The sequence below is a fragment of the Hoplias malabaricus genome, chromosome 15 (genome assembly GCF_029633855.1).
Source record: "Hoplias malabaricus isolate fHopMal1 chromosome 15, fHopMal1.hap1, whole genome shotgun sequence".
Taxonomy (NCBI): domain Eukaryota; kingdom Metazoa; phylum Chordata; class Actinopteri; order Characiformes; family Erythrinidae; genus Hoplias; species Hoplias malabaricus.
In genome coordinates, this window is record NC_089814.1 from 9,905,690 (window position 1) to 10,049,868 (window position 144,179).

At 40.4% G+C, this 144,179-nt stretch overlaps 3 protein-coding genes across 5 annotated transcripts; all 3 read right to left on the minus strand.

Annotated features, from left to right (window-relative positions):
• Positions 1-58,300: 58,300 nt before the first annotated feature.
• Positions 58,301-70,508, minus strand: myorg (myogenesis regulating glycosidase (putative)). Of its 2 annotated transcripts, XM_066645792.1 has the most exons (4): positions 70,402-70,508; positions 66,406-66,489; positions 66,024-66,310; positions 58,301-64,785 (listed from the first exon to the last, which is right to left on the minus strand). In XM_066645792.1, the coding sequence occupies exons 3-4, from the start codon at positions 66,284-66,286 to the stop codon at positions 62,988-62,990; spliced, it is 2,061 nt and encodes a 686-aa protein (XP_066501889.1). In that variant the 5' UTR covers positions 66,287-66,310; positions 66,406-66,489; positions 70,402-70,508; the 3' UTR covers positions 58,301-62,987. The 2 variants fall into 2 exon arrangements, with proteins under 2 accessions (XP_066501889.1, XP_066501888.1); XM_066645791.1 differs by having other exon boundaries at positions 66,024-66,489.
• A 9,189-nt stretch (positions 70,509-79,697) lies between these two features.
• On the minus strand, positions 79,698-89,590 carry zgc:109965 (Nicalin-1-like). The gene is made up of 16 exons (XM_066646410.1): positions 89,434-89,590; positions 88,723-88,913; positions 88,134-88,278; positions 87,455-87,552; positions 87,275-87,352; positions 86,183-86,286; positions 85,801-85,889; positions 84,354-84,493; positions 83,743-83,805; positions 83,443-83,558; positions 83,270-83,357; positions 82,295-82,333; positions 82,027-82,199; positions 81,850-81,903; positions 79,990-80,068; positions 79,698-79,907 (listed from the first exon to the last, which is right to left on the minus strand). The coding sequence occupies exons 1-16, from the start codon at positions 89,588-89,590 to the stop codon at positions 79,851-79,853; spliced, it is 1,671 nt and encodes a 556-aa protein (XP_066502507.1). The 3' UTR covers positions 79,698-79,850.
• Positions 89,591-90,664: 1,074 nt separating this feature from the next.
• fam219aa (family with sequence similarity 219 member Aa) lies at positions 90,665-114,384 on the minus strand. 2 transcript variants are annotated; one of them, XM_066646399.1, is made up of 6 exons: positions 114,191-114,384; positions 101,417-101,516; positions 98,361-98,463; positions 97,174-97,254; positions 95,240-95,315; positions 90,665-94,246 (listed from the first exon to the last, which is right to left on the minus strand). In XM_066646399.1, the coding sequence occupies exons 1-6, from the start codon at positions 114,248-114,250 to the stop codon at positions 94,088-94,090; spliced, it is 579 nt and encodes a 192-aa protein (XP_066502496.1). In that variant the 5' UTR covers positions 114,251-114,384; the 3' UTR covers positions 90,665-94,087. The 2 variants fall into 2 exon arrangements, with proteins under 2 accessions (XP_066502496.1, XP_066502497.1); XM_066646400.1 differs by having other exon boundaries at positions 90,666-94,246; positions 95,261-95,315.
• Between the last annotated feature and the right edge of the window lie 29,795 nt (positions 114,385-144,179).

The following is a 144,179-nucleotide window of genomic DNA, read 5'->3' on the forward strand; positions in this document are numbered from 1 at the left end:
AAGAAATCAGCGTGCAGGCCCCAGTCCCCATTTTATCTCCACTCAGCCAGGTGGAGATTGTCCCTCTTTATTCTCCAGTTTTCAGAGGCTGGCTGTCGATGGCTTTGCAGAAAATTCTCCTGCAATCAATCTTTGCGCGGCTGCTCTCAAATGGCTCAGGGATGAAACAAAAGGGGTGTGACTTCTGATGAGGTTCTATTTTAGCCTATTTTGTCTCCTCACTCCCCCCCACCCCCGCCCCCCTCTGCACTTTCCCACGCACACACACGTATGCAGAATCACACCTTCAGATCTCATTCCAAACCAGCCTCTAGCTGGCTGGTGAATTTGATAAGGCATTGCTTTTTTGCCTCACAGGTGAGCTGTCTTTCTCCTGGGTATTTTTAGCACCACTCAGGTGGCTGAGAAAGGTAGGCTACAGTTTGCTGGTGCAAAGTGACATCCACAGCAGGAACAGCCAGGGACTTCACCTTTAGCATTCTGTATAGGCTACGCCTGGACAGCAGGTTTATATCAGCTTCTACTTTCTTCAATTTCTCCTTCATATCTGATTGGGTGTGTCTTTGTACCAGCAGGCGATTATTTCTGTCATTCAAATTAGAGCAAAGTCTTCTTCTGATGAATCTGACCTTAACAAGGGCAAAATGTGGCAGGAGAGCTGATGAGAAAATGGCAACTATAGAGGTGAAGATGTATGTCTATGATTATTAGAGATATGTTGTCAATTCTGAATGAATGAATATATATATAAAATATTACATGGAGTGAAATACTATAATAGCAAGATCAAACAAAGTAAGCTTTGTAGTAAAGTTATTGTGTGACTGTTTTAAATGTTTTAGTCTAGTGCTGGACAATAATTCAACATCAATATTTGTCACAATATAAAATGTTTCAATAATAATTATATAATTTTAAAACAGATTTTCAATATTTACAACATCTGTCACTGGCTGACATTCATTACTGTGCACTGCCCAGTTCACCACCCTCAATTTTAATGTTAGTTTATAATAAAAACATTAATTTTGACAAAGCCAAGAGGTTTTTGTTTGATGGGGACGTCAAGAGTCTTGTTTGTTCTGGGCAGTTTTTCTGTGGCTTTATGTTTATATTGATATCAGAATCGACTGATCGATACTAGACAGAATCGAACTACAGGGGGTCCTCGACTTACGATGTTGATCTGTTTCAACGTCGCGTCGTAAACCGAATTTCGGTGTAAGTCGGAACATACGTACATACTGTACGTAAATAACATACTGTAAGTACTTATCCTATCCTAACACCTATCCTCCTCGGTCCCGAGCCATGTAACCGTGTATTCTTCCAAACAGGAAGTTCACGTTACGACGTTTACGACGCAAAACCACTTACGTAGAAACAAGGCTTCATACAGTAAATGGGAGATGTGTCTTAACCACGAAACATCGTAACTCGGGACTGACGTAACCCGAGGACCTCCTGTATATAATTATATACATTTTTCATCATATCGTCCAGCCCTGCGAGAAGCTGTAGCTGAGTGAAGCAAAAGCAGGACAAGAACAGGTATGATAAACCACTCAAAAAAAAGGTTACTTCTAGTTACAACAAAATATAAAGTTAGTCAATTGCTTTATTTTACTGTTGTTCTTCACTAAACAGTTGAGCATTCCCAATTACTCATACACTACCGTACTGTAAAGTCTGTTTAAATATGTAACCCTAGATAAAATAAACTGAATGCAATTTGAAAATGCTAAAACTCCAATGATGTGATTGAAGTTATCAAACAGGGGTCTGTAGTTTTCTATTCAAAGTTCAACTGCAAATACTGACGCATTCCAACTAGAAAAACTGACCAGTTCTTTGATGGATAATTAAAAATCATTAATCCTCAAGAGGGCAGAATATTAAAATAACAAATAATTTGCCATTGTAATGTTATGGTTTATTAGCATTTAAGAAACTGTCAAATGTTCTAACCATATGTCATGCAAGCCCAGTAAACATTTAGCCGTTGATTCAATGTTGAAATAACGTAATGACTGCCGTCTAATCAACGTTCTCTTAAGATTGAAAATGAAAGTTGAAAAGACGTCCAAACACAGACATTGAAAAGACGATTATTAGACGTATTTTGGACGTTAAGTTACTTGTATAAAATGCATTTTGGACGTCCAGTGACGTTATCGATTGGTCACCACTTGCTAACTAACTTATTAAGATGGATTTTGAACGTCCATTGACGTTTAAAATATGTCCTTGACGGACAGACTACTTTTAGACCTATTTTGAACATCCAGGGACATTCCTTGCTTACTGGGAAGCATCATGAGCCACAGTGGATCATCGAAACACATTTCAATATACTCTCCCTGCAAATTTTGAAGCAGCTGTTGCCTGGTTGGACAAGCTTTTGTTCATTGAAGGAAACAACAACAACAAAAAAACAACACTACAATGTTATATCTAATTTATGCAGGTTGAAACTGATAAATTTAGCACCGTGCTCGTGTTAGCTTGATCACGACCCAGATTCGTACGCTACGGTCCTGCAATGGACTGGTGCCCCATCCAGGCTGTGTTACTGCCTTGCACCCAGTGATTCCAGGTAGACTCTGGACTCACCGTGACCCTGAACTGGATGTGAGGTTACAGACAATGGATTAATGAGTGAATGAGTTATGTGCTACAATCTCATTACGATGAATGGGATTTTCTTCCTGTGTTCTATAAACCTTGTCCAAACTAGCGATGAGCTGCTAGAACAGGAAGCATGAGTGGAGCGAAGATCTATTTTTATCATTAGCGTGTGCACACACAGGGGGTCAAAGTTGGTGATCTATTGAAAAGTGACCTTAGACATTCATCTACACAGTCATAGCCAGCACACTCCCATCGGCTCCTCCACCATTCGTGCCCTTGTTATTTATAAATCATGCACTGCATTGCACCCAAATGAATGGGACTATGTTTACAAGAACGTTTTGAAATGGATTTTGGCACCATCTGGGCAGAGCACCAAGACATCACGCAGCAGCAATCCTCTCTGCTTCACTGATTGATGTGCTCAACGCTGACATCAACTGGCCCTTGTTTAAGCTGCTCAAGTTCAGCCTGATTAAAATATTCACTTCATCCAACTCGAAAACAGTTTTGTAGATGATGAAAACAAGCGGCGTGGAAAACAGCCCTCTGATACTCCGAGAGATTCTTTGACAGGAGGTGTCGGGTCGACCCAGAAAAAGCCTACTGCAGCTCTTCTGCTGCTGACTTTGGATCCAACAGTTCTAAACAAGCCGCAACTGACAACCCAGCCAACTCCACCAAAAAAATATCCAAGTCCAAACTGCGTTATCGTGGGGAAAACGACAAGCGGTTAAAGGAACATGACTAAAACGTTCATACACGGGGCTTGCTGAGGATACGAACCTCAAATCTATGCCAGCACGACTATTCAGTTCACAGAGAATAGATAAAGTCGCCAAAAACTGCAGATGGTGCATCAAACCACTCCATGAGGATGAAAAGCTGGTGATAAGCTGGCTTTGATCAGCTGCCAATTAATTATCAAAAATCATGGCCAGAACTTGATGATGCGCCGGTGAGCAACAGCTACATTGTGAGAGCACCCCTTATCAAACCAAACGCATACTGTCAGCACTCTCAGACGACCTGTGGAAACAGAAGGTAGATTCTGAAGTTATGTTCAAATATACATAGCACAGACCTTTCGGAATCCATCGTCATAACAACCAACATGAGACAAATATAACTACACAGCAATATATATGAGAGAACATGAGAGAGAGTGAGAGAGAGTGAGAGAGAGAGAGAGAGAGTCTGATTTCCTAGGCTACAGAGCCACTTAGCAGACAGAAGGGGAATAGCAGGGCAGTGGAGAACTGAGAGCATCCACAGAGGCAGAGGCTGTGTTGAGGATAATGGGGATTTTCTGTGGTGAATAGCTACATAAAAACAGTGTAGTTTCACAGATTTTCAGTAGCTATTTAAATCTCTTTTTTTAAATACCCTGCTTAAACTTTTTTTTTTAATTAAATATTCATTCATTCATTTATTATCTGTAACCCCATATCCAATTCAGGGTTGTGGTGGGTCCAGAGCCTACCTGGAATCATTGGGCGCAAGGCAGGAATACACCCTGGAGTGTAATCCTTCACAGGGCAACACACACACACACTCACACCTAAGGACACTTTAGAGTCGCCAATCCACCTACCAATGTGTGTTTTTGGACTGTGGGAGGAAACCGGAGCACCCAGAGGAAACCCACGCGGACACGGGGAGAACACACCAACTCCTCACAGACAGTCACCTGGAGTGAGAATCGAACCCACAACCTACAGGTCCCTGGAGCTGTGTGACTGCGACAACTACCTGCTGCACCACCGTGCCGCCCTTTAATTAAATAAATAAATAAATAATAAGCAAGCCCTGTGTCACTCTAATGGTAGTACTGTGTAATTTTGATGGGTACTGTGATGAGAGTAGAGCTATAATTAGAGCAGTGTATCGGATGCATGCAGTGCCACACACACACCTCCCTTTCCAGCGGTCAGGACTGGGGATGACCCTGATTTCGCACTGAAAATTGGCAATCAATAAGGCAGCATTAACAAGCGCTTTGATGGACAAAAATAAAACTGTTCGGAGCAAACTCTGTTAAACATTCCTCTGACATACATGAAAATACATGTAATCCAAGTGTGTGAACAAACCCTTATTGTCCTTATTATTTTAATAAACTACATTAACTCATAAGTACATTTTACATGGGAATCAGAGAATGAGACGTGCATACAACCTATACATAAATAAATAAATAATAAATAAATCTTTAGGCCTTTGAAGACTGTCAGTTAAAATAACACCAAGACGCCTGTTATACTGTGATCCCATATAAATATACACCACTGTTCCAGTCTAAAAAACCTGCACTGATGCAACACACAAATGAACTGCAGTAGCCCGTTGGAGACCTGTAAGAACAAGGTCTGCTGGATGTACTGAAAGTAGTTAACATCCTGCTGTCGTCACCCTGGAGAATTAATGCGCTGCTTTAAATGGAATATACATCACATACTTCACCCACTTGTTAGGAAAATGTATATAGAAGCCTGAAGGCTACGGTGATTTGTTATGCAGAGTCCATTTAGGCTGAAATGCATGGCCTTGCTGTGGACACCATTAACGGGATTCCCAAGACGTTCGAGCCTTGCCGTCTATAGGTAAGGCCTCAAACAGATCACTCACATTTACTGTTCATCCCACACCATTACAGAGCAGCGCAGAGAATGCAGCCGGACGCGGAATGGATGATCAATCAATATATGGGTTAATAATATATCTAGGGAGGGAGACGAGTGCGAAATGGTATTTCATTAAGGATCAATGCGGAGAGCTTTGTGTCGTCGTGGTACCAGAGTCCATCCTTCAAGTTCTACCGAGCTAGGGTTATTCTCCGACTCCCGAGGGATCAGGATGTACATTGCTGAGCTCTAAGAGTACACCGATGATGGGCCAATGATTAATCAGTGACCAGCTTAATGAAAATGTTTCAGCACTTACAAAACTATTCACTCTGCTGAGGGAAACTTTGGTAATGTGGTTATTTTTATTTATATATTTCTCTTTTCGTTTGTGGGTTGTTGTTCCGAGGATGGACTAGGGTAGGACTCCGGTTCTGACTTTAACACGCATTGTTCGAAAGACATTAAGTGGAACCCTTTAAAAATTTAGTATAAGGTCATTTTACACCCCATACTCATTCTCACAATGTTTTTGAGTGTACACGGTTCTTGCTTTTCCTAGTGATACTGAAAAGGGACTGTAGGCTTATACAGTTGATATTCATTTTGTAGCAGAGACACATGGACAGCTCTCAGCATCATGGTAACTATTGTGTTAGGCGGTTTGGCTGATCGTTTCTTGGCATACATTTGCATGACGTTGGGATGATCTGTTCTTAAGAAGCTTAAAAGCTCTTTTCTCTTCACACTTCCTCTCTGCTGTTGCAGCAGGGGAGTTTCTTCCCATTTGGCTTTAATTACATCCCCCAGCCCCCTTGCCACCTCACCCTTGCCAAGCCTCTCTCCTCTACAGCACTCCTCCTTCCCTCCAGGCGATGGAGGCGTCCTCTGTTATGAAGCTTCCGCCTTTCCTCAACTCTCCCTGCGCCCTGGCCTGGCACAATGAGAAGCAAAGATAAGAGTTTTCATTATCTGGCCCCCCCTCATGGGAGTGCCCCCCCGCTCTCATTCTCTCTTTTCTCCTTTTCTTTCTCTCCCTATCCACCCTCTCACTCTCACTCTCTCCTCTGGCGTTCTCAAAAGGCTCTTTTCAAATGCGAAGAAGCGATCAGAAGACAGGACGTGGCCATCTTTTTGTTTTCTCCCTTGATTTTCCATCCCCATCCTTTCTCAAACAAGCAAAGAGAGAGGGCACAGGCACCATCTCTCTCCTTGACTTCTGTCCTCCCTCTAATTTCAACCCCCCGCCCCCACCCCTTCTGTTTTTTTTTTTTTTTTCCTTTTGCAATTTCGCCGAAGTGCCGAAAGTGTGAGTGCAGTGATAACTGCGCTCAGAATGGACAACTCCCCTGTTTATTCGCTTTTGAAATTCACTCCATTGTCTGGCCCGCAGAGTGATAATGGAGAGGAAAAGCAGACGTCTCTTATCTCATCCTCTCAGTAAAAGCGACTTTCTTCCTCCATAGCGTTTGTTGTGTGCATTTGTTGTACGCGTGGTGCTACGTGAGGATAATGGCTTCAGACAATGTCTTCCATTCAAAAAGATTATTCGGACCGGCCTCCCTGGCTTACAATCACGCTGCTTCAATATGGGCTGTCCGCACTCTAGGAGCAAACAGACAATCAAGTGCAGTCAAACCCATTGCATACATTATGCATATAATCAAGCTATTAGAATAAGAATAGGAAGCTTGTTTTCATGCTGAATAAAAGTCCAGAGCACGCTGCCACACACAGACAGGGAGATAGCATCTTCTGGTGGTTTGGTTGTCTCTGCAAAAGTCAGTGCAACTTTTGAGCAAAAACAGACTGTTTCTCTTTGTGGAAACTTTAGAAGTCTGTACAAATGTGTGTTACAACTTGGTTTGATCATTTTAGCATTGTTAATTACTTAAATATTAATACAGGCAGTGTTCTCTTAGTAATACTAAATGAAATGAAATGAAAAATTAAGTAAAATGCATTTGGTGGTGTAAATGTGGGGGAAAAAATAATCAAAACCAAAAAGAACATTTCTGAAGTGTGAAGACATCCACATATAGTTTCTATATAAAAAAAAAATAAAATAAATCACTTTTGTTATTCACAAGAGTTTAGTAAAATGAAACATTCATCTGATCGATATAATGTTCAAATATACAGCACGTATACAGAATGCTAGTCTCTTTTATGTGGGCGGCACGGTGGTGCAGCAGGTAGCGTCGCAGTCACACAGCTCCAGGGACCTGGAGGTTGTGGGTTCGATTCCCGCTCCGGGTGACTGTCTGTGAGGAGTGTGGTGTGTTCTCCCTGTGTCTGTGTGGGTTTCCTCCGGGTGACTGTCTGTCCCACAGTCCAAAAAACACACGTTGGTAGGTGGATTGGCGACTCAAAAGTGTCCGTAGGTGTGAGTGAGTGAGTGTGTCTGTGTTGCACTGTGAAGGACTGGCTCCAGGGTGTATTCCTGCCTTGCGCCCAATGATTCCAGGTAGGCTCTGGACCCACCGTGACCCTGAATTGGATAAGCGCTTACAGGTAATGGATGGATGGAAGTCTCTTTTATGTCAGGAAACAGCTGGGATCTCACACCAAACCCTAGCTGCATTCATTCAAAAGATTTAAAATGAGAGCTGAAATAGTGAAAACTAAAAAATGTAAAGTATTAAAATAAAATAAAAGTCAAAGATAAACCGTAGATTAAAAGACAAGTCTAAGCTGCAAAATTCAGTGATCTCTGATCAGCTCAGTCAATAATATATAACGCACAGGGCTGTAGTAGAGTAAGCTATCAAGTATGTGATTACTAGTCTAAATAAAATAAACTCCAAGATCATTGCGCACTCTGTTGTTATTCGTTCAGTTGTTCCCCAAAAGCCCCAGTGTGCCGAACAGTCGATTAAGAAAAATTACAGTATGTAACACTGATCATGTAAACAAATAAAATATAGGCCTGAGGATACAATGTTTGCAGGGTGTGTGTGTGTGTGTGTGTGTGTGTGTAGCAAACAGGACCAGTCGGTTACTCTAATGAATCTCTTTGCTGATGGGGCTGGAGATCGGAGGTGACAGATCATAAATAATCATTTATGCGGTTGTGTCCCTGCTCTGCATAGCAGGCCACCAGGCTCGGGCTCAGAGTGAAGCAACAGAGGCACTAAGAGCACAGCTGCAGTGCTAATGCCATTGCATATGGGAGAGAGAGAGAGAGAGAGAGAGAGAGAGAGAGAGAGAGAGAAATCCACTCTAATAACCAAACCAAGCTAATCGTGTGATTCAGTGCTCTGATAATCCAGTGGACATTCTGCTGAGAGCACATAAGATGATGAGCTGCACTGCCTTACTATGTAATCATTAGCTTTATCACATTTCCACTTGATTATACAAACAGGTGATTACAGAAATAAAAATACTGATGACTTGCATATTTCAAAACATGACTGGAAAGAGATTTTAGAAGCAAGGTCAGTGGGGCTGAGGTGGAGGAAGAGCCGGAGGGGAGCCAAGTGGAGCAAAAAATGCTGAAATGTTGCCAGAACCTAACTGTGAAATGAAAAAAAAGAGACAAAAACAAAGGCGGCAGCAACAGGAAGCTAAATGGCACAATAAAAGGTAGAGAGAAAGGGAGTGTAATGAGAGGTAAAGCAAAATCAAAGGCGTCTGTATTGTAATGTGTGTTATTTACCTTTTAATCAATACCTAACATCCCATTAACTTTTAATGTGCACTTCCAATCGAGGCCAGAAATTGAATAGAGCAGAGGGGGAGCTCTCAAGTGCCTAACCATTAACCAGAGAAATGTGCTATTCATTTACCCCATTATTAATAAAAAGGTAGCCCCTTGAAGCAAGCTTTTTTAGACTAAGCACATAACTTCCCCCATCTGTCTGCCTGTTCCACACTCAGACAATAAAAACACACATTTCACTTCAGCCTCTTCAGATAAACACTCCATATTTTGGGTGACAGGTGCTTGCGACTCTTTCAAGAACAGGATTTCACTACAAAAGGCAATATGAAGGATGTCACCAGTATGAAAGAGCACTCTCAGTATAAAAGTGAAACCACGGCTCACAAATACAAAACATCAAGAGTTGCAGGACCCACATATCTGTGTGAGTATCTGCAAATGCATCTTGCTTCCTTTCCCCCCCTGTTCTTCATTCCCTGCTTCCTCCTCCCTTTCATTTATTATGAAGACTAAGCACCATCCCTCTCCTGCATTAATCAGCTCTCTAAACCTCTCTCCTCCTCTCTCTATCCAAGCAGAGTGAATGAGGGAGAGGAATTCAGACAAGAGGAAACATTCCCCCTTAAATTTATGGCTTCCACCCACCACCGGAACACGCCTGGCTACATCGCTCAGTAGCGTTTATGATGTATAAAATTAAATTACACAGGAACACCAGCACACACAAAGCCCACTGCACCTTGTGACTATTCTCAGTCCAGCAGCTTTTAAAAGGTGTCATATTATTGCAATGTTTTAGATGAGACCCTCTAAACCGTGCTCAGAGTGTTCATATGGGACCCAAAGGCAGAAGAGGCCACTAGAGTTAAGTCTCAGCAGGTTAACTGTGCAAAGACAAAGCTTTAGAATCCAGTGTTTTCATCTGCTGTAGAACTTAAAGAGCAGGCGGCACTGTGATCTCAATCTAGCACATAACTTAAAAACAATTCTTGGCTCGTCCATTTTTCCTCATTTAACCTTACAATAGAGGCTAAAAAATGTTTTAGTTGGATATGCACAGCATGTAATGGAAGGCTGTTTCCAACAGATTTGCAAAAATAGTTATACATTATTTTGGCTGCCAGAAATGGGCTTCCATGCTTATCGAACAAAATGCATACTGTACACACACATATGTAACTGTATGTAGAAATAAACAGTTGTAGCTAGTGTGTGTCAGTATTTATGTGCTGTAACTGTATGTAGAAATAAACAGCTGTAGCTAGTGTGTGTCAGTATTTATGTGCTGTAACTGTATGTAGGAGTAAACAGCTGTATCTTTTTTTACTATCAGATTATTTTAATTTACATTATGTTGTTTTAATTATGAATGCATGTATATTATATTTTTCCACATGAATCCTTGATTGAGGCATAACATGGGTTATATTTCAACCTGCAGCAACAGTAGACCTAGGAAGGTCACAGAGTGAAAGTCATGGCTTGTTGCCCCCTCCTCAACAACCACCCACTAATCCACCCCTGCCCTTTTGGGAAACACTGGATTCTTAACAAGAAGCTACTGCCTGGCATCATAAAGCAGTCTGAAAACACTGCCCACAAACTACAGAGCGTAGCAGTAGCAGCCCACCAGGATCTTGACATTCAGCCTCCTTCATATTTCCAGTTTCTACATCCACGATACCTCCCGGCAGGGTAAATTCTCAAACCACAATCCAATAAAATAAAAAAAAATAAAAAAAACACAGACAGATCATAAATATTTTTGATTGGGCGATTGCATGACGGGTAGGACAGAGTCTGAGCTTTAAGGATGTAGCCCACACTCTACTGAGACGAATCCGCTGGGAGTGGGAAAATGACGGAGTTTACTCATATCAGACCAGGCCTCAACGGCTGGTGCCTTCTGCTTCTCCTGAGAGCCGAGCTTCCCTTCCCTTTCAAATATATGACTGCAGTCCCTCTCACCTTCTGATAAATTTGGTGGTAGGTGGCTGAGGGATGCTGCATGTTCTACAGAGCTAAATAAATAAATAAATAAATAAGTGTGCTTGCTGTGTGTAACCTGGAAATGGCCTGAAGTAGCTCATGATTTGATTCATGATACTGGGTCTGTGAATTCATACTTAATGAAGTGTTTGAATGTTTTGCCGCAACCTACAACCTGACTAGGAGGGCATACATTAACCCCTTTACAATTAATTATAAAGGGTATATACTGCTTTGGTTTTGTCCCATTAAACTAAAACAAATATTCAAATAAAGGCCCGCTGCAGTTAAATATATTGTTATAACTGGAAGAGGGAAGAATAAAATGCTTGTTTTATTTCTCCAAACTATTACAATCACTGAGTTTGACAAAAGTCATACAGTTTGGGAATTAAATGTTAAAATCAACAGACTTTTGTTACTGCAGAAAATACACTGGTGGGCATTAGGGGTATATGATATGGCCCTAAAATAATATCACGATATTTCAGGGTATTTTGGCGACTACGATATTCTTGCTGATATGAACAAAATGCTGAAAAATACTTTTATTAATTTAAAAAACACACTACTGAAACTAAAGTAATGTTATACTAATATTAAATATAGCAAGCTAAATATATTTAATATATATGAACAATATTAAATGGTACAGATAATGAATGAAGATTAAATGGAGGGCGGCACGGTGGCGCAGCAGGTAGTTGTCACAGTCACACAGCTCCAGGGACCTGGAGGTTGTGGGTTCAATTCCCGCTCCGGGTGACTGTCTGTGAGGAGTTTGGTGTGTTCTCCCTGTGTCCGCGTGGGTTTCCTCCCACAGTCCAAAAAACACACGTTGGTAGGTGGATTGGTGACTCAAAAAGTGTCCATGTGTGTGAGTGAATGTGTTAGTGTGTGTCTGTGTTGCCCTGTGAAGGACTGGCGCCCCCTCCAGGGTGTATTCCTACCTTGCGCCAATGATTCCAGGTAGGCTCTGGACCCACCGCGACCCTGAACTGGATAAGGCTTACAGATAATGAATGAATGAATGAATATTAAATTATATTTATTAAACTGGTTTATTTTACTAAAAATGTAACAAACATTCAAAAAAATGTAAATTTTTGTAAACTGCAAGTTACCAGATTCTGATACAATAATGTAACATAAATCTACCACAAAATCATCAAAGTGCAGAAAACTTAGTGTGTGCATATAGACAGCAAACGTAAACAATTTTACAAAAGTAATCTTAAAGCTTCACTGTAAATAACAAAACACACACAATAGTTGCTATGGTGAGTCAATTCATAAACATGTTAGAATATCACCATATGGATTTTTTTTTTTAATTTATGACGATATTATCATGAACGATATGATATTTGGCATTCCTTTCTTTTATATAAAGTATTATATGTAATTATAATAATGTTTATATATAACAATAAGGTTACTTCAAAAATTATTTCCCACAAAACAATGGCTCAGCCACTCTTCAGAAATCTGCTTATCACAATTTCAAATAAACGTATAAACAATTCACAAGAACAAACTTCTCTTAACAACTTGGTTTCTATGGTGATATGTTATATTTATAACAACATAATACATAAACCTTAGTATGGTTACTCTCCAAGATGCACATTGTCACATTTTGCATTGTACCCTCACACTACTTCCTTCAAAATGTTAAAGTAGAGCACAGTGTAGACTGTCAGTGCCAGTCCTGGATGTTTAGGTGCAGTTTTGAGCTCTAGGCTGGCAAAGCCCTGTCTGATTAACGCCCTGTCACTAACCCCTGTCTCTCTTCCGCTTACTCCCTCTCTCCTCCTTTCCTCTGCTAGCCGCAGGCCACTTCTCTGTCACTCTTCTCTAAAATCTGCTGAGTAATTCTCCCTCCCCTGGTCCCCTTGTCATAGGAAGAGAGAGCGAGAGAGACAGAGGGGGAGGAGAGCGAGAGAACGAATGAACAAGGGATCAAGAGAGAGATAGTGAGAAAATAAAGAGAGAGATAGTGAGAAAAGAGGGAGAGAGTGAAAAGACAGTAAGGAGAGAGAGAGAGAGAGAGAGAGAGAGAGAGAGAGAGAGCTGCTGACGTTACTCGGCTCACAGGACTTGCCCGTAAATGAACTCATTTTTCATCCTGCCTCCCCCGTTAATGACTGGCACTTTCCTCACGCAGAGCGGGGGCCTCTGAAGAGCAGGCCGAGTGACAGGGCACCATTCATCTTCAACATGACGGGTGCACGGGGCCACGGGACGCCATGCCATGTCATGCAACCAGGCTCTCTCTCTTTCATTCCAACCCCCTCTCTCTCTCTCTCTCTCTCTCTCTCTCTCTCTCTCTCTCTCTCACACACACACACACACACACACACACACACACTTGCAGTCATTTGGACCAAGACCCACTAACAGTTGGGACGAGCAGGCTTGGGCAGGCTGGCAAAGGTGCTATCTCCAAAAGCAGGACACTTACTAGACTAAAACACCAGAGGCATTTCCAAATGACTGTCAGCCATGGCTCCAGGGAAAATGCAGGCTTTAAACGGCAATAACTGATCTCGCCAAGCATCAGATAGATCAAACCAGTGTAACTAAAATCTCACATTATTACGGTGCCACAAGAATATATGAAAAAAATTGTACATGTCTTTGTATCACTTTAAAATAAGCCTACACTTGAATACGTCTATGAATGGTGTAAGAACTACATATCTGTTTATTACATGGTTATAAGTGGTCAGGTGTAAGCCAATGTGTGAGAATATGAATTTAATCATTTCAAATGTTAAGGTACACACCACGTGATCATTCTATCTGTGTTTTTATTTGATTTAAACATGTGGTTAAATGGTTAAACGTAAAACATATGTGCTGAGGCTGATGGAGAAAACAAACTAAAGTCAATATTTTGCAAGATCTGAGGTTGAACAATGTAGATGGATGTGGGGTCACTATTTGGCAAATAACGTCGCTGTTACCCTTTTTATCTATTCGATATAAATGATTATTAATGATTTATAATGTGTTTACACCCTAATTAATAACCATTAACAATCCGATTGTAAACCATTTATAAAACATTATAAACATAGTCTTATTCTAAATTGGTACCCAGTTCTCTATTCTGTTTTATACCATAAATAAATAATTATCAGTACAATGTGCATATTGATTACATCATAACTAAAGCAAATATGACAATATAATGGGAAACCTAAATGTAAAAAGAAAACAAGAGAAAAACAAAAGAAATGTACCAAGAAAGGACCATTGAAGAACAGGGCAAACAGTACGTAGCGCAACAGATGGACTACAATCCACAGTTGTAGAACTGCAAAGTGCTCCAGTATGGTTAAATGAGCTGAAAAAAATGACAGTGAGTGTAAGAAGAGGTGGTGTTAAATGATCAATGTGATTCATGTTATGGTTGATCAATTACGTTCAAGTAAATATTAAAACCACATTAATACACACTGCATGAATAACATCATAATTGCCATGACAAGTTGACCTTAGGCAAAAAGAAAAAAAAGAAAGAAATGTAAGATAAAACGTAACATAGAGCTGGACGATACGGCAAAAATTTATATCACAATATTATCTTAATTTCTGTCAATATGATATTATTCCAATATCAATATGAACAATAAAAGAGCCACAAAAAAATCTGTCAAGAACTGAAAGCAACATGACGTCACTATCAAACAACAACCGCTTGACTTTGTCAATGTTAATATTTTTAAACTAACTTTAAGATTGAGTGCAATGAACTGATGGCAGCGCCCTGTAATAACAGTCAGTCAGTGACAACATTTATATTGTGTTCTATATTGATACTGAATTATTGCCCAGCCCTAATGTAACATAAGACAAATCACTCGCCATTTCTTCATGCACTGTGCTGCAAAAACACAAGAGTTGACACAGTGGGGACCTGTGATACAACGATAATTAAGATTCACGCTGAAGATCAAAGTATGGATTTATCGTCGAGTGCTGCAACATCTTTCTATTGCAAGTGTCTGCAGTGTTACACACAGGAACGCGGTCATGCCAGCTCCTGAAGCGTGCTGTATGTGTGTGTATATGTTTTAAATCTCTATCCACTACAATAACATCAGGCTAGTGTCAAAACAGCAGTTAAAAATGTGCGCTGCTTGACATTTCTAACAATGGAGCGCAGAGATTTTTATATATACATTTATTATTAAAGTGGTGGAGCAATGTACATTATTATACCCTAGAACCTCCTGGGACTCTGAATGAATGGGATGAATATGAACAAAGCACAAACGTTTTATCACTCCACACCTGTAATTAAACACAATTAGAATATCTATTGAATAGTAATTACAAGGTCAACCAGTGATCATTTGTTAGAGATTGTCCTTGGCAGTCTTCAAAGCAGCCTGGGCTATTTGTTCACCCAGGGCATAGTGTGTTTAAAAAACAGAAAAGGAATAAAGAAAGGTGGGGGGTGGGGGGTGGGGGGAGGAAAGTCAGCCGGGGGGTGAAACTGCCATTAAAAATGCAAGTGTGCAACGGAGACAAACATCTCCTGCTGTCAAACACAAATTTAATTGTGCTGCCTGTAGTTCTCCTCTATAATATTACCTTTTGGGCGTGTGATGAATCACTGTCATAAAACAATGTTATTATGAGATGACAATAGTGCCGGTCAGAGAGGAGGCGCGGCAGGGAAACAGCGTAATTCAGTCATTTAAAAGTTGCATTCATTATGACTAAGAACTGCTCCCATTGCCTGAGTGCTGGACAATATTACATCAATGTCGGTGCAAAGGTACCGGTGTCGAATGCTGATTTATAGTTTGAGGTATTGACAGGTAAGCAAATGTAACATGAATATTGTGATGTAAAAACTTAACCATGTCCATTTTTTATTTATTTTTGGAGCTAAACTAACGTAGCATTCTAAAACACTCAGTATATCGCAAGCTGAATGATCTATTTTTGTTGAAACACAAAATTAGTCCGTTCAATCTTTGTAAAAGGAGCGTACTGTTCTCCAGTTTTCTTCAGAACAAGTGCAAGAAGCAAAGTAAACCTGTGTTTCTCTCAACTAATGCATCCACCTGCCAAATTGAGCAATAGTATGACAGTATGAAAAAATCACATTGCTTTTAAGCGTAGGAGAATTTTAAATAGACATTAATTATTTTTCAGAATGGGAGGAGGTAATAACTGGCAGTTCACTGAAAAGATATGCTTTAACTATCCATTCATTCATTATCGTTCATTATATAAGTGCTTATCCACTTCAGGGTTGCGGTGGGTTCAGATCCTACCTGTAATCATTGGGCGCAAGGCAGGAATACACCCTGGAGGGGGCGCCAGTCCTTCACAGGGCAACACACACTCACACACTCACACCTACGGACACTTTTGAGTCACCAATCAACCTACCAACGTGTGTTTTTGGACTGTGGGAGGAAACCGGAGCAACCGGAGGAAACCCACACAGACACAGAGAGAACACACCACACTCCTCACAGACAGTCACCCGGAGGAAACCCACACAGACACAGAGAGAACACACCACATTCCTCACAGACAGTCACACGGAGGAAACCCACACAGACACAGAGAGAACACACCACACTCCTCACAGACAGTCACCCGGAGGAAACCCACACAGACACAGAGAGAACACACCACATTCCTCACAGACAGTCACCCGGAGGAAACCCACACAGACACAGAGAGAACACACCACACTCCTCACAGACAGTCACCCAGAGGAAACCCACACAGACACAGGGAGAACACACCACACTCCTCACAGACAGTCACCTGGAGGAAACCCACACAGACACAGGGAGAATACACCAAATCCTCACAGACAGTCACCTGGAGGAAACCCACGTGGACACAGGGAGAACACACGCTTTAACTAATTCGATAAAAATTCTTATTTATGAAATATTCAAATTTAATGTAGTAATTGCAAAACCCCTGATGAACAGTATCCTTCCCTGTAGTATCATAGTCAGCTGTGTGTGAGAGAGACTCGTACATGCTAAATTCACGTGATTGTGATTTTTATTTTTATTTATTTATTTTATTTTTTGGGGAATATAACAAACACAAAACAACTAGAGCTGGGCAATTAATCGAAAATTAATCAAAATCAACATTTAGAACTTCTAATCAACATAATTTTGTCTATATTGATTATTTCCATTATTTTTTTTTTCTGTTATGTCCCTGCTGTGTGTTCATGTACTGTCCCTTTAAAACCAGGCTACCAAGCTGTAATCATGTGATTCTTCTCCTATCTGCCACATGGAAGCGTCCTAAACGCAGAGGCCAACCACGTGATTCGAGCAGTTCGTACAAAAGAAAAATACAGCATCTGTGGTTTGGCTACAATTAAAATGACAGTGCTCAAAAAACAAGAGAGAAACAAGCTCCCAGCAACATTTGAAAAATATCCCATATTTAATACTGGAGCATATTTACAGCACAAGCCTTGTCACTGAACTCTGAGTCAAAAATACAAAAACAAAATAACTGTTCATTAGTCATAATCGTGGTAAAATGTACAATAACTCGTGATATTGCTTTGCGCTGATATTGATATTGTTACAAAAGACTTTGTGTAACTTTTAAAAATCTATTTCTACTGTTCAAGGCTAAATGCTAGTGTTAAAAAATAACAATAATAAAAAATAAATGATGACAACTTCATACCATTTATAGATATAGATATCTGCCAGACTTCAACGGGAAACTGAAAAAGGCTCATCAAATACTGTAACAAACCTATAATGAAACAGCACACACAATGTTAAATGTGCCATTAGCTGCATATGCCTTACTTTAGAATTAGCAGTGCCACTGAGTAGTATGAGCATGACAGACTCATTTTAAATGTCCAATGTACTAACAGTGCTTGTAATAAAAAGGCTATTTTGAAGCTTTTGCAATTTAAACGGAATCTCAGAAGTTAATGTCATCAGAGTCCATACTGGAATAGGGAAAAAAGGTGGTATTAACCCAACTAAATACATAGTAAAGGAGCACATTTTAATCTGAAATCACGTGAAGTCGTTAAAACATGGACGAAATAGCCCTGGATATCGTTGCTGAATCAATGTGCAGCATGACCTTTTACTGTTGCTTCTTGCTGGGGCTGAGGCAGAGAGGACAAGAGGAAGAAGGAGGAGAAGGTGGGGAGAGAATGAGATGAGACAGATATCTACTTGGCTAGCAGTGGCAGATGGACACAGCTCAAAGTGACACACGGCTGTGAGGTAACACCTGGAGGAGAGTGAGTGGGCACGGCTGCACCTGTGACCATTAGGACGCGGCCAGCAGTTCTGGCTCCGGGGCCAAGCAGGACGACGCCAGCCAGTCTGGAGGCCTTGGCCGGCATGCATGGCAAACACATCAACCCTCAAATGATGTCTGAAATACATTAACATCTGTGGTAGAGGAGCAGGCGCGCACACACACACACACACACACACTGAGTGGTAGCTTAAAATCATTCGAAGTGAGAGTATACATACTGCAATCTGCTCTTGACGATGTTGATGCAATTATGTCCGAAACGAGAAATGTGAAGAAGAACAGATTGTTGGTTTTTCAGGCACCTATCTCCAATCTGTTTCTACATCTTATTACAGTACCGTCATTGCCTACTCGTTACTTGAGACAATCATTGTGAATGCCATGGAATACAACAATTACGCCTAAAGACTTAAAAGACTGCTCTGGTTTGCTCAGCTATTGGGGAGCGTCATAAAAATGCAAAACCCTTACTCTGAAAATCCTTATGTAATATAGTCCATCATCACTGTCCAAAGAAAAACATGCATCTCCAAAGCAGTTTCTATGGAAGCCAATGTAAAAAGGTTTTATTCTGAGTTATTTTGGAGCAATTCTATTGGTCCATTCATAGAGTGATCATAGAAAGCCTGTAAAAAACAGTAAACAAACAGAAAAACTGCACTGAAACAAGGAGGTGAAGGGCAGACTGGGATGTCAATAGTTTACTGTTAATAAATAATAATATTCATTCATTGTCCGTAACCGCTTACCCAGTTCAGGGTCGTGGTGGGTCTGGAGCCTTCCTGGAATCACTGGGGGCTGGTTGCCATATCGTATCGTTCGCGATAATATCATCACTTGCCAGTGTGTGTGTGTGGATTGAATGTTGTTTTGATTGTAAAGCGTTCCTGTGTTTCTAGAAAGGTGCTATATACGTGTAAATTTAAATAAATAAATAAATCATAATTTTTAAAATGATATAAATATTGTGAGAATCGTGATATTCTGACTTGTTTATGTAATAACGCAGCATAGCAACTATTCTGTGTTTGTTTTATTATTTACTGTGAAGTTTTACGGTTATTTTTTTGTATAATTGTTTACTTTTGCTGTTTATATGCACACACAAAATATGCAAATGTTTACAGATTTTGTTACATTTGTAGTAAAATAAAGCTTTCATAAATATAAACATGTAATACTAATTGATATATATTAAATCTATTTAATTTACTATAATTAATTATAAAATAAAATAATTAATATAATCCGATTCCCGCTCCGGGTGACTGTCTGTGAGGAGTTGGTGTGTTCTCCCTGTGTCGGCGTGGGTTTCCTCCGGGTGCTCCGGTTTCCTCCCACACTCCAAAAACACACGTTGGTAGGTGGATTGGCGACTCAAAAGTGTCCGTAGGTGTGAGTGTGTGTGTGTCTGTGTTGCTCTGTGAAGGACTGGCGCCCCCTCCAGGGTGTATTCCCGCCTTGCGCCCAATGATTCCAGGTAGGCTCTGGACCCACCACGACCCTGAATTGGATAAGCGCTTACAGATAATGAATGAATGATTTTGTTTCAATAGAGTGTTCTTGAAATTAACAAATGTATTTTTCAGTGTTTTTTCATATCGCCAAAAATATTGTTAACGCCAAATACACTGCAATATCGTGTTATTATTTTATGGCCATATCGCACACCCCTATTGGGCACAAGGCAGGAACATGCCCTGGAGGGAGTGCCAGTCCTTCACAGGGCAACACTCACTCACACATTCACTCACACACTCACTATGGACACTTGAGTTGCCAATCACCTACCAACGTGTGTTTCTAGACTGTGGGAGGAAACCCACACGGTCACAGAGATAACACACCAAACTCCTCACAGACTCGAACCCACAACCCCAAATCCACGGAGCTGTGGGAGAGCAACACTACCTGCTGCGCCACAGTGCCACCCGAAATAATAATACTTTATTTTATATAATAAAATAAAAAATAAAAAAAAAGTTAAATAAACTTTAATAAAAAAAGTTTATTAATTTATCATATTTGCACAGTCTGATTATTGTGGTACTGTTGCATCATTGTTATATATTTGCCACTGAGTTTTTCACAAAATCTTCTGAACTATTTAATGATTATTCATTTGAGATCTAAGCAACATCAGCCAGGCTTTTTGAAGTCAAACTCTACCGTGAGTTGATACAATTATCACACAACAATGACTGAGTAAAAGGTGGATTTTGTGTCAGTGACTTTGAATACAAATGACTGAATTATGTGAAACCTGTAAAACTGCTGGAATTCATTTTTAACACTTGGAAGTCCCTGACGCCACCAGTACAACAACTGCATCACTTAATGGAAAACGGCAGCTGCCGGCCCGAACCTTTTAAGACTTCTTTTATAGAACAGAAGATGACATTAATAGACAGCATTTGCAATCTACTTTCTTCCTCACACTCTATAGGTCAGATAGGTCTCAGAATAAAACTCAACAAAGCCAGGCGTTGATTGCAGGGATTGTGGAGAAAGGTTACACAGAGCGATAACGTGTTTAATAAGACATGGGTTCATTGGCGGGCAGAAAGAAAGATAGGGAGAGAGAGAGAGAGAGAGAGAGAGAGAGAGAGAGAGAGAGAGAGGTACCGTATGGTGTGTGTTAACCCCACCCCACCCCTGCTCCCGTGGCCCGGCCCATGGTCCGCTCCCGAGTCCGACCCGTCAGAAGTCATTACACCCCCTATTAACTCACGCTCAGCATCATTAAGCATGCAAATTGAAGGGGGATGACGGCTCTGAAAACTTTTTACTGCAGTCTCCCCTACCGCCCCATCACCACCACCACCACCACCACCACTACTACCACTGCCTCTACTGTCACCAGCCTGCCATCAGAACAGTGCTCAGGATCACAACCACCTTACAAACCACCTCTTCGCAGAAGTGAGATTATATACATATCTAATTTAACACATATCTCAGGATACCGACACACTCTGAAAATCAGTCATCATTAAATGTTATTAAAGACCAATCAGCAGACTAATAGTTATTGTAGATTAATATAGACTTAATCAAGCTCTAATATGATAAGATACAAGGTACATATATGTGTAAAATTACATTACAGACCAGTTCAGAAACATACAGATACTGTAGACTAATAGATTGCCATATTGCTGGATCTTATTGTACTTATATACAAAAACTGGGCTCGCTCTCTCTCTCTCTCTCTCTCTCTCTCTCTCTCTCTCTTGTGCCTCAAGTAAACACCAATAACCGTCAGGTGTCCTTAACCCACCACAAACTGACTCTGTTTGGGGCAATACACGAAGCGCCCTTGAGGAGTCTGATTCGAAGACACTGATTGGCTAAATGTATGTTGCTTTAAGCATACCTTTCCCCTCAGGACTGCTTTTTGATTGACTGTGCTTCTGGTGTATGTTTCAAATAAGTTAACGGTTCTATATTTAAAATAAATAATAATCAAATATCTATTACATTAGGTAAAAACATTTATATTTCCACCAGGGAGGGTGGTGCCTTTTCGCTCTCTATTGACCAGCAGCCCCTGACTGGCGATCCCCCCCCCCCCCCCCCACAGGGATGCACAAATTGACTCTAACATTATTATTTTGTTGAAAGCACTGAATTGCCAGTAAACCAGATAAATCTGCTGACGAGCATTTCTTTGTTTCACATGGGTCTACTTTCCCTCCTGCGCCAATTATCTCCTGATGTGTCACATGAATACAGCGAACTGTGGTTGATCAGTTTGCATGTCCAACAATTTTTCTTGTTTTTTTTTTCCCCCTTGTCAAGTTAGTCAGTTCCTGGCAGTGTTGAGCAATGAAAGTGACACGACTGTGACAAAAGTCTATGGTAAAAGACAAAACATGATTCATAGTAAGCAACCGCATAAAGAGAGAATCAAAGCTCACTGCACATCAAGCCTTCTATACCTCCCCAGTGCTTCTCTTTTCCTTGCCACATTCAGGTAGATTCACTCTCCTGGTAGATACATCGCTCTTCCTAGACGAGGCGTACCTACAGATCTATTGACTACAGGAAGGTTTATCTCACATGACATACATGTGTGCTATTGATTGGAGAGAAAGGTAGACGGCAGTGTAGTGCATGTCAAATATTTCCTCTTGTAATTGGTTTGTATCACAATATGGTACTGCCACAGTCATACTACCCTAGAATAATGTGTGGTTAATCCAGCCATGTGTTATTCTGCCACAAGAAGCTTTATGCGCAATTCTTTTTCTATTACCCACTCATACACAAACTACACAATTCACAGTAGTAGTGTCAAGTAGAAATGTGTTATCGCTTGTGAAACGTCAATAAAGAACCCAGGTATAGCTACAATCTCGTTCACACCACATATTTACTCTTTGGAGATAAAGGTAGACCAATTACTTTTGTGAAATATTTCTTAACAGGGAGAAAATTAGACTATCCATTTGAGTGGGATAATTGCGAATCGGAGCAGTCGGCCATTGCTGTTTGATATTGAAGTTCATTAGAAAGTTTGGCTCTTCCAAGTGTTTCACAACAAGTTTAAGACAATGATTTTGGAGGCAGCATTTAAAATTCCCGTTTCCTTTTGTGCAGCGGTAATAATAACTGGCACAGGCACTCAACTCAATCACAATAAAAACGTCCACTAATAATGGAACATATTTAATAACACATTTAACATTTAATTAAAATGTGATGAATAAATGTACCATGTGTGTCGTCTTGCTTAAGTCTGCTTTTTTTAATATTATTATTATTATTATTATCAGGTGAAAACAGACTTTAAGAATAAACTGAACTTGGAATATTTTGCTGCCGTTATGAGCTTTGTATTCCATGAGGAATTTGCTGAAGGTGTTAGCTGTCATTGTTTTTTTGTTAGCAAATTATGTATACACACTACGCGGCAAAAGTCGGGGGCCAACATTCATTTATTTAATTTCCAGTCATAACACTAATTAAGTATGCATTATTCATTTTTTCAGGAGATAGGAAATTTCTGGAGGGATTAGATATTAGATAATCTGCTTGTATACAGAAGGGATATGTCTCAGAGTGAATGCAAACTGTACCGAAGGCAGTGAACCATCCAACTTAACTATACATATTTGTATTTTGGGTGTGTTTATTGTAATTTAATGTTAAATGTATGATCTTGTTGACAACTAGTATTTAATGCCCTGTGGCTATTCTGCCCTGATATTAATTCATTCAAAACCAGGTCTCTGACTTTTGCTCAGTAATGCATTGAAAAATCTATTCAGTTACTCATGCTTATCTTCCCTTCACTTGATTAGCCTTTATTAGCTATTACAGGGTGTATGCATGAACCTATAACCTGTTAAAAAAAATATGTATCCATTTAATTCTGGGCACATCAGTCTATCTTTCCTTCAGCAGAGCTATAAACACTAATCAGCATTCTCAGCATCTGTCAACATTTAAATCATCCAACCCAGGCCAACAGACAATCATTCTGAGTGTAAAGCACACACAGGAAACCACTACACAAAAGAATCCACAGCTCCTCAAACAAGTGAGAAGACGGTAAACCTCACATTGTGTGGGATATATCGCCCTCAGTTGGTAGCTGAAGGTACTGGCTCACAAAAACTCTCAGAAACTATCAACAACCAAAGAGCAACGACAGGGCAACTCAATTTAACAGGGGCTTGGAACAGGCTACATTAAACACCAGTACGAAATGCCACGGCTTGATGAAAACACAGCATAGTTTCCAAAATAAATAAATAAATAAATAAAAATAAGGTTTAGACCTGCCTTTTCTAGTGGAGGGGGACTTCTCTGCGTTTGCTCTTCGACCTGCTCTTCTGAGACCTGAGGTAAATCCAGTTCATTCAGTTCATCCAGGTTTTCCAGGACATGGTTTTCCCTGCGGCAAAGTACTTTAATCTGTAATAAATAATAATGTGGCAAATGTAACAAGGAAAATATTCAGCTGTGGGTTACAAATGCTCCTATTACTGTCTGGGGTTTGGCACTCATTTCATCACCAAACCCTGTGAAAATACTCTTTTAAAAAATATATATATTTTTTTCTTTATTGGAAAATTAGAGTGTGGTAAGTTAGAACAACAAAGTGATGTCTTTTCTTGTCCACTTCTAAAACAAAACCAATCTTATGGCATAAACAAAACACTCCAGAAAATACCCACCTTCATTATTTGGCAGAAATAGGGCTCTCCAGGCCGTAGTTAAACACACTCTGTTCAATAGTGAAATATATAGCTGAGTAAAATCCACAAAATCCACCGTGTATTCAGAAGCCTACCTTCGTTTGAAGGGCAGCCATTTTAAAAAATAACACACACTGTGCTATCTCCCGTTTTATTATTTTACCCATTGAGTATTGTAGACTTGGAAAACTGCCTCTACTCTACATTAAACCGGTTTAAATGGAATATCAGCACAGAGAAGTAAAGAAGCACCTGCTTGTACACACTTTACACGTATTATTAGGAGGAAACAAAGCTCTGTGCACATTTCCCTCCATTACTTTTTGGCGGGAACGAGAATAAGATGGCAGCATGACGTCAGCCATTTAAATTCCACCCTCAGAGTTGTTAGCAGCCCAGTGTTCAACACACTCCCCAAATGATGGAAGGTTCTCTGTGGTTCACTGGTTGTCATTTCTTGGACCCAATTTCATAGTTTTTAATGGCTGCATACTGGGAAAACACCACAGGACTCTCTGTTTTGAAGAGGCCCTGCCCAAAACATCACAGTTTACTTTTGAGATGTTTACACTTGCCCATTTATCCAACTTTAAGAAATGATTGTCCAGTTACTGCCTAATACATCTTAGCCCTTAACAGGTGCCACTGAAACAAGATAATTCACTTCACATATTCAGTGGTTTTAAACTGTAATTTTAATATATTTGGTTTGTTGCCTAAAGCATTAGCTTCTGAGTATGAAGAAGTAGCACGGCACCATTTCAGAGCAAAGGCTCAGCCCTGGAAGACTGCACTGGGAGCTATGGAACCATAGCTTTCCTGCATTAAATAGAATCTCTAATGGACGTGCAGCTTGTTGGACTAAAACGTAATATGTGGTAAAAACAAGGTATGCTTTTATAGTTAATACAGGCCCATGATACCATTATGATTCAGAAGACACCTGCCAGCTCTCCAAGCAGAAATGAGCTCATTCATTTTGGAGTCAATGCCATTACACTTTAGCTCCCCTAACTTCTAACAGCAACTCTTATGCCTGTTAGGTTCATTTTTTTCTAAAGAGCAGCGGCTGTATAATTAAGGTTATCTGTCTCTGGAATATGCTGTTTGTTTGCTGACTCTCTAATCTAAATACTACAGTACTGAACAAACATAAACTAGTCTAACTCCTCACTTGTTCTAAATATAACAGGTGTCACATTGGCAGTAATGAGTGCCGGGCTGATTATGTGGCTCACTGGTTCATTTTACAAGGTAAAATTAGAAGATTGGCTTGAAGCCTATCGTTCTATATTAAATTGGGAGAGAGCCAAGCAAAGCCTAAATGATAGTTTGGCAGTGTGTGGGACATTATACAGTGTATGGATGGGTTTCAACATTAGATTCATCTGAGCTGGGATGGGAAAGCATCCATGTTTGTGTCATTTCCTGAATGTTGAACACTGTGTGTGTGTGTGTGTGTTTCAAAAATTCAATGCAATGTTAAAAAATTAAGTTTTCAAACAGATTACGGCTAAGTTCTACCGTTCTACACAAACTGACAGTCATCAATTCATCACACATCAATCCATTAGCCAACTCATTGCTTTCTCTCTCCCACTTAGTTATCCCACTTCCGTGTTTACCTGCAGCAGTAGTTTATTCAATCACTTTTATGAATGTATACTCTCCCTTGCTTTGATCAAGTGCTAGTCCCACTTATTATAGCAAGCTGTAATTCACATATGGAGGACTTCTTCTTCTGTAATACACCCTTTCTTAAAAAAAAAACCCAAAAACTTCATAAAAAAAACTTAAAGTTAATTTGTACCATTGCCATTTGTCCATTGATTATAGCAAACAAAGAGCAGTTTGCAATAGTCTAATCAAAGCCTTTTTTATTACCATCCACCATGTGCATCATTAGTGTTTTCCTTGGTTTGGTTCATGCACCTTGTATTAAAATGTTAGAATGATATAAACAGGTTTCATGTGAGTTTGAGGAGGGCTTCGTCTTTCCTGACACAACCCTCCCTATTTTCATCCAGGCTTTGGGTCCGACACTGCAACACGATGCCTTCCAGAGGCTAGGTACACACACACACACACACCTATGGCCAATCCACCTACCTAACCTAACCTAGATATCGTGTGTTTTTGGACTGTGGGAGGAAACCCGCGTGGACACAGGGAGAACACACCAAACTCCCCACAGACAGTCACCCGGAGCGGGAATCGAACCCACAACCTCCAGGTCCCTGGAGCTGTGTGACCGCGACACTACCTGCTGCACCACCGTGATTTATTTTAGTTTTACATTTACATTTTAAGAAATGCATATGACTTTTAACATTTAAAAATGAAAGTACATATCCTCACAAAACTGTACCTCGTATAATATTTTAGCACCTTAGCTTACATTTAATATATATATTAAAATATATTTAAAACCTGTGCCCACTCATTGTCGTATCTCTGTTGCTACAGTGTGTTGGTTGCCTTTTAATCCTTTATCAGTTGTCACTGGATGCTGCTCACAGGACGCTGTTGCCTGGATATTTTTCTTTGGTGGACTATTCCCAGGCGGCACGGTGGCGCAGCAGGTAGTGTCGCAGTCACACAGCTCCAGGGGCCTGGAGGTTGTGGGTTCGATTCCTGTCTGTGAAGAGTTGGTGTGTTCTACCCGTGCCTGCGTGGGTTTCCTCCGGGTGCTCCGGTTTCCTCCCACAGTCCAAAAACACATGTTGGTAGGTGGATAGGCGACCTAAAATGAGTAGGTGTGAGTGTGTGTGTGTTGCCCTGTGAAGGACTGGTGCCCCCTCCAGGGTGTATTCCTGCCTTGCGCCCAATGATTCCAGGTAGGCTCTGGACCCCCCGCGACCCTAAATTGGATAAGCAGTTACAGATAATGGATGGATGGATGGATGGACTATTCCCAGTCCACTGTGATTATTGGAAAACAGGGTAGTAGGGGCCAAACAAAGTATGCAGAGCAACAGATGGAAAATAATCTGTAATTATAGAACAGCAAAGTGTAACATATGTGCAGCTGGTAAAATGTACAGTGAGTGTTAAATCAAGGGTGTCCCTGTAAATATTTGTATTGCATTGTGTATGCAAATATACATAGTGCTTAATTACAATGATCCTTATCTTTTGTTTATGCTTTGAAAGAACAAATGTTCAAAAGGATTTGCTTAAAAAGGTTATGGTCTATGTTTAATAAGATTCCATTAAGAAATGTGCGAGGGACTACTGCCCAAATGTCACCCCAAGCCGGTGCTTAAACAGGTATGTAATTGCCAAATTTGTACAAGTTGACTGTAAAAGAGTGCGCTTACAATATCGTCCTCATCTTATTATCCTCCCTCCTCTCCTCCCTCTGGTTGTGATGTGACTCAGCTAGAAATGTGCTAGTGCTAATTGACAGTGTGTCGCAGACTGTGCAAGGGCCAGGGGCCAGGCGCAGGACAGGTGGGGGCCTAATCATGCAGAAAATGAGGCCTTTGGAGGAGCGGAGAGCTGAGGAAGAGAAGGAGGAGGAGCAGGAGAGAGGACGGGACATGGACACGGGCAGGATCTGACCCTGCTGGAAGCTGACCAGCGTCGTGGCCTCTCAGCCACCCGCTCTTCCCCCACCTCCCTCCCACTCACCTCCAGCAACCCTCAACACCTGAGCAATGAAGTCCTCATCCTCGCTGCACATCATTAGCAGTCCGGCCAGCTGGCACACTCACCGGTCCAACTCAGCGTCCAGCTAAACACCCAAACTTTATAATGGACAGTTGTCATTTTTTACTTTTTCACCTGTTTAAGTAAATTAGAAGCAGCAGTGGACACTGAAATGATTTGAAATGCAAAATTAATAAAGCTGTAATTCTGGAGTTTATTCTTCACCCACAAATGCATTCGTTGTTGTCGGTTGTAAGCCTGTCTGGGATATGCAGATCATTATAACCTACAGAACCTGTAGAATCTGTACTGTTTTTGGATATTTCTGGGGGGCCATAACTTATTATGAATAGTTAATTGTGTTACAAAGTAAAATGCAACCGAAGTCTCTCTTATTTTAAACAGACCTTAAAATTTTAGTAGCTATTATTTTTGGCCAAAATATTCCCTGAAGGTGGCTGGTGGGTTATCATTAGTGTTTAAGCGCTGCCTTTGGAGCCTTCCACAGGTATCTAAGAGAGTTCACTGAACCCAAGCTCTGTGTTTTACAGTAGTTTTAGTGGAGTCCATTTGGCATTCACCTGGATTTCTCCCCACAAAATCACCATCAAAGAGTTTCCATGGGTTTCCTCTCATGGTCCAAAACCACATGTTGTCATGTGAATTGGCTTCTCAAAAGTGTCCATAGGTGTAAGTGGATGTGCAAGTGTGTCTCGCCCTGCGAAGGACTTTACAAGCCTCCAGGGTGTGTTCCCATATTGTACCCAGTGATTCTGGGTAGGCGCCGGACCCACCACGACCCTGAACCAGATGAGCACTTACAGACAACGAATGAATAAATGAAAATGAAAAGAAATCACCATCAGAAATGTGTTTTCTCAGAAACAAATGTAAGTTAGATAAATATAAACTAAAGATATTGTCTGAAGTTTACCACTGGCTAAATGCCTGAATAAAAAAAACATTAGTGATTCAGAAGTGATTAACAGATATCACTTACCATTATTTACCAACCTCACAGCTGTTAATGGATAGGTGTCCAATCCAATCCCATTTCATTTGTGCATACTCTGATTTACACTAGCTGTGGTTAATTGATCAACAGAGTCTATGGATTTGTGTCTGCCACAAAATCAGATTTAAATAGAAATGACAAACACTATGGGATGGTTTCCCAGACAGGGATTAAACCTAGTCCCTAGTCCTGGACTACACAGCATTTTGTATTGTGATTTTCCATTAGAAGGAGTATATAGTCCAGGACTAGGCTTAATCCCTGTCTGGGAGAACACCCCTAGGAGGTTTTCAAAGCCAATTGTATCAAACTTTAATGTCCATTCCATCACTTTTTAATGGACTGCTTCAGAATTAGTTGGGGGTCATCTCTCAGTTTATGTGGTCTTCTTTTATGTTATTATTTGGTGACGTTAGAAGCCTCAGGAACAACTCTGATCCATTAGCTTTCAACTGCAATGAATGATCGTCTGTTTTCTATAGCTCCATGACATCACAGGGTTCAGAAGTGCAGCGCTGCGATGTGGTCTCATGCTGAGCTCCTCTTCAAGAAAATGAGAATTGCACAGCGCAGGATAAACAGGTCAATAATCCAGTGTGTTTCATAAGGCAATATTGCTGTATGTATGAGCATAACATGCTGGGGGCACCATCGATTGGCAATAGAAATCAGGTGGAGGTCAGTTTGAATTGTTCTTTAAATCCAACTAGATGAAATGCAGCAGCTTGGTTACTTTGTGATGTTCCTCTTTTGGAGAATTTACGAAGCTGGGGACCAGCCACAGCTCCGACTGAAAACGTTTGGATCTGAAACGCCTGGAGAGTTAGAATACCAAAAAAGATTTTGTCTTAGTTTGTAATAAAACTTCTCAGCATATTCCCATCTGGGCATTTAAAAGCCATAAGCACAGAAGAAATAAAGTTGGACTTGCAGTAGCTATACATATTAATATTTCAGAGGAACATTAGAGAAACAGATGGCATTTGTTTTTGCAGGGTAAAATATGAAATGTTAGAAATTGTGGTGGGAGGTTTTTTTTTCTCCTCCTCCCCAGCACTAGCACTCAAATTATGAAATTTGAGCGTTTTATCTGCTGGGCCCAGCTGAGAAATCTGTCATCAGCTCATAAATACTGTACAGACTCAGACTTTTCATATGAAGAAGAAATGTTAGAAAATGCGCCAACTATTTTGCCTGTTTTTGAGGTTTGTTGAGATACCACATCTGTGGAGAGGATATTCATTGCTGGCTAAGTGTTCCATTACAGAGTAGAGAAACACGCATGCTGTATTAGATTTGCAATAGACAATATGCAGAAAAAACGAATGCCCGGGATTTTATTAGGAGAGTAGTTACTGATAGATTAGTAAATCGTGAAGTAAATTGCTAGCGCTTGCTTTAAACATTGATCAGTTTATCTTTGAATAGTTGTGCAAATATAAAACAAAAAGGAGCACGCTGATCATTTACAGCATTTCAACATTGTGATATGTTATTATTCAAAGATATTTTACGGGTGATGCAGTTTCACTATATCCACACAAGCTGCTATGTTCCGGAATAACAGTAACAGAAATAGTGCTCTTAATAGATGTGGGAGAATGTTACATGGGAAAATCCTGCTGTTATTAACATTTTTGAGCTTATAGTTTGGCTTATGATTAGGGTTTATTTTGAGTTTAGGGTTCTACATAAAATTATGGTTAGAGACAGAGATAAGGCCAATTTTTCACGCTGGGTATGCATCACATGTTTGTGTGTACATCCACAAAGTTTGAACTATACAGGTGCCGGTCATAAAATTAAAATATCAGGAAAAAGTTGATTTATTTAAGTAATTCCATTCAAAAAGTGAAACTTGTATATTATACTCACACTTTACACACAGACTGATATATTTCAAGTGTTTATTTCTTTTAATTTGATGATTATAACTGACGACTAATGAAAACCCCAAATTCAGTATCTCAGAAAATTAGAATATTACTTAAGACCAATACAAAAAAGGATTTTTAGAAATGCTGGGCAAGTGAAAAGTATGAGCATGTACAGCACTCAATACTGAGTTGGGGCTCCTTTTGCCTGAATTACTGCAGCAATGCGGTGTCGCATGGAGTCGATCAGTCTGTGGCACTGCTCAGGTGTTATATGAGAGCACAGGTGGCTCTGATAGTGGCCTTCAGCTTTTCTGCACTGTTGGGTCTGGCGTATTGCATCTTCCTCTTCACAATACCCCATAGATTTTCTATGGGGTTAAGGTCAGGTGGGTTTGCTGGCCAGTTAAGGACAGGGATACCATGGTCATTAAATCAGGTACTGGTAGCATTGGCACTGTGGTTTTGCCGGTGCCAAGTCCTGTTGGAAAATTAAATCTGCATCTCCATAAAGTTGGTCAGCAGCAGGAAGCATGAAGTGCTCTAAAACTTTATGGTAGACAGCTGCTTTGACCTTGGACCTCAGAAAACACAGTGGACCAAAACCAGCAGATGGCATGGCACCCCAAACCATCACTGACTGTGGAAACTTTACACTGGACCTCAAGCAACGTGGATTCTGTGCCTCTCCTCTCTTTCTCCGGATGCTGGGACCTTGATTTCCAAAGGAAATGCAAAATTTACTTTCATCAGAGAACATAACTGTGGACCAGTCAACAGCAGTCCAGTCCTTTTTGTCTTTAGCCCAGACGAGACGCTTCTGACGCTGTCTCTTGTTCAAAAGTGGCTTGACAAAAGGAATGCGACAGCTGGAACCCATGTCTTGCATACGTCTGTGCGTGGTGGTTCTTGAAGCACTGACTCCAGCTGCAGTCCAGTCTTTGTGAATCTACCCCACATTTTTGAATGGGTTTTGTTTCACAATCCTCTCCAGGGTGCGGTTTTACCCATTGCTTGTACACTTTTTTCTACCACATCTTTTCCTTCCTTTCACCTCTCTATTAATGTGCTTGGACACGGAGCTCTGTGAACAGCCAGCCTCTTTAGCAATGACCTTTTGTGTCTTGCCCTGCTTGTGTAAGGTGTTAATGGTCGTCTTTTGGACAACTGTCAAGGAAGCAGTCTTCCCCATGATTGTGGAGCCTACAGAACTAGACTGAGAGACCATTTAAAGGCCTTTACAGGTGTTTTGAATTAATTCGCTGATTACAGTGTGGCACCAGGTGTCTTCAATATTGAACGTTTTCACAATATTCTAATTTTCTGAGATACTGAATTTGGGGTTTTCAGTAGTTGTCAGTTATAATCATCAAATTAAAAGAAATAAACACTTGAAATATATCAGTCTGTGTGTAGTGAATGAGAATAATATACAAGTTTCACTTTTTGAATGGAATTACTAAAATAAACCTTTTCATGATATTCTAATTTTATCACCAGCACCTGTATTTAATATTACTGCAAGGAATTGAGAGTAGGCTGATATATATCCTTTTACATTGCAGGTAACCAGTAGTTATGTAGGTCAGTATTTAAGATGAAGCAAACTCATTGTAGCATCTTGGGAATATCTTGGCAGTAACAAACCATGATAAGTGCAGGGCTTTCAGTGTGAGTCATATTCATAAACTTGGCAAAAAACAAGGATTGAAGTACTCCTGTACGTCACTGCGATTTCCCATGGGGAACTGTGACCATGATATGCTTTTCTTTGTATTTTTTAGTCAGTGAAGTATGTAGGTCTCCAAAAATGCCTGGAATGACTATCTTTTTTCTGAATTGGCCATCCCTAGTGGAAATCTAAACATGGTTGTTTTATTCTACTACCACTTTGTATCTATGTTGGTAAATAATCTAATGTGTGGGGTCTTCAGCTACTGAAGTCCTAACCACTGGGAGAGCTCATTTAGCTGGATATTCCTAGATACCAGGGAGAGAATGTATGTCTGGTGGTTCAGGAACTCAATCCTGCAGTTTCCAGTCTAAAATTAAAAAAGAAAAACTTACTACCATACATGAAGTGTGTATATATATATTAAATGAGCATCATGGTTATAAAAAACCTTGTGTTTTAAAATGGTAGTAGTACATAAGAAGTAAAAGCTCTAAGTCTTATAACAACGTTTATACAAATTAATTTTTCTACAGTATAAAGTATATATGGTACTTCTCAATAGCATAAAACCACTAGAAAGTAATGTCATTACGAGGTTTTTACAGGACAGAAATTCCATATATTTTAGATTGACAACACAAACGTAAACACAGCACTGACCATTTTCAGACAGTGCACAAAGTGTCCTTGGCTGAGCTTTAATTCCACTATTGACAAACTGCCAAAAGTGTTTTGAAACACTGTCAGAATGATATGCATAGTCTAAAATATGAGAGCTCACACACTCTGCCCTGGAGTGTGAAAAGACAGTGGTGCAGGGGAGGGGGGAAATGAAAACCTGAAACAATTGAAAAACGGAGAGGCCGTGAGTTATAAAAGACGACAGAAGGGAAATCAACTTTCTCAGCTGTGGCCATATGTTACCAAGGTGATGTTCCATGAAATCGATCCCGCTCTTGATATTTGCCAGCTCTGGAGTTTCTTGGGTCTCAGCTGATCCTTTGCATGTCCATCTGGGCAGCGGCGGCATACAGTGGAGGAGAATAAAGAGAACACAAAGGGAGAAAGACAACTACGCATTTGATTTATATTTCCAACTCTTGTCTTAAAATGCTTCTACTGAATGCACTGACAATCTGTCACAGGCTTTATCTAGAAAACACTTGATATGTCCACACTGAGGTCATCTCTCTCTCTCTCTCTTTCTCTCTGGGTCAAGAGCACAGCTGGAAAAGTTTCTTCTACAATTTCACTTTTAAGAAGAAAGTTCTCAAGTTTTTTTTTCTTTTTCCGCTCGCTATTAATGGCTCTCTCTTGGTGAATCATTGGCCGTTTTTCTACACCATTCCATTTTGGATTTGTCCAAATGGTCAGTGGAATTACGTGCCCTTAGGAAGCAATAGCTATAGCTGTCTCTGATTTTATAGCAGCGGGCTCAGAGCTTATCAAAGCCTTCAGAGATCCTGCACCAATAGCTCTTCCCAATGCTAATCTGAAGCGCTGTGTTCTCTGTGTGTAAGAGCAGAGGCTGGGGAGGCCCTGAGCTGGCTGCTGCTGCCTGAGGGAGATTTGCAGGCAGAAGGGAAACAGTACGACGGAATCGGGAGGGGAAAAAAAGGCCTTTTGTCCCTGTCCCTCCATTAATCTGAAGACTGTAGAGAAATGCCAAGGGGATTAAATGTGTTACTCCAAAAGCATTTTTTTCCCCCTTTCCCTCTCGCCGCTCCGACTGCAAATTAAAAGATGGGGAGGGGGAGTAAAAGAGGGTGGGGGGAGTGTTAATTGCTTGCCAATCGATAATTCTATAATTACTTTGTGACAAATGGCTGGCTCGCAGTGCTGGAGCTGCCGGGGAAAAGGAAAAGGGAAAAGAGGGGAATGGGGGGGTGTTGGTGTGGAGGGAAGTCCGGGGGGGGGGTCAGGTGTTGGTGGGGGTGTTTAAGGGGATTGGCTGCGATCAGAAAAGGAAATATTTGCTTTTGTGCCTACAAGCACAGCCGCCCTGGGCATTGTGACAGGGAATTTGTGTCAGGTTTAAACAAGCGGCTGAAGGCTCTGGGGAGCTGCTGTCTGGGGCTTCAGACGAAGCCGAGAAGGGGGAAAGCACACAGCGCAAGCTTCCCTTGGCAACGCCACAGAGCAGGATTTACTCACAACCCGTGCGGACACAAGACTCATATTCTCAGCCCAGCCACCCGTTGTCCTCTGTGCCACTCCATATCATAGTCCAGCATGGAGATTGTTTTTGTATCAGATTTCTTAAGACATTGTTGGCCCTGTCCCTGTGTTGAGCGGCTAGTGAGCAATGAGGTATGAAGCAGTGGAGCAGTGAAAAGTTGGAAAGGACACCACAGTTTGGCCTTTTCTGAAAGAAAAGTGGACAGAAAAATCAAAGGATGCACATCTAAAGGAGAAGTGAATAAAAAACTAAAAATGTTTTGCCATTTGTCTCAGTAAAATTCTCATTAATTGCATTAAGTACAATTAAAGACTTACAAGCTAAAAATAAATGCTTTCACTATCTTTTTTTAAGAACAATATTTTTCTTTATAATCCAACCCTAAGATGAAGGAGTTAAGGCGCACTTATAATTATTTAAACTATCCAGGGAATGTGCAATAATCAACTGCTACCTTATATATATATATATATATATATATATATATATATATATATATATATATATATATATATGACAATAAAGGGGTCTTCTCTTTTTTCTGTACACACAGACTTGTATAAACGTAATAGAATATCATTGCCAATAGATACTCAAGAACTTTTTTCATACCATGTGAAGGGTTTTCGGAGTGATTCTGTGGAGAGCTGCTCTGCACAGTTCTGGTCAGCCTAACCCGAGAGAGCACATCGACACACATGTTGATGATATAAATTCACGTCTGAGAGAGTGATTTGTGCATGAATAACACAAAAGTTAGAAAAAATAACTTAGCAAAATATGATTATGCACTGTTTAGAAGCAAAGGCTTAGTTGAGTGAGCTAACAAGCTAGCACTGAACAGAGCACAGACCATGTTCCAGTAAACTGAGACTCAAATCACACATGTTTAGAGGATAAAATCTCATATCTATCAGCACAAGTCCAGTGAAAGGACTTAAAAAGGATCTATTTTAAGTCAAAATCTATGCTAAACTCACAACTGTGGTGGGCTACTGTGCTTGTATTCCCCACCACACAGAGTTTGAAATTAACCCTCAGTGAGCTCCCATAGTGTCCCCTCTCTGTGGCTCTTTTATATGCACACAAATGTCTTTGAATGAAATTTTGCCTTGTACCTAACTTTGTGAGACATAGAACAGAAAATTGACACACCAGACACATCACTTTAAATACTGTCATACCATCCACATTTTTTAATATCGTGGAATTATGGTATTACCATTATACCTCCCAACCCAAAGGAGTAGCCACATGAATATAATTCAACATACCCAATGGCAAATGTCAGTTACAGTGGACAAAGTGGCTAAATACAATCAAATAATAATAGAGACTGGAGCAATAAGAGGGAAAAAACACAATCTCAATTAAAGGATCCCAATTAAACTTTTGAAATATAGCTTATTTATTCCCTTTATTTGTGTTGGTTTTATTCTGGGAACAGGCCTGGGATCAGTTAAAATGGACTTGCAAATTCTCCATTTTATGTGTGGTCTCTATCCCACTGAAACATCAATGATTCTGCCATCATGAAGAGACAGAGAGACAATATCACTGTGCAGACTTCCCTCTTTCCCATGTTTCCATGAATTTGCACAGCAGGAAGCTTCTGAGAAACCAGGCCTGAATGCTTGTAATGAAGAGAGAAAATAAATTACCCGCTCATTCACTTGTGTAGTCTGCACAAACCAAATCATACCCCAGGTGTGACTATCTTTCTCTCGGTCCAGTTGATCAAACTCTGCAGAACCTACCCACGTTCATTTACGAACTGTCGATTAACCCCTTTAACCCCAGTCGTCAGTTTGTGGACCTGCATTTTTATTTTTGACTTTAACAAATTAACATACATAGTTTAATAATACATGGACCAGCCATAACATTAAAGCCACCACTTGGTTTTTACATTCATTTATTAGCTCCACTTTCCGTATAGGTACACTCTTCTTGCTAGCTCAAGTGTGCCAGAATTAGTGTACAGCCTACATACTAAATATAGAAGCTAATTACAGCACAGTACAATCTGTTTGCAACAATCACTTTGAAATGAGCTTTGAAGGCATAAACATATGCATGTGTGCTCTTAAGGCTAATTGTTGTATTCATCTCACACCACCAGACATACATATGTTCCTGCACTGTTTTACAATAATTGTCTACACTTTTTTGCCACATTTACCCCATGTTCAGCACATATACTATACAATTTAATTAATTCATTAATTAATTCATGTTCTGTAACTTACCCAATCAGGTTACAGTGGATCAGGAGCGCACAGGAAATCATTGGGTACAAGACACTGGACAGAGTGGTATGAAGAATTGGGCTGTGTAGAAGTGGAAATAAATATTGCTCCATTTAGGACTACTTATCCAACATGGAGGTTAGAACCTTACCTCACTAATATTCATGTTGCTGAATGCAATCCAGACTGAGATTAAGTCTAGCCCTGCATTACACACCATGTTTAATGTAAATTATCCCTCAAAAAGTAATAAAAGACCAACGCTGTGTCCGAAACTGTGCCCTATTCACTATATAGTGCACTATTTTGGGGTTCCGCCATTTTGTAGTAGTGTCCGAAAACATAGTTGACATTTTCAGTGCACTCAGAGAATCCACAGTGCACTGCAAACAGTAGTGTACAACCCATGTACACTAACAGATATCATTCATTATCTGTAACCGCTTATCCAGTTCAGGGTCGCGGTGGGTCCAGAGCCTACCTGGAATCATTGGGCGCAAGGCAGGAATACACCCTGGAGGGGGCGCCAGTCCTTCACAGGGCAACACACACACTCACAACTACGGACACTTTTGAGTCATCAATCCACCTACCAATGTGTGTTTTTGGACTGTGGGAGGGGACCGGAGCACCCAGAGGAAACCCACGCGGACACAGGGAGAACACACCAACTCCTCACAGACAGTCACCCGGAACGGGAATCGAACCCACAACCTCCAGGCCCCTGGAGCTGTGTGACTGCGACACTACCTGCTGCGCCACCGTGCCGCCCCTAACAGATATCAGGTTACCTATAATCCATTGCATTCTATTTAAAAAAAAAAAAAAAAAAAAAAAAAAACACATGAGATAGTGTCCAAAATTATTCACTGCACTCCTGAATTCAGGTCGATATAATAGTGAACTCGATAGTGAATAATATATGGAATAGTGAACAGGGAGCCAGGGCAGGACTAGGCTATCAGTCATTTTCTTTACTGGTTCCTCTTGATGTTATGAAGTCTTCACACTGACACCTAGTGGAATAAATGTGTCACCAAATCGATACTAAGCATGTTTCAAGCTTGGTCACGTTTGCTATGAGGGATAAACCGGTTGATTTAGTTTAAAACCAATAACTCTTCACCTCATACGAGTTTCACTAAATGCATAAAAATCACAATAGCCTTCATAAAAATGTTGTTTACTACATTTTGGTTAAACTGACCATTAGTCTGAGGATGCTTCAGCTGTCTGTTTGTTTGGCGCCCCCTGCAGGTGGCCCTAGCAGGAGGAGATAGTGTGAAAGTGGCTGGCTGGAGATTGATTACACAGGTTTGCCCGAGTCAAATCACCTGTCAGCCTGCCTTTGACATGGAATCCATTTTGTTGCACACTGCCATTAACCTTGAAACACTTGGATTTATTTCTCTTCCCGGTGGACCAGGCCCTGACCTTTGTCCATCGCCACCATGCCACTGGTTTTGGGAACATTTCTGCTGCTCACTTACTTTTAAAGCAAGCACACAAGTAGTTCAGGATATATGTTATGAAGTGTGTGTGTGTGTGTGTGTGTGTGTGTATATATATAAAATTGGGTTGGTTGTGTAGTTGTTAACTAAGTTAACAACTCTCAAAACAAATGAGTTACAAGGACCTACAATGAAGACTGCTAAAAAAAAAAAAAAAGCGTATAGCCTTCCAACTGTTTCAAAGTTAGGTAAGCTACCAATTCATATCAGTTATATCCCCCCCATAGACCTCAGCCAAACTGTTGTGGAGGATGCATGGCCTTGGGCAGATAAATAGACATCATTAGGAGGGTCCTAAATGGACATTACTTTTCAACTTTGAATGAATTAACTAATGACATTGTGTTTAGTCAACCGACACATGGGTCCATTATTATAGTTTAGCTATGTAACAACAAATAAGCAATTGTATGCATCACTTACCTGATTTACATTAGCATTTAAATTTAAATTTGCATAAAATTATGAACAGCTTTTTCATAGATTGCGTTAGTTGTGTGAAGAACCAGAGGAAGGTCTCTCTCCCCTTTGTCTCTATCAGTCCGTATGTCTCTCTCTCTCTCTCTCTCTCTCTGTTCAACATAGCGGTATGGTTTGTTATTGGGACCCAGATGGCCTGCCTATATGTGATAAATGTTGCCAGCCCAGCCCAGAGTCTTTATACATGAGGCCCATATGGGTCCATAATGGGTTATCTTAATTTACAGAGATTTTGTAATTTCAGATGGGCTGCCAATATTGGCCCCATGTTTAACCCATACTGGTCGCATCACTGACCCTGGAGGGACTCCATATGTGGGGCCAACATTTAAACCTTGGACAAAACTGGCTGATACCCAGCTGGGCTGCGCATTTGGGCCCTACCTTGGTGTTTTGCCTTTTGGCTGGCTGTATTTATTTATTTATTTATTTATTTCCCCCTCCCGCTTGGTAATCAGGCTTTAAAATCTTACCATAGTTAAAGCAGTAGCTCATGATTGTAATCAAATATCACTTTGTCAATTTAATTCAGAAGGTATTTCCTCTGCACCTGCTAGCTCGCCTGTCTGTTTGAGTGTTCGAAACCAGTCTAAGATGTTTATGAAGCCCCAGTGTCTGTAAATGAGTAAAAATATAGGTGGGTAACATTGACTTATTTTTGCTGATTGGAACACTTAAGGTGGAAATGTCCCCAAACAAAAAGCATTATTATATATCGTTATTTTCCCTCAAACATACCACTCCACCTTAAAAGACACAGCGCTTAGAACTGCATTCCCCCACAATCGCAGACGTTCCCTTTAAGCCTCTAAGGTAATGCTTGACACAGCTGAACTTTAGCCCAAATGTTGCCATGTTCCATTGGAAATCTATCAGTTTGTAACATTTATCAGTTTGTAACTTCTTTTCTGAAGCCTTTAAACTGCCCTCATTCCACATCTCAAACAACAGAAAAAGAAAGCAGGGAGAAGCGAGTGATCCTGGCATGGGCAGAGTAATCTAAAGGCTCCTGGAGGCCCCTGCCGTAGTTATTTTGTTCTTCTGCTGCTGTTGAGCCTGTGTGTTTGTGCTTAAGTATCAGAAGGACGCTAATGAAGTGTGGTGGGAGGCAGTCTCACACACACTGGCATAATAAAGCCAGGCATGGACCACTGAGCTCCTAACAGACAGAGAGCAGCGGGGGGGGGCCACTTCTGTCATTTAGCACCAACACAAATGGGAATACATTTAAAATATTCTCTTTATACTCTCTACACAAGGCTTTCTACTCCTCCTCCATTAAATCCCCCCACCTAAGCCGTAGACTCTGTCCTACTGTACTGGAAAAATATCTCTTTCTAATAGGAGCATGTTCTATTCTCTGTATCACTAAATTAATGTCACAATGAGTCTTTACTTTACGTTTTCATTCATCCATTCATCTTCTGTAACCATCCTGTTCAGGGTTGTGGCAGGTCCAGATCACAGAGCATCACACACTTACCCTTTCACAAATGTGTGCACTTCCACACCTAAGGAGAAAGCTGGCACACCCAGAGGTAACCCATGCAGACACAGGGAGAACACACCAAACTCACAGTGACCCAAGGCAGGACTTGAACTTACAGCCACAGGAAACACATTGTTCTCTGCAATATATTCATAGCTATGCTCACTCGTTTTAACAAGATTCCCCCAGGTCGCGCCATGCTATCAAGTCGGGAGGGTGAAGTCTTTTGGAACTGCTGCTTACAATATTCTACTGGACAGCTCAACATGCTTGAAGCAGAACACTAATTGCCCAATTAAAACAATGGTTTACTTGCAGCCATCGGCCATTCAGAGATATTATGGAGAGACATTTTTCATGAAGACATTCGCTTTTGAGTTTAGTGACAGCGTTAGCTTGCTCCACTGTTTCTACTGAAGAGAAGAGATGAGAGCTTAGCTGAGATTTCATCATCATCACCACAACCATGTCTCTAGGTGTAAATATTTGCAAGTTGGCCCCATCTACCTGTAACCAGGCTTCCTGAAATGAGAATCCTCCTGAGTTTATGCAATGCTTTTACACTGCTACTGTTGATTCTGAATGACTTTCCACAACTACAACTGAGGGCAAACTTACACTGAACATTAGTTCCTTCCTCCAATTAGTTTTTTTTTTGCCACATACGTTGCAAAAGGCCCAAATAAGACTCTTAGGTCGATCTCAGAATGAACAATGTATCTGCAGGCTGATGTTCTTTCTCTCAAGAGAACAAAAGCTGTCACAGTTCATAAAGAACTAAAGCAGGGCTGCCTCTTACTTGTTAGAAAAATAGTGCAGATACAAACATAAGGAAAGGTTTCTCCCTCATTAGAACAGTGGCGTATAAACATAATTAAAATCTTTCATCTGGATGCTTTGCTAATTACACCGTTTACATTTTTCAGATGTAACCACAATGCTAAAGAACGATGACCTGTAGTAAAGCACCACTCATTAAGGGTGCAAGAAATGGACAAAAATGGTTGGTACAGAAATTGGGAAAGCGATCAGTTTATGTCTTCAGTTGTAATGCTACCAAAAGGGAAACAACTAATGAATGGAAACCTCTGCATCGAACTCTACCTAAAGGGACATGGTGTAAATTAGTCGGAATTAAATTCAGGATCAGGCCTCTATTACAAATACGGTTCATGAGCAGGAGTTATGTTTTTTTGATCAATAGTCATTACTGAAGGAGTAGTGTGTTGATGCAATAGCTCAGGACTGGCAATGAACTACTCCCAGTCTTCTAGAAAAAGTCCTCAAGTAACATTTTCACTGGAAGCTGGGATTAAACTTAAAAACACGTACGTATCAATCTCATCTTCCTGTCCGTTTCTTTCAACTCATAGTGGGGAAAGTGAAATATCATCTACCTTTTGGATTTTAATCAAAGGCTAAGAAGTTTTCCAGGTTTCCAAAGGTTTTAATCCAATATATCTTGGCCTCTTTACCATTCAGGAACACTATAATCTCGGGGACGTATCACCCGAGCACTCTGAAGTTTCTTTGAATCCGTAAATATAAAGGTTTAAGCTCCTCACACAAAACAAAATCTGAGGAATTAGATGTATGCAAATAAAGTTTATTCCTGTAGTAAATACAGGATCAAACATAAACTGCCTTTGAAAAGTGTGTTGGCTCATGATAAGTGAAGTCCAATGCAAAATATTTCATTCTTTAGGTCATTCTTAATGTTTTTTTTTATTATTTTGGTGAGGGAAAGAGCTACCATTCCCCAATTTATCTTATGAATAATTCCTCCCTATTGATCTGACATGAGTGAGAAGAATTTCTCCCACAACTAATTTGGGCCTCCGAGTTATGGAGGCTTTTCTGCTAGATTTAAATAATGATGAAACACCAGCGTTGAGTGGCACATCAAACTTCCCCTGCCTCATTTGTGCTCAAATCAGCACAGAAGTCTCATTAAACAGGCTTGCGTGGTGCAGACCCCCGTCCCTGACTGGCTCAGGCAGAGAGCAGACAGCCTGGAAAATAACTACTCAACACCGGCAGCAAGTTCTGAGTTTGCATGGATACTCTCTGTCTCCGAGTCATTCTTCCAGGCCCCACAGGATGATATGCATTACTCTGACACAAATGAGACGAGTGTGGATATATAATGGTGTGTACACAGCCTCTTCCTTCAATTACCTTTGTTGTATGTACAAATGAAAATATCTAATTCATTATGTTATCAAGGTGATTGGCAGGTTTGAGGCCGGCAGCTGATCAAAAGTGGTCTGCACCTTTAAAGGCTTTATTCTCAAGTAACTATACTTTAATTTTACTGATTATCTGTGAGAACTGAGTGAGGGTGAACTGTCAGAGCACAAGTGCACTACTGTTCAAAGTGGGGGATCACCGCTGAAAACTTTCAAAGTTTGGTACAAGTTTAAATAGTGAAACTTCTACTCAGTGTAAACAGCATTAATGTTTAAATGATGAATCATATAATAAGAAATATACAACATATAACGTGCTTTCCATAATAGAGAAAACCCTGGTTTTGATGTCTTTTGGTTTGTTGTTGAAACAGAAATCTTCTTTGGAAGTTATTTTTTTCAGGACTCTCTTAAAGGGGACATATTCGACCTCTTCTGAGATTTTAATGAAATGTCTGTGATATGCTTTTTTCAAAAGACCACAAGGATCAAACAAGCACAGTCCCGTACCCCCGGTTAAACAGCCCGGTTCAGAATGACCAGTTCCTTCAACCTGTTGCTTTAAATGAGAATGAGCCACAGAGCAGTTCAGCACAAAAGGAGTGAGATCTGGATTTTAGCCATTTTAGCCTGGTTCTCTTTTTCTCCATATTTAAACAGTACACTTATTTCTCTGCACGTATTGTGACTGTTTTGTTCAGTTTAACCTATTCCTTGTGCTCGCACATAAATGTGAGTCCAACACTAAGACTACGTTTTATTCCTTGATAACTGGGTTGCAGCCCACAAAAAGTGACTAGGTACACTTGTTCCAGTTTCTGTTTTGGTAGAAGATCCAGATCTCCAAATTAATGTGGTAATGCACTGGAGAATCCTTAGTGGCCTCATTTTGAGATTACTGGTTGTATCCCTGAAGATGCTTCATCCATCTGATCTGGGAGTCCAAAAGAGCGCATTTGGCCTTGTCCTTTACTGGGCCAAGTGTCTGCTTTTGTGTTAATTGACATAAAAGAACCACTTGTGGTTCCCCAAAAATCCATTTCATGCAGTGCCCTTCTTTCTCTTTTGAGGTTTAAAATAATTTGAAGACACCACCAACTCCCACCTTCCCAAGTCGCTTCCAAACTGTAATTGAATTATTTGAAACATTATAGGGCGGCACGGTGGCGCAGCAGGTAGTGTCACAGTTACACAGCTCTAGGGGCTGACTGTCTGTGAGAAGTGTGGTGTGTTCTCCCTGTAGCCGCATGGGTTTCCTCCGGGTGACTGTCTGTGAGGAGTGTGGTGTGTTCTCTCTGTGTCTGAGTGGGTTTCCTCCGGGTGACTGTCTGTGAGGAGTTGGTGTGTTCTCCCTGTGTCCGCGTGGGTTTCCTCCGGGTGACTGTCTGTGAGGAGTTTGGTGTGTTCTCCCTGTGTCCGCGTGGGTTTCCTCCGGATGACTGTCTGTGAGGAGTTGGTGTGTTCTCCCTGTCTCTGCAGGGGTTTCCTCCGGGTGCTCTGGTTTCCTCCCACAGTCCAAAAACACTCACTGGTAGGTTGATTGGTGACTCAAAAGTATCCGTAGGTGTAAGTGAGTGAATGTGTCTGTGTTGCCCTGTGAAGGACTGGCGCCCCCTCCAGGGTGTATTCCCGCCTTGCGCCCAATGAATCCAGGTAGGCTCTGGACCCACCGCGACCCTGAACTGAATAAGGGTTACAGATAATGAATGAATGAAACATTATAATTCATGTTCATAAAACTGCAACTTCTTATTCTACAAAACCAAATGATGAGACCAATCACCTTATTGACCTTAATTATGACACCACACTCCGATTTTGGGAAGTGAATGTCTTTTTAAAGAACCATTTTTGTAAACAATCTATAAAAATTAGGACCTTTTATAAACTTTAAAGAACCTCAATGTAAAATCAAGGTTCTAAAAAGGTACAGGCATTTTTTTTAGACCAGACAGATATATGAAAGAGCATTGTTCTTATTGATTGTCACATTTTATTTTGAAAGCAGTACGATGCACTCCTTATAACTTCAGCCTGAGTTTATTTCTGAAACATGAAGTAAAATTGATTTCAGTGACATGGGCCCATTTCAAGGACAGAATTTGTGGAGCTCAGAGCCATGTGTTTGATATGTAACGCAGTGTGGGCAACCGCAGCCAGAGGAGCTTTGGTTGGGAGCAAGGTGCCATCTCTGAGGGTCCCAAAGCAGATGGAGGAGGAGATGGGATTGAGGGGGGAAAAGACGTCTGGCAGACTGACAGAGAAGCCAGCCTGTCAGACACACACACACACACACACACACAGAGCTAAATGACAGTCACCACCACCCATGTCCCATTGCTATAATATGGGCTGCTTGGCCAAAATCATGGACACCCTCATTCTAAAAAGGCCTGAAAACCTTAGTGAATTTTTTATTCTTTTCTATTTGTCAACACTGTGCATATCAGCATCCAACGATACAACCCCACAGTACCACACCACATACACACCATACACTTCTTTCTTTGAGCATAAATACTCCCAGGTGTTTTGGAAAATCTTTAGGGTTAAACAGTTCTAACAGTTCCTTTAAAACTACAGTATGGTCCTTGAAAGAACAAATATTGTAAATTAAATATGTGAATTAAGATTTAAGGTTAAGGTTTAAAGAAGTACTACAGCAATAGGAATATTTTCCTAGACATCTAAGATAGTGTTAAATGAGCTGAGAACTAACAAACTGGGGCTATTTTTAGATCAGACCGTTTTATTGCTGTTTTTTCTGTCTCATTCATAAAGTCCTTGTCTAAAACACTCCTTATAACATCACTGTAGGTGGAACTTGGAATGTGTATAGAACTTGGATGAGTGGAACCTTATGCAACTTTAAAAATATAATTGCAACAGACTTGTCCTCAACACAAGGTGCTGAAGATCCCCTGAGAGACACTTTTTAAGCATTAAGTACATTTTGTATCTGTTTTTCCGAGAGCGTCATATAACATTTCTTTTTTTACTCTCGTAGCTCATACATGATTTTCACACTGCATTTTGACACAGGTTTTCCTCTGCACTGAGTAAGAACTTTGCACAACATGTTTTAATGAAATGCTAAGAGGCTGTTGTGAGCAGATGTTTGATTAGTTCTAAAGCCTCTGAAAGGCATGCCATGCAGTAATATAGATTAATAGTGGGCAGGTGGGGCCTTAGTGCCACTCTCTCTCCCTCTCTGTCTCTCTCACACATGCACACACACACACACACACACACACTACCTCTGCATTTGTTTATTCACTGTACGCAGCACACAACCCACCCACTCCAGCACGTCATATGTTAGATTTAGAGCAGCATGCAGAGAGAGAGAGAGGACATGCTAACAAGCTCCATCCAGCAGCAGCTCACTGGAGAAAACACACACACTACTCACTGTTTAGTTTTTAATCAGCTCGCCACAATCCCCTCATCGCATAGCCCCAAATCCCCTAAGAAACCCACGCCATACTTCCCTTTGGCTTCATCAGAAATACACAAAGCAGAAGAAAGAATGCGAAGTAATGGCTGAAAAGATGTAGGACACAGGTACACACCAGTCAACATTTATCTAATTTTCTAAGTGAAAAAAAAATTGAAAGCACATTTATTATAGTTAGATCCTGATAGTGCACTATTACTATCATAAGTTTCTATCAAATGTCTTCCTAAATGTAGCATATAAACATTAATGTTGCAAGTGTGCAATGGGTTCTTAAAAGATAAATACACTTTGTAATCTAGTCATTTGAATGAATGAATGAATGCACAGAGCAAACCTGCATCAACTTGGTCTGAGAGCTTGTGTCAATCTCTGTAGAACGTAAAAATAAATGATGACGGGTAGCTTCCAGCATACACTGGTAAAAAAAAGATGTAATAAATAATAATAAAATCTAAATCCCCTTCCCTCCCTTAATCATCAGAGGCCCTGAGTCATTCACTGTACTCTGAGTCCTCATTACAGCCTCATCACATTGAGAATGCAGCCTCTGTGGAAGGGCTGAAAGATGACAGGCCTGAGCCAGGGTCACATTTTCACTCCGCTCTGTTTTTATCTCCTGATCTAATGTCTAATTAGAATGCATTATAGAGTTTAGGCTGCGTGATGAATGATAGATTTCATGAGCTCTTTCTTTTTGTTTTTTTCTTTTCTGGAAGACACTACATCTCATACATACAAAGGTAAAATCCCACAACCTGGGACTGACAACCTTAACCTGAGTGTGAGAGGAACACAGCTGGGTGCACATGCATATATGGGCTCAGGGGTCTGTGTCCAAACACAGCTACTTTAAGGCACACCCATTACTGAAACGGACTGTATAATTTAGACAAAATGTGGATGCTCTGGAACAGCCTCACGTTAACAACCCTTAACAATGGCTAAGGTCACCAGGGGCATTGCCAAGTATCAGAAGGATATAAAGACCCCAAGCATGATGAAACTGCATTCTCCAGAGTGATGTAGCATGATGCTCTACTTTAAGGATAAATTGGATCAGAGTTTATTCAAATAAACTAATGTTTTTATGGATAAATGCTGAATGCAATCAAATCCTCACATACTGTGTAGAGGCTGTTACTGTATCAGTTTGTATCGTTATAAGCCTCCTTTCTGGCTTTCTTCATTTGTGTAGGCCTACTGGAAAAGGCTGGAAGTGGCAGCTCCGTACTCCTGACCCATGCACCAGCACTTTCCGCCTTCACTATTTACATTGCCATCTTACATTTGCAGGAAATAAATAAGCAGGGGTCTAGACATTTGTTGGCTTCTTATGTAGCTGCAGCCACTCAGTATGCAGTGCCGAAGCTTGGGCTAGTCTGTTCTCTGCTAAGCCTTGACTTGCACATCGATCCCCAGTGCTACTGAACCATTGTCTAGGCACACAAAGCCAGGGACATAAATCAAGGACTAAGCACAGAAACTTTCTCTCGCGGAAGCCGGACTGAGCGAAGACACTCAAGCTGAGCTTGGAGACAGATGGGGATTGAGTAATACACGCAGTAATAGTTGCATTATGTTTATGAAAATATTAGAGAGCAAATATTTACTTTTTGTTTTATACATTCTTTCTTTCCTAACATCATCATAAAATTTGCAGACGACACCATGGGGATGGGGCTGATCTCAGGCCAAGATGAAACAGCCAAAGGACCAGAGGTGCCAAATATGGTGATATGGTACTCTGCCCCACAAAGAATACAGAGCCGATCATCAACTTTAGAAGGCCAAATAATGATAAGCACTCTCCGATCTTCATTAATGATGATAGGGTAGTGAGGGCGTCTATCTTCAGGTACCTAGACGTTCACGTCTCAAACTCCCTGACATGTCCCGTAAACATAACTGAAAGCACATCAATGGCTGTTTTTCCTGGTCTTCTCCAACAGCTGCAGGTGACCTTCTACTGAAGCACCACAGAAACCATCCTAACATGCTGCGTTTGTGTGTGGTATCTCTGCTGTGCAGAAGCTGACAGCAAAGCTCTGTAGTGGGTCATCTCCAATGCACAGAAGATCTCTGCAATACTTTCCCCATTCCTGGAGGATATCTATAGCTTACACTGCCTCAGGAAAGCAGCCAGCATCTGCAAAGTCTCCACCACCCGTGCCATCATCTATTTGACCTCCTTCCATCCGGCAAACAAAAGATCATCTATGCCCATACATCAAGACAGAGAAAAAACGTCTTCCCCCTAGCCATAACTGCTCTGAATCTGTCCCACTCTGTCTGCCACGACTGACTTCTCATATGCACACAAACACACACACTGCACTTTGACACCAAACAAGTTACAAAATAACAACAAGGGTTCACACTCCACTCATACTCTCAGGACTGCTGCTGCTTGTGCTTGATACGTCACAAATATCAATATCTGTATCACTATATCTGTATCCATGCACTGTTTACAGACCTGTCTAACAATGACCTTTATATTGTTTTCTCCTTGCCAAGAATGGCTGCTTATTACACTTATATATGTTTACTTACTCTGTCACGCCCCCAATTCCTATCCCAAATCCAATATAAGGACACTGTAAGACATAAATAGATGTACATAAAAACGGAACGCAATGATTTGCAAATCTCATAGACCCATAATTTATGGACAGTAGAACATTAGATGTTGAATGTGAGACATTTTACAATTTCATTAAACATATTAACTCATTTAAAACTTGATGGCTGCATATATTTTTTTAACTGGGGTTGTAATAGCAATAATTTACAAGGTGCCATTTTAAGAGTCATATATTTTCCCTCTTACTGTATTTATTTTGCTACTGCTGGTACATCTGTGTTTTTGCACTACTGACTGCACTATTTATACTGTTGTTAACACTGATAAATGGTACTTACATTTGCCATATTTGCAAATAAAGGCCATATGCTGAGGTTTTATTTACTCTCGGGTATAGCATCCAGTAATTTTGCAACACACATTTGTTGTAATTGTGTAGCAGATCCTAGCCTATCATTTTATTTCTGTTCTGATTGGCTGCTCTGTAATATGTTGATTCAGGCTGAAACACAACTTGCAAGGCTATATTTACTATATACAGTGATCAGCCACAACATTAAATGACATCCTTGTTTCTATATGATGTCCACTGTACCAGCTCCACTTTGTAGTTCTGCAATTACAGACTGTAGTCCAATTGTCACTGTATATTTGGCTAGTTTCCATTCACCGGGTCATTTAATGCTCAGGCCCCCAACAGGTCCGGTCTGCAAACATAGCACTACAAATTGCAGTTGTATGGTCAGTGGAGCTGGTAAAATGGACAACAAACGTATTAAAGAAGGAGGTCATTGTAACGTTGTAGAAAATCTGTGCATAAATGCATTGGTTTTTGTGACAAAACCAGTTAACTGAAAGTGGGCTGGTTTTTTTTTGGAAGGTATTATTCATATTCAAGGACTGGAGTGAATGGTTAATTTTGAAATGTGTTTAAATAAATAAATATTACAAAGGATATATGTTATAATGTATACTTTGTCTACTAAATCTTTGTTGTAGGTGCACATTTTGTTCTGGCGTATTTGGCCCGTCTGGGAAAAATCTGGATTTGATGCTGTCCTTCCCTTCATTCTGTTCTAGATTACAGGGATTTTTCATGTCAGAGCTGCACTGGTCTTAAAGTTAGATTTGTATTCAAAGATTCTGCATTGATTGTCAGCATGGAGTAAAATAGCAAAAGAACTTATCACCTATTTCCCCAAACTGTGTTTTTTTTTTCTGTTCAAAGGCAACCTAAGGCTTAATCTCCGGAGTAGCATCTGCAGTACATTTACCATTGCAGCAGCTCGAAAAGCCATAAAATCACCATTATGGCACAACTTGAGCTGATAGGGAATTCATTTGAAGAGCACATTAAGTTGGAGTGGTATTGCATGCCTTCGTTCCCTCTTACTTGGTTGTTATCTTCAGCTTTGCTCAGTGGGAAACTCATTAGCTTCTTGTGCTGGGCTAGGAAATAAAACTCTGGCACACTTTGTCTCCATTTCTGTGAAAATTAATTAGAGAGAGCAGACACCATTGCCGATGTGCCAGGCTGTATTCTGACAGTTGCGCGCCCCACTCCCAAACCCCCTCTCCTCTTATTCTTCTTTCTTTTTTCCTGGTATCATTATTTCCTGCTGCTGTTGTCACTTTAGTAACACTTTTCACATCCGAGGGATTGAGATATTGATCCGCTCAGATGTTAAAAATTCGGGATTAAATTTGCTTGTCTCTGGGTTTGCTGGTCATGCTTTTAAAAATCCTGTTTACCGTGTGCTATTGAATTGAGTGTCTTGCCGGCGTGTTTGGCCCATTTCTCCATTACTGTTTACCCTCTCTATCCGCACAGCATATGCCATAAGAAAATTACATGTGTTATCTTGGATCTGTCGTTGTTAATATTATTCTATAATCATTTACAGAGGAGCACCCAGGCCGTGCGTCACGCTATATTTGATCTTCACCGTGTATAATCTACCACAGCGGTATCTATGTGATCTATATTTGTACATATCTCCAGCCCAAATCGCAATCACACAACAGATTGGATCATTTATGTGTCCCAGGCCCCTCTTTAAGTGGGAATGAAGCTGGATGCATAGTCCACACAGAAAGGATATCTTTCTTTATTATGTTAAATATTGATGCTCTGATTCAGAAGCCTTTTCCTTTGGTTACTGCTAGCCATGGCCTCCGGTCTCCGCATGTCCTGCCCCAATCATTATCATCTTTTCTCCGTCTGATTGAGAGCGGAGCGGCTTATTGAACCCTAGCTGAAATACCACAGGGAGCCCAGGCTCTCTTGTAACAAAGGTGATTGGGAGGTGTGTTTTTTTTTTCTGTAGGTGATGCAGGTCGGGAAGAGGAGCGTCTCACTGATATAAAACATTGATCAGCATTGATTTTGTGTGTCTGCGTGTGCGCTGGCCTCTCCGTCTCCTCTCAGCGGCCCTCCCTCTCAGGCCACGCTAACGAAACAATGTTTACTCCTCCATGTCTTTGTGGGCGGTGTTTTATCTGAACAGAGAGCGGTGGGAAAATCTATAGGACAGATAAATAGAAGGAAAAATGTAAGGAGGGAACAAGAGGCAGGAGATTCAAGGAGGTCTGTCCTTTGTTTTGCGTGACCTGGGGCTTTGGTTGTTCTTTTGGAGATAACTTGCCATTAAATGAATCCTACTAAATGTTTCATGTGCCCTCTGAACGCTTCTTCGTTTTAATATACAGGTTAGCAAAGTTTGCCTCCCTGGCACATCTCATTTATTGAAACAGTCCATCTCCTGGTTATTTAGGATTTCGTCTAGAGATCTGCTTCGGAGAATCTTGAGGGCCCAGTTTATCCTGTGTCTCCCTCCTACCTAAAGCCACTGAAGCAGTACACTTGCGGTGCTGAAGTGAAAGTAGCCTGCAAGAGACACTCGGCTAGCCCCCAGGTCGCTCGCAGCAAACTGGAGATGCTTGAAGGCCACGGGGCTGAAAAATCCCATCAAGCCACAGTTCCAGGTCCACGCACAAGAAAGATGAAGCATACTAGCTGATCACAGGACATGGCCAAGCCCTGCCGCATTTTCCCTTCAGGCCCCCTCCCTCTTTCCCCTGCTTTTTTTTCCTCTTTGCCTCCAAACCTCCCTTCAGGAGAGTGCAGTATGCCCAACAAGCTGGAACCCAGCGTGCTGGCCTCAGGGGCTGTCCCCTGCTTGTTAAATAAAGGAGCTGACTGGCTGATTGATAGACCCTCACCAGTCCCTGCCCCTCACGCGTTTGCTGGTTCACTGCCTTAAATAAGAATCCTTCGCTGGGCAGCCTGGCTTCGGCGTTCGTTAAATCTGGTGCTTGATGGATGGCACCAATTTTCCGCCAAACCCAGATGAGCCACCTAAGCACCTTTTTTTTTCCCCTCTTCGCGCTCTCTTCCTCAGGTAAATCCCCGGTGCCCACATGGACAGGGCTATTCTAAAATGGTATCAATCACACCAAAGGCCCGCACTGCCGCAGCGCAATGTTTCAATTATGACCCCATGCTACCGGCCTCGTCTAACACATCAGCCCACCCTGATGTCCTCCCAATCTGCCCTCCAGCTCCACGTCTCCTCAGAAACAGGAGTCCCGCCTCTTTATCTTTTCTCTTTCTTTTTTATTCATTTTGGGGTTATTTATAAGCAAGTCTATCATCCCCCCAAGGGCCATACCAACCCCAGTGCTGACAGATGCTGCCGTAGCCCAAATAAGCAGCTCCAGTCTGGTGTTGCAGGGTTTAGAACGAAAGGCATCATCTGGAGCCCACAGAGGCCCGAGCTTTGTCAGTCTGGCACTGTGGGAGACGGGCGGGTGAAAAAGCTAAGCAGGTGCAGGCCCACGCTCTCTGGTGTGTCAGGTTCATTTGTTACCCAGCGAGGACACACACATTGCACTCGCACACGCTCAGCCCAGCAGATGGGAGGTCACTCCAAAGGAAAAAAAAATAAAAAGGGGGGCTAAAAGGTATGGCTTTTCCTTGTAAATAACTGTTTGATTGCTGTACTCCAGCCCTGACAACAGCAAGTTTAACAAAATCCCCACTTCTTCCAAGCAAAAACTTTTAGCTACTCTTCTGACCTCTACCGTCATTCTGCTCTTTCAAAAAAATAAAAAAAGAAATAAAAAGGATTTACGTGGCTGTACTTGCCTTTGCAGTCGAAATCAATGCAGCCTTTTTTTCCTGTCAATATCACTTTCATCAGATTTAACAAAATATTTATCTTGTCTTTTGCTGCTGAAGAGTTCATAATCAATGGCAAATTCCATCAGACCCTGTGACATTTTCAAATCACCAGCTACAGCAACGATTCCTAACTTTTCTTCTCCTTCTGGCTTTTTCAGATATTGGATGCGAGTAGCAGCGTGCCGGAGTGTCCCCGAGTTTCACCTCGCCCAGAAACATAAAAACATAAAACTGAAGGTCGAATAGCACTTCAAGCAGCCGAGGTCCTGTCTGTGGGAGAAACGTTCCCCTTCCCTGCCTCAGTATCAGTGGGGGAGAGCTGCACTGGGACAGGCAGTCCATTAGAACAGCTGGATCTTCATATTTGAGTGGTTCGAAGCAGCAGTTCTGACCATTACCAACCTCATTAATTAGCTACCTCTTTAATATCTCCCTGTGGCCATGGCTATCGATTAAAAATTCAAAGCGAAATGAGATCGGATCAATGAGTCTCTCATTATAGCATCAGCTCCTATAACGCAGCTAGTGCGCTTAACTTGGGCTCTTCACAAAAGATCCACCAGCCTCATTGCTCTCTCTGCGCATGGTTAGCTCCAGATACTAAATGTGGTGTCATACACATGATACCAATCTTCCTAAAGAGCTATTCAGCGGAATTGCAAGGATTACTTTAATGCCAGCTTTGAGTTGGTCTTCAGACAGGGCCGCTTTCATGAAATTGATTTAAACGGGCCATGCTTGCGCGCAGGAATGGGCCCCCATACAAAGATAATCGTTTAATGAACAATTTCATCAAATGGGCTTTTAAAGTAGTCATAGTTAATATTCATCAAGTTTGAGAAATTAAGACGAAAGTAAGTTTTCTTTCCATTAGTCCTTTCTCGGTTTGATGTGTCATACGACCTAAGAGGTATTGATGAGTTACTACTGAGTGCTTACAGATCTCACTCAATTGATCAACCGCAGTGTCTCACTGGTGTGGGCGAAAGCTCATACTGCCGATTGATTCTTGGCCATATGTACTCCATACTGACAGCACTGCGTAGCAAAAAAAAAAAAAAACTTGATTGGAGACGTAAGATGGAATCGCCTTTTGTTGTCCTGCTTTGTCTAGTGATTTAACAGCATGTATTTATGATTAAAGTCCACATATCCACCCCATAACCCCAATGACCAGTGTTAGAGTTGTTCTCTAATGGGTTACATTGACAATTACTTCCAGAAAAAAAGGGAATTTCATTACTCATTCCATACAAACCCAAACATAACCAATATAGCACCAACTGGAAAGTGCAACAGAACATTTTCTCTACTTTATGTACAGTCTGCACTTCACTTGGAAAGTAAATAGCCAATCACAGTAAACATAATTAAAAACCTGTCATTATCTCCACCATGAACAAGACACAGACACTGCTACAAATAGCTTAGTTAATGCTGTTTGACAATGCTGTCTCAAATGAAAATCTTTTAAATAAAGCTGCATACAGATTTTGAGTAAATATCAAGCATAATCTGTTAGCACTTCTTTTTCACATGCTTTTGATCAGATGGCCCTTCCAACACTTGCACTGCACAGCACTCATTCCAGGGTATGTTAATAAATGTCATTTAAGACAGTGTTACGTAATAAGACAGTAAGACAAAACAATTAAATCACAATGAATCAGTAAGAAATGAAAGAAACAAGCACTAGCATTATTTGAGGATTTTATACTATTCTTGTTTCTTATCATTACTTAATGATTATTTGCAGCATTACCTTTTTAGTAAAGCTCATTACTGTCTTGAGTATTGTGAATTCATGTACCCTTATTTTAAAGTGTTACCCAGATCTGATATCTGGGAACAGCTGTTGCGAATAATGACAAAAGGTGAAACTGGACAGAAATCTGATAGCCTTGTGAATTCAGGCAGTTGTTTTGTAATGTTTTACTCTGATATTAGTATTGTGAGCACAGGTAACTTTAGTCAGTCACATTACACTAAGATCATCACAGTAAAAGTCATCACTTCACTATAAAATATGACTTTATAGCATGCTACATCCAACACAGCGGCCAAAATAAATCCAACCGAGTGCTAATAGCTGCCATATTTTTCAGATTATGAACATTTTCTTGATTATTGGAGGGAAAGGTCAAAATGCTTTATCACTGATGGAGATGATAGCTTTGAAGCCAATAAAGCAGTTGGACGAGCCAGTGCTCAATCTGCTTCCATTCCTTCTCCCATGCTGTGTTCTGACAAGTGGACTTTTGGAGCTCTCTGCCCATTGGCTCCTCACAGGAAAGCTACCATGTTCCCGGGAGAGATGGTGGAAGAGACAGCCAGACATACACACAACTGGGAGGAGGGGAGGGTGTACGGGCCTGATTCAACCTGGCACACACACACACACAACAACTGGCATTGCTCTTATGCAGATGGGCACACAGGTGGGCATCCGGCAGCTCAGGAGGGAGAGCAGGGGGTCTTTGCCAGGTTTGTGTCCTCCTTGTTGCTCAGAGTGCGCATTCCTTTTTTCCTGTTCATCACATCTGGGCTGCGGTCCATGTTGCCGGTGTTGACCAAGTGAAGCTGCACTGCCCTCTAAAGGCTCGCAGTGTTACTGCCTGGAGGTCTAGTTCAACTGAACAGTTCTGGGTTTCCTAAAAAGCACCTTAGCACACAGACGACTTTTAAATGGTAGAGTGGACATTACAGTTATCACTCTCTACAACTTACAATCATCTCAGCACTTTGGGTGGAGTTCTGTTTAAAGTAAACTCTGAGGGTATCAGCAGTGCTTCTCTGGACATAACGCTGGGTTACTGATATATCGGCTGTAATGCTGTACGTTTATTGCGGGTCACACAACAGTGGTGTTATTCAGTTAAGACGTGTTGTCAGATTTGAGGATTTGATCATGCATGTTCTATAGGACTCCAAAGTGTCCGTAGGTGTGAGTAAATGTGTGTGTGTGTGTTGCCCTGTGAAGGACAGGCGCCCCCTCCAGGGTGTATTCCCGCCTTGCGCCCAATGATTCCAGGTAGGCTCTGGACCCACCGCGACCCTGACTTGGATAAGCTGTTACAGATAATGAATGAATGAATGTTCTATAGGTCTTGCTATTTGCTGGTGCTTCATTTTTAATTTGTAAAATTCACTTTAGGCCAACTTTAACCCATTCATTTGCATCCCCCCCCCTGTGCTCTTTACACTCACCTAAGCACAAAGCAAAATATGATTTCCAAGTCAAAGAAAACTATCCAGAATTTGGTCTTTGCTTTATGGACTAAACACGACATGACCACACTTCTCATGGTTCAGATATTAGCATTAATACCTGGTTATCAGGGTACCTATAAAAATGGCAGGTTTTTTTTTCTTTCTGTGTTTTCTATTTTCCCAAGTGCTCTGAAAACTACAGAACTACAGTTCACCGGTCTCTCTCTCTCTCTCTCTAAGCAGACTCTAATTCACACCCGAGCCTTCATTTTAACCATGATTAGAAAGCTGCCCGTTACTCCAGTGTTTCAGTAATAAACAATATCATTGCAGACCCACAAAGCTACAAATAGCATTGATTCCTGAGGAAGGGAATACAGACAGCTAATCGATGAGTGTGTGTCTTCTGTGAGGGCCGTGAGTGCAGATCAATGGCTGAGGAGGCTTCATTGACAGGGAAAGTAAACCTGCTCCCAGACACATTTAGTGACTTGCTCACCGTGAAACATGTAAAAGAAGCAAACTCCCACTGCGTGATTTATTTTGGCAGAAACATAGCCATGTTGCAGGACCTATGTGCTGATCTTTTGCTGGGGCTAATAAACAGGGGCAGGGGTCAAAAAACAAATAGGCAAGGGCAATAAAGCCAAATCCAAGAAAATGACAAGCCCAGACAAAAATAAAGCCTTAGACCTTGAGATGTAGAAGTTATTAAGAAAAGACCAACCCAACAGCACAGAAACAGAGGGGTATCTAATGGTGTACTTATGGGCCCAGGATAAACTGCAGGTGAGGGCGCTAATGAGTGGATGGAACCAGGGAGGAAGCATTTCTCAGGTGGAAGAGTCCAAGTCCAGGGTCTAAAGGGGAGAAACTATGACAGCTCATTACACGTGCTCTCTAAAGTTGTTTTGGGGTTGTCTATCTGTTCCTGAATATATTTAATACATAATACTAAGTTATTTAAAGGGGTACAATATCCTATTAATATTCTTTGACAATTGGTCTCATATCTTGGGAACAATGCCACACATTCATAGACACCTGCATCTTCTAACAAGTTTCGTGTGATGGTGGCTGGCCTAATAATAACGTTGCAGATAGCTTCATTACCTCAGTGAGAATTATTTTATAAATAAAGCAAGCAATATATGCTTGAACCTTTAAGAAGTGCAGATGGGGTAATCCCGTGTTGTGAATTACAGTGCAACGGTAATAATCTTCAAATAAACTCAATGATTCCCGCTGAAAACTGGCCTCCAATTTAAGTGAACTAAGAAACAGAGAGTCGCTCCTTTGTCTTGGCGGCATGTTTCGTAATTGCTGTTCAGCAAGTGGTCTGGCCATTCTCTTCACAAGCCCACCTTGGTCTTTGCCCTGTCCCCCTCTACCCATTGCTGCCCCTCCTCTGACCCAAACTCAACTAAATGATTTATTGATCCAGGGCAACCTCCATATAACCTGTAAATTACTTCAGCACTATGGCATTATCCAGCAGTGATGAGCAGAGGCCAAAAAAGCCTGAAAAAGCCTGAAGATGCTGCTCACAGGAGACTTAATTCAATGCTGGACCAAAGGCTGATTCCAACTTTGATCAAGCTTAACCTGCTTTGCAATAATTACTATTCCAGTCAGGGGCTAGGAAAGGGTGGAGGTTCAATGAATCCAGAGACCCATGACCGAGCGCCAAATCTAAGCCTTGTCTGAAGTTAGCAGTGAGTTTCGGGGCTAATCCTAGAGCGAACAAATCACACCAAGTGCCTACCCCTTCACTGTGGTCTGCTTTACAAAAGCAACTTTGTATCTTGCCGCGTTAATATTTATACAACTGCTAAGTTCTTATGAAAATACTCATTTAATTTGGGAAAATCTTTCATTACAGTGACAAGTGGTGTAAAGGTCCAAAAAGCCAACACCAATTCTCAAGTTATTATTGTGTCAAACTCCATGTTGAACATTTGGTTTATTGTGAAAGAGAGTTACAGTCTGATTCGCATATGTTTATATACACACACAGATCTACTCTAACGATTTATGAATTGCCTTAGCAATTTACAAATGCTTATGCTATGCTAAGTCAAAAGACAGCATTAGAGATAAGAATTGATGATTCACACATGACTCAAGTCTGTCAAAGAATAAAATTTTATTGAAATTTCTTAAGACTCTCAGTGAATTTAGTCAGCCACGCTACATGCAGTCACTCAATAAATCAATGTCATTTGTTGTCCATCAAGTTGGAACACAGTTAAAATGAGCTTTTTAACAGAACAGAAGTCCAGTGCTTGTAAAACCAAATAGCACAAAAAAATAAAATAAAAAATCAATCCCACTGGAAATTAGAAATAAGACTAAAACATTAATACATCGGATCAGATGAGCAGTATTACTGCTCTGAAGACCTCAGTGAATCAAACCAAATAACACTGAGTGATCAAAATACATACACAGCTTTTCTTAATCAGACCAGCAGCAACAATGGCACCCAATTCAATAGCATCTCCTTTGTGGATGAGGTCAAAGCTGTTAATAGCTTTTAAAAAACGCTTGTTTTGTATCAGTACAGCAGAATTACACATTGTGAGAGAAGCATGGGATTAAGGAGGAGGTAAAAGAGTAAAGGGCAGAACTTGCTCATGCCTTTGTAATGCAGTTGAGGAACATCTGAAGAACAGGAAAGGTGCACACTGCCCCCTAGTGGAACTGAAAACTGGTATCACATTAAATTCTTAGCCTTTAGAGCAACAAAACACCAACAGAAAGGATTTAAAGAGTTTTGAATATTTCAAAAACATTGTCGCATTAGAAAACAAATACTATTTAAATCAAACTTTCAGTTGGAAAGTGTTGAATTTTCAGATCATAAGAGCAGTCATTTTAAATTTGCCTCTATTACCACCGCAAATGTCTTAAACTTTAGGTGGGGAAGTTAAATCTAATAACACAGAGCTTCTGAGTGGCCTGTAATAGGGTCAGCACAGTCACAAGGATTTGATATTTCCCACAAATAATTTAACATTAGCTGCAAGTTTCAGGAAACAACTCTTTCAGCGGCATATTTCACAAGCTGAGAGTGCAAAGGCTGAATTAAAAAAAATAATAATAATACAAACAATCTGGAAAAGCACAGCTTTCTACAGTCTCAGCCAAGTTGGCACACCACTTATCAAGCACATTTTAATCCATTTCAGTAAACATGCCTCAGAACTACTAATCACGTCTGTGTAGTAAAAAGAATCCGACTGAAACCAGAAACTGCTTTACTTGTAGTCTCACTTTCCAATGTATCTAGAGCAGAGGAAAAAATAAACAAACTGAAAAAAAGAGAAAAAAGCAGTTCAACCAGTTCGTGTGAGGCCAACTGTGTTTTTGCGCCATTAACTTTCCTCAACATCAGCATTCCACAATCTACCAATGTTCCAGCAGTTAAACAGGGGTGCAGAGTCATGTCACAGTTAACAAGATAAGCACGGTACACAGGCTGTTTGGTTGGAGCTTCACCAACTTGTTTTGCATTGCAGAAAAAGTCTGTCTATTTCTAGCCCTGCATTTCTAGCATAGCCTGAGTCTATCCACACTGTATCCAAGGAAACACTGGCAGACAATTCCAGATGACGTGCATGACATATACATGTATACAAATATCAAGGCAGAATCACATTGAAAGTGAGACTGATCTTTCAGTGTAAGTAAAATGTAATTTTCCCAAAGTTTTGACAAAGCTGTACAGTACTAAAATGTAATTTAATGCCAGTTTGAAATGCCATGTGCTAAAGCTACACTGAAGGATACACTACTAAGCAGCGACTCACAAAACTCCAGAGCTTGTTTACACTTTGCATTAACGTGTTTCTTATCCGTGTCTAAGTATTCTTCAGTCATCGTTCAACCTTCCCATTGTGACTAGATCAGATGCAATTTTACATACACATACGCCATTTCTGTTTCGCTTCTGGAAAGCTATGATAAACATGGTTTATATAGTATCATGTATATCCTTATATCATAAACTATTTAAAACAGACCAAAACCCTTCAGCATTAGATCAAGGTTTTGTCTTTTATCTGCCACTCCCGTTTGTAACTGTATGCAGATTATAAGAGACAAGCTTATTTTCTAAAGCCACACGAGTGAACGATTCAGTGAATATGTGCGAGTGTGTATATGTGAGGTCAATATCTTCTTGTCATCCCCAAATTTGATTTAAGTGATCTGATCAGAATTTGCTCACAATGTGATTGTTTTTGTACACAGCTTGTGAAATCTGGCACCTCTGAACCTAATCCAATCACAGAAAACACGTCGATGCAGTGTGTAAACAGCCACTTAGAAATCACTGGATTAAGTAAGTAAAGCATTGAAACTGCGCTGAAATCTAAAGACAGCATTCTAACTGCAGTGACACATTTTAATTCTACTCTCATTATTTAAACTAATATGGTATCCCTCATTTAGGATCGCTTTAGTTAGACGTCTTGCAGAATCATCGCTGATATACAACTGTACAGAGAGGCAGATGTGACCAAATGGCTTTAAAAAGCCCAGAGCGTGACTCTAAAGCAAAGTGGTTCCGCAGTGGTGTGGGAAGTGCTAAAAATAAGCTGTGAGGTTATGGATTAGCAAAAGGCCTTGCAGTGGGCTGACTGCTGGAGGAGCACACAGACAGAATGGCAGGGAGAAAGAAGGGTGTGTAATATCACCCAGCGAAGAGCAACATATCACTCTCATTTATACAAACCACACAAATCATGGAACCTGACATACAAAAATACAAACAGTGAAAAACAGAAGGACATGCCTCAAAGTCTCATGTACAACATGAATATGGAATGACATCAATATCACAGTAATGACAAATGAAGTTAGACCGTGTTATATTTTAGGCATTAGATGATACCCTTGTTGAAGGGGTTCCCAAACAAATTGCCCAAATATTTTGAATGTTCCAGGGCCCCAAGGTTTTAAATTTTTTATATTAGAATTACAATTAAAAATGAGGTATTAAGCATTTGTAATATGAGCTATGAATAACAAGCAAAGGCATAGTCTTTGCACTGATGTGGCAGTCATTCATTGTCTCTAACTGCTTATACATTTCAGGGTCATGGTGTGTCCGGAGCCTACCCGCAATCACTGGGCGCAAGGAACACACCCTGTAGGGTGCGCCAGTCCTTCACAGTGCAAAACACACTCAAATATTCACTCACACCTATGGACACTTTTGAGTCACCAGTTGACCTAGCAATGTGTTTTTGGACCATGGGAGGAAACTGGAGCACCCAGAGAAAACCCATGCGGACACTGGGAGAACACAACAAACGACTCCCGGAGCGGGAGTCAAACCCACAACCCCGGACCCTGGAGCTGTGTGATAGAGACACTACCTGTTGCGCCACCGTGCCACCCTGTGGCAGTCTTATCATTTGTAAAATAATATCTATTTGTAAATTAAGTATTCCTTTGTTTGGGAACCTCTGGCTTATGGTAAAAAGCAATGAGAGAAGAAATGTAATCACTAATGGTTCCTTTTTAACGCAGCAACATGGAACAGAGTTCCTCTGGTTTTGTGTGTGTGCTTGTGGGACTGGGAAACAGCTTTATACATATAGACTCTATAGGAAAGATGATTATTGCTCAAAGCCATGGTGCCACATAGTACCTTTATATTAAAAGTTTAAAATCAGTAAAGAAAACAGAATTACCCACAAGAGTCTTGGACGCATTCTAAGTAACGAGAGTGCAGGTTTAGTTTACCACAGTTAAGAGATTTTGTCCCTTTCTCAAATACGCAGATGCGCTAGTGTGTAATTATAGAAACACTAAATATTACAAACGCTAATTAAATCATTGTAGCCCTTCAGTCATGCATATTAGGACATCTGTACCAGGTCTATACTGCGATAGCCAAAATTTTGGGCAGATAAAATGATGCATCATCTAGCTTATGCTTCTACTTGCAAAGAGGTCATATTGGTATTTTCACAGCAAGTCAAGTCATCTGCCAATATTTAGACACAGCTTTAACAAATTATATATAAATATAATTCAGAATTCAAGGTGATGTAGTTACAGAGAATAACATTCATCAATGGCACAACCCAAAATCTTTAAAAATGTGCAGCCCAAGTTTGTCCTGCAATGTGCGTGTTAGCTATCCTTTTTGTTTGAAGCTCACAAATCTGGCATCAATTATGTACATTCAGTAATGTAAGGCACATGGTTAGATATGGACATGAGTAGACCTGTGCCACATATATCTCAACATGGTGCCTGAAGGGTTGTCCACTAATACTACCCCATATACACAATAAATACTGTATACTGTACCTAACAGAAAATATCAGCTGTTGTGCTGCACTGGTTGAATATACGGAGGTAGGCTGGGGGACGTCTGTGTTTACACAACATATTGGGTTGTACATTTAAAAATATTTAAAACTGGACATCAGGCAAAACATCATGGGACAGAAAACAGCAAGCTAACAATTCTTTCTTTTGACCTACAATAATTCTGTTTCAGTTTCATGATCTAAGATTTTCCCCTGACTTAGGAGTCTAGCTTTTACTGTTTATCAGAATAAGTCAGTTCTGTAACCGGCACAGGTCTACACATGAGTTATTTGCACATTTATGGTCATAACACAAAACAAATAAGGTAAAGGATGTGCATTCATTTGCAGTATTAAGTTCTTAGCTCAGATGCAACATATATTAAACATAAGCTGTTTCCTTTTATATTTTAGAAGCATTTTGCCTTGTCCTCATGCAGATATCTCAACTCAGCCCTGCGTAAGTGATGAGGAAAGCATTTAATGTTTAATGTTGAATCCAGAGAAAATATGCAATCTCATCCAGATCCACAGGATAATCAGTGAGATGTACAGGCTCCTTATTTTCATATCTCTCTCCCTTATAGCTCCTCCAGTGACCTGCTGGCAGATAGATATCCCTCTCTTGCTTGCCTGGTTCCAGCACCGGTGCCACCATTAGGTCATCTCCTATTAAAAACTGTGAGTCAACCCTGTAAGCCGTCTCGTCACCAACAGCTATCCACCATAAAGGACGGATGATGGGGTCGCCGGTATTTAGCACTTCTCCTGCAAGCTCCAGAACTCTGGGGGCCACCAATGTTTCATGAAGAGCAGTGAAGCGCTGGGCAATAGCCACCACCTCAGCATCATATTCCCATGGAGGAATGGAGAACTCTATAGAAGGCATGAAGGCACACAGCTCCAGCCAGCGGATGTAGAGCTCACGGTCTGGGAGCTTACCGTTCCCATATGTGCGGTTTGGATAAGCATTGCCTCCAACCATATCTGGCAAGATGAACTGGTAGCCCAAAATGCTGTTAGTGAGAACAGTGGGAATGATAGACTTGAGTCCAAGCTCATGGCCCCAAACAGAGTCGCGGTCAATGAGGCGGAAGAAACAGGAGATGTTCTGGGAGCCATAGCCTGAACGAAGCTCGGCACGGTCATTGAACGGGATAGCCATTTCGGTGTAGCGTCGGGTAAATGTGCTGGGGTCTGGGAGATGAACTTTTGTTCTGAAATTCCAGGGGAGATAGCTAGTCTCACCAGCATCCAGTTTAAAGGAGGATATGCCATATTTGGAGCGGAGAGCACGGAGATTCGATGTAAACCAATTCCGAGCTTCTGGGTTAGTGAAGTCTAAGACGCCACCAATGCCATTCCACCAGCGTACCAGGGCAGGAAGCTGTCCAGTTGGCTCCATCACAAAAAGACCCTTCTGAACACACAGACCAAAGTTAGCTGAGTCATAGTTCACGAAGGGGTGCGTCCATAAAGACACCAAAAAGCCATCTGCCTTCAGCTTCTGGAACATGCCAGAGGCATTGGGAAATTTTACCGGGTCCAAATCAAACTCCCCATAACGACTGGTGTAGCGATCATCTAACTCTAAGTGGCTACAGTTAAAACCGTGTTTGCGGATGTTTTCTGCATAACGTAAAAGCTTCTCCTGGTTGATATCTGTTTTGTGTGCAGCCCAGGTGGACCATATAGGATAGCGGAACATGGCTTCTGCTGGAACTTTGTTTGGTTTTTGAAAGTACCTGCGAACCATGACCTTGTGGATTGAGGTTACATCTGGTCCCACACATACACGGTAGCTAAGTTCAGCATACGGTGATTTGCCAGGCAGAGGCTTGTATGGGCTATCCTGGTATCGCGCCTGGAAGTACAAATTCTGTTCTGTATCATTCCAGCCCAGGTGGAAGGGCACAGAATCATTGATCTTAATAGCAGTAGCATTGGATGAGAGCCAGTAGCGCTCCAGAATTCCCCCAAAGTCATGGCGGTTAGAATATACGTCACCTGTGACGAAGGGCTTGGGTGCCTGCTGGCCTGTGATGGCAATAGGCCAGTGCTGCACAGAGCTCTCTGCGCCTCCGTACCAGTAGGACTCGTTGTAGGCCATGGCGTGCTCCACGGGTCGGTCCGACTCCAGCTCCTCCCAACGCACACGGTAACACATCACTGTCTCTTTGGGCTTCACCGTCATGATAAAGAAATTTATTCTCCCGGCATTGGACCGTGAACAGCGTAGGATCACACCCTCCTTAGAACATGAGTCCAGATCAAGTGTTCCAGATCTGAAATTCATCATTAACATAATCACTACCCTTTCTTATGTCCTTCATTTTATATTCAGTTAAGATTTGATTCAAATGTGTGTTCTTCACACACAACAAACTGAACAAGCACTTCAATGCTATACACAATTATTTTAAAATGAAAATGTGTGTGTGATATATGTGATCTACATGGGGTATAAATATCCTTACAGTTTGAAAAGGAATTCTGTTCTGAGGTCTGACATTTGTTGTGAATTGAAATGTTATGTGAACAAAGTGGAAATTCTCTGTTTACATCTATAATAGATTTAGATTTCTTTTTTTTTAATATAGGAATCATCACAGCTTTACTTAACCATATAATAAAAAATGCACAGATATTTATTTGATTTTATTTATTTTTAAAAATGAAAATTGTAAGCATTTTCATAATTAAACAGTTATTGCTTAATATATTCTCACTGTAGGTCTACAGCTTAAAATGCTCTAATTTAGAAAGGTTCCAGTGCTTAAAAACATATAACATTATATATAAATATATAACATTTAAATAACACATTTCCAGAAGTTGGGACATTTTTTAAAATTCAATATAAATGATTTGTTCATTTTGTTGAAGGTATATTTAACTAATTACACTGAAAAATAAAATCATCTGACCACAGAACATGTGTCTACTGTCTTTTGGACCATCTGAGGTAAGCTTGGGCCAAGTGAATTCAGCAGGTTTTCTGCAGAAAATTAATATATGACTCTTTGTTTCAAGGTGCACTTTTTGATGTTGCAGAGGAGTGTTAAGTGAAAATGCCTTTTTTTATTTTTATTTATTTACATTTTTTTTTTAAGAACTCTGAAACCAATTTGCTGTATATTTTCACAATAGTATGAATGCAACATGGTGAAAGACACTAATGTTTAGGGCTCTTTAAATGAGATTTGTTCTTTTTTTAACCCTTTGAAATTATTCTCACACTTGGCTTGCAACGTCTGAACCTCTGATGAATTTTATATTCATGTTTATTTTCTAGATATGTTGCAACTACAAAATTACAAATCTGTTTATATTTACAAAAGCCAATAAATCTGTTCAAGCAGAACTCATATATGAACTCCTTTGCACTTTTGTACTTAAGCCTAATCAAAGGTGGAAAAAGAAAGAACAAATAACAGATTATTCTGGTTACTGCATTTAAAAAAGGGAAATGATGGAAATGATGTTTGTATGCCATTTGACTGCATTTTGTACCAACACCAACCTGAAAGCCATCTTGAAGACGATGCCCCCAGCTTGGTTCCGGATGAGGAAGCCATCCTTATTGAGATCCAGCAATTCTGTCTTCAACAGATCTGCTTTGCGAAGCGAGGCTATGTAATAACACCATGCTGTAACTGCAGCTATCACCAGTACCAGGCCCAGAACTCCAGCACCTACCAGTGGACGGCTCTCCTTGTTTATTTTCTTAATCGGTACACCAACAGTAATAGTGCCTCCCGCTCCTCCAGGGACTACCTGATACATTGTGTTTCTCTTCCTTTCATTCACCTGTAATAATCTCTACTTGTGGTTAATAGGTCTGACAAGAAAATGACTAAACAGTGCACTGTGCATAATAATACAAAGTTAATAATGCCAGTTACCAAAGTGGTTATGAAATGGATCCTTTTACAATGTGTTTTTGTTCCTCATTGATTTGATTAATTTCTGTCATAATCCTTTATAACCTATGAAAGAAGAGAGAAAGAAAAGACATATTAAATATCAAAGCTTAGGCTTATTTCTCTAAAATTGTGTTAGGAGTTAACTAACAAAAAAGCAATCTAAATAAAAGTAACAGTACAAACATAGTAACATTGACAATCATTTTTTTCACATTATATTAGGGATATATTGGAACTATCCCAAAACCTAGTGAACTGTGTACATAGTGAGCCTTTTACATCATGGTGTGCATGCTCCGGACATGTAGGCTGTCCCAGTTCTTAGATACCTTGAACATGCTGCCTACTGAGATACCTTAATCTGGCTTAATTTTAAGGCAGCATCAAACCCTCCCTCAGCCACTAAGGCAATTAAATTCGCAATTAAAACAGGGAACAGCAATACTGACTTTTTTCTTCAAGTGGAATTCTTTTTTCTTATATATTGACTCACTTTCAACTCTGCTGGCTGACTTAAAGAAGATCTAAGCCTAATCACTTCCAGTCAGTTAATATTTGTGTGTGTGTGTGTGTGTGTGTGTGTGTGAATGCATGGCTTTCTGGGGGTGCTGTTGTAATTGCTATTAGTATTGTATCATTGTTTTCATCTTGAGAAAGAAAGGGAAAAAAAAAAGGAACAGCAGATTGAACACACTGAAGCAACACTAACAGCTGGGTTTAGTAAATACCAGTCACGTGCAGTAAGTGGGAACAAGCAGTTATGCAATCACTCTCTAACTAGAGTTCCTCAATAATCTGCCTCATGAGGATAGATAATTAGGGCTGGACAATATGACCAACATATATATTATGATATAATATATGATACGGTGTAAGTCGGAACATACGTACATACTGTACGTAAATAACATACTGTAAGCACTTATCCTATCCTAACACCTATCCTCCTCGGTCCCGAGCCGCGTAACCGTGTATTCTTCCGCCGCGCCGCACCAAACACGTTACAACGTTTACGACACAAAATCACTTAAGTCGAAACAAGGCTTTATACAGTAAATGGGAGATGTGTCGTAACCACGTAACATCGTAACTCGGGACTGATGTAACCCGAGGACCTCCTGTATTTCTCAATTTTGGAAAATATGATGCAATTCCGATATCGGTATGAACAGTATTAAATCCACTGGAAAACTTCCAAAAACAAAACAGATACATGACATCAAAATCAAAACATCATAAACATGCTGGCTTATTCAATATTTATATTTTTAAACAAAATTTTAAACAGTGCGCTGAACTGAAGACAGTGCCCTGTAATTAACATCAGTCAGTGACAGATGTTGTGAATAATATGTGTTTAAAAATCATATAATTGTTAATGAAATGTTTTATTTTGCGATATATATATATATATATATATATATATATATATATATATATATATATATATATATATATATAGAGAGAGAGAGAGAGAGAGAGAGAGAGAGAGAGAGAGAGAGTGAGAGAGTCACTTTAACCAGCCCTAGTTACAATGCTATCTACTTAACCAGCAGCCTATATATATATATATATATATATATATATATATATATATATATATATATAAAATACATGTCTACGAATCAGTGAACAACGTGAACAGGAATGTAATGTGTAGACAAATCCTGTGGGAATGAGACGGTTATGGTGTGGTCAAAACTAAGGTGTTAGATCAAGATAATAAAGATTTGTTGTTTTAGTAGTATTTATTTGAGAAAATGTAGAAAAGTCAAACGTGCAAATGTTGTTTGTATTCCCACTGGGTTACAGAGTTCATTATTAAAACAGGCCAAACCACAACACTGCCTGGGGGCAAAGAAGAGGCACATGACATTTCAGAACGAAGTCAAGTGGTTTAAAATGAAGAAAAGAATGAAAAAGTGTGAAAACTTCAAAATAAGAAACAACAAAGACTGTAAAAAAAAGGTGATTGTGGTCCCAAGCAACAAAACTTTCTAGCAAATGTCAGTCCTTAAAAACATCTTATTCTAAGAGAGAACAAAAAAGGCCAGTAAATAAAACTGATGAGGTTAATCACCCAGGCAATTAGACACAGACACACACAGAGCTTTTTCACTGTAGTGAAGAGACTACACAGATTAGTCCTCTGTGCTGCTTTTATTAACTAGCCTCCTGCTGGGTTAATATTCAAAGGAATCTGAAAATCTATAAACCAGGACACAGCTCTGAATTCAATACCACACAGCTAGAATCAATGCTAGGTTAACATTTAAGAGATTAAAAACACACCTTATCAGGAATTTTCATAAGATTTGGCTCTGAATTTCAAGCTACCTTTATTGCCAGGCAATTTACGTAGTAAAATCAATTCTCAGCATGTGTTAAAAATTTGACACATCTGACCAGCTGCTTACCTACAACTTTGAACACCTCTGAGCGAATTACATGTTTCCTTTTTCTATGTGAAAATATGTAATCACATTCACTACAGGGAACTGCCATTATTCTCCAAACAACATACAATTTCAAGTTTTAAGCTGCAAAATTGAAGAGCTGTTTGTTAAAGCTGAAAATAACAGGCACTGTGGGAGTCAAGCTGAAAAAAATATCTACTAAAATATAACGTCCTATAAAGTCTGAGATATACAGCTCAAAAGTCAGAGTTGTCAGGCTGGAGTACTTCAGAGCACATGGACCAGTAGTTTTGAAGCTCATTCCATAATGTTCCAGCCTAGAAGAGTTCTGATCAAGTACTTGTTTCAATACTACTTCAGAGTGAACACCCACACAAGTCATGTTTAAAATGTTCTTTCCCACATTTCACCAAAACCCCAAACCTATGTAGGTTCATTTTAATATTAAAAGTTAACCGATGCAAAACAGGGGGGGGGGGCGAATACTGACTGACCAATTAAATGTTTACAGAGAAGGTTATCAACCAATAACGGTAGCTCTACAGTCAGACCGTCCAATCAGAAGATTTTAGGCTACTTCACCACTCCCCCTTCTCACTCAAGCGAACCAATCGGAGTAGGGGAGGGCCGGACTAGTTTGTGAAAGAAACTTCTCGAAATTCTATGTAAGCTCTAGAAAAAACAAAATGCCGGACGTTTGTGAAATTCCGCCCGGACATTTTTTTAAGTTTAAAAAAAGAGGACATGTCCGGGTAAAAGAGGACGTCTGGTCACCCTATATAAATATGTGTGAAATAGTGGTGCAATCTCTAACCACGAATGAGTGAGTGTCTGAGTGCATTAATGTGTGTGAGTGGTTTTGTGAGTAACAAGCTAGTTCCGTGAGGTTCTTTGCATATAAACCATAAAATACAATATGTACCATTATAAATTTACACAATTACCCCCAATATGTTTAATAAATGTAACAAATAAAGAGTAATTGTTATGGTAAATTATAAAAATGTGTTCTCTGTAACAAAACAAACTTTAATTTGACCCGGTGCGCAAAACTTTTGTAAACAATTGCTTGTTTAATTTAGCTGCGTATTTACTACATTCGTAAAACTGACACAGCACTGACAGGTATCTATTTCGTCTCTTGGCGCCAGGTCTTGGGGCTTCTGTTAAAGGCACTGTTGAAGAAAACTGAGGCGTAACTTTACGAGGCGTGAATCTTTAACCGTTAAAAACCACCAGTTTCGGGAAAGGTTCAGAAAACCATGTAGACTGAGACAGGGCAGTATTAAAATTGTAAATACAGTCTATAAACGCATTCTCCCGCTTCCACAGACATAAACAACGCCAAGGACCTGGACTCGTGTTGTACCCCGTGTTTGCTGCAGTCACCGAGAGAAAAAGACCGTTATTCAAAAGAAGAGATGGCGCAAAACCGCGCAGTGTCCTGTGGAGAGTCACTTTACGGCTGTAACCCACAGTTAACGGCGTATGTGCCGCTGTAATGAACAACATTTCACCCCAAACAGTCCATAAACACAAAGTCGTAACGGCTTCTTACCTCCGCTCAGCAGGCGCCTCTAACTTGGTGAGTTCAGTTCACTGACGTCCGGAGATGTGGTTGTTTTGAAGGTGGGCGGGGCCTAACAAGGGGAGAAGACTTGGGACTGAATGGGAATGAATGATGGGAAATGTAGTTTAAGAAAGTATTATATGAGACGTTTGTTTCATCGCATTGAATCGGTTCATGTGAACGAATAGATCGTTACATTTATTTATTTATTTATTTGCACAGTATAGAAAAAGAGGGAAAAATTAAATTTGCTACAACACTAGAAAGTAAAATGATGTGCAGCGAAAGTAAAGAATCTCAAGGCTTTGTATGAAGCACTTTCCCTCAGAAAAAAATAGAATAAAAAATAAACAGATAAGAGATTCAAAGAGAAAATAGTTGAATTACATAATACTGAGGGGAAAAAAGGAAATAATACATATACATGTTCATATCTATGCACTCACATTCAAATGTATATACATATAAACATACACACATATACAAACAGACAAATATACACACATTTGAATTATATGTATGAAGCTGACCTTGAAAGGCGATAAACTTTGAGCTGTTTTTTTTATTATAAAATTATTACAGTTTTTTTAATAAGGTGGTAGTCTGTTTTGATTGATGGTCCCTGATAAGATATGGTAATTTGTCCAAGTGATGTCCTGAAGAAAATTGCATGGAGATTATTACAAGATCTTGTGGAATACTGGTGCACTAAAAAGCAGTCAGGCAGAAGGTTTGTGAATATTGGAAAAAATAAACGTACATGTTTGAAGTTGATTCATTTCATAGACATTAAATATCTGAAGGTTCTGAAACAATGGACGAGAACTTGAATAATAATCTGATGCAGTGACCATACAAACCGTTTCTGGAGTTTATGTAAACAACTGATATGACTTTTGGATATACTGGACCAGACAATGTTACAGTAAGAAAGATATGGATGAATCACTGTATAATACAAACTGATTAGTATGGCTCTTGGCAGGAGAAATTTGATTATTCTAATTACACAAATAATTTGTGCTATTTTATTCACACTTATGGCAATGTGCTCTTTATAACACAATTTGTTATTGGGTACAATGGACCTGAGTTCCAGTATGTTTGGACATAAGTACTGATGGAAGTGTATCTATCAATACCCTTCATATTTTTAGGACTAAATAACGATGTATGAACATTTTTTTTAGTTTTAAGTGATAATTTGTTAGCTTTAAACCAGTCCTCAATATTGGATAATTCTGAGTTCATTCATTCATTCATTCATTCATTCATTATCTGTACCACTTATCCAAATCAGGGTCGCGGGGATCCAGAGCCTATCTGGAATCATTGGGCGCAAGGTTGGAATACACCCTGGAGGGGGCGCCAGTCCTTCACAGGGCAACACAGACACACACACACACATTCACTCACACCTACGGACACTTTGGAGTCGCCAGTCCACCTACCAACGTGTGTTTGGACTGTGGGAGGAAACCGGAGCACCCGGAGGAAACCCACGCAGACACAGGGAGAACACACCACACTCCTCACAGACAGTCACCCGGAGGAAACCCACACAGACACAGGGAGAACACACCAACTCCTCACAGACAGTCACCCGGAGCGGGAATCGAACCCACAACCTCCAGGCCCCTGGAGCTGTGTGACTGCGACACACTACCTGCTGCGCCCCCGTGCCGCCATAATTCTGAGTTAATGGATGATATTAATCCATTAATATCTGAAAGAAAAACGCTGGTGTCATCAGCAAACAAGTTACAGGAAGCATTCTTAGCTGTCAAATAAAGATAGTTTACATACATTAAAAACAATAAGGGTCCAAGTATTGATCCTTGAAGAATCCCACATTTTATGTTTTCCAATTTGGAACAAAAGTTCTGTCATGATCCACATTCCTCCCAAAAAGAAAGTCATACATATTTATATAAAACTTCACAAATTCACACAACTTTGAATAAATTAATAATAATAACAATAAACCCAGACAAAAACAGATGTGCAGACAAAACAGACCACAACACACAAGCATTCCAATGGAGTCTTTACAAGTTAGTTACAGTCAATTATTTATTTTTGCTGACATAGTATATTTGCAAGTGTGATGTATATTATGGTAACCTCTCCATCTGACTGAAAGATAAAATGACTATACAACATTAAGGAATACTACAAGCAATGATCCAGCAAACAGATTCTGGATTCAGTGATAAGATTAGTGCCGCCATTCTGACATGAACTCAGGATGGATGATGTAGTACCCAGCTTTGTAGGGTTTCACTACATGGAAACAGCTGTACCCACCACTGCAGAGAAAGAGCAAGCCAAAAGCACAGGGATTAAAGCCTGTTAATCTCTGCCATTTGGATGCATTAAAAGCCATGTCTATTTTCAAGTGAAAATAACATGTTTAAAAAGTGTGCAATAAGAGCAGTTAGAAGATGCTAAAGCATGAAGATCATAATACATGCCTGTATGTCCTCTACACATTCTGTTACAACAGTTATATTAGTGAATACATAAATACAAATAAACATTTTAAATGTATTAACTACAATATATAAAATGACCTACCTTGAATCAAGGGATAATTTGGAGTTAGGTCTGGAGGATGTATGTTGTGGATTGAAAGGCCTTAGAGGAGGGATACTGACTGAGAGTTTCCTGTGAGTGTGCAGGGCATATTAGGAAATTAAATGTGATAAGCTAAACATTTTTTAAATTCCAAAACCAACATCTAGGACTGAGCTTTAGGAATGTGGAAAACAAAATCACTGCAGATTATTTTTTAAAAATGTAAAAGCTGTTACAAGTGCAGAGATAAACACAGTACATATAGTGATATTGTCTGTGACTGCTTATCAAGTTCAGGGTTGCGGTGGGTCCGGAGTACACCCGGAATTACTTGGAACAAGGCGGGAATACACCAAACTCCTCACAGACATACCCACAACCCCAGAACACTGGAGCATTGTAACAGTGACACCACCTGTTGTGCTCACGGTGCCGCCCTATATATAAAATTTAAATCCTTTTGGTTCAATTTAGGGCGGCATGGTGGTGCAGCAGGTAGTGTCGCAGTCACACAGCTCCAGGGGCCTGGAGGTTGTGGGTTCGATTCCCGCTCCGGGTGCCTGTCTGTGAGGAGTTGGTGTGTTCTCCCTGTGTCCGCGTGGGTTTCCTCTGGGTGCTCTGGTTTCCTCCCACAGTCCAAAAACACACGTTGGTAGGTGGATTGGCGACTCAAAAGTGTCCGTAGGTGTGAGTGAATGTGTGTGTCTTTGTTGCCCTGTGAAGGACTGGCGCCCCCTCCAGGGTGTATTCCCGCCTTGTGCCCAATGATTCCAGGTAGGTTCTGGACCCACCGCAACCCTGAACTGGATAAGGGTTACAGATAATGAATGAATGAATGGTTCAATTTATTTCAGATGCTAAAGTAACTGTAACTGAAAAGCATAAAGGGTATTCCCTGGTTTTTCAAAATGCTTCTAATTCAGTTGTATGCAATGTTCAGATGATCCCCAGCAGTTACAAACATGCATTTCAAAAATGAAAATCCTTGAGATAGACTCCTAACATTACATTCTCCGTCCTCTAACATGATCAAAATTGTAAGTTGTTCTAGAAAGATCATCTGTGAAGTGAAAGAAAGACTAGGTTATGACGTTGTAGAAGTCACCTCTGCATGTTGTCGGAGCTCTGAGACTGGCGATGCCTCATATTCTCTCCTGGCATCACTTGTGGTTTTGGAAGCAATCCAGAAGAGGGCAGTGTATGTGCTGCTGCAGTGTGTGAGGAGTTCAGGACAAACCGTGTTTGTGGAGCTTTGTCATCTACAGTCATGAGGAGAGAAAGAGGAATAGAACAAGAGAGTAGCATGAGGTCCATACAGCTTATACGTCACTGCTTGATCAGAGAACAGTGAATAAAGTGATCAAATTTGTAGATGTCGACCATTTCTAGCAGTCTCAAATAATAATAACCCAAATATTTATAAGTTTGGGATTATATAATTAATGTCCCATGAATTCTGGTGAACATTCATAGGGGTAGGGTTAGTCGGTTAATATGAATTGTATTACGTATTATGATTACAGATCATTATCATTTTTATTATGAGATGTAACCACAGTCAGTGTAGTGAAAGCTGGACTCTGGGTCGGGACTGAGCAACAGATGGAGAACTGTCCATAACTGTAGAACTATATATATCACCTGCACCTATATGATCAGTAACAGAGACCATGAGGCCAGTGTATACATTGAATCCAGAGTCCAGTGTGAGCGGGTCTGTATGTACCTGGAAACTGGACAGACATGTGTCTGACCGGAGGAAACAGAGGAGGGTTTTTTGGAGACACTATTGTCTGAAACATCGGCCTGTGTCCATATCCTGTCTGCGGTTTCCGTGGCAACAGGAAATCCTGGGCGACAATGGGGCAAAGAAACAAGAAACCTCACAAGCTGGCACCTCACTGGCCTAAAGTGGCATCAGTTGCTGGCCCCATGGTGAGAGGTTTAAGACCTGATCTGCAAACAGTGATTGAGGCTGTGTGAGTAACTGGAGCCTGTTGTGGACTAAGCAGGCAGGATGTACGGTGATGTGAAGCATCATGTGGCCTTTGTTCTGTGTTCCCAACCCTGATAAATGATTAAGGGTTGTACCGACCAATCATTTCCTTTGAATGAGAGGATGTTTGTTTACGTTAAAAGTGGATCTTGTATAATATTAATCAGAATCATTTATTAATCACCACAGTGCATTCAGCTGGGACACAGTTCCACATAAACATTGGTCGTTTGATCACGGAGAGAACATAGCTTCACTCATAAAGTAGTAGTGAAGTACACAGAGAGCTCCTACTTAACATGTAAGTAATTGGAGTCCTAATGTTTTCACTAGTGAAGTACTACATGGGACGTTTATAGAGAAAGAACAAATGAAATAAATGAATCCCTGTGATTATTGTAGTACACAAGGCACACCCTTCACATACATCATTTCCAGTCATAACAACCTTCATGAACAAGCTATATTTTCCGGAGTGCTTCAAAAAATCAAATTCCACTCAGGTTTCAGATCTGAGTCTGAAATATTGTGCTGTTACAAGAAAAAAATGAAAGAAAACCAAAGAATGATTAGCAAATGAAGAACCAAAAAATAAAAAGAAAATAGCTAAATGTCCCATGGGTGGCACGGTGGCGCAGCAGGTAGTGTTGCTGTCACACAGCTCCAGGGTGCTGGGGCTGGGGCTGGGGGTTTGAGCCACGCTCCAGGTGACTGTCTGTGAGGAGTTCAGGGTGTTCTCCCAGTGTCTGCTTGGGTTTCCTCCCATGGTCCAAAAACACACATGGGTAGGTGGATTGGTGACTCTAAAGTGTCCCTAAGTCTGAGTGTAGCACAGGTGTCCCCTCCAGGGTGTGTACCTGCATTGCACCCAGTGATTCTGGGTAGGCTCCAGACCCACTGCGACCCTGAACTGGATAACCAGGTATTGACAATGAATGAATTAATCCATGTCCCATCATAGTACCCATGATACTTAAGTAGACGATCCCTCAAGTTCTATTTTAATAATATACTGCAACCATGTCTTAAATATCAGCGTAATATTTGCATGTGAGGTATGCCAATATCACCCTCTAACAGTACACACAAAAACTTCCATTTTGTGTCAGTTTCCGGATTATTATGTATTATTTCATATACATTATTATGAGTCCTAATAATGTGGCTTTGCTGCTTTGTAAGAAATACCCTATGCATCCATTAAATAAACACAACTTGAAGCTTTCATCGATTTGTTTTTTCATCTGGAGGTCATCAAACAGCTGTTGTGTAAGCTCCAAAAAAACAACCCAATCAGCAGGTTTCCAGACTGTCGGTACCCCTGTATGGTGGGTCTTACCGGCCGGGGATGAGGGTTGTTCCTGCGGTGGTCCGAGATGGGCCTGTTCCGTATGGTCTTGACTTGGACTGGAGAGCTGAACTCTTGAGCGTAGGTGCTGAGCTGCAACTGAGGAGCCATCTCCCCTGTCCACTCTGACTGAGCCTGGCTCTATACCACTGAACCTCTACAGTACCTGTGTGACCTCATTAAGACCTCTCCGCCTCCCTCCATCCAATACACCACCTCCCCTCTCCTCCAGCACACACTGTTTATTTTACAAACTCCATCGTTCCTGGCTTTCTTTTTCTGCAGTAATCAGTAATCACACTCAATGGCCCAATCGTCTAGAGGGGCACAAACTGTGTTTCCAGTTGAAGCATCACCCGATATCGATATGAGTAAAAGCATCGTTCGTAATATAGAACTAATCATTCAGCATCACAGTGTTTTGTGGCTGCCATCAAATCCTCACAACCATCTTCCAGTGAAGAGAAAAAGTTGTAGGTGCAGGAACACAGGACTAAACACTATTAATACCTTCCATTTGAGAAAAAGCTATCAGAAGGCATCTACAAATATTTAAACATTTAAGGTGGTTTTAATAATGTTTACAATCTACAACAAACTCATAAAAAAAGTGAAGCAAGGAAAATTGAGTTTTACCTTGTGCTGGGGCCTTAAACACCACACTTTCGTTCCTCTAATCACATCATAGATCAAATTACACAGGGAAACATTGTAAGGAATAATTCAGCAGGGGCTCCTGGAACCACAGTGGTGCTGTTTATTATAAGCTCCAGTAAACAGAGAGAAAAGCTTGGCAGGAGTATAGTCATTTATCCTTCAGCAGCTTCTAGTCTGTCCTGTCTCCTCTGGCTTAGCCCCCTGGAGGCCAGAGAGCCATGGGGCCACTCTGCTTCAGGCCATCAATAATTCAAGTTGTCAGTGTGAGCGGGGCCTGAGCATGCAAGCCTCACTAGGGCCTGACGGAGTTGGGATGCATTTCTATCACCAGTCTGGAGATAGAGCACCATGATCAGAGAGTAAGCTGCTTACAGCCATTTGGGAAATCCAGGGAAACAGAAGGAGTAGTGTCAGACAGGGCAGTGGTGCAGTGACATGGACTGTAGCCATCATCGTTCATCCTTCACGTATGTTGTACCTTTGCTCTGTACCCAAATGAGTATATTGCTCATGACTGGTCCGTGGGTGATGTTGACTTATTTTTGCTGTTTCAGATTACGTAAGGTGATATGTCTCCAAACTCAGGACAGCAGACTGCATCACTGAAAGTGCTACAAAACTAAAAAACTCGAGTTACAAATGTGTTTCTGTGATAATTCAAACAGTGAATAAAACTTTTTCAGTAATTTTTTCCCCTCAAGCACACTGTTTCACCTTAAAACATGATTAGCTTCTGAATGTAAACAACCAGAGGGAACTACATTCACACACAATCATAGACATCCCCTTTAATTTTATGAATTTTATGAAACATATTTCCAGGGAATTATAGCTTGCTTATAGCATGAATGCAGCAATGTATGTATTTGGTTAAGGCAATAGTTTTGTAACTCACAGTGCTGTTCCGTGCTGTTGCTAGAGATTAATGATTAGGGGGCTAAGTTTTAACCGGTGGGTCTGAGGTAATTGCCTCATAGCAGCAAATTTCATTGACGAGGTACAGATTAAACAAATCCACGAGTAGCTGCTGCATTTACAAAAACATTTTCGAATATCCATCTACAGGTAGAAAAACAAAACTGAGTTGTGAACAATTATTAACTTATTATATATACATTAATAAATTTATTCATTATCTGTAAGCGCTTATCCAGTTCAGGGTCACGGTGGGTCCAGAGCCTACCTGGAATCACTGGGCGCAAGGTGGGAATACAGTCCTTCACAGGGCAACACACACACTCACACCTACGGACACTTTTGAGTCGCCAATCCACCTACCAATGTATGTTTTGGAACGTGGGAGGAAACTGGAGCAGCCGGAGGAAACCCACGCGAACACAGTGAGAACACACCACACTCCTCACAGACAGTCACCCAGAGGAAACCCACGCAGACACAGGGAGAACACACCACACTCCTCACAGACAGTCACCGAGAGGAAACTCACGCAGACACAGGGAGAACACACCAAACTCCTCACAGACAGTCACCCGGAGGAAACCCACGCAGACACAGGGAGAACACACCACACTCCTCACAGACAGTCACCCGGAGGAAACCCACGCAGACACAGGGAGAACACACCACACTCCTCACAGACAGTCACCCGGAGGAAACCCACACACCAAACTCCTCACAGACAGTCACCCAGAGGAAACCCACGCAGACACAGGGAGAACACACCACACTCCTCACAGACAGTCACCCGGAGCGGGACTAGAACCCACAACCTCCAGGTCCCTGGAGCTGTGTGACTGCGACACTACCTGCTGCTCCACTGGGCTGCCCTATTATATATAGAGGTATCTGTAAAATATACAGTCAGATGTATGATCTCAGATAATCCAGTGATATTTAGGGACATTGTTTCCATAAATAACATCAATCCTTCCACAAGGAGTTAAAAACCTTTAAGCCCTGATTACCTTGTATTGGCAAACTCTCAACTATTTAAACAAAATTATCCACTACTTCAGTGGCTCATAAAGACTTTTCCAGTGAAAGCTTTTTACCTTATTAGCATGTCTGTGTGTTGATTTTCATATTCTAGAAGACGTATCATGAGCAAAATAAACAGATAACAACATGACTGAGCATTTCCGTTTTGAAACTGCAATGATCCAAAGATGGTCTCAATGGGCAACAGCCAGTGATTTTTTTTCTTTTTTATATATACATCATAAACCTAAGGAACCAATCCTTCTGCACATTCGTACATCGGTGCAGAGTTAAATCTCCATCCACTTTAAAGACATTACAGAAACTATTTTCTTGGAAACTATTCCTAATTATGTCATTTTAGTAGAGAGATGGGTTTTAGGTGATTAATCACTGACAGAAGGGGGCATTACATTTCTTCAAAACAAATTCCAATCTAGCGTGAAGAAGAAATCTAACACCATCCTGGTAAAGCCTGTTACTGTAAAAGTCCATTGTGAACCAGTTCCTAAGCATGAGATGGATGGTATTGACACCACAATGTATGGGTTTGTGTGCAAGATCTCATTCACACAAGGCGGCATTTTGTTTCCCCTTTAAGTGAGCCATTATTAACCCATGAGTTCTGCTACAGTGAGTCTACCTGTGGAATACTAAAACACTAAAAACATCTTGGCTTGGTGCCAAAAAATAAAACACATGCAATAAATTTAGGGGTTGATTAAATTATCAAGATTATTTTAATTATAAAAGTACATATAAAAGTTAAATAAAAAGCTGTTAATGACTCGGTGCCTTGCAGTGACCACTTCTGTCTCTGCTTGTGCAGTTGTGTCTAACTTTAAAACATTCTACATCAAGTCCAAAGATTTGTTCTTTTATCTTCGGGGTTTAAATGCGCTAGGCACTAGGCAGCCATTCTCACTGCTGCTTGCTCTTCATCCTGGCCGTGACTTTTGTATAAAGTCTCCCAAAGTTCTGCAAAGAAAGGACAACCATCTTAAGATTCAGAGCAGAAAACATAGGTATGGGTGTGAGAGTAAAGGAGACTAGAACAAACCTGAATTGCATAGTACACTATTCCCAAGTATCCAGCAATACAGCCACCCAGGAACAGATCGAAAGCAGCAGGCTTCACCCTAGAGGGAATACATCAAATTTTACATTACTATCTGAGCTGGATTTGTTTAATCAGGAGAGGTTCTCCATGTCAATTTTTTTAGCTACATTAGTATGGGATAAAATATAGGTGTAACTTCCCACAAGATTCCAACAGACAGTCCACACTGAAAACTCATAGCCTGAATATACACAACAGGCACTGCATTCTGTAGCAATAACAACCCTCATCTATGAGCAGATGTTGTTATTTCATGAGATGAACTGGAACTAGACTGCTATTACTGTGGTACAGTATATTGTCAAACATAGAGGTTGGACAATGAAACTGAAACACCTGGTTTTAGACCACAATAATTTATTAGTGTGGTGTAGGGCCTCCTTTTGCGGCCAATACAGCATCAATTTGTCTTGGGAATGACATACACAAGTCCTGCACAGTGGTCAGAGGGATTTGAAGCCATTCTTCTTGCAGGATAGTGGCCAGGTCTCTACGTGATGCTGGTGGAGGAAAACGTTTCCTGACTCGCTCCTCCAAAACACCCCAAAGTGGCTCAATAATATTTAGATCTGGTGACTGTGCAGGCCATGGGAGATGTTCAACTTCACTTTCATGTTCATCAAACCAATCTTTCACCAGTCTCGCTGTGTGTATTGGTGCATTGTCGTCCTGATACACGGCACCGCCTTCAGGATACAGTGTGTGAACCATTGGATGCACATGGTCCTCCAGAATGGTTTGGTAGTCCTTGGCAGTGATGCGCCTATCTAGCACAAGTATTGGGCCAAGGGAATGCCATGATATGGCAGCCCAAACCATCACTGATCCACCCCATGCTTCACTCTGGGCATGCAACAGTCTGGGTGGTATGCTTCTTGGCGCTTCTCCACACTGTAACTCTCCCGGATGTGGGGAAAACAGTAAAGGTGGACTCATCAGAGAACAATACATGTTTCACATTGTCCACAGCCCAAGATTTGCGCTCCTTGCACCATTGAAACCGACGTCTGGCATTGGCATGAGTGACCAAAGGTTTGGCTACAGCAGCCCGGCTGTGTATATTGACCCTGTGGAGCTCCCGACGGACAGTTCTGGTGGAAACAGGAGAGTTGAGGTGCACATTTAATTCTGCCATGATTTGGACAGCCGTGGTTTTATGTTTTTTGGACACAATCCGGGTCAGCACCCGAACATCCCTTTCAGACAGCGTCCTCTTGCGTCCACAGTTAATCCTGTTGGATGTGTTTCGTCCTTCTTGGTGGTATGCTGACATTACCCTGGATACCGTAGCTCTTGATACATCACAAAGACTTGCTGTCTTGGTCACAGATGCGCCAGCAAGACGTGAACCAAAAATGTGTCCTCTTTTGTTGTGTGCATTTGCAATATTTTGAGCAAAACTGTGCTCTTACCCTCTGCTAACTGAACCTTCACACTCTGCTCTTACTGGTGCAATGTGCAATTAATTAATGAAGACTGGCCACCAGCCTGGTCCAATTTAGCCATGAAACCTCCCACACTAAAATGACAGGTGTTTCAGTTTCATTGTCCAACCCCGGTATTTGAACACATGCTGATCCAACACCAAACATATGCTGAAGTACTGGGTTCTACTCCTCTGGGAAAGCTTTACTTAAGTGTAGTCATATAATGACGTATTTACTGTTGATTTCCTGATCACAAAAAACATCTCTAAATCAATATACTACTTATACAATATTTGTACAACTACAGAATAGGATTCAAACTTCTCTTAATGGAAGTGAATATGAAATATAAAACATAAAAGTATCCTCTAACCTGTACATCATCATTGGCTGTTTCATTTGATCAAAAAATGTAACATCAGGATCCCTGGAGAAAGATACAAACATCAAACATATTACTTCTATCTGTTTTAGTTAAATGTTAGGTTGTTGATTGTGTATGTGTCTATAGATGTTTTGAATGTGTGTGTGTTTGTATACTTGTACATACTTGCGGTCCTGACGGAAGGTGTGTCTGTAGACCTGCTGGAGGTAGCGCCTGAACTCCTGCTCCAAGCTGTTGATGAGGAGAGTGTGCCGAGGCTCCTTGTCCATCAGCTGAGTGGCCCGCGGGACAGATGTCAACATGGTCATCAGCGCAGACAGACGAGTATCCAGGATATCCTACAAAACGTAATGGAATATAATGACCACGGTAACAAAACAGTAACACATCAGCCTAGTGGGTAATAAAGTGACAAACAATACAAGTTGTTTACCAAACTGCCCCTGAAGACCTGGATTTCCTTTGGAGAGCCCTACACCAAAAAACAATTAATTAAGACAGCAGCAAATAGACTGGAACAGATTGATACATCATTTAAACAATGTTCTTAAAAAGGTTTTCCATCTGAGATAACAAATGTGTCCTGTTTTTATTTTTTTAATTTATAGCAATGAAATGCTGGATATCTATGATGTAGATTAAAGCAAGGTCACAGATAACCCCTTCCCCCAAAAAGAACTCCAATCTCCAGTGCTCTCCAGTGAACCAGTCTGTGTTTTCACCAGTTTTCATTGGAACCAAGCTACAGCATCTGCCGGAGGCACTGCAGGGTTGCTTGGTACCAGCATTGCTGTGGCTGAATAAGGCACCAGCGCCAGAGCCAGAGATAAATGGATGAAGTCAGGAAAGGGTCATTGTAAAGACACTGTTTACAGCAGGTTCAGATCATAGTAATGTACGATGCACAGTTGTATATGTCACAGAGTTCTAAGCCTTGCTACTGAGCTTGTGAACGGCAGAGAAAAGTAGCCAACGCACCTTTTGTCATGCTGGCCACAGTCCAAGAAAATACACAAAAGGAGCACTTTCTTGTTTTATTTCCTTTTATTTATCTATATAACACGCTGCAAATGACCCCATCCAGCTCCACTGTGCAATAACGCTTTATTTGAGGATCTATGCACTTTTTGGCGCTTATTTAGCTCGACATGCCCATGGGCACCTTGGTGGCTCTTGCTTAAGAACATACTTTTCTTTGGTTCGTGTTGGGAACATATTTTTCTGGTTTTCAAACCAATTTATATTGTGAAAACAAACTGAATTGTTCCGAATTAGGTTTGCGAATGGGTTTCAAACTGGACACACATTGGTTGAAATGGGCTAAATGTGTCTCTTATAGGAGTGAGTGAGTATGTCAGTGACAGAGTGAGTGGATTACAAGCCATTTCCATGAAATGCATTGCGTCACCTTGTCTGAGAGATTGTACATGTACCGCACCAGTGACTCTGCAATAATAATGGTGTTCCTCTTGAGTTTCCTGATGTCCACTTGTGACCTGTAGGTTCAAGTGGTTGATCAATGCAAAGAGACAGAGTTGAGAACATTTCATGTCTGCTGTTCTTTTTAAACTGAAGTCTCACATTGTGTCAAGGATGGAACCCCTACGTTCTGATTTGGGGTCCTCCAGGTGAGAGAGTGTGAATCCTGGGATGTGTTTCATGCCATAGCGCTCATGTTCCCATGCTACAGTGGACTCCTGCAAGTGGTGGTAGCCAATATGACAATATATTATTCTGGTTATCATGACAAATTACAACACAATGCAATATTAAGGACAAGATTGTTGATGATGTCAAAAGTAACAGAACACCCAGGTTGTGGAATCATATACTGTGGCAGTAGGAGGTTTTCTCTGTGACACTCATATAGACGACCTTTACCTGCAGCTTGATCTTCTTGTGCACAGTTCCGAACCTCACCCATGAAAACCTGGAGGAAATCACCTGAAAACATAGTAACATTATACTGTGTACACCTGCAGGGCTACTAAGATACACTTATAATTAATGACCAATTTAAGATGCAAGCATTGAGGATTTTGCATTTACAGCTTGCATAATCTTTAACTTAGAAGTACTGGCCCCCCTTCCAGGGTGTGTTCCTGCCTTGTGCCCAATGATTCCGGGTAGGCTCCAGACCCACCACATCCCTGAACTGGATAAGTGATTACAGATGACAAATGAATGAATGAATAATCTTAATAATGATGCAACTAAATGGGCTGCTCTGGACAGTTAAACACCATGCCCAATGCTGAGGTCTTCAGAGGTAAGATACCTGTCAGTATTGTTCTGTGGAGCACATCAAATACTCTGCAATGAGTAAAAGTGGCATTTGTGATTCAGAACTACTTATCCAACATTAGATCCTAACTTTCCTAACATCCTTGTGATTGAATGTCATCAAATTTCCAAAATCTAGTGTATAAGCCTTTCACTAGAAAGAACAAAATCTTTTAGCATCTTGTAACAAAGGATGTCTGAATTCTCACCTCCTCCAGATGCTGAATGAAGCCGTACTGAGGGCTTCCTGCTTTCGGGGGACGAGATACATGCAGGAAAAGCTCATCCCCAGAGCCAAGAGTGTCCAGACAGACAACAAATGCCACACTGTCATGCAAAAGGCTAGATTCTGCAGAGTCAAAAAGCACAGATAAAGAAACTAATAAACGCTATGTTATTTCTTGTATATCTTGCCCCTTTTTTTGTACTGGGGTGGAGGGGACAGGATGCTGCTTGGAAAGTGTAGCTGTTATGACAGGCAGAGTTTCTTATCACAAATGAAAATTCATAGCAAGTTCTGCAGTAAGCTGTCAGGAAAAGGGCATATCAAGAAAAACACTACAACCATCCTGATAATGGTAAATCATTTTAGTAAATAGTGTAGAACACATATCCTAAGAACATTCAGAACTGTGGACAGGGTATAGGACACATAAGCCTTCTCGTTGTTAAAGGGGATGTATTACGAAAGTAAAAGCACTTGTTAAGTGCATGTGTAAATACACTTCCTACCAACTTTGAAACAAGAATACCCAGTTTTTTGTTTGTTTTGCCTAAATCAGAAAACAAGGGATAATGTGAGCTATTCTGATTTTGTTCCACTACTGGTATCTAATGGATATACTTTAGAATTGTACCACCCCCTCATCTGAGTATCTACAATCACATTACCTCTGTGTTGATATGAGATCACAAATGAGAGGCAAAATCATTTAAATGGTATCTCTATGATTGTGGGGAACTGCGGTTCTTTTTGGTTTGTTTAAGTTCAGAAGCTCTGCATCTTTTAAGGTGCAACAGTAAAAACAATTGTTGTTTTTATGGCTTAATATTAACTTGTTTGTAACTCGAGGAGTTTAGTTTTTTAGCATGTGATTAGCAGTCTCCCAACTTTGGAGAGGGTTCCTACCTAAATAATAATAGTAATCAGAAACAGCAAAAATAAAACTTATTTAGTGACACAAGGGTTTTATGAACACATTAGACAGGTGGTGAGGAAACAATTTCTGAATTTTATAGAAAGGCTTTTTAATTACAAATGTGACCGTGCCTTTAAAACGTACACAACAAGACTGGAGAAATGAGGGAACCAAGCAAAAATGTCAAAAATGAGAGCAGAAAAGGAAGAGAACTGAACAAATGCAGTTAATTCAAGAGCTTCTGCGTGCCCTTCTTGACTATGCTGCTTGCTTGGGGGTGAGCTTTGTGAGACTCATTCTCATTTAATTTATACAGGGGTAGAAAGGTCTTATGTGGTTTGAACCATGCAGATTTTCAACCAAAGCATTTTACAGACATACCAGTAAGACCCTAGAAATTCATTGTTTCCTTGTGGAAAAGGGGTACGATATGTTACATATAGCCATTTTGCCCAAGTTTAAATTATAATGCCCATATTATTGAATAGACAATCCATGGTCACAATAAGTTACTAACCAGCATGCTCCATGTTTTCCTCAACCCATCGCTTTGTGCCAAGAAAATTATATTTCCCACCTCCAGTAAGTGAGAAAAGGAGGTGATACCTAAAAAGAACACAGACAAAAATCTAATAAAATATCAACATTTATAAAAGTAATAAAGGGCTAAATGAATTCCAAATGCATCATGAAACTGCTTGAGATAATGCCTTTAAAATTACAGTAAATAAAATACTAGAAGATATAGTGTTATAGACAAAATTGAACCCCTAATATCCATGCAAGAAAAAAAGAGAAAAAAATATTACTTTATTATGACTTTGGCACTGTACTAGATATGAGCTATTTTATTTATTTTGTATATTTGTCCCATTTAACCCCACTGACAGATAACTCACGGGGCTTTGTTGCGAGGATCACTGTAAAGTCGATGAAATAGACGAATTAGTTCCAACAAGATAGTGACCCCACTGCCGTTTGAGTCTGCTCCGTATGCCATCCACTACCAAACAAACAAATTTACAGCCAGAAACATGTAGAAACTCATATTTGAAGCATTACATGTCCTCCTTTTGTGAAAATAAAAGAATTTGAGGGTATTACAAGGCAGGTCAGTCTTTAATCAATAGTTCCCACACTAAACTGGGCAGTGAACCTCAGGAGTGAATAATCCGAGCCTTAATGCATTAAAGATTGTTCATATTTTAATTGGTAGGTTTAAAGATTCATTAAATGACATGTTTTAATGACCTGGGAAGAACTGAGGGATAAAGATAATGGCTTTTAAGTCGACCTCAGCAGGACCAAAAAAAGGCAATCAAGCTTCTTAGAAGGTCACTGATACCTATGGGTATTTACTAAGGTCTTGCTAGCAAAAAAATTGGGAGTTGGAAATTGGAAAGGAGTTGGAGGGTCTGGTCAGTTGAGACATTTAAAGTTTGGACAGTGTGATAAATCTGACCATCTATGGCTTTTGCATCATGCATAGGAACAAAAGTGAAAAATAGCTCATAAAAGGGGCTTTGATACAAGTGCTAGGCATGCTCATTTAATCACAAACCTGGAGGATTCATTTTATCCATGATCTCCATCATTTAAAAAAACACATCTCAGTTCATTAAAGTCAAGAAAACTAAATGGCTTTACACAGTAATGAATGACGTGCCAAGTTTACAGGGTGATAACTACATCATTATAGCAATATTAATCAATGACGCAGAGAAACCCTGAGGGGAAAATCCATCTCAAGTGATAGTGCAACAACAAAACCAAAATATCCACGTTCCTCATTGAGTATGCATGGTTAGAAAGCTCAGCTGGCACAGAGTGGTCAATTTAAGACACTACAGCATAAGTGTAATCCGTTTGTGATGCCAATCAATGCTGAATTGCAATTTATGGACTTAAGGTATGAAGACAGCTTGACTAATGAAGAAATCAAGACCACCAACATTCTTCTAAACACTTCCCATTCAGTAACCAGGACTTACTGGAGCAAGGCCAAACGAGTCATAATGGGCTGTGATTACAATGGTAGGTGGGTCTTCTCCGATGCCGGGAAGCACACCCTAGGAACAAAGCAATCAATCAGTGAGACCGACAGGTTCAATTACAGGTCACACACTGATACTTCGCAGTATGGAGTTGCCAGATAAGACTGTCAGACTCACCTCTAACGTGACAATGGACGTGTCAGTGATGGCCTTGATGGGCGAGTTGTTGCTCACCAGGATCTGGAAGGCAGTGGCTGTGACCATACTGCGAAGAACTGCAATAAACCCAACAGCAGCACCATAAGACACTAGAGTCCACAGAGGATACAGAGTATCCACAGAGTAAACCCTCAATATGTACTGTAGTAAATTCAATTAGAGTAGGGGTAACAGAGGAAAACGCCTACAGAATTACACCAATCAGCCAAATATTTCTTATTTCTTGTTTCAGTACTGATTTATTAGATCAACTGACCATATATTTGTGCTTTGTAGTTCTTGAATCCCAGACTGTTACTTTGCATATAATATTTGCCCATTTTCATTCTGTTTTTCAATGGTCATGACCACCACAGGGCACCATGTTTTGCTTCCGAACGTCAGTAGAATTTATTTTTAATGTAATTCAAAAAGGCACATATCTCCCTTATAGTGGAATTATTACAGGTGTATATACAGGTGTAGTACAGGTGTATAACCCCCCCCCCCTTTGCTTCATGTGAAATTTCATGTGAAATCTAAATATCTGTACATGGTGTGTGCAGGTTTTTGAAATATAGTATAGTATAGTGTTCTTATTAATGTGTAATACCATAAAATACAATAAAAACATTATGTGAATACAGATTCCTCCAACCTCTAACCAATATGGAGGCAGACTTGGTAGCAGCAGCCTGTTTGACCTCTGTGTACATGCAGAGCAGCTGCTCATCCTCAGGGACAACATACACTGGCATGAGGGTCTCCTTCTTCAGAGCATCTGACTCACTCAACATGAACCCCTGCAATAAATGAGATCAACATTGTTTTTCTAAATTAATACCTCTACAGCTGAGAATGAGGAATGCTGTAACACTTTAGAAAAAACACGGTTTTGTTGTGGTTTGTGGTTTTGGTACATCTTATGCTTGGTTGCTTTTGTCCTGTCTGCTTTCTTCATGTTACCTACACCACATCTCAAGGTCAAGGTCACAGGTGTACCCAGTTGTGTCACACTATTTAAGCCACATTAGTGTAGTTTAGTTTTACTGTTCCCTGTTAATGTCTCCTCCTTTGTTTTCACTACCCCAGTCATTGCCTTTGTATTAAAGTGTGTGTTGTTCACTTCAGAGCATGCTTCTGAATCCAATTAATCCCAAAATGGGAGCTTCGTTTACTAATACTAAAATCAAACAGTGCCTCACAGTAATGAAATTTCTGTGAAATTAAATGGTGCCCTACTTCACCTGTATGACATCCTCAGACACAGTGGAGATGTTCTGTGGCATCAGTATGAGCACAGCTGCAGCATTCTGTCTCCTGGCTTCTTGGTAGCGCTCTACTGTAAAGTCAGGAAGCTTCATGATCACACAGCGACGGGTCAGAGTTGTGTCATCTGCAGAACGAGCCTCTGCCACCACGATGGCTCCACGACAACCTGAGGATAATAAATTAGATTTGGTAGAAAGGAATATGGGCAGGCATTGACTTCAGCTATCATTTGATTGGATGGTGAAAATCAGGCATTTTAAAATAGTGGTGTTATTGGTTAAAACGTTTAATCCATACATGAAAATATCAAATAGGTGTGTCACTATTAACCCTTGACTAATCAATTACTATTTATTATTATTATAATTTCTAATATCTAACGTTTAAGACCATGGCGGCCATGTTTATACAACCGAGAAATCACTTCCACCAGTGAAAATAAAGTCTGTGTGTTGTTTTAAACTTGAAGATAGATTATGCGTGAAATAAGCTGTTAGCTCCAAAACTGAGCTTTTCCACTTTGAAACTCAAACTGGTGGATTCAGACAGGAAGGATTTATGATGTCATGAACATAAGGAACCAATCCTGTCAACTTGCAGGGTGTTGTTTTTGGGCTGCAAGTGTAGCACAGGCAGAAGTGTGTGGAAATCCACTGTGCTCTGTACAAGGCTTTAGATCACGTTACCATATTTATCCTGATGGAGGTGATACTGCTGCATCCTGTAGGCTGTAAACTCATAGGATGATGCAGCTGGAAGTGCAGATGCATGCAGCAAGTGTGCAGACAGCAGCAGCAGCGCAGCCACTCTGGTGCTCCACAAAGTCATGGTGCTAATATACATTGTCAGCAAATCTACAAAGAACAAACCAGAGCAATCTACAAAAGGGCATAAGATTAGATGCTAGATTTCTATATATTACTCTGTATTTAAGTAGTTTATTGAGCCGCTAGTTTAAGGCACGTTTCCTTTAACCTGAGTCATTACATGTCGGAATACCTTTATTTGAATACATATATAGGCTACACTACACAGTTCTAAGTGTCCTGGGTCAGAAGGCTAATTTAGAGTGTCTAAGCCTTTTAAAAATCACTTATAACCTATTCTTGAGCATAAATTAGCTTGGTGTAGCCTAGTGGATGACACAACTCCTTCTAAACTGTACACTCTGGTTTGATTCCCAGCTCAGGCAGTAAGTCTCTTTGGGCAAGACTCCTAACACTGCATTTACCTACTTTTGTTACTTGACCAAGATCCATTACTACTCAAGAAGGTATTTCATAACAAGGTGGATCAATAAAAGTCTGGAACCAGAAACAGTTATTCAGAGTCTAAGGAGTTAATACTTACACCCAGACCTACGCTGCTCACATCCAAGTAGAGAAGAGATCCTCTGAACAAGTTCTAAATCTCACCTGGAAGTCAAACTGATATTTCTTCAGCAAAAAAACAAAAGAAAAAAAAGAAAAAAGAGAGGTTCTTTCCCCTTCTTTGCTTTCAGTGTGCACTGTCCAGTGCATGGTCAGTAGAATGCAGTTCGCAAAGGCCTGTAGGTAAGCCTGCTGGACCATCTGCTCCAGGAGGGATGAAGCAGGGCTAATCAGGGCTCTCCACCAATCCCCAGTCTCCCTGTCTCTCTGTGAGTAATTACAACTTCTCGGCTTATCAGTGGCATTGAGCTTAAAGCCACGTCTTCCTTCCAGCACTCACTGCCGACAAAAGATTAATCTGACACATAGCAGAGAATAATAACAGAAATGTTCCAACATCTACTGTAAAGAAGAACAGAAGCTGTTACTGCAGCAAAGTGGGGCAGCCTCTTTATTAATATCTTGCAGAAGAAACACTGGTGTCCAAAATCTAATCAAATATGTCTATGTTTAAATTAGGCAGCGTGAAAAAAGAATAATGTCAGGTGAAAAATACAGAGTACTGGACTATGGAACATCTGATTACTCCTCCATTTAACTTATTTCTATAGATTACACACACACACACATACCACAAGACTCCCATCTGTATGTGGCAGATGTATTTATTGATATGCTACACTACAACAAGAACATTGTTAAATACTGGTATGGAAACTCTTCACATCTTTACAATCATGATATTTATCACTGAAATAAAAAAGGCTATGTTAAAAAAACAAAACAATGAATGCATACTTCCCCATTTGTTGAAATAAATTAAAACAAACCACTCAGCAATAAATAATAAGGTGTACTACAGAGCTGGACTTAAGGCATAACTCTAACACAGCAGACCGGGGGAGGAAGATGAGGAAATGGTTTATGGTGCACATTACAAACAGAGGAGCACGCTCGGATTTTAAACCAAAAGCAGGTACAGAGAACAAAGGGCATTCGCGCTAACGAAAAAAAGACAAAAATGTAAAAATCTTAGTCGAAGAAGCGTTTATTATATGTCCTCTATATCCCAGTATTGGAACCATTTTGTTGCAATGTTGATACCAAAAATGACAAAAGAAAATAGACAAACAGTAGGGAATTGTGAACTCTCATTCTGTTGAAGCACATCGGTATTCATTCTGAAACTTTCTTTCACAGTACTCAGAAACAAAAGCCAAACCATATCGAGTCTATTCACATGCGTGCACACACACACACACACACACACACACACACACACACAAAAAAAACAGAAAAATCAGTATTGTGTAAACAGTACTTGCTTGGGAATTTGTAGCTGCAGCCTTGCGTTTCCTGATGTTAGCTACTGTATGAAATGACCTTGGCCTTTGCACTGGGGAACTGACTCTGATACATGAGATATACCTGTAGGTCCCTGCCAATGGCTACAAACAAAATCAAAGTATAAGGAGGAGCAGTCCATCTTTTAAATCATCTAAAAAACTCATTCAGTCTGTATCAGAACATTAGCGTTATTTTGAATCTTCCCACTGTATTAAAAATGTAAACTGTTTAAGCACACAAACACTATACACAGTAAGCGTACTTAGAAAATTCCATAGTTCTTTCCCTTTATACATTCCAGCGTTGATAGTGTGTGTTGTACTCCAAACACTGGAGTGTTAATGAGTATGTAAGTGTGTATGTACATGTTGTAGAAGTGACATCTAATAATAATGGCAGCAGGATTGTAATAGGTGGCACTTTACAAATGGAAACTCTACAGATTACTTTGAAGTGAGTAGAAATGAGTAAGAAAAACCTAACAAAAACATAGTTTTCTCAACGTTTAACTCAGGAGTACTATTAAGAAAAAATTAATAACACTGTTTACATCCAGAGTACCTTCAGTATCTTTAGGGAACTAACAGAGAGCTCCTTCAAACTTCCTGCATTTCTATAAAATGTAAACCCAACACAGCGTGCTCTACTCAAACGCTTCTCGTGTGTGATTCAGAACTAATAACCCAAAATCAGTAATAAATATCACTAAAGTTGATCTGGCAGAAATGCACTGGCATCTAATATAAAGCCTTTCAAAGAGAGTAGAAGCTATCCAAATGTGGATGGACGATTATTTAATACTTTTGAGAGTTTGCAGAGAGTTTAATACTTTTGAGAGTTTGCAGAAGCTACACGATTAAAAAACTGTATCACTTCGGTTGAGTGTCTGACAAATATTATAAATGCAAACTTATTTGGAGAATATGTTCTACTTTTTTACAGTTGTTCACGGTGGTGCTGATAGAAACCAGACATCCAAAGTGTGAAAGTCTACAAGTACCTCATTACCAACAGACAGAGATGTTGTTTTTTTGCTTGTTTGCTTATAAAGAGTTTTGGGCTAAATGTCATGAGAGGTTTTGGAATAATAGGTTCATTGCTCAGTTTTTATAGCTAATATTAAAGTATAATGTAGTATTTATGTTATAGATATCAGTAAATTTCACATCAACTCACTCTAAAGGCCTTTTCTACCGTAATGAACTCTGGGTTCTAAATCTTCAGTAGGACATTTTACACTGTTAGGGACTTGATCAGAATCCTACCTTGAAACTACTCACTAGTCTTTGGCTAAAATTGGAGGAACGCTTGTGAATATCGACAGTGTGTCAAATGTGTGAGTGAAAAACATAGAGATCTTAATTAACAGAAAAGCTCTCAGAGTGGAGCATTGTAATGGAAGTAGCTGTAGGCAGCTCTGCACTCTCTTAGACCTTATTCTTTGTAAAGTGCCAGAGAGATATGGTGGCACTGAAAACACTCACTCATCGCTCTTTGTTATGGGTTCTTGGCACACGTTAAATGATGAAAAATAAAATCTGCAACAGTTTAGTCCTATGGCGACCATGTTTCTATGATATTTTCTACTATAAAAGGTGGACACATTGGTATTAATGACCCCCCACAAAGCTGTAGACAATTATATTCATCATTCTTTTGGATCGTTTTCAGAGTCAACAGGCGAACAACTGCAATGCTGCAGGATTGTTAACTCTGCCTACATTCCATTTTATCTGGACAGGGAAATAAAGGTCTACATCTTCAGTAAAACATCAGCCTCTTATCTGCTCTTGGTGATTTAATAAATGGATTTGAAATAACTGAATCCCTCAAGTATTTCATTTCAGTTCCTCAATGTGGGCCATTCACTGGTTTAAATTCCCGTAATCAGGGGCCAACATTAATATTCATTTTAAGTAAAAAATAATCTCATGCTTGATTTGAATGGCATTATTATTATTTTTTATGGGTAGGTAGGGCAAAAACATTTTTACCAGGATTCCTCAGTGATTTTAGCGAGATGTTTTTGAACAAAGAAACATAAAATGATATGTTACAGTGTACTAATACTGCTTTCAAGAAATTGCTTTATGATACAAATAGCTTAGAAAGTGGATTCAAACTTTCATTATCCAGGTTAGAATAAAGGGCACTTCCCTTTCATTCAAAAACAAAGGCTACTTTTTCCCTTCATACCCACTAGCCTGACCTTGTCGTGCATCAAGAAATCAACAGAAAGAAGCTTGAACCAAGGAGCAGAGATTCTACCATAAAACACTCAAGATTTTTTTCTTTTCTCAAAGATATCTTTTTTGTTTTTTTTAAACTGCATTCATTTTTGCCTCAACACATTCTATACATATGCTCACCCAAGTCAAACACCCTCTGGTGGTGATACAAAGACTCACATGTCCTACCATAGGAGGAATCAATGACTGTTAGTACATTTTTGTGCATTATCTTCAAATATTTTCTCCTATATATTAGTTTTAACCATTCTCACAAATTGGTTTTAATTCTTAAGCAGTTATTCTCCTATAGGGTTAAAACGTGGTGGTGTGGTTCACTCACAATAAAGGGGATTTGGAAAAGAGGGTGAGGGTAGGGGAAGGTCTGTAGGGTGCTACTGGATCTGACAGGCTGTAGAGGATGTGGCTTGGCAACACATGCATGTGGGGTTGACTGATTTTGGAGGAATGAGGTCTAGATCTTCATCGTCAGGGATCTCATCCAAGCGGTAGCCGTCTTTCAGCAGCTGGATATTCAGGTCTTGGTTGATTTGCTGAAGAGGACAAAAGGAATAGGAGATGTTGGTCCATTCAGCAAAAGAAACTGCAGTCCCTTTGCACATCAACAACACTTGTTGTTTAACTGGGGGGGGGTATTAAAGATTTACTGCTTACATAATGCTAATTTCTATTTTAAAACATCTATATTTTTCAAGAGAATTAATAATAATACAAACACTATATGACCACAACTTTGTAGACACCTGTTCATTTAACATTTCTTTAGAGGGAATTTGTAGATATTTTTCCTCCTCTGCAGCCGTAACACATTCTTTCTGTAAGAACTGGGCAACATTCAGCCTGAAGAATTTTAGAAGAATCTTTGTAGTCAGGTGCTGACACGGGTTGATTAATTTTGTACCAACTGCCACTCCAAATTATTTAAAAGGCATTAAACTGTCCTTCATCACCTCAGACTTCTCCAAAACCCAATGTCAGTGGACTTTATACTCTTCTGCATCAGAGCGCCCCGTTTCATATCAGGAATTTCTATATAGATTTTCCCAGTTGTCAGTGCATGAATTAACACCTGTGTCCAAGCCAATGAAGTTGAATTCACTTATAATAAGGGGTGTCTACAAACAGCTGGACATATAGTGTACATACATAATTTTAGTTAAAAATCCTGTGAGTAGTCAGTTGCCAAAGTTGATCATCTTGAAAAGGTAGCCTTAAATAAAAGACAAATCACTTTTATTGCTGAAAAACAACAACACGTAATGGAGATGGATATAATACTGTTATGACTACTGATGTCGAGTTGACATTCATGATGACAAAAATGGGTAAATTAGATACAATAGAGGGAAGAAGAATATTCTAAAGAAATGTAAATGCAAGATATTATTTGGCTCTATAATGGAAGATCAAAAGAATGCCAGCTTCAAAGCAGTAACTGGAGGGTAACAGTGGATAGATGTTCTAATGATGATGGTGATCAGGAGCAGGACTGATGGTTAATTGACTTTAGTGAGGTGCATAAATACCTGTTCCCTGAGAGATCTCACCTCGGCTGAGGAGTATCCTGACGAAGAGTATCTGGACACGTCAAAGTCATCATCACTGGGGATTTAGAAAAAAGAAATAAAATCACTATAATAAAAAAACAATAGATTCCTTCACGTTCCTGTAATGCAGACATGTTCAAAGAGTGTTGAGTGTTTCCATTAACATTCAAATTAACCCTTAATATGTCTAGAATTTCAGTGCCGACCAAGAAGATTAATACTAGTGCATAACCACCAAAAATTACCATTGCATTCTTTTATTTAATTTGAATTGGACTAAAACCTGAGCAGTGTTTGTGGACACCAAGGCTGTGATCAAAAACCATTCATTTAGTAAGATCATAAAATGGATCATTTAAAAGCACTGAAACTAAAAGGGTGGAAAAAGACCACAATGAACACCCTAAAGGAAATTAGCGAGAGTACTTTTACGCAGTGATATCGACTCGATTTGCTGACTTCAATGAGAGCAATCTACATGCATTATAGTCAGGGGAGAGAAATGAGATGGCATTTTAGGCAGATTGATTTATCATGGAAACCAGCAGAGACAATCTGGGCCCATTCATCGATCCTCGTGGTAATTACAGCCTCATTTTAATGAGAATGAGCTCACCAGCACGCAAGAACTAAACTTAAAAAAGAAGAGCATATGAGACATCAGAGGGCTGGGGAAGGAGAAATACACTGTGATGTGATTTGGCAGCAGAATAATGGGAGTTAATAGATAATTAAACTTCAGTCAATAACTTTTAAAAATGTATAAATGTGCCAACAGATGTAAAAGTGTGCATGCCTATCCATTGTTTCTCCAGTCACCATTACATGGGGTCACATATATGGGCCAATGGGGTCACATTATCCAGTCACATATATGGGGCATTTAAAAAATAAAAATAATTATTTAAAGCCGAGAGAGAGAGAGAGAGAGAGAGAGAGGCAGATGAGTGAGCTACAGCATGATCCAATTGGCGACAGGGATGAGGTCAGCTGGGAGTGAGGACCATATTTAACAGAGAAACCCATCTGTGTGAGGCGTCATGTGCCCAGTCACATGCTAAGATGGCCAACAAGTCAATAACCCTCGCCACTCACACAGACGTGTCTTTCAGACAAGAGTCTCAACACCATCAATGTAAATAAAGCTATTTAAAGCCCTTTAGACTCCCTCTGCTAACCACAGCACTTTCTGTGGATACAATTATATTGACCACTACAAACTGAGGACAGCTCCATTGACTCAGAACATCTGAAGATCCCAACAATCTCATTCACAAATTAAACAAACAAAATCAGACTAATCAGATTTCTCCATCATTTGGAAGTATTCAAAATGGATTAAGCTTTCAGAAGCTGGAAGCAGTTTGGCTAAGACTAAAGCTAATATATTGGCCAGGAATAATTATATTAATTCTCTAGTGAGTGGCCGTTAATTACATAGCTTTTATGCATGCAATCTTCTCATGGTAATGCAATAGTTTGTCATTTTTTTTTTAAATACTGCAGTAGTATCTGACCAATGAATAGCACAAAATATCTCCTTAAGGACTTAGCATTTAGACTTTCAAAGGGAAGCTCTAAAACTAGGTAACAGCATTTACACTAGATGTTGCAACACTTCTGTGAGGATTTGTAGGCATTTAGCCACGAGGGCATAAGCAATATCAGGGAACTGTTGTCAGACCTTTGCACCACAACCCCCCATTTTTCAAATATATCTTTCCCACCACTGTTTAGTGCTAGAAGAAGGTATGTTTCTAATAGATATTGAGATGGATAAATTATATATACACTTTTAACCTTAGTGCTGCTTTAGAAATAAGCCACTCATTAAATGAATAAATAAATAATATTAATAATAAAACTAGGCAAGAATACAAACAAAACCACAGAAGTACAGGAGAATACTGTACCTATCCGTATCCAGGGCTACCAGGGGCTTCTCATCAGGGCTCTGGTCTAACGAGGAATAACCTTTATTAGGAACAACCAACCTACAGTGGAAACAACAAGAGAAACTGATAATTAATAATGATCAGATACAAGCAGTAGTGAAAAATCATAATCAATTTTAATACATTTTTAATAATCCTCTGCTTTGCAGTCCCAAAGACCATAGCATGGGTCAATTTCATGGCAGTATCTAGTAAACAAAAACAGTGAAGCAGCATCTGATCCTGACTAAAACTATACGGTATAATAAGACAGTTCAATTGCACAGTGGAAATCCCAGATGAGTGTTGTGGGACAAGGCAAAGTTTAATACCATCAGACCACTGCTACATGAGTCCCAGCACCCGCAAGGCCTCCTCCACTTTCCCTGCGTGGAACAAAGAACTGAGCTAATCTGTAGTCCACAGGCTCTCGGAAAAGGCTTTCGGAACAGGCCTGTGTCCAGCTAATCTACTGGCCTGTGCTCTGAGCCAGTGTCCTTTCATGTCTTATAATCCCAGCAGGAGAGCGCATACTCAAGAACTGCTCCTTATTAATATTCACTAGCTTTCTGCTCTCACACTACTCCCAGCTAAAAAATTCTATTAACGTTCAGGCCATGCTTCCATGCTACTGACTGCAAAAGTATCATTGCTGTCGGAAATTGAATGTCACTTTACAAAAGAATGAAAATAAATGTTTAACTCTGAACATAAAGTTAAATTAAAGTAATTGTGTAGGACGTCTTTGATCTGTCTGTTGTGAAATTTTGGCACATGGTAAAAAATGTTGCAAAGAGACAATATTATTTTGCTATGCCTACTTGTCACTTCTTACCCATTCATTTACTTTGACACATCCCAATGTCTGAATCATGGAAAACCTTAAAAATATAATCCAGTCCTAAAACCAGACAGACTAGACCTTAATACTGAGCAACAAATAGAGCCCTTATTAAGGTGCCTGTTATGTATGAAACCTTTTGACTAAAATTATTTACTTTTAGTAGAACATGAGGTCTTGATATATCAAGACCCAGTTATAGGACTCTATTGTTCAATGGAGCCATTTGAAGTGTGTATTTGAAGTGCAATGCTTTCATCAAAAGAACAATCTATGTTTTCTCCAGAATGAATCTGTAGCATGTAAAGTCTAGACTCAGACTTACCGTGTTCTGGCCATTACATTGTTTTTTTTGGGCTGTTGATTGACCGGACTGCCCACTGTTCCATTTTTTGCTGAGCCTTTCCTCGCTAGCTCTCTCTGTTTCTCTGCAATCAAAAGAGAATAGACAAAGGACAAATAACATTACACCCTACATCCTGTAGGAAATGACTTATCAGTGTCAAAATTTGATCTCCTCTGAAAACAATGTAATCATAATGACGATAACTTCTAAATACAATTAGTTTAGAAGCTCATGTTTCTTTCCTTTAGAGAGATTTTGTCCATTATTATCAGTGATAAAACACATATGAAATACTATAAGACAATAATGGAATAATTGTCTACTCAGATCTTACCAGTTTGAGATTATTCTATCAATACTTTCATGAATGACCAGTAAATACTACACATAATATGCTTGAGGGTGACGATTCAGCCCTTATACATCAAAAGTTTGGATGGCCCTAATTATTTTTAAAGATAAATACATATAACAGATTATACATTTTATGCAAATAAGCTGTTGCTGGCCACGCCCTACCCATCCCATGTTTACGCAGGTGAGGGGTGTTGCCAGGGTGGTTCTATGCAAATGTCCTTATTGTGACATCACAATAAGGGTGCAACCCAAAAGGCTCATAGAAGCATATGATTTCTGCCAATCTTTCAGCTGACTCAAAGAGTGTTTATAGAAGCAGTAGAGCCCCAAGTGGAAATACAAAAGCACACAAAAAGTGAGTTTTACATATATCTTTAAGTATGTAAAAAGCAGGCATTAACAGTAATTAAACAGTTTGTTCTATAGAGAGAACTTATTTTCATTAGAAAACAAAACATGTAATCTGAGCAAACCTTTACATAAGACTGTGCAACAGGTAAATAAAAGCATATCTCAGCTAATCACACTTGGGATGCATTGTGAAAAGTGTAAATCAGCAGTATATTCATACATATATATCCATAGAGTATATTCTAATATGCTGCTGATGTGGAAGACGTTAATGCAATGTGCAAACAAGCTCTGTGACAGTTAATAATTGCTCTGCTGCATGTTTGTAAAACACTGCTATACATGAGGCCATGATCTGCAGGGATTTCCTATGCAATAAAAGTAAATGAAGGAGTATTGCACTTGACTTCTGTTTGACTTCCAGACAGCTCTGTGTGCTTGTTATTCCTTTACAGCCCAGTGAGTAATCAACAACTGCCACCTGACAATTGCAATATAAAGTTTAATTAACAAGCAGCAGCTGTATTTTACCTAGTGGTCTCTGTGCTTTGGCCTGGGAGGAGAGAGATGGATGCAAAGCACTACAAAGAGCATTGCTGAGCAATTCATCAATTTGTAAAGATGCCAATAAATATAACAGCACTACTCATCAAATAAATATGCTATAAAAAATTTACAGAATTTCTTATCAATAATATAAATGTTGAATGGTTTTTGAATGCTCGGAAAAATCTAAAGCATTCCTACAGTTGAACAAACAACCAATGTAAGGCTGGCCCCAATAGGTTTTAAATTCACACAGTTGTATTTTAACATAAAAGAAAGCATCAGAATACTAAATACAGGCATAAACACAAATGTAACAAACAAACACTTAAGCATTTTCAATTATTCAGACCAAGCGGTCCTGAATCACATCCGTGGGAACCCTATGCACTGAAAATGTCATTGCCCTTCCTCTAACATGATTGATCTAGCTTATTAAAGGCTTGATATCTACCGGAAGATATAACTGGCATATATTTGCAATTAATGGTGTGATGGAAGTGAATCATTTGGTTTTTTTTTTTCTGCACATTCAAAACAAAGTGGTAAAGGGTTTGTTATGCTGTGTGCTTTACCCTAGCCGGCTAGGTAAAGTAATGCATAGTGTCAGCTTTTGCCTACAGATGCATGAAAACTCACTCCAAAATGTTTCCACATATTTCTTTTAAGCATTTATAAAATAGGAGTTATCTTTGTGTTTTTACTGGCACTTAGCGGTTTGCTTTCCATGGGTCTGATTTTATTGTAGCACAAACATTTTAAATATTTCCTACAATATTATACAGGCACAACTCTGCGACTGGTTGTTTTACAAGTCAGTCAGATGGCCTCTTCCTGTTAGTAGGCTACATTAAGTGAGTAAACACGTCAGACCTATAGTAGACCTGTACTAATTTCAGAACATATACAGGGGGTCCTCGACTTACGACGTTGATCTGTTCCTACGTCGCGTCGTAAACCGATTTTCGGTGTAATTCGGAACATACTGTACGTAAATAACATACTGTAAGCACATATCCTATCCTAACACCTATCCTCCTCGGTCCCGAGCCGCGTAACCGTGTATTCTTCCGCCGCGCACACCAAACACGAAATTCACGTTACGGCGTTTACGACACAAAACCACTTAAGTCAAAACAAGGCTTTATAAAGTAAATACGAGATGTGTCGTAACCATGAAACATCGTAACCCGAGGACCTCCTGTATTGTGTAACTGTGTGCATATAAGTGCTGTAAATGGTTAAACAACACATTAGGGTTGGGATAATTGTTAACCATCATTATTTTATAGGATGACAATATTCTAGCTGAAAAGATCTAAACTTACAATATCACATGACTAGAATTCTCTGAGGTTGTTTTCTTTGGCTTAGGCCATGATGTCTGTGGCCTTGTTACAAGACAGTACAAGAGCTGAGACATGAGTGCTTTTCTCAGCCCCCAAATCTATGTGGGAAGATGCTGAAATCTGAAGATGTGCTAAAATGGCAACTGGTGGGAGATGAAAGGGCAGCTACAAAACGCCAGAAGAGCTTCATTGTCAGCTGTAGCTTAAAGTTTAAAGTTGCCATATAATGTTAACTTCTCTGAGCCGGGATGTGAAAGAATGCATGGAAAAGGTTGGTGTTTTCTTGTTTCATACTCTGTGTTTGAAAGTGAACTGATAGCTTTGTGTAAAGTTGACGAATGTACGAGATGTACATTCTGTCTGTACACTGAGCCCAGAACACAGTGGCCTGTGGTAATTCACTGAGCAGTGCTTAAAAGAATGAAAACTCACCAATCTTTACTTGCAGAGGAGAAGGCTTGTAGTTGATAGCCACTGACTCTGCTTCCCTCGTGTCTGAGTCAGCTTCTGATGTGGACGTGGCTGCTGGGTCCTTGAGACGGAAACACACACACACGCGCACACACAGACACACACACACAAAACCGATCAATCCTCAAAACAAACAACGGTACAGTCCCAAAGGTAGAAAAGTAGAGCAGCAAAAGCATATGAAGCAAAAATGGAAATCAATAAAAAGCTATTTCTATCTGATCAGTGCAATAGATGAGGGTTATCTATTTCCTCCTGACTTCCCATTACTCCAAACGTCTATGAAGAGATCTGAGCCGGAGGGAAAACTGATAGAGAGGCAACAGCAGAGATGCGATGCATAAACAGTAAGCCCAGCTCAGGCAGAGCCTCCAGAGGGTGTCTAGACAGACGGAGTGTGGTGATTAAGGTGCTACTGGTTCCATTCCCTCTTAAATAGAATGACTCAGCAGAACCCAACAAGCCTTAAGCAAAAAAAGACCCACCTGCATCTTTCTCTTAGAGCCTCAGACTTAACCAACCATGCCTTGTGTGCTCAGTGACATACTCTGGAGAGACATGTACAGGGCTAGAACATCTAATACATTCCATAAAGAGCACATCTGAGTTTTTAAGCTAGGTATTAACATAATAGTTTTTGAGCTGAATGGTACAAGGTGAGGGTACGATGTGACAAGGAGAATAACATTAGATGAGTCACAAACAAAGTTAGCTTTATTCTGTTTATCTTTAAAACTTTAACAACTTTTATACTGTACATTTCAAGCCACATGTCATCTACCACCTATTTGTGGTTTAAACTAACGAGGTGATTAGCAATAGATTTGGGTGTTCCTTCTCACCGGCCGCAGAGCCATACACACGCTAGACTGCCTCACCTGCATGGCCCACCGACTGACTAATGAGACTCAGCATGGACTCTGACTAGAACCGCTTATTGTTCACCAGCCTCACACTACACTTTCTTAACAAAGTTTCAAACATGAATTATATTTACTGTATGTTAGTCATTACAATTTTCTTTTGTTTAGCCATGTGTAGGCAATGGATAATGGACTTAATATTTATATTTGGTTCATTTACCCAAATTACCTGTTGTTTCTGATCAACCCGGTCTCACACTTACTAGTGATGTAGTCACATATATAGGAGACAGCAATTTGTGACATAGTCGCATATTTTTGACATTTTATGCAACAATATCACGATCATAAGTGAATGGGTAATTACCATAGAAACACTATACGACAGTAACACGAAAACTCTTATAATAATTCGAATTACATAACATAGGGTGTTATTCCAACAAAGGCATAACGTATTTTATTATAATATTTCTCCTAAGAAATGCTTATTATTGGTGTCCCACTTTAGCTTTAACTCTAACGACAACATTTCTTTCACTTAACGTTATTTTGAAAAATTTTCAAAAGGTTAACACTGAAAAGGAAATTTCTCTAGCCATTATTTGATTCGATATTTTAGCAAATAATGAATTAGTAATGTTATATTTTCCATAAATAAAAATAAGACTGTGGTATTAACGGATGGTAATGACGCCTTAATGAAGAAGTGTTTTTCGTGTTACTGTCGCATAATATTGGGGTGTTGATATGATGGTTTCTATGGCAATTACCCATTCACTTATTATTATGATACTGTAGCATAAAATGTTGAAAATATGTGACTATATCACAAGTAGGTGTGAGACAGGGTTGTTCTGATTGCTGATTTTACTGCTAATTTTAGTGGGTTTAGTACAAATCTAACAATTTTAGAAATATTTACATATATTTGCATCAGGGCACCATGCTCATTCTGGGGCAACAAGCTGTTAGCTCTTTCTACTGGCCTAGAAGTTTGGGCCAATATGCAATAATGTTAAAATTGAAACACTGAGTGTAGTGATATGTTGATGCTGGACACAGGTAGTGAGACAGTGACTTAAGACGTGATTGTAAAGAGCAAACCGATTGTAATATAATATAATATTATTGTATAATATCAAAACCCTTTGAGGCTTAGAAAACAAGAGCAAAGAGAAACTAGGCAAGCCTAGTTTAGCCTGACCACCATATAGCCATTGTCACAAGGGTGTTTCTGGCATTTCAAAAACAGGAAGGCCCAAAATACATACCCTTGTCATACTTGACAAAATACATACTTTGGTGATTCATGTCCATGTTGTTGCTTACATGTGGTTTTTATTATGTGATTGTGTTGTACAAAAAATAAGCAAGGCAGGACTAATTAATGCAGAAATAAAAAATAAAAAAACACAAGGTTTTGTTTATAATTTATTACACAGGCATGAGTGTTTTTCTTGTTCATTTTATTTAAAAAAATAAATACTAGATGATCTACCAACAACGAACTAAGAACATTTTGTTGAATTTAAGAATTACAATTACTTATTTATTCAATGTAACTGGTTCGAGTAAAGCATGTGCTGTGCGCAGCTATATGGAGTTTTATAAACACAAAATGTCTCCCCACCACTAAAACACACGCGAATTAAGACAAACTTATATATATATATATATATGCGAGTAAATGTCACAGAGTTCCGAGCTGTCCTGCTGAGCTTGTGAACTAACCAACGGCGAGCCGAGGCTCTGGCCGATGCGCATGGTGTCACGCAAAAAACTGTCCCAGAAACACACACTTTGTTCTTTGGTTCCAGCTGGGGTTCCAACTGATTCAAAAACCAGTTTTTGTTGGTGGAAACGCACCAAACAGTTCCAAATTTAATTCACAAACTAGAATGTGAAATATGGCTGAACTAACACTAAACTGTGTAGTAGCACCACATTAAGTTCTCTCTGTGAAATATGTCTGAACTAAAAGTTCCTCCTCGCGCATGCACATATCAACATTAGGAGTCAGTAAGTCAGTAAGCGAAAATACCTCTTCTAGGCCGGCCTGGTAGGCGGTCGGGCAAAAACCTGCAAAACATGCTTATCAGAGAAATAACAAAAGCATAAAGGAAGACGTGTCGGATTTATCACGAACGTAGTGTCCTTCTTTAATGCTGATATAGTCTAAAAAAATCAGATAAAGGGTATAATATGACACAAAGACTAAGAAAATATGGAAGCAATTTGTGCAAACATAGCTTTTTAAACTGCTTCCATGTGTTTTTTTTCTTGTTAGGACAAGTTCTCATTAAGGGGGTACAAACAGAATCAGCTAATATCAGAGAAGGCTATTTGTTTGCTCCAAATGTAACTGGAGATCAGCTAGTTTATTCTGTTAATTTTTTATTTAATTTATTATTTATTTGGCGCAGTTTTACAACAAAAATACTGTCATTTAAAAAAATGTATACAACTTAACCGCAACACATTCTAACGTAGTTCAATATCTTTCAGTGACAGTATACTCCATACATCCTGTTTGATTCCATGTTTATTATTTAATCTTCCTATTAAAAATGTTAAGTTATTTATGGTACACAACCAGACCAAGATGGTTGTGTACTGAAGAATGAAAAATATGTAAATGAACAATTTATTTATTTCTAAAAGCATAGTCCCTGAAGGTTTATGGCTAATGCACTTGTGAAATTTGTAGCTGAAGCCATCTTTCCTTTTACTTTTACGGAGATGTGCCTTTCGTAGACCTCTCAGTGCTCAGCTCAGAAAAAGAGAAAGAGGACATTTCTAAATAGTCATAGCAACCACTAGTATTTCCCTTCGTGGACTGCATGCCAGGTTTCTGCTCAGTTTGTAAGGACTGGGCCCTGTGTGACATCACAGGGGACTGGTCAGAGAACAGAGGGTGTCTGTTGGAGGGAGAGCAAGAGTAAGACTCTTTGCCAACAGAGCTTCCATTATGACCACCACAAGCCCGGCCTTATTACAAGGCAGCCAGGAGGACGTCATGAACCAGTGGGTGCTCTCATAGCAGCTTGACACACTAAACATAGTAGCTGTCAGCCTATAAATATTTCTGACTAAGGTCGCAAAGAGGTACTCAGAACTGAAAACAAGGCTGACCATTATGATACATCACTGTCTGACCTTGTCTTCCAAACAGGCACTACAGGTTAGAAGAGAGAAGGAAGAGCACTAGAGTTGAGTGATATACACAGACTGAATAGGCTCATACAGATACAGCTGAAGTAATGAGAAGCAGCTTTATGGCCACAAAAAATATACTGTGCCTTCGTTCTTCAACAGTCATCCAGCGAGCTGTTCCTTGATACAGAAGAACACTTTAGAGCGGAGAAGACACACAGGCTAAACAACAGAGACTGAGGGCTTCTTCTTATCTAGCAGTCATGTTCTGTTAAAAACAACAGAACAGAGAAGTACTGTTCTTATAGCTACACTAATTAGGCATGTCTGACACAAAGCAGCCTGTTGAACCCAATCTTACCACTGACTGAACAGCACAGAGGGACTCTGGGAATGTGAAACATGACTACAGTTACTCTGTTAATCATTCCAAGTACCAGGATTTGAATAGGGGTGTCGGATTAAGGTAGTCAGTACTTAAAATAGTAGAAATGTTTAAAAACATGACAATGGCAGGGTGAGACTATGAACTGTGGGTAACACTTCTTTAACTTTTTTTTTTTAACCCTCCCATTTATTTTCAGATTAGGACTGGAACTACAGGCACATTATCAGGTCCATCCTCAGTAGCTGTGACACTCAAACACTCACACTAGTGGGCAAATTTACTAGTCAACAGACCTACCATTGAATGTTTTTGGATTGTGGGTGAAGAAACAGGAGCATCCAGAGGAAACCTATGCAGACATGGTGAGAATATACCAAACGGTTTAAGGTCCCCGAGACCCTGCTGCTGTGTGACGGCAACGTTACCTGCATCATCACTGTGCCACCAAAAACTTAATTAAGTAAAGAAAATTTTGGACTACAAGGTTGCACTTCCAATTAAATTAAGCCCTAGGGACCACTGTCCTAGCTGTAGGTGACAGGAGCTGACAATGTAGGCCAGTGTCCCTAATTCATGATTTATTATTATTTTTTTAATTATCTAAACAGTAGAAAACTATTTTTAATTCTGTGTCTGATTGCAAGTACACCAAGCATCGATACAGGGCAGACTTGGACTGAGGCATATTCCAGTGTAAATAAATAAATAAATAAATATATAAATAAAGGAGGTTTAGAACAGGCTGTACCTTCTGGGCCTCTGGGAAGGAGGAGGTTAGTAGTGTTTTGAGGAGAAGGTGCGGCTGCAATGAGGTGCCTTTAGAAATGATCTCAAAGGGGGGAATGTGCTAGTAGCCTTCACTTTTCACTGAGTGAATATGGGCATTGAGCTATAGATGAGGGGGGGGGGGGGGTGGTAATAAAAAAATAAATAATAAAAAAAAAAACATATATCATATGAATGACTAAAAGATAAAGCAGGGAAGAAAGATCTATTATTTAGATACTACACTTTGAAATAAAAAAATATATCATAAATTACTTACACTTAAATGATATCTTAATATTTAAGGTGGAAAGGTTAAGCTTGGAAGCTGGACGTATGGAAATCTGCAATTTAATGATGGTAAAAAGATCTGGAGCTTAATTTATGCAAATAATAAAATTTCAGTCATAGTCTCAGTAATGTTTTAGAGTAATTGCAATAAGATATTCTCCCCAAATCATTAAGCCGTAGCATACAGACTCTTAAGTTCCACTACACTTTCAGCTACAGCCACAGCTGTGTTATTTCCCATTTGAAAATATCAGGCACCAGGCAGAGCTCACCAACATCTACATGCAACACATGAAATGCTAAATTATTCAGCTGGACTGGCAGTTTTGAAAAGGAGCATGCTGAGTGGAGTCTTGACATATGACTGAATGATAAAGTCAACACACCATGCAGATTCCATCACCTAAAAATGTGCCAAACACAGACTAGAAATACACACTGACAACACTGTGTATACATTCCAACAAACAGCAGATCAAATATTGGTGAAAATTTTTAAAGCTCAAAACACAGCAAAACTCAGAAGCCAACTTTAGCCCATTCATTTTCCTTAAAAGCTAATCTATATGCAGAATAAAGTGAAAGGTCAAAAGAAAATAAGTCCCAAAAATGAGTCTCTAAATATTACGAGATATTGAGAAAATGGGATCTCTAATAACCATCCAATACCTGGTAGACTAGTATATCTGCCACCATTATGATGAACAGTACTTAATACTTTCATCTTTTAAAGGCATAAGAAATAATTCAAGATCCACTTTTTCCTTATTCATTCTTACATTCGTTAATTAACTTTCGGTAACCACTTTATTCTGTTCAGTGTTGTGGTGAGTCCAGAGCTCTCCAGGGATCACTGGGTAGAAGGCAGGACAAAGACATTCCAACAAAAAAGCATGCTTTTCGACTGTGGGAGGAAACCTACAAAGACACAGGGAGAACACATATGGAGAAACCTGAGGCGAGGCCTGAACCCACTTAGCCTAGAACCCTGATAGTACCTGTCACCGTGCCACACCAATCTTTGTTCGTGTGTGAAACAATCCAATATCCAGGTGTTCCATCTTTCCATCTTTTTGAGAACACCACTCAACCCTAGGATTTGATGTTGAAGACTGATCTTAGAAGGTGTGGAAAAACTTCATTACGAAATTCATTATAAATTCAATCCCTCGATAGTCATCCCCATACTTTAAAGCATCTACTGTGGATTGAGAATCCTGTAGCCTTAGAAAACTCCGGCGGACTCAAGCCACCATGAAGGCCATGATATCATATATCCAAAACGCTGCCTATTAAAGTGGTGTCACAGTGCAGATGCTACTAGTGACCTTTGCTCTTAGCAAAGATTTCTTCACGACTTCACTCTCAGGAAGAAGAAAAGAGGGATATTATGGCTCCTAATAAAAGCAGTGTTATGGCTTACACCAGGGTCATTCCATGTCAAATCCACTGGGGCACGACACCATCCATCATACACCTTGAAGCCAGACCATTAGAGGAAGGCCACAGATCGATAGCAAAGGCACAGCTTGGACATTTTTAGTCACTGAATGCAACTGAGTTCACCAAGGTTCGTAAAACATAGAGTGATAGCTGACAAATGCCATCATTAATTCACATTAATGACTATCTAATATTAATATTAGATGTTCGAATCAGAGGTTTACAGATTCAGAATGTTTTTTAGGAATTGTCTAGTATTTTAACTCTATTACATTAGTTACCATTTTATTTTTATTTTTTTTTATTATTTATTAAATATATATTTTTTAATTAATTGAATTTGCTAATAACCAACTGGTGCAACAGTACAGTTAATGCTCCCACATAAAAGCAAACCCTACACCACATCCCATATGCCTTCCTGACACCCAATATAAACTACACTCTGTTCCAATTAGTGCCTTACTCCCTAAATAATGCACTTCACAGATTATAGAACTATTACTATATCACTTCATTTGGTACTACACTGTGTAGAGGAACATGACTGAGATTGAGCCCTAGTGTTATAATTTTAGAATGATGCAGAGACACCAATGTGCAAGTATAAACTCAACAGCGTAGGATACATGCACAGGTTATGTCACAGCGATAAGTCAAGACAGATGCATAAATCCCTTTTAAGCAGTCTGAGGCTGGGAGTACCACAGAGCAAAAAAGTCTTGAAATCATTTAAACATATGCCAATATTTTGGAAATTGCTGTTACAACAGAGAGAGTGTGCCATGGTGGTGCAGCAGGTAGTGTCGCAGTCACACAGCTCCAGGGATCTGGGATTGGGGGTTCGAGCCCTGCTCCGGGTGACTGTCTGTGAGGAGTGTGGTGTGTTCTCCCTGTGTCTGCGTGGGTTTCCTCCGGGTGACTGTGTGTGAGGAATGTGGTGTGTTCTCCCTGTGTCTGTGTGGGTTTCCTCCGGGTGACTGTCTGTGAGGAGTGTGGTGTGTTCTCCCCGTGTCTGCGTGGGTTTCCTCCGGGTGCTCCAGTTTCCTCCCATAGTCCAAAAACACACGTTGGTAGGTGGATTGGCGACTCAAAAGTGTCCATAGGTGTGAATGTGTGTGTGTGAGTGTGTGTGTTGCCCTGTGAAGGACTGGCGCCCCCTCCAGGGTGTGCTCCTGCTTTGCGCCCAGTGATTCCGGGTAGGCTCCAGACCCACTGCGACCCTGAACCGGATAAGCAGTTACAGATAATGAATGAATGTTACAACAGAGATACAAGAAAAGATGACTTGATTATAGGCCTTAGAATATATAATTATAAACTGCTTAAGTAACACTGACTGCATTTTAGATTTCAATCATTCATTTGTTTATATTCTATAACTGCTTTATCCTGCTCAGTGTTGCAGTTAATACGGAGACTAGCATCAGGACTGGGCATCAGTCAATCACAGGGAGACACACATTGATTTTACTGAAAAATAAAGGACTCTTGTTTACTTCTGAAGCAATTATAAGATTCTCGTCTGGTTCACATCAGAGCCAGTTGCCTATGAAAGTATTATTCAGGGTTAAATAGCACATTTAAACAGAATTTATCATCGTGTTAAAAATCTACAAGTCTAATAAGAATCACAGGCAGATACACTAACTCCACCATGACCTTTCTCCAAGAAAACAAGCGCATTCAATGACACAGTTGGCCTTTGTTAAACACCAGAGCCGACACAAAGCTCACACCAAAAGCAGCACAAAACACAGCATCAAAGTACGGAGTAGCTATTCATATTCTGCCAGCTACATGTTCAATTGCCTGTGCAGTTTATGCTAATTCTCCCAGCTACAGAAAGAGACGAACGGTGTAGAAAGCCACAGGGGGTGACCCACTGCTCTAAAGAAACAGGAGATATGAGAAGACCAAACACTGATCATGACAAACAAAACAAGCCTCAGTGAGAAAAACTCTAACAGGAGATTACTGCAGTTCAGTGCCGCAAACAGAAACACACCATCAATCAAAACTGAGATATTAGAAACACAAGTTAGCCTTTTATATCTCAAGCTATTCAGATAAGATAACTGATTTACTTCACTTGTCAGGAGATATCTCACAGGAGCAAACTTTCAGAGTAACAGATTGGCTACTCAGATTCAGCCATGGGTTATTTTCTTATTATTTTTCCCTGAAGAGTAACAACAATGTGATTATGTGGCTATTCATCATTTTAACAAGTTTGACTGGGGTAGTGATCTCCCTGTATCTGTGTGGGTTTCCTCCAGGTGCTGCACTATACTCGCACAACCCAAAACTGCCCATTGTGTAAAACACTGTGTAAATGGCTGGATGACTGTTTGATGCCTCGCAATGGGACTGACACTTCTGCTTTTGAACCCCATGATTCCTGGTATTGCCCAGACCTTAGCGAGTATCATGTCTGCTGTAACATCGTGAACCCCTTAGAGACTGATAAATCTAATCAAATTACATTTATATTCAGCATTCATGTTACAGAGCAGAAAATGCAAGTGCTCATCTACTTGGACAACAAAAAAAGCTGTTTGATTTAGACCTAAAAAAAAATCTGCCACAAAGAAACTCTACAAACGGAATGTTTCCTCAAAGCACTCAGGCCTGTGCTCATCTCTACAACAGAGCCTTTTGTTAATAGTGTTTGTGAGACCTGATCAGCCTGCTGACACAGCTGAACTGTAAAAGGGATTGGTGGGATAATCTGTCAAGCTGTGCTTCGGACCAATCACGGCAAAGACTTGCCGGTCATATGACGAACAGCTGTGGATAGAGGCACAGAAAAGAGTTTGATGGATATGAGCTACTAACCTACATGAAACAGGGTCAGAAAGTATTAAACTGTGAAGATCTGTGTTCACATGGACATATGTTTAACTGGGTTATTTTGGAAACAAAAAAATCACTGCAGCTTAGTGTGCGTGACCATAAACAAGGGAAGTAAGTAACCCACTTCTGTAGTTCTGTAGTATAAACCGCACTATGATAACATGCAAAAATCCACCGAAGCAAATTCCTTTGGAGATAACATTTGGAGAGAAGGTTCCAGATTTATTGAGTTACATGCATTTCTATCCACATAAAGGCATTACCATGACAAAGAGCACTGTCTTTGCTTTGTGGGGCAACAGCTGGCTCTCTGAAAAGCAGGGAAGAGACAGAAACAGTATCACTCCAGGATGCCTCACCTCAGCTCAGCTCTGGTTTAAAGACGAAAAATCATTCTGAGCTCAGAGGACTACACACAGTAATGTAAACTCCACACAACAGATTATAGGTGGATTGATAAGTGAGAATGTCACTGATGCTATGTTAGTTAATGTTGATACAATATCCCCTTTAAAGTCTGGGCTGGGCATGACTTTCACCTAAATCCAATCAGTCATTCAGGCAAAGTATACACAGAGTCTCACAATTCAAGTGTAACAGAAGTAAAAGATAGTAGTAGAATAGTAGTAAAATATCTTTACATTAGTGTCTAGAAAACCAGCGTTATGGTCCACGATGCCATAAAACCCCGGGCGACCAAACAAGCCGCCACCTAAGAATCAGTTACTGTCTCTTTCAATCAACCTCAGTGATCAGACAGGGTATATTAAGTATAGGTACAAGATGTATTCCTACGAAGTGAATTATGATTTCACTCAGTTGTCAGCCATCTTAGTTTTAACCCTATGGGGTGCTCAGAACAAGCCTGGGAAACTCAACATGGTTTTCAACAGCCAACTGGGTGCTCACTTGACAGCTTCTTTTTTTTATTATTATTATCCAGACTTGTTTTCGTACATCAATAACCTGTGAACTTGCAGGGATGGTGTTTTCCAGGTAAATTCGAAATGCAAGCAAGTGGGAGAGGGCTGGCTGGAGACTTCTAACTTCAGGTTCATAGGTCTCTAAGTGCTGAATGAAAGTGAAGGTGCAGAGTTACATTTGATGGTGATCTGGGCAAAAATGTCTAAATATGTCATTCTGATGAACAGAGAATAGCTTTTAGCGGCTAAATCAATGACCGGAGGGAAACTTTAATTAAAAATGATTGATATTGTGGCGTGTTGGGCGTTCTGCCCTTTAAAGATTCTGCATTTACAGTCTTATTAATAGCTACGCAGAGTGTACTACGAGTGTTTACAGATGCAAAATTGGATTTTACTTTCTTTTGCTGAGACAACAGATGGATTATCTCACAATATGCAATCATAATAATACTGTGGTGCATTTGAGCACCTGGGTGACAGATAGGGAACTTAATACAAATGACTTAAACATGCTGTATACAATTCTGGAGAACAGCAAACGGCAAAACAAACACTGCCCTTGGTTCAGTGCTCTCTCAGAAGCTCTGTTCTTTGTTGTGTTTCTCAGTCCAAGCCACTGTCTTTATTTCTGATTTACCTAGGCAGGGCTGAGTAAGATCTCCAGATTATTGTTTTCCAGTGCTCAAACAGACCAGATTTTTGACTGAATTTTACAAAATGTTTATTGGATTGTAATCATATACAGCACCTTTCCCAGTAAACAAGGAACGACCCTGGACATTCAAAATAGGTCTAAAAGTAGTCTGTCCGTCAAGGACATATTTTAAACGTCAATGGACGTCCAAAATCCATCTTAATAAGTTAGTTAAGTGGTGACCAATCGATAACGTCAGTGGACGTCCAAAACGCATTTTATACAAGTAATTTATTTCGGGACCAATTAATAACTGTGTTTGGACGTCTTTTCAACTTTCATTTTCAACCTTAAGAGAACATTGATTAGACGGCAGTCATTACGTTATTTCAACGTTGAATCAACGGCTAAACGTTTACTGGGTTAAGTCTAATTATCAGTCAAGTCATATATAAATAAGCAGGTCCCTGTCTCAGTCCAGCCTCCACTGTAATAATCACCAAGGTAAATTTGAGGAGAGGGAGGCAACTTTTTGAAACAATGCGAGATTAGCTCTCAAACAAGTGCATAGACAAGTAGTGAAGGAGTCTCAAGATACTGTCTATTCTTTCCTCAACTATTTTATATTCATCAATTACATGAATCTGAATACATCCATGTTATTATTAATTAATGAATCCTGTTAATATCCTGAAAATACACATGCTATATTTAAATTAAACCTTTTCTATATATAGGTTTTTTTTATTTCATGTTATACATCAACTCCTGTGCTGATGTGCACTATATTATTCTCTTTCAACACATTTATTTGGGGGTCGAGGGCCAGAGGAGTCCATGGTCAGTGCAGGGTCAACACTGGCTGTGTAACTTAACAAAACAAATTATAAAACCCTAAATTAAGACAACCCAAAATTACCCAACAGGGACATGGACCCACTCATAGCCTATGTACCAACTCACCCAAAGCCAATGCCCTTTTAAATGTGGGCACCACTACGTTGTGCTGGGGGAGTAATCTCCAACTCCAGTCAACAACTCTAAACAGACGAGTTGACTCGTAAACTTAACGCGAAGCTTGACATGAGTAAAATCAGTTAAAATCCAGTTGAAAAGACAGAGCAGCCCCGTTAACTCTTAATTCCCATAACATCTACCTTTACAAACGAATAATAAAAATGACAAGCTCTTCCCAAAGTCCCCAACACAAATTCTCTGCTCTCAATTTTAATTTTCGCGACGTGACCCAACACAGAAAAACCTCAGGCTCATTAACGGTCGTTTTCCAGAAAGAGAAACAGAGCTGGTTTGTTGGTGCTGCGACCCTTTATCTCTCCGTCCCACATTTCTCTGCGTGTTTTTATAAAAGCCCACCGTACTCCTGTTGTTTATTTCAGTTAAAGCTAAACTCACCAGCGGCTGCATCTCAGAATTCACCGCTGGAACCTGAAACCTGTCGATTTCCTCCATCATTCTGGAGCAAACTCCGTCTGGCAGAGAGCCGCAGCGGTGTTTATGGGTGGACCGAACCTGGAAACCGCATTTAATCCGCCACTATTCCTCGCCGAGGGCGTCCATCTCTCTGTGCACACAGCCCAGCAGCGTTCTCCTACAGTGACTCAACAGCAACATCGCACTTCCGGAAACCTGGCTCCTCCCACAATGACCGACTACTGAATATTTACTAAAAACACGCCCATTTGATATTTCAAAATAAATTAATCATATTTCTAGAACAAAATATACTTTAATGAGAACTAAATCTCAATATTTCTTGGTAAAATATAACTATTTCAGTAAAAAATTTTTATGGATTTGCACAATTTGAAGACACTTGCCCATTGTTTTGGATCATTACAATTTAATATGCACAGTATTATTAGTTAATTCCCATGTAAAAAGATTATTTTGGAGATATACTATTCTAATTTATTATTTGTACATTATATTCGAATAATTATACAAAGACTTCTACTTACAGCCTCATAACTGTCAGTGCTAAACTGCTGTAGGCTGTATAGTGGGAAATCTGTAAATATGTGTAAATATTTTGTTATGATATAGACCCTTTAAAATTCATTCCTTTTGTCATTCAGTCATTCAGGATAATATTTACATATTGCTACAAATAATATGTATTTACTGATGTATGATTCAGTGACACGGTTGTGTGTAAAATACTTTAATTAATTAATGTATTTGTTTATTTGTTCATTCATCCATCCATTCATTCATTGTCTTTAACCACTTATCTAGTTCAGGGTCACGACGGGTTTGATATCTAACTGGAATCACTATTGGGATCAAGGCAGGAAGACATCCTGGATGGGACACCAGTGTATCACCGGGCGTCACACACTCACACATTCCGCAGCCACAAATTGGCAGATCATTTAAAGTTACAGAGTGAGGTCACAGATAACTGAGGCCAACAATCTGTAACGTTCTGCTTAAAAGTCACCCAGTTTTTGTGATCCAGCGTGACTGTGCCCCAGTGCACAAAGCAAGGTTCATAAAGGGATGATTGGGAGAACTTGGTGTGGAAAAACGTGACTGGCTCACAGATCCCTGATCCAACTACATCTAACACTTTAGGGGAAATAAAAAAACAAAGACTGCAAGCCAGGCCCTTTGGTCAAACATAAGCTTGTGACGCTACAAATTATTTCTGAATGAAATGTTAAAAATTCCCAGACACTTCCACAAAATCTTGTAGAAAGCCTTCCCAGAAAAGTGAAAGCTCTTACATCTACAAAGGGCTGGGGCTGGGGTAAGGTTCATATTAATCCATATGTAATTAGAAAGGGATATGATAAACGCTCCAGTTGGTTGTACTGTGAAGGTGTCCCAATACTTTTGTCCACACAGTGTACCATTACTGATGTAGTCTTTTAGTATACAACAAGCCCAGCAGATGGAGCTGTATGTTAATATATGAAAGGGGATCTGTGAGGGCTAGGAAAGCTCCTGTTTACAACTCTTTTTAAAGAATAAATACAAAGAAAGACATTACACTTCAGGATCTTTTATGACATCACGTTCTCCCCATGTCCGTGTGGGTGTCCTTCGGGGGTTCCCACGGTCCAAAAGTAGGTGGATTGGCAAATCAAAACTGTCCATAGGTGTGAGTGTGTGTGAATGTGTGAATGTGTGTGTGTGTGTGTGTGTGTGTCACCCTGTGTCAGCCTTGCTCCCAGTGATTCGTGGTAGACCCTGGAACCACCGCTACCCTGAATGGGATAAGTGCTTACAGACAATGAACAAATTAATCAATTTCCAAAGAGTAAAACTGTTACAGAAAAATAATTAATGTATATACAAGTAAAAGTCGGTTAGTACACCCATAAAGGCTGAAATGGGGAGGCAGATATACATTTTTGGGGGCGGCACGGTGGCGCAGCAGGTAGTGTCGCAGTCACACAGCTCCAGGGACCTGGAGGTCGTGGGTTCGATTCCTGCTCTGGGTGACTGTCTGTGAGGAGTTGGTGTGTTCTCCCTGTGTCTGCGTGGGTTTCCTCCGGGTGCTCCGGTTTCCTCCCACGTTGGTAGGTGGATTGCCGACTGTAGGTGTGAGTGAGTGTGTGTTGCCCTGTGAAGGACTGGCGCCCCCTCCAGGGTGTATTCCCGCCTTGCGCCCAATGATTCCAGGTAGGGTCTGGACCCACCGCGACCCTGAATTGGATAAGGGTTACAGATAATGAATGAATGAACATCATTAAGGTGTCACAGAATTAACATAAAGATGAAGAAGCTTTTTTAATTATGTATTTCTCCACATATTTAATGCTATGTCAGTGGAGCCCTGTCCAGGGTGTGTTCCTGTCTTCTGGACGCATCGTAATCCTGACTAAGATTAAGAGTTACAGAATATATAGCAGTGAAGCCTATAAAGAATGAAGCCTATATAGCAGCAAGTCTATAATAAGATACCATTTACAGATACTTCGACTGATATCTAAAAAAGGCCAAAAAGGAGTAGAGAGGGAAGAATAGACTTTGGCTTGATATTGTGCTTATTTTCAGTTTGAATATTTTCGTGTGTTAATAAACAGCCAGAAGGTCTAACTGTTCCTGCCTCCAGCACCCAAACCAACCAAGTTGCCAAAACACGCTCGGTCAAATTTCATCTGATGTTTATCTAACTGAAAATGAGTTAAGACATGCCCTACAGGGAATACATTTAAATATAGTTGCTGTCAGTTTAAAGCCTTCCATCTCCAAAACTGAAATTTTCAGAAAAACAAAAAAACACACAAAAAAAAAAGTTAAGTTATGTTCATAAAAATGTTAAAGCCCAGTCAATAATATCAGAACATTCCTAATTGTTTGTTTATGATGAAATGCTAGCTCTCGGAGTGAAGGAACATAAACTTATTTTCATTTAGAAAACGAGTTAAATAATTATTTTGACCCAAGGCAGCTAGGTATTCGTATAAAACTGTAAATAGAACCATTGACTGGACTATTTCCAAGCAATTAAACACATCTTTTCAGGTTCATCAGAGAGAAAAGCTACACCTTTTAAAGAGAGTAACCTCGTCCCTGCAGTTTTTCTGCTTGCTCAAGCGATTGCCTTTAACTTGGATGTGGCCTCTGTGATCTGCAAAGGATGGGGCCATAGGTTTGTTAAATGGTGTGCATACTGTGTGCCAGTGAATGGATCTGGACAAATCCCTCTGTCTGGCTTTAAAGTAATTTCCAAAAGAGTACGGCATTTAGAAAATAGCCAAGGCAATAAGCCTGTAGGAGATTACAAAGAGGCCATTTTCCCTAAGGGAAATTGCTTTAACAGATGAAAATGTTCATCTTTGGCGTAATATTTACAGTAACTCACAGATAAACCCGTCCCAGCTTAATGGAGGATGTCATGTTCTATGGGCTTTCATCAGATCATTACTAAGCAGTCATGACCTTAACATGCTACATTTAACCAAACACCGTATTAAGCCGTATTAGAGCGCTCATCAAAGAACGTATGCATATTGTCTTTATGGATGCTACATTAAACAGTCATCATTACCAATAATGAACTCCGTGAAATGCTTTCATTCAGGAAGCTCTTTCAATACACCCTTGAGAGGCCTTGTGCATTTTTTCAAGGGTATTTACTCTAGACATTTGCATGAAGGGACTGGGAGTACTTGTGTGTACTTTGAAATGCTTTGCCAGCGGATCAGAGGCGAGTCTGAGCAGCTTGTACTGAGAGTTGTCTTCCTTTAAAAATCCTCTAGAGAACATCCAGGCCATTTTCTTCTGAACTTCAACAGTAGCACGGTGCATATGAAGCAGCTGAGCTTTGCTTCCGTAGCTGTGCCTCAACAAACTCTCTGGCAGCCTGTCACACTTCATGATTTTCTGTTACCAGAATACATTTATCTCCACTCAGAAGTGTTTTTTTTCTCTTACCGATTCAACATTGTAAAATCCCAAGTTTTTGGAGTTGCAGAGGTCTTCTTTACTGAATAGTAAACATATGAATACGGGTTGTATTTAAATACAGCACTGGATTTTAGCACCTACCTTATGCCCAGACATTCCAGTTAGACTCTGGAACCATGACCCTGAGCGCAATCAAGCGGTTACAGAAGATGAATGAAAGAATGAATGAACATTTCACATGGTATAAAAATGGTCAGAAAATGGAAAACACACAACATAACTCTAGCTCTGGAATCATTGCTTATCAACCTCAAATAACAATGCACTTTTGGAACCTCATTAAGCACAGTCTCTAACATCATTTCAAGTATAAAATCCTTATTTCTCTTGAACCTTTAACAATTTTTGTTCAGTGCAACTCTTTCCAAGCCCTTCTCACCCAGGACATTACCAAAAATTGATCGCTTTACACGATTCACACGCACTCTCCTTGGGTGCCAGTTCTGACTGTAAAATGTCACAACAACCAGAAAAGAGATTGTATCTATGCATGTGAACTTGCATGTAGGCAATTCATTATGGCTGACTGGGTGTGTCCAGTCCTTGGGCCTGGGTCGACCTGTGTCTATGCCCATGCCAGGCCCCCAGGATTTGCTTGTCAAAGTGTGCCAAGGAGGTAAGGAGAAACGCTACGAGAAGACCATTTGAGAGTAGCTCTCCATTCACTCCAGTTCATTTCAGGGTGTTTTTGAACTAATAATAAAGGTATTTCCAAGCCGTCTCCAATTAAGACACGATCCTGGGTCTCTTCTGCAGAGAATGGACTTTCTGTCATTTGAGCCACAAGCTTAACAAACTAACTTTCACAGGGATGCTAAAGATGACGTGATAAAGCTGTGAAACCAGAACACTGTGCTGTAATGTTTGACGAAGAAGCTCAGTATAATCCAGAAGAGCAAAGAATCACCCAGCGCTGCTCAAAATGGTTTGACAGGCTTGTGGCAATGAAAACTGTCTCTTAATCGTGGTGAAAATTATATTTATTTTACACACCTGTTGATTGATTATATGACATCTTCATTCATTCATTCATTCATTCAATCACTGTAACCCTTATCCAGTTCAGGGTCGCGGTGGGTCCAGAGCCTACCTGGAATCATTGGGCGCAAGGTGGGAATAAACCCTGGAGGGGGCGCCAGTCTTTCACAGGGCAACACACACATTCACTCACCCACACACACACCTACGGACACTTTTGAGTCGGCAATCCACCTACCAACGTGTGTTTTTGGACTGTGGGAGGAAACCGGAACACCCGGAGGAAACCCACGCAGACACAGGGAGAACACACCAAAATCCTCACAGACAGTCACCCGGAGGAAACCCACACAGACACAGGGAGAACACGCCACACTCCTCACAGACAGTCACCCGGAGGAAACCCACACAGACACAGGGAGAACACACCAAAATCCTGACAGACAGTCACCCGGAGGAAACCCACACAGACACAGGGAGAACACACCACACTCCTCACAGACAGTCACCCGGAGGAAACCCACACAGACACAGGGAGAACACACCAAAATCCTGACAGACAGTCACCCGGAGGAAACCCACACAGACACAGGGAGAACACACCACACTCCTCACACACAGTCACCCGGAGGAAACCCACACAGACACAGGGAGAACACACCACACTCCTCACAGACAGTCACCCAGAGGAAACCCACACAGACACTGGGAGAACACACCAAAATACTCGCAGACAGTCACCCGGAGCAGGAATCGAACCCACAATGCTCCTGTTAATTTTATAAATTCTTGTAAGAAAAAAAAAAGGTAAGCAGTTTTCAAACATAAAATCAGATGAGAATTTTTACCTTGCCCATGTTTCTGTCTGGACTGGCTGTAGAAACTTTTGAATGGGATTCCCGCCATCTTGTTTTCTATCAATTGAGTGTAATGTTGTCATGTGACCACTAGATGGTACGGGCAGTGTCTCCATATGAGGCTCAACGTTTAAAAATTATCATTGTGCAGAGAAGCAGAAATGTAATGTCAGCATGAGGACGCAGAGTTTCAAAAGAATACAAATACTTCCTGCTTGAAAAGAATGTTTTTGAGAAGTCGCTTTGCAAGAGCAAGGGACTTTCACCTGGTTCTTGTTGGAAAGACATAAAAATCTGGCAAAGTACTTGTGTGTGTGAAAGTGGTTGTGTGAATATTAGAATGGAACCAGGGAGGTCAAGCAAGAACATAAGGACATAAGGACACAAGAAGTCAATCTGAAACACATCACATTAAGGAAGAAAGATCACAGACTCAAGCTGAGACTTTAAGTAAAGAAAAGAGAATTCTTTTGACAATGACCTTGACAGAAGACTCAGGACACTGAAACCTCTCTCTGACCTCTTTCTCTCGTCATCTTTCTTTGGTATCTCGGGGAATAACTGCTCTCTTCTCTTTGGAGGACAAACTCAGAGCAAATAATCCATATAAATGATGTTTTAACAAGGAAGATCTGTGGTGGCAGTGTTGAGCTGGAGATCCGAGAATGTTAGAGGATAACAGGGAGGGCCAGTGTAAATCTCAGTGGAACCCAGAGCTTTAATCTCATTAAGTTCATTTCTTTACCCAGGCTCTATTTAGCTTTCAGGCTCGTTTGCACTCAGTGCTCTGTAATCCAGACGAAATGACAGGATAATTCCTCTGATCTAAAGCATTAGTTACACTTTATTACCTGTTTGTTTCAGTGACACCCATGACCACACTGGCTTAGTCTCCAAACTGGAATATTGGCTTGAGTTATTCTTTTTGAACACTAGCCTCAGAGCTACAGCACCAATTGGGACTCCACTTGAAAACTCATATGTTATTGGAGCGATCCATCCACTCTAGTAGCCATTGTTACACCCCAGGTCATGCTATCCAAATGATAGCTTGTTATTGCTCACAGGTGGCACTAGATGGCACTCCTGCCTAAATATCACTTCTCCACAGCCTGAGAAGAAAAGCATGGCTTCTGCTGGCATTCTTCATATGGAACCCAGAAGACGCCAAGGGTTTCTGCAGCCTTTTCACCACTGTTTTCTGCATTGTGACACAAGCACTGAGGGCACTGAAGAGGATTTAGCCACAGCCCTGCTACCACATCACTCAAATATGTTCCTCCTGTAGCTTTCTCCAGTGTGGGTCAATGAGTTATATCTAGCCTAATTTTTCCTGTTAGAGCCAGAAATGAAATATTCACAGCACCATATATGATTTAGCACAGTTATAAAGCTTTGTGTCTCACATGGCTGCCAGCATCCTCAAGGCCAGGAACAGAAACACGTTAAATCAGCTTCGATATACGACTCCCTGCGAGAGATATATCGTTTTTCGCACCTCTGCTTATTCCTCAAAACATTCCGACTCTTTATGACACTCTTAAAATTAGTTCTTCAGTTCTTTCACTGGTGATGGTTCCAGTTAGCACCATGACAACTCAACGACCCAGGAGACTGCTTTATCTGCAGATCAGAAAATGGCTCATCTTTTACCAGGGCCACCGTAATTATGCTGTTATTGCTTCCGCAAGGTCATGACGGTTAATTATTATATTACATTCTTTTGTCTGCTAGTTTTTATGCTGTATTATTATTGCACAGGGTTTTCATCATGAAGAATCTATAGCATACAGTTCTTTAAAAAAATGGTGGTACATAGCATTCAAAGCCAATAGTGCTACTGCTAAGACTGTGATGAATAAATAAATTTGTGTATATTGGTATTCACATATTTATTAGCTTGAAGTAGGTGGACACCTGCTTATCCAACACTGATAATGACGTTGAAAGGGACTTTATTGGGAGTATGTTGTTCATTGCTCCAATGATTGGTTCTGCTTTAATGTAGAGCTGATGTTGGAACCAGAACATTCCTGTAAGCATCTGATGTAAGGTCTCGTACTGATGTACCAGTGGTGCTCCATCACACACACACACATAGACACACACACACACACACATATATATATATATATATATATATATATATGTCAAAGAGTCTTTTTTTTCAGTGTGGGTGAGTGTGTGAGTGTATAAATGACTGGGTGAGTGCGTGATGGCCCGTCCAGACTTGAACAGTACCCTCCATACTAAATAGCTGATACGTGCAGTGTGTACATATGCAGCTTGGTAGCCGTCATAACTTCCAGGTGGGTGATGAAAATTGGTGATGTTTGAGGTGACTCCCTGCACAGTGCTTTGTGGGTCTAGACAAGCACTGGATAAGTGTAAGTAATGTTTTCCTTTTCTGTTCTGAGTTGACGTTTGTTGATCTCAGAGGTTAAATTCATGCTTTGAGGAGTGTGCATTATGTTACTGAGTTCCTCTGTAATGTGTGGAGGGAGTAAATGAAGCCGTGTGCAGTCCCTCTGCCCCAAGCTGCTCATTACAGAGATAAAACTCAAGCAATGCCACAGCAGTCTCGATTTGTCTGACTGCTGTATTTATCTGAGAGTAAGGCCTACTGAGGGCAAATCAAATATGAAATACTGTAAACCTATTCCAGCACTGAAAACACTTTATTAGGCTCCCTGCCAGCAAAGCCAGCACGTCTGCTCATTAATGTAGAAGAGGAAATAAAGCTACGGGAAACACTAATAATAGAACTGGACTGCACATCTATAATAGAGCTCTAAGTGACTCGTTTTTCTATCCTTCTCTTTTGCTCTATATCGATAAGAGAGAGAACAGAGGAAAAACTTATTCTTTCTTCCTCTGACTCTATCATTTCTGTCTGGTTTTAGCCCCTTTTTTCTCTCCTATTCTCCCCCTTTACTTTCAATTATTCCTTCTTCTCTTTCTTCTTTCTTTCACTACTCAGTGCTTTTGTCCTATACTCTCTCTCTCACAAACACTTTCACGTTTTGGCTCTCATTCTCTGCAAATCTATCTGCCCCATTCTCTCCCATTCTCACTTCTCTCTCGTCATCTCCTTAGTTTTCCCTTTGTCAGTCTCCCTCTCTGTGCTGTGGATTTCCCACTCTCCCTTTCACACACAGATCTCTCTCTCTCTCTCTCTCTCTCTCTCTCTCTCTCTCTCTCTCTCTCTCTCTCTCTCTCTCTCTCTCTCATGCTCTCCAGGGCTTAATTTGTAAATCATGAGGTAAGGGAACCCCGAGAGTGGAGAGGAGGGGGAAGGAGTGTGTGCGGTGTATGCTATAAATGGACCTGGTGGTGTTATAGGAGACAATATTTTTCTATGTAAAAATGCAGAGGTGCCGGATCCACATAGGTAGGTTCCAGAATGTATGCACTTCAGATAGATGACAGATAGGTTCAGCGAGGATCCTGTTCTCTCTCTCTCTCTCTCTCTCTCTCTCTCTCTCTCTCTCTCTCTCTCTCACACACACACACACAAACACCCAGTCTCTCTCCCTCTCTCTCTTTCTCTCTCTCTCTCTCTCTCTCTCTCTCTCTCTCTCTCTCTCTCACACACACACACACACACACACACACACACACACAAACACCCAGTCTCTCTCTCTCTCTCTCTCTCTCTCTCTCTCTCTCTCTCTCACACACACACACACACAAACACCCAGTCTCTCTCCCTCTCTCTCTCTCTCTCTCTCTCTCTCTCTCTCTCTCTCTCTCTCTCTCTCTCTCTCTCTCTCTCTTTCTCTCTCTCTGTGCCATAATTTTCTTTACTGCAAGTTTAATTAGAAGCTAGTTATCCTTTTCATCCATATGCTTGTCCTAAAAGTTACATTTCTGTGGCCCACTAATTACAGGACAGAATTCTATAAATGTTCCAAGGCCAACCAGTACCATGATGACATCATTTTTTTTCAAGAGAGAGAGAGAGAGAGAGAGAGAGAGAGAGAGAGAGAGAGAGAGAGAGAGAGAAGAGCAGACACTTTTAGTCACAAGTGATTCAGTTGATGAGACACATGCTGCTTCACAGCCGAACTTAGCTCAGTATAATCATTTTGTCTAAACCTAGCTCCACAACATCTGCGTAGGTGTATCTCTGTACTGTTCTACTTCATTGTATTTGCTACTTTTTTCCCCTTTGTGTTATTTAGGGAATATTAAAATCCGCTTTGATTTACACTAACGACTCATTATACTCTCATGGGCAATAAAAGGGACATTTTCAATAGCATTCCCTGCTTTGGAGATCACTAATAACCATCCTGGAGGAAGATGTACAGAAAAAGATTTAAAAGCATCAAGACGAAACACTGCAAGGATTTTAACACTCCACAATATTCCTTAAGACCAGTGGAGAAAAACAATGACAGTAAGAAGTGTGAAGAAGTAAACAAAGATTGAAACCTGAACCCCAAAGGAAAATCTGCCCTAGAGCAGGAAGAACAAAAGGCTGAGAGGAATAACTCTGAAGGAAATTAACCCCAAGAGCATGAATAAAAACTGTCTAGAAACTAACCAAAAACTGGCCTTTCAACATAGAGAAAAAATACAGGGGAACCAGGATGCAATGTGGAAACCATATAAAGAGGATCCAGGACCATATATAAGTACATAGATAGATAAATATAAACATATATACATACAGTACATACATACATACATGAAAAAGAGAAGAAAAGACTCAAATAAAAAAGACTGATAAAGAAAGACACTATGATAAACTCAAACTCAGAGAGACACTGAGAAGTCAGTATTCCAATAGATGAAGGTCAATGAATGAAGCCAAGACCCAAATGGAGAGAGACAATATGACGCCAAGCATCATAAGGAAAAGCTGTGAGAAGCAAAGACTCAAACACAGGGTTAGTTTGTGAAAACAATCTCAAAATGAAAAGACATAATGTTAAAGGGTCGGTTTTGACCCGTGTCTAAAATCAGCCATAAGATCCCCCTAAAAACAATTAATTATCAACCAATTAGTTTCCTCCCTCTTGTTGACCTTGTTACTCTTCCTTATCCATGAAAGGATTGGTGTTATTTTTTCATTGTTGCAGACTGTAAACTGGAGATGTACACGCTACAAAACACCAACTCTAAACTGACTGGGCCTTACATGTCTGGACATGTCTGTCTTTCCTTGTGTTGTGAAACAGACAAAGATAGAAGCCCCTGACTGAAGCTCGAGTGGTTGTAGGAGGAGCCAGCTGTAGGCTGTTGGTGTATAGTGTGTTTATGATTCCAGATTTGGCACTTGTTTTTGTTTTTGTTTTAAACTTATACCTGGGTTGAAACTGACCCTAACAACAGAAAGGCCATAATTTAAACAAGAGCATTTTATAATTTAGTAAAAAAAATATATATTATTTTGTTTAAATAGCGGTTCCTGACAAAGTCAAAAAGTCTTGATGCAACAAACAAATTCATGAAGTATTTGTACGCATTTAAAACCTACAACAGGTCGGTCAAGACCCTAACACAAGAGGAAGGTTAAATGGTCAATGCGAGATGTCAAGGACAGACACTGGGAGAAGCCAAGACATGAGCCAAAAAATGCAAAGGAACCAAGACCCAACAAAGCCACAGCTCAAAGGGAAGCCAAAGACACTTTGAAGCCAAGACTCAAAAGAGGAGACACTGTGAGACAAGTAGATCAGAACTGTGACAGATGGCACAAGGCATCCGCAAATACTCCATCTTGACAAATGGCTCTCTGTTTTATTCATCCGGTTTGGTATGTCATGAATGGGTTAAATAGGTTCTTCACCCTCACATGTCTTATTTATTGATTGGTTCATTAGGGCATGGGATTGTGTACTCCGCAGTCCTTCTGAGGTTAAATAAATGAGCTTGGGACTGGAAGCTCACCCGTTCAGTCCCCTCACCTGGCACTTGCTGGTGGGCAGAGTGAATGAACAGCACAGTCCCCACCCTCAGTATCCATTGCTGAGGTGCCCTTGAGCAAGGCACAAAACCCCAAATATCTATATCTTTATATATTCATTCATTCATTCATTCATAATCTTTAACCGCTTATCCAGTTCAGGGTCACGGTGGGTCCAGAGCCTACACGGAATCACTGGCCGCAAGGCGGGAACACACCCTGGAGGGGGAAGCAGTCCTTCACAGGGTGACACACACTCACACATTCACTCACACACTCACACCTATGGACACTTTTAAGCCGCCAATCCACCTACCAACATGTGTTTTTGAACTATGCGAGGAAACCAGACACACCAAACTCCTCACAGACAGTCACCGGAGTGGGACTTAAACCCACAACCTCCAGGTCCCTGAAGCTGTGTGACAACGACAGTACAGAACTAGGGTTGGGACCCTCTGCTTTAGTGAACTGGTTCTTCTTTCACTTATTGACTTATTGACTTTTTTTTTTTTTTTTAAGAGAAGGAGTTCTTGCAGTCATGAGGCTAATTACGAGTCATGACAGACAAGTTTGGAGAGGGAGGTGATGATTATTCATTTAAAATCTCTGGGGCATTCAGGTGAGGTTTTTTCATCGCAGCGGGAGCCTGAATGACACATGCTAATGGAGTTAAAGTGGTCAGGCAGGACCTGCCAGGCATTGAGGAACCACAACAGGAATAGCAATTTGTTTGCCCCCATTTGGGATCATGTTATGGGGTGAAGGTGGGACGTGTGTAAATTATATATCAAGTCTGTGATGATTACGGTCCACTAGCCAAGCCGCTGCGTTTTCCTGGAGCTCTGAGAGCAGGTACAGCCCTGCAGCTACTTTTGCATTAAAGATGGCCTTGAAACAATGCCACCATTCCCCTGACCTTATTCTTGTGCTCTTTCCTTTCATATTTTTTTCATTCCCTTTCATTTTCTCTGTCCTCTGGTCTTAACCCTCCTGCTCTGTTTCCCGCAGAGCTGTCCAGATGTCCACTGCTCTTTGTTCTGCTGCTGCTCCTATAACAATTTTCCCCTATGTACATCCACTGCTAAGAGTACTAACACACAAAACAACTTAAGACTAGTCACATGGGTTTAGTGTTAACACTCGCTGAAGATGGTGTAGGCAGGGCGGCACGGTGGCACAGCAAGAAGTGTCGCAGTCACACAGCTCCAGGGACCTGGAGGTTGTGGGTTCGATTCCCGCTCTGGGTGACTGTCTGTGAGGAGTTTGGTGTGTTCTCCCTGTGTCCGCGTGGGTTTCCTCCCACAGTCCAGAAACACAAGTTGGTAGGTGGATTGGCAACTCAAATGTGTCCGTAGGTATGTGTGTGTTGTCCTGTGAAGGACATGGCGCCCCCTCCAGGGTGTATTACCGCCTTGCGCCCAATGATTCCAGGTAGGCATTTGACCCACTGCGACCCTGAACTGAATAAGCGGTTACAGATAATGAATGAATGAATAACGTAGGCTAAATCCTAGGATTTGCTGTAAACAGAAATATACAGCATTGTGAAAAATGTCCATGTTCAGTTTCCATTCCAAAAGAATGTTAAGTACAGTTTATTTACAGGAGATTTGCTGGAGTTCCACTTGCAGTAAGAACAGGGACAAGGTATGTCCCTATTGTATTGTATGGGACTCCTAACAACAGCACAAGACCTGCCAGACCACTAAATCCCCTCCCACCAGGTAAAACATTTTACCTTTGCATCTTTAGGAGATGCTTCACACTCCACAGCCCTTACGTTCTCAGAAAACACACAAGAAGCCCTTACGTTCCTCGGAAAAACAGATTGACCATTGAACAACCCAGACTTGAGCATCACTTTTTTAACATTAAATAAATAAATGCCCTGCAGAGTTCTCTAAAAACCTGTCAGCAATAGTCCTACAAACAAATGAAGCTATATTAAGAGTAAGGAAATATTTATAGTACAGTTTTATTGAGATGTCTTTGCTTTCCGTTGAAATATATTTTTCCTCATAAGTAAAATGGGTGGTGGTGCTGCAGGTACTGTCACTGTTACACAGCTGGGCCACTGTCTGTGAAGGGTTCCCTGCGTCTTTGTGGGCTTCCTCCCCCCAGGCCAGTAACACCTTGGTGAATGTGTGAGTGTGACTGTGTGAGTGTGTGTTGCCCTGTGATAGACTGCCACCCTGTCCTTGATGTGTTTTTGCACCCAGTCGTTATGTGTAGGTTCGTGACCGCAAAGCCATACCTTAACTGTGTTCAAGGGACCATCCAGAATGATATCAGTGAAAATTGCAGAAGCCAATATCTGTCATGGTGTGAGGCATGGATCAGTGTGTGTGTGTGTGTTTGTGTGACACCTTAATCAGCTGAAATCCCACTTGCAAAACTCCAATAATTGGAGTGTGTTTCAGACATCAAATTCTAAGTGTGTTAATAATACAAATTACAAAAAGTTTGTCAGTGAAAACAATCTGAATATTTTCTTTGTGCTTTTGTCATTTAAGTAACGAACAAATCGCAGAGCTTTTCTTATTGCATTTATAAAATTTGTCCCAACATTTCAGTAAACAGGGTTTGTAGTTCAGCAGTCTTTCAGAGAAAGCTCCTGCAATCCTCCTGCCGCACTTAGCATTGTTGATTTACATGAACGCTTCAATGATTAATCACCATGAAAAATCTAACGTCCCCATTTCCCAGTAAACAATCTCAATAATGATGAAATATATGTTTATGGCTCTGAAAGGTTAGGTTCTAGCCTTGCAGTTTTTCATGATTTATTCAAGCTCCTAATATACAGGTACATTCCTTCTATCCTTACAGATCAGACATGAACAGCTCAAGAATGACTGAGTTTTTAAAAACCCATGACACCCATCATGGATAACTGACCTTGAAATTTTAAATCACACAACCAGAGCATTTTGAGCTCAGTCAAGTGATGTAAATACCACTAGTAGCAACACGAAAAGAAATCCCTCATCCGTTTGTCTGTATACATGGATTTGGTTTAGCATCTCGAGTGTTCAGATATACTGATTCATTGGTTTTCAAATGTTTCATCCACATTTTATTTGTGGACACAGCTTGAGACTAATACCAGTGTAAAGTGAAGGCTGTGCGTATAATGTATTGGTGGTGGAACGTTTCCCGTCCCGTCCTGCTGGTGGCACTCTGGCCTTTCCCAAGCCCCAGTGGACTTCTCCTACTCCCTGGTCCGGCTCTTTTCATCCTCCTGATGCTGATAATGTTTTTTAAGCAAAGATTTATAGGCGGAGTGAGCCAAGAGGTGATGCATCATATCAGGAGTTTATAGACACTCAGTAAATTTGTCTTTCTTATGAACTGCAGAGATATGCACGATAGCGCTGAGTGTGTGTACGTGTATGTACACACACAGGCCTGGAGAAAGTCTCTTCAGAAGTTTATGGAAAAGTGGCATTTTTCATATTTCGCTAAGAACTATTTAGCAGCAAATGAAAGGCGAAGCAGCCGTAATAAACCAAACTTGAGTAAGTGCTCGCCCTGTGGCGGAGGCAATGAGTAAACAATATTGAAATACTGCCTCGGAGCCGTGGGCCTTACATTAATTTATGCTAATGCCTCCTCTTTATCAGCACTGGTTGGCAACTTTCCGTTTTTGTCTGACTTTACCAATCTTGTGTTTTTCATTATCATCTGGATGGCCCCAGGGTGCAGCTGGCAGAGCTGCGCAATCAGCGCAACAGGAAGTAAACACTCAGAAAGTACTGGACTGGTACTAGCCCTCCAGATATTGCCTGTATTCTGTTTTTCCATGCAGACATTGCATAAGAATCGGCAAAACCCACCCTTCATTCCCACCAACAGAGGAGCAAGGAAATTTATAAACAGTGATGCATGGAATATGACCTACTACACCGACTGTCCTCTAAGAGGCTTTATGAGCACAAAGAACATCAACACAATGATTTTATCTCTTGGTTGTTGTAGAATGGTGCCAAATTTACTCATGCATCTGTCATGTAATTAACAATGACTTCTCTCTTTTGCATTAAGCACAATGAAGAGGATGAGGCAGGCACTTTCCACAGATGTAGAAAGGCCTCAGTACACTTCTTGTGGAGACAGCATTCATGAGGATTCCTCAAAACTGAAAGAATCTTCTTAAGAGTACAAGCTCACACTTTCTTTGCCTGTTGACCATTAATTCAAAGTACAGTTTTGGCAACATTTCAGTGGCAAACACTTGATAACACTTAGTTATCTCTAAAAGCACTGACCAAAATATATAATATTCTGGAACAAATGCACAAGGTCGCCATGCCCAATGCCTAGAGTTCAATAGAGAGGTATCATTCATTATCTGTAACCCTTATCCAGTTCAGGGTCGCGGTGGGTCCAGAGCCTACCTGGAATCTTTGGGCGCAAGGCGGGAATACACCCTGGAGGGGGCGCCAGTCCTTCACAGGGCAACACACACACTCACACCTACGGACACTTTTGAGTCGCCAATCCACCTACCAACGTGTGATTTGGACTGTGGGAGGAAACCAGAGCACCTGGAGGAAACCCACACAGACACAGGGAGAACACACCACACTCCTCACAGACAGTCACCCGGAGCGGGAATCAAACCCACAACCTCCAGGCCCCTGGAGCTGTGTGACTGCTACAACTACCTGCTGCACCACCGTGCCGCCCACAGAGAGGTATAAATCTATCTAATCTAATATCAGTATCACTTCTGACTGATATTTAAGAGGAGTTTGAGTGGTGTTTATGATCCAGAATCATCAATCATCAGTAACTGACCTCACTAAATGTGATATAGATGACTGCTATTAAATCTGCACACTGATGTTCCAACATGTAGTGAAAGATTTTGCAGTGGAGTTAATGTTGTCACTGTTGTAATAAGTGGACAAACTCAATATTTATAGCCTTAAATAAAAAAAAAAAATATATATGGTGGTACTACAGGCAGTGTTGCTGCCAAACAGCTTCTGGGCCTTGGGTTGTGGGTTTAATCCTCACCTTGTGTCACTGTCTGTGGGGAATTCTGTGTGTTCTCCCTGTGTACGTATTGGTTTCCTCTGGGTGTGCTGTGATTTCCTCCTACAGTCTAAAAACCCATGCTTGTAGGTAGCCTGGCTAGGTGAAAATGTCCATAGGTATGAGCATGTGAGTGTATGTGTAAGTGTGTGATGCCATGTGATGGACTAGTAGTGTGTGATCCACTAGAGAGAAATAAGCAGTTACAGAAAATGAATGAATGAATGAAAAAAAAATAAAAAAGAATGAATGAAATTGTATGCTAAGGAAGGAATGTGGCTTTTTCTTAGCATTGCTCAAAGAACCTATTTATTTAAAAGAGTAGCCTCACGAACAGCTGATATATGACCTGAATACTTAAATAATTTTTTCCTTACATTGATTTGTAACATCAGACACAAAAATTGCTCCCTATGCAAATCCCTGTCTTTTATGGCGTGGACCTTTTAGTATAAATTTGAGGTTCCTTAGACAGAAGCAAAAATATGTCACTTTGCAGACCAAAAAAAGTCAGGTTGATTTTATCTTATTAATTGAATTAAATGCCAGAGCCAGTAGCAAGAAGAGTGAAGCAGTGTTTTTTTTTTCTTTTCTTTTCTTTTCTTTTCTTTCCTTTTTTTTCCAGAAACCTTTCAGACATGTGAAATGTCAGACTGGAGCAGTAATGACAGGTGTGCTAAAAACACATTTCACAGAGTGTCCATTACAGCTCCAAACAACACCATTTCCAACCCGGAAAGGTTATTATCCTTTAAGCAAGTGGAATTTCTGCTGGGTCGAGGTCAACAAATTCGAACCATTCACTCCCTGCCTGCCCCACAATCTTCATAGTGATTTGTAGGGATGTCATTTTCATGCTTTAAGATCCTAAAGAGGGTAATTTTCCTCTGCTTCCTCATTGTTACCCTGCACTTAGAGCCTATTTTCAGTATACCAGTATAGTATGGACATGTTGTGCCGGAGAAGTGGCATCAGCAAGTCCAATTTGGGCCTTTGGAAAATGGATTTCACGTTCACACTAAATTAAATAACTAAAGAGTTGGGGAAGTTATAGGATTTCTGGCCTTTTCCAGCATTTATAGTGAACACCACCAATCAGATTCATTTCACTAACTCTCATAATGAAACTGGACCACATCCAGGTCTGCTCGCTGAACTCAGGATGGCTGGACCTCAGGATTTCATTGATTCACTTGCATCAAGCCGCTCTCCAAATTCCAGTGCTGAGAATATAAAACATTTTTTTAATTGCCTAAGAAGATGAATGAGCAAAAAATAAAATAATTAGTTATAATTAATAATTGGTTGATCTATAATGAAAGATCTACAATAAAAGAAAGTGCAAGGTATGTTAGTTTGCTCTGTATTCTAATACAGCTGAAAAACACCATTGAGATTAGCACAAATCTATCAAAAGCTATTCCTCACAGATGGTCCTTTTCAGCTCCTCTTTGCTTGAGGCTTTGTGCTCCTATTCTTTCCATCTTAAGATTTCCCAGAGGTGTTCTTTGGGATTCAGGTGACACACTTGGCCGGTAGTTTTCTAGGCGATGGTTTTCAGCTTCTTTCAAAAAAAAAAAAAAGAGCATTTAGGATCAATGTCTTTTCAGCCTTTTCCCCCCTCTTCTTAGAATGGGAAACAATTTTTCTTTAAGCATTTTGGTTTAAATACGAGTATTCATGCTACACTGTCCCTCTGTCCACATCTGGTCATACCTACGAATATATTTCAGGATTTTTCTTGTAGCTGCATTGTCTTTGAAAGCAATCTTGACTCTGCAGGGATGTGGGTGACTTAGCAGTGGGCAGTCAGACTGTACTGGATATGAGAATAAAGACAGAGGCAGGTGTTCTTCTCACTTTCTCTCGTCTGTTGAATGACACCTTGATGACTGTCTCCCGGTTCACACTCCAGCAGGCCTAATCGGGCCAGGGTTTACACAGCCAGCGCTTCTGTTTACCTTGAATGATTGGCAGCGTGGAAATGAAATGTTAATCTAGGCTCTGGCCCCTGGAGCTGGGGAGCATGGAAGCGAGCTCACACAGAGCCTGCAGCACTGTGGAGAACTGGGAGGCCATTAGAATGATTAGACTGACAGCCCCACTCATTTCCTCCATAGCCATTCTGCCAAATGACGTAAAGCTCATGTTCCACACCACAGAATTAAATCAAAGACAGTGGACATAGTTTGCTGGACACTCTAATGCTGAGGTTCTGTAAATGATCTTCAGTAAAGCCTGTGGTTCCATACAGAACCACAAATCACTCATTTTTACCACCAAAAAGTTTCATACTAAATGCATTACTGATTATAGAAAAAAAAACTGTAAAAATAATTATGCACCGTGTATAAGATGAAAAATTGAACAGTGTTGCAGTCCTTGAATGATCCAGTCTATGCGCCAAAATGTGAGCTGAGTTGTGCCGTGCCGATACCATGCAATGGAAAAGCACCATAACCCAGATGTAGTGTAGTATACCTGGCCACTAGGTGCCAGTATAATAAATGTTTCAGAACTTTAACAGAAGAATCATTGCAGAAAATGACATATCACCCCTTTACATGTTTTTGTTTTATTTTTATTTCGCATGGTTAACCCCTGGAAGCCTATACAAAAAGCTGCTATTTCTGCCTTTGAGTCTCCTCGTCTCTTGTAAAAACATAAACGCCAGTGTGATTCTGTGTTTCGTTTGATATGGAAATAATCCACATCTGAAAGTGTGTCAGATTTTCTATACATTGTTACAAATGACATACTTAAAGAAGCAAACACATGACAGTAAACAAACGCCACACTTCATTTGCCTTTTATTGATTTAAGCTTTAACAAATCAAATATAAGCCCCTAGCATTATAAGTTTCATTCTAAATGTGTGTGAAATAAGAAGGAGCCCAAATGTATTGCTGTTAGGTATTTACAAGATTTTATGCAGCAAAACAATATTACGGTTGCATTTAACAGCTCTATATACACACCTGGAAAAAACATTTTTTAACCAGAACTGCCTTTGCTTGCGTGATGAGCAGATATGTGGCTGACTGCAGTCAGATCCTTACAGCAAGATTGTCGAAAACTGTACTGTCCTTTATCTCCTAATTGGCAGGAAAATGCATAAACAATGGACTCTGATATTTGCACAGTAGTGTTACGGCAGGACTGTGACATGCTTAAGAGTGGACAGAAATACTTGGCCTCATTGAGAATGAAAGGATGGCAGTTTTTCAAGAGCTCCTCTGATTTTCACAGACACTGCCAATATTCTAACCCCGGCCCACTGTGCCAGGACCCACTCGCTGTGTCTGTGATGGCTGTGTGAATCAAGGGAAGAGGTTTGGTCATGCTTGGCTCAGCGGGGCTGATGAAGGCCGCTCTGGTGCTATGGTCAGTCACGCTTTCTGCAACGAGAACATCCAGCTGAACGCCGCTCTGCTCTCCACCTGCTCCACTGGGGGGAGAAACCGCAGCTGAGCAGTGAGAACTCATTTTCATTGGTAATCTCAGAGAGCTTTTGAAGTACGGAACTGGAGCGCCTGCCCTGTTTTCCAGAAAGCCATTTGGTTCAGGTGAGTAGTGACTCGTGGGCTTCTTCTCTGGAGCCCAGCCCACGTCTTTACACCCCTGGCTCGTTCAGACAAAACTCTCTCCTTGGAGTTATTGTTCTGGCTGAATACTGACCTAAGCGCCTACCCCCTGGGACCAGTCCATATCTCCATGGAGAGATAGAGATAGACACTCCACACTCTGGTATAGGCTTTAGTGTTCTCAGAACAATGGAGGCCAAGGCTGATTAGCGCTGGCTCACCAGGCCAGGAGGGCCTCATTAAAACAACAGGGCCCTGATTAGATAAAGAGTCTCTTCAGAAAACCCAAGAAAGCAGCCATCTTTCTGGAGGACTCTCAGCTCATTAGCTAGAGATTAGGTGGAGATACAGCTGTGGAGTAGGTAACCGCTATCAAAACATCATTCAGCATTCATCATTTCAGCATAACTGAATTATTAAAAGTTGATTAATGGAATCAAGGCTTCTTTGAAAACAAGGGAGTTCTGTTCACACAGCATCATCGGTTAAACCCGGTTAAACCCAATCTACTTTAAAAGTACAAAATTGATCTTATTTCACCTTGGTTTTCAGTGGCCAGGACCACCATAGAGCAGGCAATTGCTGAATCAATCTCACACTGCTAAGAATAGTCTACCAACCTAAAATTTCCAGTCAGCGGTGTCCAATAACCATGAATGAAGGACTAGAGGACGACCAACATAAACTGTGTAGCAACAGGTGAGCCACTGTCTCTGATTTTACATCTACAAGATGGGTCAGTGATGTGGGTGTGTCTAATAGGATGCACAGCAAGTAGGCAGTGCTTAAAAACAACAGCAGCATTACTGTGTCAGTTCCACTCATACCAGCACACACTAACACACCACTCTTTCCTTATCTGTGCTCTTAACCATTGAATGTGAAGGTGAAAGAGAGATAATAATAATAATGTTAATTTGTAGAACTACACAGTGGACCTATATGGTCAATGAAGTGGAAAAAATAGACAGTGTGTGTAGAAATATTTAGATTTTTTGAACAAAATCAATATCTGTATCTATTAATAACTGAAGTATTTTGAGTAGAATAATAAAAAGATGGATATGCTGTGATTTAAATACAATAACATGCTTTTACATTCTTATATTATTCCCATATGATGTGGAAGGCTTGGATGAGCACTCATTCACTTCTTTTACTTGACTTGACTGACTTTGGCGCATTTAGTGCCAGGGATTATTATGTTCTTTGAGTGCTAATACTCGTAGTACACTTTAAAAACGGGTCATTTAAAATAATATCTTAATAACTTCATATGCTTTCTTAGAACATCCTTCATACCACAGACCAATTGGGTAGATTTGCTCTTGACATTGATGGGTACCTATGAATCTACCACTTGCCTGTTTTCTTTTTTTCCTTGGTGCCATGATAAAATCACAATGTAATAGAACTTAGAATTGGCAGTTTGGTGTGCAGGTAATTTCCTAACCATATTATTCATAGCTTCAGATGATTTTAGCCTGCTGTTATTATGATGGACTCGTTTCATTAGCGAACTTGACTTTAAGTGACTTACATGTTTCTTTGAAAAATAGCTCCTTATGTCCACCTTCTTCTTTTTTTTGCTGCCATCTTCACTCGCTTTTGTCACCAATGATGCACCTGAGTGTTGTAGAGGAGTAGAGGAAAGATATTCTTTTATGTATTTAACGAGTATTTGGACTTTTAAAACCCTCCCTGTACTGTTAATAACCCACCCTTTGCATTAAACAGTCATTCTATAATGTTTTTCAGCTGGAACTACATGTGATATCCTACCAGTTTCTTTAATAGAGTCATTCCTAAGCTGTGATTTAGCGTAAGTAAATTTCACTCGGATGTGGACATGAACAATACACGTACTGTACGTAAAATACTTGTAAATGATATATCTTGTCACCTACAGGCCTAGTCTAATACATTCATTCATTCATTCATTCATTATCTGTAACCCTTATCCAATACAGGGTCGCAGTGGGGGTCCAGAGCCTACCTGGAATCATTGGGCACAAGGCGGGAATACACCCTGGAGGGGGCGCAAGTCCTTCACAGAGCAACACACACTCACACATTCACTCACACACTCACACCTACGGACACTTTTGAGTCGCCAATCCACCTACCAACGTGTGTTTTTGGACTATGGGAGGAAACCGGAGCACCCGGAGGAAACCCACGCAGACACAGGGAGAACACACCACACTCCTCACAGACAGTCACCCGGAGCGGGAATCAAACCCACAACCTCCAGGCCCCTGGGGCTGTGTGACTGCGACAACTACCTGCTGCACCACCATGCTGCCCTAGTCTAATACATGTAAATAATAAAAAAAATACTTTTAATTTACACATCTTTCACGGTTTTCCTAGATTTTCCCTCAATATCCACGATATAGCGGCCATAAACCCCCTTGAAAAAACCCACAAAGTAGTGAATCCGCGAAACATGAACCGCGAAGTAGCGAGGGATTACTGTACTCACTTATGACTGGAAAGTTTTCCTTCCAGTTTTGGCGCTGCTATCAACCAAACTTTTTTTTGGATGGGATCCGTCCATGCTAATCCTACACCCTTGCTACAGACATTTCTACATTTTTTTATGCAGAAATCAGAGACCACCATGTTTTACATTTCATGTCATATACTATTTAAGTATAAATTGAATCATTTTAGGAGATATTGCTCAGGACGTAAAGTAATCTATTTGTATAATGAAGGAAAGGGATCAAATAAATGAAAAAAAAATGTATTTAAAATATATAAAAGTGTCCTGGACCACATTTTCCTTCCAGTGGAGCACCTCCCTTTAGTATAGTCCAGAGAAACCAGCCCTGGGAGAAAATGGCACCTGTGATGCAAGAACAGCACTTAAAGCTTTCATCTTCGAGAGACGGGAGAAAATCAAGCTCTGCTCCTGCTTCAAAACTAAAATAATCCATTGCTGTTCCTATCCATCCTGTGAGAAGACAGCTCAACACTATGGGTCTGCAAGGAAGTAAAGCTGTCAATAAGCTTTTGATATTGCTGTTGTTCTCAGAACTACTCTATTGTAGACATCAGATCTCAGTGAATGTGTTTAGGATTTCTTAGAAAGCGGTTGGGTCTGGTTCCAAGTGTCATGTTTATTTAAGATTGCCCACCTGCCCGCTGTGTTTACGCTCTCACCTCTGTGCTCTTGAGCTCATGAAATTACACTGTGGTCTTTTGAAGAGGTTCAAACATTCCTTGGATGGTTGGCTGACAAACAACTCCAGGAATGAAAAAACTACACTGATCTGTCTGAACTGAAGTGTTACGAGCATGTGAATACACAAAGCAACAAGCCTTAGAAATGGCTACATTTCAGAGGCAGTGATGCTAGTGGAAAAGCTACCAGTGACCAGGTCTCAAAAAGCATGTAGAGCTAAGTATAGTCTAGAAGAGCAGGTACAATGCACTGGAAAAGTCACATGTCGTGTCTGAGAATTAAGGTGTTGTGTATTTCCTGTATTTTTGTCAAGCATTGTCTCAGAGCCGTCATGCCTGTGTCGTGTTTGCTGTATTTCATGTGTTCTCTTGGTCTGAGTTGTGTGTTTGTTTATCCCTGTCAATGAAGTCAATGAATGGTGGACTCTGACTTTAGTTTGTTTTTCTTCATTGTTTTCAGAAATCAGTGATGATCGTTATCGAATAACTGGAGTTACTCTACTACATATAAATGTTTCTATTTCCAGCTACATCCGTTCTATTCTTAGATTTTTTTTTTCTTTGACAGTTTAACTAGATAACATCAGCCGCTAAATATAAGGACGGAACTTTCCTCCAGGGGATGAGATTTGTGCCACCTCACTAGGCTTTGTTCATTATATCAGAAATGGGGATAAAACAGTGGAATGAATAGTGTCGAGGAAAAGCTATTTGTGTCTCTCCACTCTCTCTCCCTCTCTCTCTCTCTTTGGTGGCAACTGTTTGGTATGTGTTGGAGACGGTATGTAATGGCTCAGAGGAGAACATAAACAGTCCCAGTGAATGCACTCTCACTGGGGACTTTCAAAGCCAGGGATCAGACGCATATTGAAAATGTTGTTCTCACACCTAAAGGGCAACACGCTTTAATGCACTGTGAAATATGAAACTGCTCAATCCGTTTAATATTAGCCACATGCTCTACAGGGTGTGAAGTAGAGGCGAGGAGATGAGAGGACAACACCCAGGCCTCTTATGATCCACACACTGTGTAATACTCCACACATATATTTACAATGCTCCCCTGTATTGGATTTGACATGACTGACAGCTTCTCTCTACTATTGGAAGTGACAAGAAAATGAAGCACAGGGTGAGGGCTGTGTGTATGTGTGTGTGCTGCTTGTTTGTTGGGGTGGGGGCTTAGTCAGGAGGTTTTGATATATATATATGTATATGTGTGTGTGTGTGTAAAACTACTGCTCTACTGGTGTATTGAAATATGACACTCCTTTCACCCTGATCTTCAATGGATAGGAACCCCACTGGACTCCCATAGGGCATGTACTATTTTGGGGGTGGATCATTCTCAGCGCTGCAGTGACACTGATGTGTTGGTGGCATGTTTGTGTGGGATTTGCTGGTACAACTGTATCAGACACAGCTGGAGTTTTTAAACCCCCTGTCCACTCACTGTCCACTCATTCATTCATTATCTGTAACCCTTATCCAGTTCAGGGTCGCAGTGGGTCCAGAGCCTACCTGGAATCATTGGGCGCAAGGCGGGAATACACCCTGGAGGGGGCACCAGTCCTTCACAAGGCAACACACACACAGACATTCACTCACACCTACGGACACTTTTGAGTCGCCAGCCAACCTACCAACGTGTGTTTTTTGGACTGTGGGAGGAAACCGGAGCACCCGGAGGAAACCCACGCAGACACAGGAAGAACACACCAACTCCTCAGAGACAGTCAACCAGAGCGTGAATCGAACCCACAACCTCCATGTCCCTGGAGCTGTGTGACTGCGACACTACCTGCTGCACCACCGTGCCACCCCTGTCCACTCTATAAGATGATTTAAATTTGCTAGTCTGCCTTGTATTTCCAATGTCAGAGACAGTAGCTCATCTGTTGCTGTGCTTTAGGTGTTAGTCATCTTCTAGTTTTCTGAATCTTCTGCCATCATTTCAACATTTGGCTGAGATGTGTTTACTTTAATAATAATATTATTATTAATCATCTGTTATTTCCTTTTAATCCGTTTCAATCTTTACATTGAACATTGGAGAGGTGTTTTCCTCAGTTTTCCTAATTAGCCTTTGTGATTCGCAGACTAGATATGAATGAATAATTAAATGCTTAGACAAAACGCAACATCCAATTAATTTCTGTAATTATATCAGAGGGAGAACAAATTGCCTTTATCTCCATGACTCCCCCAACCTTCCTTAATGTGAAGTGGCAGGCTGAGCGTCACAGGGACAGGTTTGTGTTCACAGGTTTGTTTTCTGGATGGATTGCTGCTTATTTTTTCAGAAATAAATTGCCTGTGAGGGGCCACCATGACATAAACGAACATCCTGAGAAGTTAATGTCCTTGCTGCCTCCATCACTCCAGTGTTAATTGTTAAAATTCTTCAGGCGTCTCAGTTCCGTGCTTCTTTGAAGTCAGACGGCAAGCTTGTGGAGTCTTAAAAAAGAGCGTTTCCATGCTTATTTTTCATCAAATAGACTTGAAGACGCAACACACACACACACACACACACACACACATGCTGTAAACACGTAAACACAAACAAACTGCCATTCACAGTGATTAGTCCTGACAGCCGTGTCAAAGGCCACTCTACTCTCCAGCGCACTCATATTGGAACCAAAAGAACTTAAGATATGAAAATAATTAGACTAAAAGCCATTCTAAATTTAATCACATGACTCCTGAGTCTAGGGACACATGAGGTCCAAGGCTTATGTGTCTCCAAAGACTGTTTGGATTGAATTTATATTAAGATTCAGCCTGGTGACCTAAAACTGCAGAATGTAAACAGACCCAGATGCCAATTCAAAATGAATTGATTTGGCTTCATTAAATGCAGAGAAAGCCAATACTCATAGAATGGGTTATGCTGGAGCAGCCATTAACAAATCTGAGATCAGCATAGTCAATGTCAGAGCTCAGTCCATGTGCTTTTGTTTTGTCCTGCGTCCAGACTGACACTGAATATGAATGTTTTTCACTGTGTTTATACACATCCTATTGTTAGCCTTTTTTCTTTAGTCATCGTTAAAGGACTGTTAATAAAACACCTTCAGTCCCCATTCTTACTAGTGTCCTCATGGTTGAATGCAATCAAATCCACAAAGCAACGTTGGTAAACATCCAGCTGAGTGATCAGGGACACACGTTACTAACCCGTGGAGACATAGTACACAATAAATGGGTACCACTACTATTTCACAGTCAGTGACTGTATTTATCACTTGCATAGTTTACGGTATCTGCTGCTGTAACTGCTGCACTAACTCACGTTATATATACTCAATACTGTGTACCGGTTTATACTGGTTAACCCTTAACTGTCTTTTGGTCCTATACTTAAGCCCATTTGTATTCATGGCTCCTGGTATTTATTGTAAGATTTTAGTAGTATTTATTTTTGTATCCGTTTTAGTTTTTTAGTAGTATATATTTAGATCTTTTTTTATCCATTGGAATGTTTTTGTCTGCACTGTGTATATTGCATTGTTGGGAGATCTTTTGTGTCATTTCACTGTTTACTTATATACAAGGGGCATTTAGAGTGTTCTTGGTGTAGGAAGTAAGTAAATCACGTATGAAATAAATGTGCGCAGCAGGAAGTGTTGCAGTCATACAGTTCCAGGGACCTCCCACAGTCCAAAAACACACGTTGGTAGGTGGACTGGCGACTCAACAGTGTCTGTAGGTGTGAGTGAATGTGTGAGTGTGTGTTGCCCTGTGAAGGACTGGCGCCCCCTCCAGGGTGTATTCCAGCCTTGCGCCCAATGATTCCAGGTAGGCTCTGGACCCACTGCGACCCTGAACTGTATAAAGGTTACAGATAATGAATGAATGAATGTTAAACACAATATCTTTTTATTTTTCTATGTAATCACACTTTACTCATATGTTTGATGTAGCAATTAGCTTTGCAAATCCTGGAAAGAAAAAGAACGGTCTAAAATGATCATTTATCGCTATCATCAGACAATGATTTTCCACTGAAATCTTTCTTTTGATTTGGGAACAGATAAAAATCTCCCAGGTCTAAGTTCAGGCTGTAGCAGGGATGTCTTTGGATTGACAGTCACACACAGTGCAGTGCTCTATCTTCATCAGCATACCTCAGAAATCTTCCTAGAAACATCATAATATTACCTGCAATATTAGTAGATTAATTTATTACTGAATCTCCCTTGTAGCATGTACTTTTATATAAAGCCACTTGAACTTATTGTTTTTTAACACATAAATCAGCTATGAATTGTCCATCAGGGACTTTGGTAGTATTAATCAACTGCTCAAATTACTGGAGAGAAAGCACCACCAGTAATATAAATGCTGTTTATTTATTCATGCTGAAGCTTGGCATTACCTCATAATTGCATGTCAAGAAAGTTTTATTTCAAATGGGTTCAGCAGGAATGGACTATTCAGGGCCACTTGACGTTTAGTTTGGGGCCTAATTTTATTCAGACTATTGACAGTTTTCAGGGGAACGAGCAAGGACGAGAAAATAAGCAAACAAATGAACTTTTACTGCGCGTCAGAGAGATAAATTAAAACAAGTCGAGGCATCGCTGTGGGGTCTGCTGAAGCGTGTCAGAAGAGTTTCATCATTTAGCCCAATAAAAGCACGCATGTTACTCTCACGGTAAAGTGGAACAGTGGATATTTGTTCTCTCTTTCTCAGGAGCTGAAGCAATTGTTTGTTTTGAAGTCCAGGTTCTTCCCTGTGAGATATTGCTTTGGAGGGTTTCAGACTGAACTATCTCTGTGCTGTTACTTACTGCTGTTTACAAACAAGACTGTGGTCCCCAGGGATATGGCAGCATGCTATTCATCTTTCTCCTGTCCTTTTGTAAACACACATGGCCACTTTCATCATCCCTTACCCTGTTTGGTCGTCGTGACACTGTGAAACACGGCCCTAGAGCAACAGATAAGACCCTATTTCCATGGGAACACATTTAAATCAGCTGTTGTGGGTTTTTACTATTCCCTACAAAGCCAGTAACTTACATTATATGTTTAAGCCTCACACTTCTTTGGATTTTTTTGGACCTACAACAGCCAGAGGTTTGTAAATGAAATTATAGCCAGGATTTGACAGTTGGGTGGGCTTTGGCAAACGTTGGGTGTTCAGTTATATGTTGACCCAATGGGGAAGGTTTTACTTTGTCAACTGTTAGGTTTTATAACAAACCACAGAACACAAAAGCGGTAGCTCTTTCTTCTGTGTCTCATGCTCCAGCTCCAAGCTCAACCTGTGGTAATTTAACACATTCATTGTTTTAACCAGTCATTTAGGAATTTTAGCTACAACCATAATTCATTCTTTTTTACAGAGACTACTGATGTATTCATGGTTTTATTTAACGATGTAAACACAGCAACGGCACTGCTGAGTTCAGGCAGATATATGTATAGTATATTATAATTCATTCTCAGCCCTGCCCTTATTCCCCCACCCCACCGATCTCACACACACGTGCACACAGACACACTCTTGAGCCATGGGCTGCGGTGTAGCATTAATTTTCTCTATTAAAGCTTCTGTATCTGATGTTAAATTTCTCCCTGAATCTTTTATCAAAAAAAGTTATAACAAAAGATTCTAATTAAAATAAAAGATTCTAATTCAGGGCGGCACAGTGGTGTAGCAGGAAGTTGTCGCAGTCACACAGCTCCAGGGACCTGGAGGTTGTGGGTGTTAGTCCCGCTCTGGGTGACTGGAGTTTGGTGTGTTCTCCCCGTGTCCGAGTGTGTTTCCTCCGGGTGCTCCGGTTTCCGCCCACAATCCAAAAACACATGTTGGTAGGTGGATTGGCGACTCAAAACGCCCCCTCCAGGGTGTGTTCCCGCCTTGCGCCCAATTCCAGGTAAGCTCCGGACCCACCGCGACCCTGAACTGGATAAGGGTTACAGATAATGAATGAATGAATCACGTAAATTAATAGTACCAGGATTAATAGTCAATTTATGTAATACAACCCCCCACCTACAGCTGTCATTGCAGAATGTTTAGCCCCCTTTATTCCTCATACATAAATCTCTAGCAACATCTCTGGTGAGCACAACTAAATGTCCATAATGCATACCATCAAGTAGCATGCGGTCCCTTACAGCTGAGGACACTGATAATTTGGGAATTGTAAAATGCCTCTAAATGTTACTCTAAATGTGACATTGGTTTAGTGTACGTCCAAATGAGCAGCGGGTTGTGAAACACAAGTGAGGGCCAGAGCATGTCATGCATTATCAGGCTAATTGAAGAAGAGTTGATTTGCAATTTGCGCATTACAACAGCCATGGAGGAGACAGAGGGTGCACAATACGCATTCGTGTTAGCTACTTAGAGGCTCTTACTCTGGCTGCTAAAGCCTTTTTCA

Bases quoted from the DNA above. Each gene is read 5' to 3' on its own strand.
- myorg (XM_066645792.1), bottom strand. From the start codon at position 66,286: ATGTATCAGGTAGTCCCTGGAGGAGCGGGAGGCACTATTACTGTTGGT. The intron at 64,786-66,023 runs GTTGGTGTTGGT...GATGAATTTCAG, and splicing joins GTCTTCAAGATGGCTTTCAG to ATCTGGAACACTTGATCTGG.
- zgc:109965 (XM_066646410.1), bottom strand. From the start codon at position 89,590: ATGTATATTAGCACCATGACTTTGTGGAGCACCAGAGTGGCTGCGCTG. The intron at 84,494-85,800 runs GTTAGTAACTTA...TTGACTCTGCAG, and splicing joins GGAAAACATGGAGCATGCTG to AATCTAGCCTTTTGCATGAC. The intron at 83,358-83,442 runs GTGAGACTTCAG...TTGAACCTACAG, and splicing joins GGTTCCATCCTTGACACAAT to GTCACAAGTGGACATCAGGA.
- fam219aa (XM_066646399.1), bottom strand. From the start codon at position 114,250: ATGATGGAGGAAATCGACAGGTTTCAGGTTCCAGCGGTGAATTCTGAG. The intron at 98,464-101,416 runs GTGAGTTTTCAT...TTTTGATTGCAG, and splicing joins TCCTCTGCAAGTAAAGATTG to AGAAACAGAGAGAGCTAGCG. The intron at 97,255-98,360 runs GTAAGTCTGAGT...TTTCCACTGTAG, and splicing joins AATGTAATGGCCAGAACACG to GTTGGTTGTTCCTAATAAAG.